The sequence below is a fragment of the Moschus berezovskii genome, chromosome 20 (assembly GCF_049115385.1).
Source record: "Moschus berezovskii isolate FMDL1 chromosome 20, NW_MosBer_1.0, whole genome shotgun sequence".
Classification (NCBI taxonomy): Eukaryota; Metazoa; Chordata; class Mammalia; order Artiodactyla; family Moschidae; genus Moschus; species Moschus berezovskii.
In genome coordinates this window covers 55,528,815-55,672,382 of record NC_142479.1, presented here as the reverse complement: position 1 = coordinate 55,672,382, position 143,568 = coordinate 55,528,815, and the positions used below count along the sequence as shown (strand labels likewise).

The 143,568-nt window shown below is 48.2% G+C and overlaps 1 protein-coding gene and 3 long non-coding RNA genes across 4 annotated transcripts; 1 reads left to right on the top strand and 3 right to left on the bottom strand.

Annotated features, from left to right (window-relative positions):
• Positions 1-51,649: 51,649 nt before the first annotated feature.
• LOC148774754 (uncharacterized) lies at positions 51,650-74,912 on the bottom strand. The gene is made up of 3 exons (XR_016035414.1): positions 74,517-74,912; positions 52,220-52,302; positions 51,650-52,147 (listed from the first exon to the last, which is right to left on the bottom strand). It is a non-coding gene; the product is annotated as an uncharacterized LOC148774754 (long non-coding RNA).
• A 1,883-nt stretch (positions 74,913-76,795) lies between these two features.
• Positions 76,796-93,470, top strand: MEOX1 (mesenchyme homeobox 1). Its single transcript, XM_055407981.2, has 3 exons — positions 76,796-77,721; positions 91,755-91,927; positions 93,204-93,470. Exons 1-3 carry the CDS (start codon positions 77,253-77,255, stop codon positions 93,324-93,326), a joined length of 765 nt encoding a protein of 254 aa, XP_055263956.1. The 5' UTR covers positions 76,796-77,252; the 3' UTR covers positions 93,327-93,470.
• On the bottom strand, positions 84,932-118,354 carry LOC148774753 (uncharacterized). Its single transcript, XR_016035546.1, has 3 exons — positions 114,931-118,354; positions 114,723-114,850; positions 84,932-85,120 (listed from the first exon to the last, which is right to left on the bottom strand). It is a non-coding gene; the product is annotated as an uncharacterized LOC148774753 (long non-coding RNA).
• Positions 118,355-124,518: 6,164 nt separating this feature from the next.
• LOC148774752 (uncharacterized) lies at positions 124,519-142,677 on the bottom strand. The gene is made up of 4 exons (XR_016035545.1): positions 142,354-142,677; positions 127,458-127,572; positions 126,251-126,355; positions 124,519-124,657 (listed from the first exon to the last, which is right to left on the bottom strand). It is a non-coding gene; the product is annotated as an uncharacterized LOC148774752 (long non-coding RNA).
• Between the last annotated feature and the right edge of the window lie 891 nt (positions 142,678-143,568).

Here is a 143,568-nt window from a genome sequence, read left to right as displayed (position 1 = left end):
AGAAATGTCACTGAAATCCTGGATAAAACAGGCCCTGAGAAGTCATTTGGTCCAGACTTTGCAGAAATATTCCAATTCCTGCACAGCCAGCTCTCCAGCTGTCCCTCACCTCCACCTGGCTCCCCACTCCACCCACACTGAATTCCTCAAAAGCGCCTGCTCATAGCTTCTGACAATGCTGTTCCCTCTGCCTGGAATGTTCTTCCTGAATTCTCTGCACTCCAGTCTCAGCTCAGGTGCCACCTCCTCCAAGGCCTGCCCTTACTTCCCCATCTGGAACAGGACTCTGCTGGTCTCTTTCCCAACCCTTTTCACAATGTGTCATTTTGCATTAGTGTCACGTCACGTCTGCTTTGGCTGCCCAGTTGTAAGCTCTATCAGGCAGGGGCTGAGTTGGCCTGCTCCCCGCCGTGTCCTATGCTGAGACCAGGAGCCTGGCACACAGCAGGGCTCAGAAAATGTTTGCAAATGAATGAACTGGCAAGGGGCAAGGGGGCCGCCAGCACACACCCTGTACCACCCATGTTAAGAGGACTATTGCAGGCATTGTTTAAATACCGGATCGCAGTCACAGTGGAGCTGCTGTCAGCTCACACAGCACTCCTCCCCGAGAGCGGGCAAGAGACCCAGTCCTGGAAAAATGTTCTAAGCTTTTCTATCTCTCATCCTTTGTTTCTTTAGCACAAGATGCTTTCCTTCCCTTAATCACTGTGTTTCCCTTCCCTGTTCCCAGTACTCACTCCTTCATCAGACTTCATTTTAAACCAATACCATTCATAGAATCCATTTCATGGTTTTCCTGCTCCTGTGTGCTGTCTGGGGAAGACCCAGGAGTACCCTCTGAAGTCAGGGTGGGGCTCCTTCACTCTGTAACTTTCTCTTGGCTGACCAGCTGGGCACCTCCAGCCCCTCGGGAGCTGCAGCCAGACACCTGGGACGTCCCCACCCCCTCATTCCCTCCATCCAACCCACTACCACTATGTATGTGGTTTCTACCTCCTTCTTTAGGCCTAATGGCCCTTGAATCCATTCATTTCTGTCCAGTACCACCCCCTCTCCCTTGTCCCCACCTCCAGGGTTTTCCAGGCCTCTGGCCTTAACCTCCTCCAAGTCAGTTATTCAAAGGCGTGGAATCTGATCCTGCCCCTCCTCTACTTACCACTCGCGATGGTGAGCCCTCACCTCAGCAGGCCCTGGGCCAGACTGATCAGACCTGCCAGTTCCAGCTCCTTCTCTTCCCACAGCCCGGCAACCTCCCTTGCTGGGCCCCTCTCAGTTCCCACAGGACCCACACCCTCTCACACCTCTGGCCTTTACGTAGTTGGTCACTCACCTACAAGTGTTTTCCTGCGTCACCTGCTACTCTTGCCTCAGCTTACATCACTTTCTCCTGGAAGTTCTCCCGCCACAGAGTTTCCCAACCTGGGCCAGGACCCTCCCCTGAATTCTCAGGGCAGATCGTGCTTTCCCTTTTTGTGCCCTTGGCATAGTGTCCTTTTATGGCCAATTTACTGCTTATTTTCTGTTAGACTTGAAGCTTCATGAGGACAGGGGCAGGTTGTCTTGCTCAGGGCTGCAGAGAAGACCCTGATTTGAAAATTCTGTGACTTGGACATGCAGTTCAGTTCAGTTCAGTTCAGTCACTCAGTCATGTCTGACTCTTTGCGACCCCATGAATCACAGCATGCCAGGCCTTCCTGTCCATCACCAACTCCTGGAGTTTACTCAAACTCGTCCATCGAGTCGGCGATGCCATCCAGCCATCTCATTCTCTGTTGTCCCCTTCTCCTCCCGCCCCCAGTCCTTCCCAGCATCAGAGTCTTTTCCAGTGAGTCAATTCATGATGAGGTGGCCAAAGTATTGGAGTTTCAGCTTTAGCATCAGTCCTTCCAATGAACACCCAGGATTGATCTCCTTTAGAATGGACTGGTTGGATCTCCTTGCAGTCCAAGGGACTCTCAAGAGTCTTCTCCAGCACCACAGTTCAAAAGCATCAATTCTTCAGCAATCAACTTTCTTCACAGTCCAACTCTCATATCCATACATGACCACTGGAAAAACCATAGCCTAGACTAGATGGACCTTTGTTGGCAAAGTAATGTCTCTGCTTTTTAATATACTATCTATGTTGGTCATAACTTTCCTTCCAAAGAGTAAGTGTCTTTTAATTTCATGGCTGCAATCAGCATCCGCAGTGATTTTGGAGCCCCCAGAAATAAAGTCTGACACTGTTTCCACTGTTTCCCCATCTATTTCCCATGAAGTGATGGGACCAGATGCCATGATCTTTATTTTCTGAATGTTGAGCTTCAAGCCAACCTTTTCACTCTCCTCTTTCACTTTCATCAAGAGGCTTTTGAGTTCCTCTTCACTTTCTGCCATAAGGGTGGTGTCATCTGCATATCTGAGGTTATTGATATTTCTCCCGGCAATCTTGATTCCAGCTTGTGCTTCTTCCAGCCCAGCATTCCTCATGATGTACTCTGCATATAAGTTAAATAAGCAGGGTGACAATATACAACCTGGACGTACTCCTTTTCCAATGTGGAACCAGTCTGTTGTTCCATGTCCAGTTCTAACTGTTGCTTCCTGACCTGCATAAAGGTTTCTCAACAGGCAGGTCAGGTGGTCTGGTATTCCCATCTCTTCCAGAATTTTCCACAGTTTATTGTGATCCACACAGTCAAAGGCTGTGGCATAGTCAATGAAGCAGAAATAGATATTTTTCTGGAACTCTCTTGCTTTCTCCATGATCCAGTGGATGTTGGCAATTTGATTTCTGGTGCCTCTGCCTTTTCTAAAACCTGCTTGAACATCTGGAAGTTCACGGTTCACATATTGCTGAAGCCTGGCTTGGAGAATTTTGAGCATGACTTTACTAGCGTGTGAGATGAGTGCAATTGTGTGGTAATTTGAGCATTCTTTGGCATTGCCTTTCTTTGGGATTGGAATGAAGACTGACCTTTTCCAGTCCTGTGGCCACTGCTGAGTTTTCCAAATTTGCTGGCATATTGAGTGCAGCACTTTCACAGCATCATCTTTCAGGATTTGAAATAGCTCAACTGGAATTCCATCACCTCCACTAGCTTTGTTCATAGTGACGCTTTCTAAGGCCCACTTGACTTCACATTCCAAGATGTCTGGCTCTAGGTGAGTGATCACGCCATCATGATTATCTTGGTCATGAAGATCTTTTTGTACAGTTCTTCTGTGTATTCTTGTCACCTCTTCTTAATATCTTCTGCTTCTGTTAGGTCCACACCATTTCTGTCCTTTATTGAGCCCATCTTTGCGTGAAATGTTCCCTTGGTATCTCTAATTTTCTTGACGAGATCTCTTGTTTTTCCTATTCTGTTGTTTTCCTCTATTTCTTTGCATTGACATGCAGGAGCAGTCAAACTGGAAGGATATAAAATTGACCCAGGTTTGCCTCGGGAGCCCAGCCAGGAGGCTCTGATCTCCCAGAATCAGAGTACTGAGATCCCTGGGAAAGGAGGAGGCCCAGGCATCCTGTGGTCCACTCTTGTCTTTAAGCAGCATGACCGCATTCCAGGAAGACAAACCAAGGGACAGCCCTCTGAGATCTGTAAATAAGACCTGGAGCCAAGGGGCTGGACCCACCTCCCCCTCCTCCTTGCAGGTGGCCTGAGGAGGGCACAGCTCTCCTATCATCTGAGTGTGAGAGGGTCCACTCCTTCTCTAGATATTAAGAGGTCTACCCCAGGTGAGCTCTGTGTGTGTGTGTGTGTGTGTTGGGGGAGATGCTGATGGAGATTTTTTTTTTGCTCCTACAAAGGGACTCATAATAAAGATTGTATTGATCAGGATCCCGCCAAGGAAGCAGCATATATGGGAATAAAGGGGTTATTATAGGCCTGCGACCCCACAGTGGGAGGAGCTGGGGAAATGACGTTCTGGAATTGGACGATCAGAGAAAATATCACTCACCAGTCTTGCCACCAAGACTGTGGCAAGTTTGAGTGGCTGACAAGTTTGAGCTTGCAGGGAAACGAGAAACCAAGCAGGTCCAGCCGCCCAAGGGGCTGTGATGCGAGCTAGTGTGGACATCGGTGGGAGCCGTGGCTCCACAAGGCCAGCACTGGCCACCAGAGGTGTCCCTGTCCCTCTCGTTTCTGACAGTCACAGTGCTGACAGTCAGTGCAGCTTCACTGCACTTTTCCAAATCTCACAAGATTTTCCCTTTTGACCTACTCTACCCAGACCTATATGGAGAAAAGGATTCTGGGAAGTGTCATTCATTCCCAGACTAACCAAGTTGCCGTAATACAAGCCAGCATAAGGATCTGCCCCTCATCTCTCCAGCTTTCTCTCCTTTACCTCCTCTGGTGCCCTGGCCCCTATTTACATTTCCCCATCTTGTCCCTCCCCCGCTGTGCCCTTGATCTGCAAAGCCCATGCTTGCTCCCTTCTTGAGCTGGTTCACTCTACGTAGATTTCAGAATCTGAAGATCCCTGAGAAGTCTTTCCTCTCTGAGATTCCTGCTCTCCTCTGGGCTCCCAAAGGTCACTGGGACAAACCCATACTGCACCTCCCATTGCCTGCAGTGTCTTTCTCATCCCCAGGTCACTGAGTATCTAAGGAACAAGGAGCCTGCAGTGCAAGCCTATGTCCAGCACAGGGTAGGGTGTGGGGGAGCTCCAGGGAGAAGCCGGGCACTCCAGCACAGAAGCCACTCAGCCATTGGTTTGTTTTGCTGTGCTTCAGAGTAACCTGGGGAGCTTATTCAAAATTCAGGTTTCCAGTCCTCACCTCCTTGAGTTCTGACTGAATAGCTCTGGAGTTGGGCCCAGGAACCTGCATTTTGTAGCAAACATGGTGAGTGATTCTGATGTTGGCAGGCCCATCACATGAGGTTGACTCTGTTTGGGCTGAGCTTTCTTGTTTTTCCTCCTTTTTGGCCACAGTCTGCAATATATGGTGGATCTTAGTTCGCCAACCAGGAATTGAGCCCCCTACAGCGGAAGCATAGAGTCTTAATCACTGGACTGCCAGGGACATCCCTGAGCTCTTTTTTAAAAAGAAGTTTGATTTTTTTCATAGAGGAAAGTTCTATTTCTTGTAACAGAAAAATAAAGGACTTTTACAGAATTTATTAACAATGCGTATGTTAGTCACTCAATTGTGTCCGACGCTTTGTGACCCCATGGACTGTAGCCTGCCAGTCTCCTCTGTCCATGAGATTCTCCAGGCAAGGATACTGGAGTAGATTGCCATTCCCTTTTCCAGGGGATCTTCCTGCTCCAGGGATCGAACCTGGGTCTCCTGCATTACAGGCAGATTCTTTACCATCTGAGTCACCAGGAAAGCCACTTACTGTCAAAATATTTCTGAGTCCCTACAGGTCACATTCAGCTTTCATTGAAAGTGTTGATGCCAGACTATGGGATTTAAAAGTTCCCATGTTGCCCAAAGGGTTGGAGATGGGAGCGCCAAGGAAAAGGTGGTGGGGACACATGTAAAGTTTGTGTGGAGCCCTACCAGGGGCCCAGTCTGGGCACAGAGGCCTAACACATCTTGACCCCAAGAAAATCTTCTTGCTGACTTGGGAACCCATGCTGAGACATTCAGAGAAGGCATCAGTGGAGAAAAGCTGAGGGGATGGTGGGTGGACTCAGGCCCATGGGTGGGGCCCAGAGCACATGCCTCAGCAGCTCAGGATCTGAGGACTTCCCCTGCGGGTCTCCCAGGGAGCTGAAACAGGAAGTAAATTCTTTCCCTATCACATCAGGGATAAAGATCTGGTGTCCCGGAGGCACCTTGGGCCCAGTTGGCTGGGCATGCAGACATGTGCCGGGTGGAGGCAGCCTGCCTCAAGGCTGCAGAAGATTGACAGTGAAGGAGCTGGCACCGGGGCAGGAGCCAGAGCATGCTGGCTCCCACAAAGCCGGGCCTTGCCAGCTTCAGCATCTGCCTGGTCCTTCAAAGAAAGTGACTCAGGGCCCCAGGAGAAGGGGAGGAGACTCTCTGCCCTTCCAGACCTTCTCAGCCAGGTGGTGGGAATTTGGTGTGTCCTTGGCTTCTTCCAGGGGGCTGCAGGATGGGATGCTAACTCAGTTATCTCCCAACCAGGGACATTATTTTATTTAAAATACAGAGCAGGGACTTCCCTGATGGTCCCAGGGGTTAAGAATCCACCTTCCAAAGCAGGGGACACTGGTTCGATCCCTGATCAGGGAACTGACCCACATGCTGTGGGACAACTAGAGACTGGGTGAACCGCAACAAAAGATCATGCAACTAAGATCTGAAGCAGCAAATAAATAAATGAAATTAAACACAGAACAAATAACCCCACTCCTCATTCAAGTGTAATTCCTTAGTCTTGCTTCTTGTATATATGTGTGTATGATTGCAGGTCCATAAAGTTATGTATTCTTCATGACAATGTAAGCATTTTCCATATTGTTACAGAGCCTTCTTTTTTAAAAAAATATTTATTTATTTGGTTGAGCTAAGTCTTAGTTGCAACATGCAGGATCCAGTTCCCTGACCTAAGATCAAATCTGGGCCCCCTGCATAGGGAACACGGAGTCTTAACCACTGGACCACCAGCGAAGTCCCAGTGCATAGTCTTCATAACCATTACTCCTAATGGCTGCCCAGGCCACTGGGATGGTGGGCAATGGTTCCCTTAAAAATTGACTATTGTCCTCTGACTCACCCATTAGTCACATTGTCCTATCTGTTTCTAGCCCCAAACCCTGGTCCTCTCAGTCTGGTCCCTTACTTTCTGACCTCTTCCTGAATTCTCACTGCTAGAGACTTTTCCCCTTATCTCCCAGTTGGTATGTCATACTCACCCCTCAGAACTGACAACTCAGAGAATGCCATCTCAAAGATTGGAAAAACCTGAATTCCCATCCATTTAAGACTGCTAGTATATTACAAACAGAAGCTATGACACAAGAGGATTATAAAGATTACCAACTATTTTAATGTTTACACTGAACAGATTGATACTTTTATCAGATAATAACATGCTGAGATACTGTCATGAAACTCACAAGGAATGTACAAATCCATAAAGCATCACAGGTGGTACTGACTGTCCAGGGGTGTAAGACAAGATCAAGGCCAAGTGACAAATGCCCTCTTTTAGTCTTGTCACAGTTGCTCTAGAACTAAGCATGCAACTGCATTTGAAAATAATAACAGAAGTCTAAATTTGAGACTCATTGAGAATACTAGACCTGCAACAACCGCTCTCCTGACAGCCCCCATGCTCATACACAGATAAAAAAAAAAAAAAAGGTAATTCAAAATGCTTCTCTAGAACTGGCCTTTGACTTACCTTCTCAGGCTGGCATCCATCCTCAGATCTCACGCTTTTTTGCTTGAGTACCTCTCCCATCAGGCTCAGATCCTGGGATGCTGTCCTGGGTCACACCTTTGGCTGTGCAAGTCAGCATTTGAAACATCTGATGGTTTATAATATTTTCATCAGTATAAATATGGTCGATGGGGTTCTCTGGCCCTGTCAGCCTCTTTCCCCTCTCTGTCCTCATCCCTACTGGAGAGTGAGTCTTATTTTTTGTTTTAAAAAAATTGTTTTAAAGTCATTATTGAACTTGTTACAATATTGCTTCTGTCCTATGTTTTGGTTTTTTGGTCAGGAGGTATGTGGGATCTTAGTTTACCGACCAGGGATCAAACCTGCACCCCCTGCTTTGAAAGATGAAGTCTTAACCACTGGACCACCAGGGAAGTCCCAGAGAGAGTCTTTTAACATCATAGATCATTACAATGATACCTTGAGAATCCACCATAATCAGAGAGTCTGATTGTGTTGAGGGTCCTCCACTCAGAGGACAGAGGGAATGCAAGGCAGGTGGTCGTGCCCACCTTGATCATTGAACATCTTTGCCCAGGTGGGTTTTTCTCTATTTAGGGTTATTTTTTTTCCAAGAGAGGGACATTTCAGTGGTTCCCTAACAGATTGCCTGATTGCTTTCCAGCTGACAGGTACCAGTTTACAATCCCATGACCCAAACAGACTGAGAAAAATGTCCCTGTCCCGGCACATATTAATATGCAATAAATAAATGTTTAATAGCAAGCAGAATGGAAAATCCCAAAGGCAGTGGGGCAGCATGCTGTTGCTGGAGAGAGAACATCTGGATTTCTAACCCCTGGGGCCACTTCAAATACATTTGCACAGGATTTAAAGGTCATTAGTAGATGTTGCTAAACAAAATCGATAAAATGGATACGGCATACTCTTCGAAGGTCTTAGAGCAGGGGCAGATGGGGTTTTATTCTCAGAAATCCCACAAGGCCTTGACGTTGCAATGTGATCCTCGTGGCAGGAATTAATTCAGGGCCCTATCATTAGAAGGTTTCTGTGGCCACTGCTCTCCCCCACTGATGACTTCTTCCGGATTCAAATTCCTGGGGTACAAGTCTGATTGCTTTAGCTGGGGCAACAGTCATATCAGAATTCCACGAAACAAGAGAGGTAACTGTTCAAATAAAACTAGAACGACTTCCCTGGTGGTCCAGTGGCTAAGACTCTGGTCCCAGTGTAGGGGGACCAGGTTTAATCCCTAGTCAGGGAACTAGATTCCACATGCAGCAACTAAGAGTTTCCATGCTACAACTAAAGATCCCACATACTGTAACGAAGAGCTGGCACACTCAAATGAATATATATATATATATATATATTTTTTTTTTTTAATTAAAACTAGGGAGTCTTCCCTAGTGGTCCAGTGGTGAAGAATCCACCTTGCAATTCAGGGGATACCAGTTCGATCCCTGGTCTGGAAAGATCCCACATGCCTTGGAGCAACTAAGCCCGTGTGCCACAGCTACTGATCCCACCTTCTAGACCCTACAAGCCACAGCTACTGAAGCCTGCACTCTGCAACAATAGAAGCCGCCGCAATGAGTAGCCCGAGTACAGCAACTGGAGAGTAGCCGCTACTCTCTGCAACTAGAGGAAGCCTGTGTGCAGCAATGAAGACACAGTGCAGCCAAAAATAAATAAATTAATTAATTTAAAAAATTAAAACTAGGATTAAAGCAAGCATTACTAGCCAAACTACTAACACACTGGAGATTACCATGTGCTAGGATGAGTTAGCAAAGTATGGTCACAGGCTCGATCTGAGCCTTTGCCTATTTTTTGCTTTTTTTTGTTTTAACAGCCTGTGAGCTAAGAATCATTTATACAGATGAACATTTGAAATTGATTTGATGAATTCCAATTCAGTGAAAGTTATCCCCTCAAAATCCATTCTTCTTATTAGCAAACCTGTATTACAAAAAAATTGTTCCAGAATATTATGATTATATTTTAAATTTTGTCAATAAAAATTTGTGGAGAATTTGTTTACTCTCTTGTTACAAAAGTACACACATAACATTCTTGATTTTTGTCTCTAGGCCCACAAAACCCAAAATATTTACTCTGATTCCATCGATGATCTCTCTGACTCTTTACAGGAAAAGTTCACTGCCTCTCAAATTTTGGTGATCAAAGAATCACCTGGAGAGTTGGTGAAACAGATTCCTGGACCCCAGCCCCAGAGATTCTGATCCATTGCATCAGGAATGGGGCCAAAGATTTTCTAGCAAACTCCCAGGTGATGCTGATGCTCCGTACCCTTCAGTTGCTCAGTCATGTCCGACTCTTTGCGACCCCGTGGACTGTAGCCTACCAGGCTTCTCCAGGCAAGAATACTGGAGTCGGTTACCATTTCTTTCTCCAGGGGATCTTGCCGACCCAGGGATCGAACCCGGGTCTCCCGCATTGGTGACAGACGCTTTAACCTCTGAGCCACCAGGGAGATGCTGATACTGCTGGTCCAGAAACTACTCTTTAAACAAGTCTCCAACAGGTATGCCTTGGGAGGGTGACAAGAATGCAACTCTGAAAGTGAAGTTCTAGAAAGTACCACCACAGTTCTAGAACTTCACTTTAGAGTTGTTCTTGTGATTTATTTTGAACTAAGGATACCATTTTCCTTGTATATCTGAAAGGTGTCCTTTGAAGTATTTTTTTGAATGCGTCTGTAAACCCATATGTGGTGGTTTAGTTGCTAAGTGGATTCCCTGGTGGCTCAGACAGTAAAGAGTCTGTCTGCAATGCAGGAGACCTGGGTTCGATCCTTGAGTCGGGAAGATCCCCTGGAGAAGGAAATGGCAACCCAGTCCAGTATTCTTGCCTAGAAAATCCCAAAGATGGAGGAGCCTGGCAGGCTGCATACCACAGGGTCACAAGGAGTCGGACACGACTGAGCAACTGCATTTCACTTTTCACTTTTTCTTTCAGCTGCTAAGTCATGTCCAACTCTTGCGATCCCATGGACTGTAGCCTGCTAGGCCTCTGTCCATGGTATTCTCCAGGCAAGAATGGGAATGGGTTGCATTTCCTTCTCCACGAGAGCTTCCCAACCCAGGAGTCAAACCTGGATCTCCTGCATTGCAGACAGATTCTTTACCAAATGAGCTACGAGGGAAGCCCCTATATATATGTATATAAAGCCATATATATATATATATATATATATATACAGTCAATTGATTTTTTAAATGTTTTAATTGTGGTAAAATACCTATAACATAAATTGTACCATCTTGACCATTTTCTTTTCATTTTGGCCACAGCTTGCGGCATGCATGATCTTAGTTCCTTGACAAGAGATCGAACTCCTTCTCCCTCCATGGGTGGAAGTGGAAGGTCGAGCCTTCCGCTGGACTGTCAGGGAAGTTCCTTAACTGTTTTTAAGTGTACAATTCTATGGCATTAAACACACTCATATCATTGTGCAACCATTACCACCATCCATCTCCAGGATGCTCTTCATCTGGCAAAAATGAAACTCTATACCCATTAGACGATAACTTCTCATTTTCCACCTCCCCTGATGGACAGGGAGGCCTGGCGTGCTGCAATTCATGGGGTCGCAAAGAGTCAGACACGACTGAGCGACTGAACTGAACTGAACTGAACTGAACCCCAGCAAGCATCTTTCTACTTTCCTGTCTCTATGAATTGACTGCTTCTAGGTACCTCATATAAATGATACAGTGTCTGTTCTTTCATTATTTCACTTAACCTATCCTCAAGGTTCATTCATGTTGTAGTGTGTGTGACAATTTCCTTCCTTTTTCAGATGAATAATATTCTATTGTATTCTACCTTTTGTTTATCTATTCATCTGTCATTCACTTTGTTTATCCTTTTATTTTGTCTTCGCATTCTGTGGGTTGCATTTTCACTCTGACTATGACCTTGATTCACTTAAATTTTTAATTTTGATGTAATCCAATTTATCTATTTTTCTTTGTTGCCTGTACTATTAGTGTCATAGCCAAGAAAATATCACTGCCAAATACAGTGTCATGAAGCTTTTCCATGGTGTTTTCTTCTAAGAGCTTTATAGTTGTAATTCTTATGTTTAGGTTTTTGATCTGAGTTAATTTTTGTATATGGTATAATGTGAAGGGCTTCCCTGGTGGCTCAGTGGTAAAGAATCTGCCTGCAGTGCAGGAGACCTGGGTTTGATTCCTGGATTGGAAAGATCCCCTGGAAGAGGGCATGGCAACTCAGTCCAGTATTCTTGCCTAGAGAATCCCATGGACAGAGGAGCCTGGCGGGCTGCAGTCCATAGGGTCACACAGAGTCGGACATGACTGAAGCGACTAAGCTGCAGCAGCAGCATAATGTCAAAGTCCAACTTTATTCTTTTGCACGTGGATATCCAGTTTTCCCAGTACCATTTGTTGAAAAGATTTTTCTTTCCCCATTGAATGGTCCTTGCTCCCTTGTCAAAAATCATTTGATTATATATATATGAATTTGTTTCTGGGCTCTCTATTCCATTGGTCTAGATGTCTGTGCTAAATGTCTTTATGGTACTGTTGGATTACTGTAGCTTTGTAGTAACTTTTGAAATCAGGAAATGTAAGACCCCCAACTTTTTTCTTTTTGAAAATTATTTTGGCTATTTAGGATCCATTGAGAAATATTGAAATATTTCAAGAACTTATTCACTGTACATTTAATTTATTTTATTTATAAAAGTTATGAACTGTAAAAAATAATAATAATAATAATAAAAGTTTTTCTATAAAAAAAAAAGGATCCATTGAGATTACATATGAATTTCTGGATGGATTTTTCAATTTCTGAAAAAAAAAAGCTATTGGAATTTTGATAGAGATTGCATTTAATCTATAGATTGCTTTCAGTAGTGTTGACATCTTAATAATACTAAGCTTTGCAATCTATGAACATGAGATTTTTTTTTTTTAGTTTTCAGTGTCTTCCCCTCAGCAGCATTTGCAGTTTTTGGTGTACAAGTTCTTGCAACTCCTTGGTTAAGTTTATTCCTAAATATTTTATTCTTTTTGATACTATTGCATTAACTGATTGAGAAGGGTGTCAAGACTGTTTGTTTAATGGGGAAAGAATAGTTTTTTCAACAAATGGTGCTGGGACAAATAGACAGCCACCGGCAAAAGAATAAATTTGGACCCGTACTCCATGCCATATACAAAAATTAACCTAAAAAACAGATCAAAGACCTAACTGTAAGAGTTAAAAGTATAAAATTCTTAGAAGGAAACATAAATGTATATCTCCATGACCTTGGATTAGAAAACAGCTTCTTAGATATTACACTAAAAGAACAAGCAGCAAAATTTAAAAAATAGATCAATTGTACTTTGCCAAAATTTAAAACTTCTGTGTATCAAAGAACACAATCAAGAAAGGGAAGAGAGAGGACTTCCCTGGTGGTCCAGTGGTTAAGACTCTGTGCTTCCATTGAAGGGGGAACAAGTTTGATCCTTAGGCAAGGAACTAAGATTCTGCATGCCATGTGACACAGCCAAAAAATTAAAAAAACAACAACACACACATTAAAAAAAAAATGAAGAGACAAACCACAAAAAATATTTGCAGGTCATATATTTGATAAGATTTAGCATCAAGAATATATAATAAACTCTTAAAATTCAAATAGATAAATAACCCAATTTAAAAATGAGGAAAGGATTTGAATAGACAGTTTTTCCAAAGATACACAAACGATCAATAAGCATGTGACAAGATGATCAACATCATTAGACATTAAGTAAATATAAAACAAATCACAATGATATACCATTCAGTTCAGTTCAGTTCAGTCACTCAGTCGTGTCCGACTCTTTGTGACCCCATGAATCATAGCACACCAGGCCTCCCTGTCCATCACCAACTCCCGGAGTTCACTCAAACTCATGTCCATCGAGTCGGTGATGCCGTCCAGCCATCTCATTGTCGTCCCCTTCTCCTCCTGCCCCCAATCCCTCCCAGCATCAGAGTCTTTTCCAGTGAGTCAGCTTGTCACATGAGGTGGCCAAAGTATTGGAGTTTCAGCTTTAGCATCAGTCCTTCCAATGATCACCTAGGATTGATCTCCTTTAGAATGGACTGGTTGGATCTCCTTGCAGTCCAAGGGACTCTTAGGCACATACTAAGGTCTCAGACAGTAAAGAATCTGCCTGCGATGCAGGAGATGTGGGTTTGATCCCTGGGTCAGGAAGATTTCCTAGAGAAGGAAATGGCTACCCACTCTAGTATTCTTGCCTGGAAAATGCCATGGAAAGAGAAGCCTAATGGGCTACAGCCGATAGGGTTGCAAAGAGTCGGATGTGACTGAGCAACTAACACTTTTACTTTTCAGGATGACGATAATAAAAAAAAAAAAAAGGATAATAATAAGTGTTGTCAAGGATGTGGAGGAATTAAGACTCTCACACATTGCTGGTTGGAATGTAAAAGGGTGAACGCAGTCATTGCAGAAAGCAGTTTCACAGCTCCCCAGTAGAGATGTGTGTTTCTATGGAAGTGTCTGTAAAACTTCTTAAGCTTTGCTTTTTAGTTAAACTCTGCCCTTGTGTCAATGTTCTATTAAATTTCAATTACACAAAAGAAAAAAAAAGAATGTCTACAAAATTTACAGCCATGTAGGGAATTTCCTGGTGGCCTAGTGGTTAGGATTCGTTGCTTTCACTGTTGGAGGCCCATGTTTAATCCCTGGTCAGGGAACCATCTCCCATGCCACTTGGCACAGTCAAAAAAAAAAGAAAAGTAGTAGTAGTTCAAGCTACTTGCTGGAACCAAGGATAAAACCATATAACAGATAATCCCAGTTAAGTTTCAGCATCTCTGTGTGCAGAGAAAAAAAGACTGGAAGAAAACACACCAAAACATTATGAAATTATAGGTACTTTGTGTTCTTTTCTCTAAAGCCCATTGTTTGATAAAAGTATTTTAAAAAAAAAGACTGCTGATTCTTTGAGTGCAATTAAACTCTTTCAATAATATCTCCCTCAACTTTTTTCCCTCATCAAAGTCAATGAGAAAACAGCTCACGAGAGAAAAAACACGAAAACTGTTGCTAACAATTAAGATGGAACACCATCAAGGACATCTCAATGGGGCTTTTGGGATTAGTGACTGACCTGAACTGGCTGTTTTGACTGGCTGACTTATCAAGAAGTGAATAATACCAGAGACAATCAAATACCGCATGGAAAAGAATTTATAGCACCTTTTGTGTTTGTGGTTGGAATGACCGCGGATGTGGTAAAGTCAAAATGTGTATCGGAGGCCACAAAATAGATTTAGGTTTTTGTCTTGCAAAATCCATCTGAACTTCATGGCTCCAGTCAGGCAGCCCAGGGATTAAGTCATCACCCCAGGCAGAGCTTCAGTGAAGGCTAAATCAGATCCAGAGAGAAAGAGCATACAGCACTGGGGGTGTTCAAAAAATGTCAAAATACAATTTCCCAGTGTTTATTGCTGGAAAGAAAAGCTGGAGAGCACAGGAAGCTTTAGAAAAGGGGCTCCAGATGCTTGATTGTCTGCAGAGGGCGAACCAGGAAGAACCAACTGACCTTTTGTTCCCGGAAGTGATTATTTTCTGCAGCTCCTTGGCTGCCTACTTTGATATGGCTTCAATCCTACCAATATATGAGGGATGCTCCCTGGCTGCTCTTTCTCATCTTTGGTGCCCAGGATTACAGGTCATGGTTGAAACTGAATGGCCCAGGGGCCCTTGGAGTCAGGGACTGTAGCCAGTCTCCACTGCTGCTGGATTATTCTTCTAGAATCCCAGTTACTCATCCTGTCATTCATCTTCTCATAAAGCTTCATTTTAAAAACTAAAATGAAACAATATACGTAAAGTGCCTGGAACAGCATCTGGCAAAGAGCAAACACTCATTGCATATTAGCAATTGATTGCCATTAACTGTCATGATGAAGTCTTCCTACATATTTTGTGTACATTTTAAAGAATGTGCCAGGTAAATGATGTCAGCTTTTAAATGAGATTTGAACCCCAGCTTTTCAACAGATATTTGTAAGACCAGGAGAAGCAAGTATTCATAAAACATACAAATGACTCATTATAAATCTTCCCCAAGAAATATTCTATATGAAGACACAACACAGAAATTTGATTTATTCCTACTCTGTTGAAAGGCATTATAACACAAACTCCTGAGAGTTGTTTGGAAGCCCCACTCTTTTCCAGTCCTGGGGGAGACTGTCTCTCCCTCTTTCCACTCTAGGGTATCATCTTCCTGTTTTCTCGTCTATTTTCAGCCACTGTTCAAAGCAAAGTGCTAAATCTTTCTTAACAGCTCCTTTTCTTCCTGTTATTAGTTTCCCAAGGCTGTTGTAACAAAGTTAGTGGCGTAAAATAACACAAATCTATATAACCTTACAGTTCTGGAGGTCAGAAGTCCACAATGGATCAGGATGCCAACAGGGGAACTTCCCTGGTGGTCCAATGGTTAAGAATCCGCCTGCCAATTCAGGGACCCGGGTTGCATTCCTGGTCTGGGAAGATTTCACATGCTTCGGAGCAACTAAGCCTGTGTGCCACGACTACTGAGCCTGTGCTCCATGACAACAGCAACTGCCACAATGAGAAGCCTGCGCACCACAGCTAGAGAAAGCCCGTGCACAGCCGAAAATAAAGAAATCAAATCAATTAATTAAAAAATAAATATGTAAAATTTTAAAAAGATGCCAGCAAGGCTGTATTCCTATCTGCAGGTGAACACTTTTCTTGCCCTTTGCTGCTTCTAGAGGTAGCCTATGTTCCTTGACTTGTGGCCCCTTCCCTCTTCAAAGCCGACAATGGCCGTCTGAGATTTCTCACACGGCAACCCTTGACTCTCACCCTTTTGCATCCCTCTTCCACACACTGAGGGACCTTTGTGGTCACTTCGGGCTCCCTGGATAACCCAGGATAACCTGGATAACCCATAGCACTAGATCCTTCCTCACATCTGTAAGTCCCTTTCGCTATGGAAGGTAACGTATTCACAGGTTCCAGGCACTAGGACGTAGACCTCTGAGGGAGGGGAACTACTCTGCCAACTACATCTTTTGATCTTGAAGGCTTCCCAATCTCTGTCCAGCCCCACAGTCCTCCTTGTCCCCTACCCGGGCTCCGCTTGCCCTCACCCTCTCACCCTCCTGTAGGGTCCGAATGGCCCTTCATGAAGTAGAGGCACTGACTCCTGAGTCGGTTCTGGAGTGTGGGGAAGCGCAGGGATTCTGAGGCCAGACTGCTGGTGTCTGTGGGCCCTGGGGAGCTGTGGGCCCCTGTGTACAGCTCTCAACCTCTGTGCCTGTTTCCTCACGTGTGCAATGAGGACAAGAGGAGCAGCTTCGTCCTGGGGCTGTGGTTCACGAGCACGTAGAATAGTGCCCGGCCCTCAGCGCTGTTCTGAGTTAGCTGCTCTTTTGCTTTCTTTTTGGTGGGGGGAGGCTGCCGCAAACCGTGCAGCCTGTGGGATCTTAGTTCCCTGACCAGGGATTGAACCTGCAGCCCCTGCAGTAGAAGCTCGGAATCCTAACCATGGCATCTTCAGGCAAGTCCCTGGCTGCTACTATTAATGAGCTCAGAGGCCCACCCTCCTTGGGAATAGCTCTTCTATCCTCCAGTATGCCTTCGTAAAAGGTGCCTATTTGTTTTTCACTTTGAACAATTCAAAGACACCCAGAAACTTGGAACATCTTTCTGGCAACTTCATCAACCAGTATTTCTCCAAATGTCTACTTGCATCAGAATCCCTTGGGATGCTTTTAAGAGTACACTTCCCCTGGTGGTTCAGTGGTTAGGATGCAGCACTTTAAATCCCACCATTAGCTGATGGCACAGCCAAATAAATAAAATAAAAGCACACTTGATTCTTCTGCATGCTGAAGTTGGAGAACCCTAGTGCGGCATTCCAGAACAGGAGTTTACAACTTGCAATCAGAACAAGTGGGAAGAATCCCAGCATGCTGCCCCATTCCACCCTCCACTGCTAAGGACAGCACTGGCCACAGGGTCAGGAAGAAAAGTCTTCTAGGGAGGATGTTTAGCAAGGCAGGACCTTCTTAGGGACCTGCCATTGAGTGCCAGGGAAGATCTTGACCCAGGAACAGCATTGGAGGGCAGGAAATAGGTAGAGGGAGGTAGACACTGACCATTTGGCCGATGGTGTTTATCTTTCTGGAGGCCCAGCTGGGCCCTCTGTCCATCATAAGAAGGGGAGGAAGCTGGAGCCTCCAGCCAAAGCAGAAGTTGGAAAAGCCAGGAAGAAGCCCAGGTCATGTCAAAATTTCAGGCCATGAGAAGTAGGAATCGGTGTCAGTTCAGCCCCTCTGCCGGGATCTCTCAGCTGATGTTCGGGAAGCTTCCAGAAACTTCTAGAACTGGCAGAGACCCCAGACTCTTCTAGTCAGTGAATGGGAAGAATCTCTTCCCCACCTTTGAGACATTCCAGGCCTTTCCAGAGCCCACCCAAAACTTAAATAAGCACCCCACTGAGATGGTGAGACTCCAGGGCTAAAATAGACTTAAATAATATCCCAGAAAACTGTGTATTTTAGAAACTGGAATGTATGAGGCAGGGTTTTCTCTCCCTCTATTACAGCTTTCATGAAAGGGAAACAAATAATAACGCTCCCCCAGGCTAAAGTTAGAGTTGACGTATAGTTTACACCAGAAAATATACAGTTAGGTGTCAATTTGGAATGCATGTACTTCCAGTGTGAAATCCTCTCTGTGACCACAGGCTCCTTAAAGCCAAAGTCAAGGACAGGGGCGGCCTCTGTGTGGTCCGAAAGCTCAGGAAGGGAGGGAAGTCGAATTTATTGAACATTTACTATCTACCTGGCATTTATCTCCTTACAATGTTTTTACAACAAAACTGTGAAATAGGTTTTCTTAATCTCATTTTAAGGGGGGGAAAGTGAAGTTTGGAATGGATCAGTAATTAGCCCAATATCATGAATAGAGGGGGATCATTATCCTAAAACCAATTTGTCTAATGATTTATTTGCTTAATCACCTGCATGCATCTTTGAGTGTCCTAGTTCTCCCTGTTCTTTGAGTATTCTAAGGGCTTTATTAAAAATTCAACTCAGAATATATTTCAAAAATAGTTTGCTGATTATTCTTCAAAGCTAGTGGGTCCCACTGCTGGTAAGTAACAGAGTTGGGACTCACACCCAGCCAATCTGAGCCCCCTGCCCATGAGTTTAAGCTCCCCTTTCAATGAAAGGAGGAAAACAGGATTCCCCCTGAAATCTGACAAAGCTGGAGCTGGGGCGGGGGCAGAGGCAGAGGCAGAAGCAGAGGCTAAATGTCCATACAAGACCCTCCCATCTGCCCTCTCCAGTGGAGGGAAGCCTTAAGCCTGTGCTGATGATCCCTTCTCTGGCTTCAGTTTTCTCTTCTTTCTGCCGAGGGCACAGGAGAGTATTCTCTAAGGCAGTGGTCCCCAAATGCTGGGGTATGTGTGCTGTGTATCAGACACCAGGAGGAACTTAAATCTAAATGCCTGGGCTTCCCTCCAGGCCTACTGAATTAAAATCTCTCAGTAGCAACAAGGGCAGGGATGGGGAGCCAAGCATTTGATCTGTTCTCCAGATGCTTCTTCCATACCCCAAGGAATGGAACTCACTTCTTTATAGCATCTCCAGGCTTCCCGGGTGGTGCAGTGGTAAAGAATCCACCTGCAAATGCAGGAGACACAAGAGATGTGGGTTTGATCCCTGGGTCTAGAAGATCCCCTGGAGGAGGAAATGGCAACCCACTCCAGTTTTCTCACCTGGAGAACCCCATGAACAGGAGCCTGGCAGACTACAATCCATGGGGTTTCAAAGAATAGGACATGACTGAGCACACATGGTATCTCCAGGAGACTCTGGCTGTTCTGTGTCATCTTCCAATGCTTCTCCCTTGGCTCCTGGTCTCTTGATAATAAGGCATGGATTAGTGGTCCCAGTTGTTGCCTCTGGATGGTGATACCTCAGGCCATTCCTGCCCCATTTAACAGGTGATGAGTGTGGCTGCCCAGGAACTTGAAGGTGATTTAGGAGCCGCTGTCTATCCTTCACAGTAGAAGACCACCTCCTGTTGGGAAGATGGGAGTGACTCTGCTGGCTTCAGAGGCACCCCTGCCTTCCCAGGGTTATTGCTGTTCCTTTAGGGGTTGCCGGTCTGAGGGCACTGGCCCAGATCTCTCCCACTTAGCCAGTTGCCTTGGTCATCTGTGCCTGTGCTTTTCTGGCTGCCCTTGAGGGATTTACTCAGGCTTCTCTTCAGTCTGATGTCTCCTTCGCTGAGTAGCCTTGGGAAGGTCACTTAACCTCTCTGAGCCTCAGTCTCCCTTTGCAAAAAAGAAATGATAGTAGCCACTTCAGAAGGATTTTATGAGGATGAAACAAATCTCTGCCCAACCCTCAGGACACCCCACACTTTTCGTTCGCAGTGCATGCATTAAATAATTGTTTAATGTTTGTCTCTTGCTGAACTATGAGAACTGTGAGGCTCCAAGTCTATGTTCATGTTGTATAGCCCAATGGGGCCTAGCACTTAGCAGTTTTCCCTTGTTGAATAAATGATATAAGGATGGGCAGGACCATCATTATTCCTTTCCTTCCCTTCCCTAAGATACTGCCAGGGTCTCTTCTCCAGAATATATATTCCAACTAGAATATAAATTCCTTTGTTACCAGCCATACACAGTAACAACTTCATTCACTCAAGTTCCCTAGAACAAGGGTAGCCACGACACACTCACTGGCCTTCTTAGTGGCCTTCTGGCAGGCTGGCTTCACGGATGGCAAGGCATAGATATCAGAAACCAGGAAATCCTACACTGTTCCAGTTATCTATGGCTATATACAAAAGCTCCCAAACTTGGTGGCATAAAACAATACCCATTTTATTAGGCTCACAGATTCAGAGGGTTAAGAACTGGATTCCAGCCCAGTGGGGTGGCTTGTCTTGGCTCCACAATGCCAGTGGCCTTAGTTGGGAAGACTGAAATGGCTGGAGGTGGCTGGAAAGTGTGAGGTCTGAAGTCATCTGGGGGCTTCTCTCAAAGGTCTGGTGCCTGGTCTAGAATGATTCAGCAATGACAGTCAGAGCGTCTACACAAGGCCTCTTTATATGGTTTGGGCTTCCTCACAACATGGTGGCCTTGGGATAACTGAACTTACACCAAGTCTCAGGGCTACAAACACAAGGATTCCCTTCCCCAGTTAACAAGCCAGAAGCTGATGGCTTGTGATGACCTACACTTGGGAATTTTATAGCATCGCTTCTCTATACTCTTGGCTGAAGCAATCACAGCTTGCCAATATTCAAGGAAAGGAGACATAGCCCCTACATCTCAAGAGGAAGAGTGTCAAAGAATTTGCAGCCGTGTTTTAAGACTGTTGTGCATATCCCGTTAGTTGCAATAGCTTGTGATAGAACCTGGGATGGGGCTTGGTTCAGGAGGAGGATTCAGAAGTGGTTTACCAAGTCCCAGGGTCTTGGCCTGATACCGCTAATCACTCACATTACACGGAATCAGTGTGAGTCTTTTCCACTTTTTAAATCTTCCATTTCCCCATGTGACATTCAGGGTATAAAAGGCTACAGGATCAAACTTCTTCCCTTCTTTGTTGCTGGTGACCCTCCCTTTTATGTACAGCCACAGCTCACAACAGGGACAAAGGTCAAAATGGAGTGTGGGCACCAACCAATTTGGAAACTACCAGAACAGAAGGGACTGTGCATCCGCTATCTGTTGGAAACCCTGCTTTATCATGGCATCCAGAGACAATGGGAGCCTCCCTGGGCCCTGGGGGTAATAAGGGGTCACCTGGCTTTCCCAAGGTCCCAAGGAGGCCATGGGAGATGCTGGGCAAGGCAGTGGTCCTAGAGAGTCTCGTGGGCAGTATGAGGAGGAGGCAGAGTTCACGGACTGGTCACTGAAAAAAGGGTGTGGATTTAGCAGACACCAATGAGGTGGAGTGACCATGCCCCCAGAGCTGATGAAGACAGATACCAAAGGCCATGGCTTAGCACCCTCTGTCCTCCAGCTCCCTGTCCCAGGCCACAGAAGCCCTTGGAACTAAGGAACTGCTCTGGGGAGACAGACGAGAAAATCCTGAATAGGTAAGCTTAAATCTGAAATTTCTGAGTTCAGCTGAAATTGATTACAAGTAAATTAAATTTGCTGCTACCAGGTGAGATGGGCTTTCAAAGAGAGATATAGGAAAATAAAGTTGTGTTTTATAGAAGCATTCTCCCCCCCCCCCCCCAATTATAGCTAGTTCATTTCTTCTTTCTCTTCAATAAGGAGCTAGTTGAGGTCTCGGGCCTTTCCAACAATCACATTCGCTGTGGGTCTGACCTCCCAGACTTCTTGACTTTGTAGCTGCCGCTGCTGCTACAGCTCAAGGAACTACCTAGAGAAACACAAGGCATGTCTAGTGGGCTTCTGCCGGACCAGGTCTGGAATGTGAGTCCTTCAGCCAACAGATCCTGTTAAGAAACCACTGTGTGCCACTATGAAAATGATACGGAGGTTCCTCAAAAAACAAGAAAGACAAAAACCATATGATAGCATTTATATGTGAACTTTAAATGTGGACACAAACATATTTATAAAACAAAAACAGACATACAGATATAGAGAACAGACTTGTGGCTGCCAAGGGGGTGGGGTGTGGGAGAGGAGTGTGGGGAGGGGTGTGGGGGAGGGGTGTGGGGAGGGAAGGACTGGAAGTTTGCAATCAGCAGATATAAACTATTATATGTAGAATGGATAAACAACAGGGTCCCACTATATAGCACAGGGAACTATCTTTAATATCCTGTGATAAACCATAATGGAAAAGAACACGAAAAAGAATATATATAACTGAGTTACTTTGCTGTATGGTAGAAATTAAATACAGTGTTGTAAATCAGCTATACTTCAATAAAATTTTAAAAAAGAAAGAAGTCACTGCATGCAAGTCCTGGGCCGGGCATCATGCCTCGTTCTGGAGATAGCCAGTTGAATAAGACATAGGCTTCATCTTCAACACGTTTATAATCTGTGGCTTCAAATACAGAAGCCTCTGGCTCTAAGACCTTCATTATGAATTGCTCCTGATTGCTGCCTTTGTAAAGACTTGGCATCAACAAATCACTGGCTGATCAGTCAACAATTATTTATTGAACACCTACTATATGCCAGGCTCTTAGGTGCTAAGGAAACATCAGTGAACAAACAATAGGAATATAAATAAACGAGCCTTGAAGGCCTCTTTTTATCTTGGTCCTGGCAAAGCAGGAGCTGGTGCTTTGAGCTGAATGACCAGATGATAAATTTAATTATAAGCATTTCCCACCCCCATTTTCACAGCCTGAACCCCCCATCCCTTTTTGATCCCCAGTCAAGGCCAACTTCAAAAATCTCTTGGTAATCAGCTGGGAGCTTGCAGGCCCCAGACAGTCCTTCAGTGGCCTGTGGGAATATCCCAAGAGAAATCATTTTTGTGAAAAGAATGCCAAGAGTTTAATTACTGTGTGGCCTGTCTTGCTGATTTCTATTTGACCAAACAGAGCCCAGAGAGTTCCTAGGAAGTCCTGTTGTGAGAGGCTGTGGCCTTCAGGGCCTGCTCTAGCCAGGGCAGGAACGAGTCTGTGGCCTGTGCCCTGAGCAGGGGCAGCAAAAATACTTTGAATGCCTCCTCAGCATGTGGCCTTGGGTTTTACACTGGATACTGGGGGCAGTTTAATTAATAATGTCCACTGCTTGTCATTCATTATTAGCCAAAGAGGAGGGGTAGAGGGTAGAGGCAGCCAAGAGGGCAGGGGAGGCACTCTCCAAACAAGTTGCATCCATAAATTAAAGTTATGCCCATCCATCTCAGGGGGCAGCTGCCGCCCGACTGCCCCACGTTGTTCTCCTCTTGTTCTAAGGCCAATCTTGTCTTTCTGCCAAGACTTTGCAGCAGCTAGCAGGGGGTTTGCATCGATGATTGTGTTCCTCTGTCACATCTCAGCAAAGGATTGTATGGTGTGGTACCCACGGGAAGGAGAGAGAACAGAATGTGTCCTGGGTATTGGTTCCCATTGGGACTGCAAACTGGAACCCTACAGTGGATTAAATCATGCACCTTATACTCTTAGGTCCCACTGTGCCCCGTGGCATGAAGGTTCTTAGTTCCCTGATCAAGGATTGAATGGGTGCCCCTACATTGGAAGTCCCTTTTTATTTTTTTGCAGCATTTTTCTTTTTTTAAATTGCAGTATAATTGCTTTCTTTACACTGTTGTGTTCGTTTTTGCTGCACAACAACATAAATCAACTATGTGTAAACATATCTCCCTCCTCTTGAACCTCCCTCCCGCTCCCACCCTCACCCGCATCTCAGCCCTCTAGGTTGTCAACAGAGCACCGAGCTGAGCTCCCTGTGCTACAGCAGCTTCCCACTAGCTGTCTATTTCACACATGGCAGTGTGTATATGTCAGTGCTACTCCCTCTATTCGTCCCACCTTCCTCTCCCCATTTTCTGTCCACAAGTCTGTTCTCTGTGTCTCTATTTCTGCCCTGCATGTAGGTTTTGTCAGTAGCATTTTTCTAGATTCCACGTATATGCATTAATATGCGATATTTGTTTTTCTCTTTCTGACTTACTTCACTCTGTGTGACAGACTCTAGGTTCATCCACATCAGAAAGTACTGACTCTTAACCACGAGACCTCCAGGAAGTCCCAGCCCTTTTCTCTTTTGCAAATTCTATGTAAGGGTAGTTACTTAGTGCTATTGAAAGGATGGAATGGGGCGACATTTGGCAAGAGGACAGCACAGTGCCGAGCACCCGATCAGAGATCAGCAAACCTTACCTATCAGCCACTCAAAGAACATGGGCTGAAGGTCTGCCCTGTAATATGAGTAAGATGAGATTCCTGATTTTGTGCTGGTAAAGCCGGGGCAGAGAGGCAAAGGTTGGGGAAGCCAAGATCAGCTGGTTTATGCTGCAGTAACACATGATTCCATGGTCCCAGAGGCCTCATGCATCACAGTCAAGTTCATTGCTCTCTCACGCTTCATGTTTGTCATGAGTCAGTTCCACTTTCCTTTACTCCAGTGCCAGGCTGGCAGCGCGGTTTCTGGATAGGGGCATTGCCATCCTTTGCAGCGAAGGGAAAAGAGAGCATGGTGAACCACACTTAGCCTTGGAAGTTTCTGTTCCTTACTGACTCATGAGTCCCACTTCACAGACCAGGGCAAGTCACATGGTCAAGCCTGAGTGAGGCCAGTGAGTCAGGGAAGTAGTTTCCTTCTCCAGAGAGGAGGAGGGAATATCTGTGAACAACAGAACAGTGGAGCCCAGGCCAGCAAGCAGATAATTACAGGCTGGGAGAAGTAGCATATACTTCTACACAACTAGCAAGGGAAAGGGGCTGACTCTGCCTGGAGGGCAAGGAAAACTTCCTGGAGGAGGTGACCTATGAGCTGGGTCTTGAAGAATGTGCAAGAGTTCACCTGGCAGAGAAAACAGGAAACATTTGGTGGAGTGGAAAAGCAAATGACAAGGCATGGGATTGTGGAAAAGCCTGCTGTGGGGGGTGGGGAGGGGGTGGGGGTTGCTAACTGCACAGGTGAACTGGGCAGGGGACAGGGATGCTCTGTGATCATCATGATAGAGATTTGGAACTTTTCTCCAAGGGTGATAGAGAGGTACTGAGCAAGGAGATAACGATTTTGGAGTTTCGTTTTGTTTGCGCTGTGTGGCATCCGGGATCTTACTTCCCCATCCAGGGATTGAACATGTGCCCCCTGCAGTGGAAGCGCAGAACCGTAACCACTGCATTACCAAGGAAGTCCTGGAGATAACGATTTTGAACCTTCGTGTGGCTGGATGGAAGGATGCTTTCATCCTAAGCGCAGAGAAGCAGCCAAAGAAAAAGCTGCCCTAAAACAGGGAGAACAGCCCACCCCCCACCCCACAAGAGGCAAGGTTTTCTGTACTGGAGCCCAGCTAGGAACGATCTCTCCGGGTCTCCTTTCCTGCTGCCAGAGAAGGGGCACACTTGCTGGCGAATGCTACCAGGGCGCAATAGAGACCGCGGTTCCGGCGCGGCTGAGCCCCGCGGACCCGCTTGACCCCGCGCCACCCCCCACCTCCCCGGCCCCCGCGCTGGGAGAGAGGCCCCTCCCGGCTTCTGGAGGCCTGGCGTGGCGGATATTTGTCTGTGATACGATTGTAATTTGGGCGCCTTTTGGCCGCAGTAAATTGTCCTGTTTGCACAGCGCCAGGCTGAAATAGCCCGGCGCGCGCGCCCCAGGAAATGAGCTCAGGGCCGGGCCGCCGCGGGGAGCGCGCTGCAGCCGCCCCGGCGCTCCCTGCGCCCCCGCCGGGGCCCGCGTGCGGGCGGAGCGGCTATTTTTTCATTTGACCGACTTAAACGGGTAATTTGAATTATGATCATGAAAAAGTGCCTCGAGGCTCTGTCTGCCACCGACAGCTCAGAGCAAAGTGGGAGACTCTGCAAACGGAGACTTGGGGTGGGGGGTGGGGCGGCTACAAAATCTTCCTTTGGGGGAAGAAAGGGGGATAGAGGAAGAAGGGCCTGGAAACAAGACTTGGTCTGAGATGGGTTCTGGGACTACCTCCCATGAGGCAAGAAAGAAAGCCAAAACCCGAAGTGACAAATTACAATTTTTCCAAAAATGACTTCTCAATAGGACTCTACATCCGTGGAAGAGAGCAATGGAAGTACTGTTACACCTGCCGGCCCCTCCCCTATATGCAACACATCAGCTATGAAAACTAAGCAAAATATTTATTTATTTAATATTTGTTTATTTATTTGGCTGCACTGGTCTTAGCAGCGCATGCGGGATCTTTAGTTGCAGCCAGAGAACTCTTAGTTGCCTCCTTTGAGATCTAGTTCCCTGACCAGGGATGAAATCAGGGCCCTCTGCATTGAAAGCAACGAGTCTTGGCCACCAGCGAAGTCCCTCAACAACTACTAATGTCTCTAGCTTGGGGCCAATCTTCACCCCTTCATATACACTTGTCAGCTTTGGAATAATCATGGCATGTATACAATCCTATGCTCCTTTTCCCACCTGCTTTTTATTTCTAAGCACTGCTTCTTGTGGTTACACAATTTTCCAGTGTACCATCCTTACTGGTAGCAGAATATTTCATTGGATGGATGCAACATCATTTATAGCACCATCCCCCTATGTTGGCGCCAATTTTCCCTATCATAAATAATGTCATAGTAAATGTCTCTGTAGATACAGAATGGTTCTCGCTTCCTGGTGAATTATTTCCTTAGGCTTAATTCCCAGGAGGAAGATTATTGGGCCAAAGGCGATGAACATTTTTATGTCACTTGATGTTATTGCCAAATTGATTTCCAAAAGGGTTGTGTCTGATGATTTACAAGTTCAAAAGGAGGAGCTCACCAAAGGTGTACACTGTGCTTCCTTAGCCACATACAAAGGACATGACCTTGGGGGTCAGGAAGCAGGTCCCTAGGGACAGCTACAGGTGGGGGTGGGGTAGAAGTACAGGTGAGGAGTGAAGGGTAGGAGAGCCTCACCTGAGTGTCGATTGTCGGTAATTTCAGGAAGGGCAGGCTTCCTGGATTTTGGACCTTCTGTCCTGCTTTGTCTGTTCCCTCAGTCGGCTGTTCAGAACTGTCACTTCCAAGCCCTCACCTCGGTGTCCATTCTCAGAGTTCCTCCTGCCAGGACCACCTGGGAACTGGCCCAGTTTAGGCCCTGAAGCAGCATGATTTGCTGAGCCAGCTTTATCATGAGATGGGAGCTGTTTGCACCTTTGGCTTCTTGGCATCTTTGTTTTCTGTGCTGCAGAGCTAACGCCTCTGTGACAGTCTGGGATGGGAGGGGGTGCACAGCGGGAGTTTGAAGGAGAAACCTCCTAGCTCACGGTCCATCCGGGTCCTTGCTGGCTTCAGTGATGGCGGAATCTGTGTTTACAAAGACGAAGAGAGGAAGAGAAAACATGTCTCCACCCCAACTCCCCGATTTACTGAAGTCATTTCTCCACAGTGGCTTTTGCTGTCACCCCACCTGACATCCTTGCATTGTTTTGTTCCATTCCTGGCAACACTGTGAGAAGCATGCACTTGTAGGGGCCAGTTGGACAAAGGGAAGAAAGACTTGCTTTCTTCTCCTCTGTAGTAACCCCCGTATTCTTGGGACAAGCCACTCAGAGAACGCGGGTCCCAACTCTTCTAACAAGACCAAGACCAAATTCTGGACGCATCAGCCACATCATTACTGTCCTTAAAACCCTAAAGCCCTTGACAAAGTATCGTTTATGTTCCCATGTCTTCCTCCCATGGCTTCACCATGGAGAAGTGGACGAAAAATGGCCCTGGCAGGAGGGAGGGGCCCTGAGGTGACAGTGAGGCAGAGACTAGGAAGTGACACAGATCTGAGCACCTGATGGGGGAGGGAGAGGGCAGGACAGGGAGTCAGAAAACTTCTGGGATACACTGCCAGGGAGATACCTGCAGAAAACTTCTGGGATACCTGCCAGGGAGAGCCCAGATCCAGGGAACGCTGTGCTTTGCTCTGACCCTGCAGGTCCACAGCTCCTGTCTTCAGGGCCTGCTTTCTGAAGGACCACTGGAAAGTCACCACATTATCCTGGAGGATGTCACACTCAGAGTTACATTTCTCCATCCCAGGATGCCAAGATCCAGCTGTGCCTCTGATCCCCATCTCCTCAGGTGAAGTTCATGCTCATGGGCTGCCCTGCCTGAGAGGACAGAGGGAAACCATCATTGCTCCAGCTGCCTGGAGGTCACGGTGCTGGTCCCTCGTGGGATCCCACCACGGCTCCTTCCCTGAGGATCCTCAGCAAAGCAGAAGCTCACAGACAGGTGGACTCCATAGACTGGTGATGGGCTCACCCTTACTCCCTGCTGGGCCAAAGTGGGTGTAAATAAGGGACCTGGGTGCTCACTCTTAGGTCAGTCCTTTCCTGCGGTGGGCTGTTTTCCCATAAGCACCGCCTGCTAGCAGGCATCCCTGCCCTCCATCTTACTCAGCTGTTTTCAGTCCCTTCAGTTCAAGTCCCTAATCTGCAACATTTTCCCAGTGCCTCCAGTTCTCACAGTCTAACTCATTTTGTACTCTGTGATGGCACCACCCGATGAGGACTCAACGTCCCTCCTCCAAGTGTCTGAAAGGCCCAGTGAAACCCAGCTTCACTTCATCCCCATGTTCGTGGTCTCGTGCATCATCTGTCTCCCCGGGACATCAGGACCCCTGGGAGTGCTGCCCATGTCTTACACATCACTTGAACATGGTGCTCCCCAGCCCAGGGCCTGCCTTTTGGAACATGCACAAAAATGCACATTGATCCATTTCAATTGTGTGTCCATATCCTTCTGAACCTGACCTGGGTCTTGGTTACAAGTGATAGAAACTGATACCGGCTAAGCAGCAGCAAAGGAGTTGATTGGAAGAATATTAGTGAGCACAGGAGGCTCAGGAAGGCTGGATACCAGGAGAGAATGGGCAAGGGGGGCCAGAGGAAACAAGCCAGCATCACACCTCAGGAACTGGGGTTAGGAGGGTACTGCCCAGTTACCACCCCTACTGCCCACTCCTGTCACCACTATGGAAATCACTGCCAAGTGTGAATTCTGGGCAAGATGGCAGGTCAGAAGGGGTTGGATTGGCTAAACCTGGGTCACATGTTCACCCCAGACAGAAGTAAGGGTATGTGGCCTCCCCAGCTTCTGGGGTGGGATTCCCAATTCACCCTACCAGGCCTACTCCATAGGAGACTCCACCCACCAATGTGGGATGCTGAGCAGCACGCCAAATGACAAATGTCTAAGTCACTAAGGGCTTCCCTTGTGGCTCAGCTGGTAAAGAATCTGCCTGCAATGTGGGAAGCTTGGGGTTTGATCCCCTGGGTTGGGAAGATCCCCTGGAGAAGGGAAAGGCTGCCCACTCCAGTGTTCTGGCCTGGAGAATTCCATGGACTGTATAGTCCTTGGGGTCACAAAGAATCAGACACGACTGAGTAACTTTCACTTCAAGTTACTGAGAATCTGCCAAGTGTTACTCTGGTGCTAGAATATGGACATGAGGAAGCCAGGCACTAGCCAGGCAGGGAGGCTGGTGGGAAAGCAATCCCAGCTCTGTTAGTCATTTATGGGCACCCACTCCATGACAGACACTGTCCATGGGCTTTCTCAGACATCATCCCATTTAATCCTCACTGTGGTCAGAGCTCAACTAAAGGGGCTAAGGGTCAAGGGAGCAGTAGGTTGGCCAAGTTGTTATGACAGCATCACAGGGAAGCTGCCATCTAGCTGGGTCTAAGATACAATAGGTAGATTCAAGGCAGGGAGAAGAAAGGGAAGGGCATTCCAGGCAGAAGGAACAGCATGTGTTAAAGCACGGAGGCTCGACAAAGTCAGATCATGCTCAGGTCATCGTGGCTGCCTGGTGTGGTAGGAATAAAGGGCACGCAGGTGGACTGGGGGCTGTGTCAGAGAAGAGGAAGCCTCGAATCATATGGCAATAAAAATAGCTACTCTTTCTCAAAAATTTAGTAAATGACAACCTTTATACAAGACCCTTCCTATTTATTGGTTCTTCCCTGGTGACTTAGACAGTAAAGAGTCTGCCTGCAGTGTGGAAAACCCAAGTTTGATCCCTGGGTTGGGAAGATCTCCTGGAGAAGGGAATGGCTACCTACTCCAGTATTCTTGCCTGGAGAATTCCATGGACAGAGAAGCCTGGCAGGCTATAGTCCATGGGGTCACAAAGAATCAGACACAACTGAGCGACTAACACTTTCACTTTTCACTTCATATTTATTATCTCCTTGAATCATCACGTTTGCTTGAAGAAACTGAGGATCAGAGAAGTTAAGTGATTTGCTCAAGATGACACAGCTAGGAAACTGGTAGAACCAGGACTTGAACCAGAGCCCATATATACACCACCGAAGCTGCCAGAAGTAGCACTCATGTCCTGCCAGTGATTATCTTCCACAAGGACTTGTGGGATTCGCTGTCTACTCCATCTTCCCATCCCATGGATAGTGACCTCCATAGTTCTTTGGGTGTGGCTTGTCTTACCCTTTGCTCTATCAGGTCACATCAAGGAGGCTCCAGCAGAACTCATTCCTTTGCATCATGGTATTTAAAAGTCACTTTGCTATTACCACTTCTTAGTTCAGTATTCAAGGAAAGGGAACTGCCCACAGAATCTTTTGTGGGGAGGGGGGATTCTTGAAAGAAGAAAATACAGCCTCCTGCTTTGGTTGGGTCCTTTCAAGTTACTTCCAGACAGAGGGACAGATTCAGAGGGCATCTATCATGCTGGTTTTGTGCTAATCCAGTCACCTCATTTAATAGTATCATGACCGTAGGCAAATGGACTTAACCTTTGTGCCCCAATTTCCTCATTTGTAGAACAGAATATGAAACACACTCAGTACAATTTAACACACATCCAGTGTTGTTACCTCTGTGCAGAGCATGGCCAGAGCCGTGAAAGCAAATCTCTAAGGGCCAGAAGAAGGACAGGTCTGCCCTGGTTGAAGAATCAGGAAAATTTCTTCGATAAAGTAGAATTTCGGCCCAGCTTTCAAGAACAGGTAGGACTATAAAATTCTGATGGGGGAACATCAGTTCAGGTAGAAGAAACAGCAGATGTCAAGGGCTGGAGGTAAGAGAGGGGAGAGCCCTTTTGCACCTCAAAATAAGTCCTGATCATCTGACAGCCTCTAAATCTCTTTCTTCCTGATGCTTCCTGACAGCCGTGTGTTTGAACATAGAAAGATCAGAGAAGTTTCTTTCATTGACAGGCTGGTCTTATGAGTTGGGTAAGGGTAGCAGCCCCTCCATCCTGAGGCTTTCTCACCCAACCTGACATCTGCATGAGACTTCACAGTGCTGTATAAAGATGCTAATGTCCAGTCCTGCCCTGGAAAAGTCCAGACTGGGGACTGAAGGGAGGAATCCATTTCCTAGGAGAGCCACGGATCTTAGTCTCCACTCTTCTCCTCACTGTTCATGTGAGCTTTAGCAAGTGGCTTCACAGCTCTGAGCCTTGGTTTCTGTGTCTATAAAATGGGATGGTAAGAATTGTGCCCATTATCCATTCCCCAGCACCCCAGTGTGCCCTCATACTCTTTGTGTTGTCTTGAGGAGTGGGAAACCCAGGTGCCTGCCCTTGGGAACTTCCTTTTGCTGCCCCCCACCCCTTAGAGTCAAGGGGCCTCTACAGCTCAACCGGGGTCTTGAATGGGAGCCCAGGGATGGGGGAGGCAACCAGAGTTTTTTTGGTTCCTCTAGGGCACTCAGCAGAGAAGGCAGTGGCAAGCCACTCCAGTACTCTTGCCTAGAAAATCCCATGGATGGAGGAGCCTGGTAGGCTGCAGTCCATAGGGTCGCTATGGGTCGGACATGACTGAGCGACTTCACTTTCACTTTTCACTTTCACACATTGGAGAAGGAAATGGCAACCCACTCCAGTGTTCTTGCCTGGAGAATCCCAGGGACAGGGGACCCTGGTGGACTTCTGTCTATGGGGTCACACAGAGTTGGACACGACTGAAGTGACGCAGCAGCAGCAGCAGCAGGCACTCAGGAGTATGTAATGAGCAGTTCCAGGTCCTGAGGCCCATGGCACTCACTGGGTCTGACTACTCAGAGCCTCTTCTCCAACTTCCCTCTCCATTCTATGAACTCCCTTTTGCCCTTCCAATAAGTTTCTAGTTTGCTTAAGTTCACTGGACCCCAGGTCAATGACTTTCAGTCAAACGGTCCTCCCAACACAGCACTTTTATCGAACTCACAGATTTGTCATAGAGATTAAAGATGAATGCACATGGCTGGCACGTCACAAGGGGACCATAGATGGTTGTTGTCACCATACTATTCTCAGTTAATCTCCATAATAACCCATGCATGAGGCAGGGGAGTATACCCATTAGACAGGTGAAGAAACAGAGGCTCAAAGAGATGAAGTGGCTATCCTGAGTTTCCTTCCTAAAAAGTAGAGCAGGGACTCAATGCCAGAGTGTCTGATTGCAATGTCTCTATGCCATACACTGTCCTACACTGCCCTTGGGCTCCTTCTGTGCTGGTATACCTCACCAAAGTATTGATATTACCCATCAGCTGAAACTACATTGCTTTCCAGAATGCCTACTGCAGCTCAGGTATTGGCCCTGCAGAGCTTGGCAGGCTCCTAGAACATCACCCTGGGGAGGGGCAGCCAAGCCCTCCACGTGAGTGTCCTGCAGCCAGGGGCTTGTCCCTGCTGTCTCAGGTAAAATTTTGGAAACCTCAACCCTTAATTACCACCTGGCACAGGGCACCCAGTGGTTTCCGGGTGGCTTGTATTGACTCGCGCAGTCTTCACTGGACATGGGTCTGGGCTAAATTTAAACCCTGTCACAGACAATTTAACAGTTTTCTGTGGGGGGGTAATTTAATGGTAAACCATAATTACCGATACAACTGATACCTTAATTCCCAAAACAATCTGTGGAGGTGTGTGGAATTCAAATCAGTCCAATTAGAATTTCATCTTCTCATAATAAAATACAGCATAATTGCTAATTGCCCCCTGGCTCACCATATTTTAAGGCAGAAATTTGGGGTTGTTTTTTAATATGGCTTTTATTTTAAAGTGTTTGTTTTCAATTTTGGACCATTGCCCATGAGAGGAAAAAGATCCAGGTCGCTGTACTCGGGACTTCTGTGGGGCCTCAGTGCTTATTCCATTGGCAAGAGCAAGAGGCCTAGGAGAGGGCCAGGTATACACAGGGCTCTATGGATATCAGAGGTCCAGGTCTTAGCAAGGCTGAGGGAAGCTCTGTTGATATAAGTCCCTTGAGTTTTAGGGCAGTTTTGAGTTGACAAAGCAACCTGATGAGCACTAGAGTCAGACATACAGAGGTTCAAAGCCAGACCATAGGATGTGGGGCAAGTTATTTACCCTCTGAGTGACTCTGGTTCGAGATCTGTAAAATGGGTATAATTGACCTTCCTTATGGAGTTGTTGTGAAACTGACATGGCATCCGGCACATAGTAAGCCTTCCAGAACTGGTAGCTGTATTCTTATAAATCCATTCATTTGGCCACTCAACACATACCTGCTGAGCTCTGTAGGTGCCAGGCATGGTTTAGGTGCTGACATAGGATATAACAGGTCTTCCCAGGTGGTGCAGTGGTAAAGAATCCACCTGCCTATGCTGGAGATGCAAAAGACTTGGGTTCAATCCCTGGAACAGGAAGATTCCCCTGGAATAGGAAATGGCAACCTGCTCCAGTATCCTTGCAGGTAAAAGCCCATGGACAGAGGAGCCTGGCAGGCTACAGTTCATGGAGTTGCAGAGAGTCAGACACAACTGAGCACACAAACACACACACACAGGACATAACAGTGAAAGTACCAGGTCAAACTGCTGCCCTTGTGTAACTTCCATTGTAGTGAGAAGACAGCTGGTGGGGAGCAAATAAAGATGAAACAGTCTGACCCCTGCAAGAATGATGGCTTGGGTTCACACAGTGTAGTCAGGGAAGACCTCACTGCGGAGGTGGTATCTGAGGTTATCAACCCTCCCTAGAAAGCTGAGTTTACAGATTAGGAAACGGAGACTTAGAGGTGAAACCCTGGGTGGCTTGGACATCCCCCCAAATTTGGGAAAGATGAGATGGGAGGAGCAATTTCTCAGTGAAAAGGAACTAGGTAGTCAGACTGCAAAGGCCACGGAGAGGTGGCAAGGACTCGAGGTGGTAAAATCTCAGTTGGAAGGTGTCCTCAGGATCACCTGGAGGTCACTGAGGAGGAAAAAGTGCTCAGGCAAGTGGAGTCTGAAAGACCTGGCTTCAGATCCTGGCCTCACTGGCCAACTAGATGTGTGGCCGTGACCACTGCTTCATCTCTGCCAGGCAGCATCCACTCCCCAGCTGTGTCACAAGGTCACTGGCAAGGGCTTGTGTGGGATCATGCATGTCGAGAACATGATACATACTGGACACTTAAGAAGTTCCAAGTCTGACCCCATATATATTTTTTTAATTATTTACTTACTTCTTGCTGAGCTGGGTTTGTGTTGCTGCTCGTGGGCTTTCTCTAGTTGCAGTGAGTGGGGCTACTCTTCATTGCAGTGCGTAGGATTCTCATTGCTGTGGCTTCTCTTGTTATGGAGTGCAGGCTCTAGAACACAGGCTCCAGTAGTTGTGGCAACCAGGCTTTAGTTGCCCATGTCATGTGGAATCTTCCTGGACCAGGCATCAGACCCGTGTCTCCTGCATTGGCAGGTGGATTCTTATCCACTATACCACCAGGAAAGTCCCCGTCCCCCTACTTTTAAAAACTTAAGCCCAGAGAGGGGAAGTGACTTGCCCAAGATCACACAGCAAGTTGTGGCAGAGAGTAGGCAGGTGTTGGCCTGGTGTTCTTCTTACCTTTCTTGACAGCCTGGAGGCAGCTTCTCAGTGGCCCAGGAGAGGGTCTTTACAGGGCAATTGCTGACAGGCAGAAGGTCAGAGAGAGTTTCAAGGATGGGAGAATGAAGATTTAGCCAAGAGGCAGCCCAATCTGACATGTATCAGAGTTAGTACAAAATAAGCCGCCCTGATTTTGAATTCAGGCATTTGCTGGGTGTGTCAGAGACACCGAGGAGGTGCAGAGCTGTCTTCTGGGTTTGGAGGAGGTTGGAGGGATGCGGGGGGACTGGTCTGGAATGAAGATGTAATGCTCCAGGACAACCCCCTTCTGCTGAGAAGCCCTCTGGCATTCCCAGACGGCTTCTCCCCTCCCTGAATGACAAATCCACTTCCCAGCTGAGATGCAAGGGGCCTCCAAGATTAAAAACCTGGTCACCCACTGGTTGTGGGGCAAATGGCTCCTATTATGAGAGGGCTCCAGGGGCCTGGGAACCCAGCAGGGTTTGGGCAGGCACCTACTGACACCGTCTTATCCGGGGCCAGGGCCATTCACTGCCCACATGGAGGTGGGGGCCTGGGGGGGTCCACCTTAGCTCCCTGTACCTTGGCAGTAATTACCACTCAGGCTGGCCACTGCCAAAACCACCCCATGGATGGGAATCTGGGTCCAGGCCGAACAGGGCTTGGCCTACTGCTTGGGGGCTCCCCTTCCCACAACTGGAGCCTGGGGGAGGGGGTTGGGGGGACCAATTCAGACTTCCAGCAGTCCATGGGAGAAGCAGTCATATTGAAGGACAGGGTAGGGGCTGAGAGGCTGGGAAGACTTGGGGTTTCAGACACAATTTTAGCCAAGGGACCCCCTCATCTCCTGCTCCCATAGCTTCAGAGGCTTTTATGAATATAATTTTTAGACTCCCAGGTGCCTTCCTAACTTCTGTAATGGCAGGTTTAAATGACACACTGAACAAGCACAATTCCTAGTATCATCAAAACACGACTTGATTTCTGTCCCTCCTTTTCCTTTCAATTTTCTCTCATGAGAGAATCTCCCTTCTTTCTGAATGAAAACCCCACAGGCCCATGATTTTCCTGTTCGTTCTTAGGTAAGATAGAATTCTAAGGTCACTTTAAGTCACAAACATAATCTCAGTTCACATGCTGGAATATGCAATATTACTGAAGCAGGAATGGCCCCTTGGAGTAATGTAACTAAGATAAGACAGTGTCTACATTTGTCTTCTGACACATGCTTACGTACTCACTCATTCTGCAAACTCTGATCCAGGGTCCATATGCGAGATGCGCTCAGTCACGCATCTCACAATGACCAGAAGTTCAAAAACACCCAGAGTAAGGGAACCCCAACTCTATCCTGTTGAGGCAACAATCAGGAAGCATAGTGCCCTGTAGTTTAGAGAATACTTCAAAAGACCACATCTCTTTTAACCTTTGGCACTATCCATTTTACTTACGGGAAAACTGAGCCTCACAGAGATTAACTATCATGCATAATAACACTCCGTTCATAAACCGCAAAGTTTAGACTTGAACCAAAGTCTTCTAGCCCCAATTTTGGACTCTCTCTGCCTCACCACCAGCCTCTGGAATATTTAGGGCCATGATCTGACTCTCTCTTTTGTTACCTGTGTAGGAGAAGAGCAAGGCAGCGCACTGCAGTCTGAGAACTAACCAAGGAAGAAGGGCTGGCAGGCTAAATCCTTCTCCACCATCAGCAGAAAGCAAGCAGGGCTCAGACCATCACTGTGACCAGGGAAGCCAGAAGGTGAAACTCTGAGAAACCATGTAGGCCCTTCAGTGTCATGATAGTATTGGGGAAAGGAAGAATGTAGGGGAAAACTAAGCTTTGGAATTGTTCAAAAGAGTAAAAACTGTTTGGAGGTTGAAATGGACAGTAGCTGTGGGAGCTCTTGGCTCACATTCAGTCTCCCAGATCCCCCATCTTTAGGAGAGGTTTTCTTTTCTTAAGAGTTCAGAGAGAAGTCCCAGAATAGATCCTCATTGGCTCTGGCGGGTCATGTGTCCCTCCTACACCAGCCACTATGGCTGGGGGATTCTGTGACCTGATTGGTCAAGCCTGGTCATGTGATTGGTCTGTGGCATGGCAAAGTGGGGTCAGCTTCCTTTAAACTACCTGTAAGGCTGGTAGGGACAAGGCTATTACCAGAAAGGGGAAAGAAGAAATAGGAAATTAGATAGGAAAGAGGGCTTTGTATGACAGATCATGGATTTCTACTTTATAAAGTGACAGTAGGAGTTAATAGATGCTTTGACCCAGGGAAAAGAAATTATCAGCAGGCAGGTGAGTCCCTGCTGGTTATAAATCATGAGTAGCAGCAGTGAAATTGTTGCTACTCATGACTTAGAATCATTCAGTCAGTTCAGTTCAGTTCAGTCACTCAGTCATGTCCAACTCTTTGCGACCCCATGAATCACAGCATGCCAGGCCTCCCTGCCCATCACCAACTCCCAGAGTTCACTCAAACTCATGTCCATCGAGTCGGTGATGCCATCCAGCCATCTCATTCTCTGTCGTCCCCGTCTCCTCCCACCCCCAATCCTTCCTAGCATCAGACTCTTTTCCAGTGAGTCAACTCATCACATGAGGTGGCCAAAGTAGGTGTCAGTTAAACATACATAGTATCTGTTAATGTAAACCACTTAGTAATATGGCATAATGGCTAAGAGAATAAAACCTGGTTTTGTCACTTACCAATTCAATCCCTGGGTCAGGAAGATCTCCTGGAGAAGGAAATGGCAACCCACTCCAGTATTCTTGCTTGGAAAATCCCATGGACGGAGGAGCCTGGTAGGCTACAGTCCATGGGGTCGCAAAGAGTCGGACATGACTGAGTGACTTCACTTTCACTTCATTTTCAATGATTTTGAGGAAGTTTCTTAACCTCTATGCCTCAGTTTCCTCATCAGCAATATGGGTATAATAACAATAGCTCTTCCTAGGTTTGTTGTGCAAATTAAATGGATTGATTCGTGAAGGAGGGAGTGTTTCCGTGATTCCCAGGAGCCAGGACACCTTAGAAGGTTCTGGAAAAGCCTCTGGCTCTGGCGGCACAGACCAGCAGTAGCTGGCAGCAGTAGCCAGCCTGAGCAGAGACCCACTTGCACACTGCCCTCCTCAGCCCCTCTCGGCTGACAAACAGGAAGGTGGCAGGGCTGCCTGGTTGCCCCTGCCGCCCCCACAGCCCTGTGTCTGGCCCCAACCCTCGCTTCTGCTTGAGGCTGCGGTGAACTTGGATGGTGCTACTCTCACCACAAACCACAGTCCATCACAAATTGCCCTGTGGTGAGTTGCAAGCACATTTATAATTGATGGAATCAGGGGGTGAGAGCTCATTGCTGAGTTGTTTAGTAAACAAAACCCTGGGCCCTCGGGTGGGGAATAGGGATGCTTGAGAGAAAAGGACAGGACACAAAAAGGGGGAACCAGCTCCCTCTGAGAATGTTTGAAAGGCTCCACCTGCCAGCTTTTGTTTTTATTATCAAACTTATTTTGAAAATGTTCAGTCCTACAGAAAAGTTGCAAAAACGTTGTAAAACATCCAAACGCCTGTCACCTAAATTCTCCCATTCTTAGCATTTTGCCATATTTGCTTTCGTTCTTTCTTGCTGTGCATACATATATCTAATATAATAAAATGCACCACTATTCTTCTTAGTCTTTTATTTTGTGAAACCATTTAAGAGTAAGTTGCAGAGATCATGATTTGCCCCCTCCTCAAATACTCCAAGGACATTTTCCTACATCCCTACAGGAAAATGCTCAAACTCGAGAAGTTGAATACCAACACAATACTATGATCTAATTCCCAGTCCCTTTTCTAATTCCACTGATTGTTCAATACTATCCTTTATAGCAGCTCTTTGTTTCAATCCAGCCGGACAAACCCTTCAATAGTCAAAGACCCAGGAAGCAGATCCCCTTTGCCCCTTGCCTCACGGCTGGCAAGGACTGGCAGTCATATAGGAGGAATGAAGCTATAATCAGAAAACAAGGCCAAGCTTGGGAGGGCAAGTGGGGCCAGATGTAAGATCTGGCTAAGCTTGGGGAGCCCTGAAAGCTTCTTCCAGGGGATCCTAGAGGATGGAGTCCAGGTGCATTGGGGGAGGAGAATACTGGTTCTCAAAGGTATTGGAAGCCCAAGGGAGACAGGAGGCTCTCATGCCTCCTGTGACAGCACCAATCCCTGGGCCCAGGTTGGTGGGGGGAAGGGGAGCTGTGTTAGGGAGATGGGGAGACAACCAACATTTAGGCACAGGAGCTTGGAGGAGATGGGCAGCTTTGTCATCTGAATGCTAAGCAGCTAGTTTATACATTCCTTCAACAAGTGTTTATTGCACCCTCCCTATGTGCCGAGAACTGTTCTAGAAGCTTGGGATGAAACTTGGATTGGGCCCCAGCTCCAGCCCTTGTTTATGTTCTATTGAAAGATGTGACAGTTTGGGAGTTTTAAAATATATTTATTTATTTGGCTGCACTGGTCTTAGTTGCTGTGCATGGGATCATTATTGTGACATACAGGATCTAGTTCCCTGACCAGGGACCAAACCCGGGCCCCCTGCACTGGGAGCTTGGAGTCTTAGCCAGTGGACCACCAGGGAAGTTCCCGGGGGATGTGATAGTTTGGACTGCGGTTATGGAAAGAGTCACTCCCCTCCCACCCCACCCCCACCCACCACACCCATACATCCACACATTTGTTGTGAGGGGTATATATTTCTTCACTCTGCTGATATTAGACTTAACCATGATGTTTCTTTAGCCAGTAGAATGTTAGAGGCATGCTCCTTGAAAGAAAAGCTATCACCAACCTGCTGCTAAGTCACTTCAGTTGTGTCCGACTCTGTGCAACCCCATAGACGGCAGTCCACCAGGCTCCCCCGTCCCTAGGATTCTCCAGGCAAGAACACTGGAGTGGGTTGCCATTTCCTTCTCCAATGCATGAAAGTGAAAAGTGAAAATGAAGTCGCTCAGTCGTGTCTGACTCTTCGCGATCCCATGGACTGCAGCCTACCAGGCTCCTCCATCCATGGGATTTTCCAGGCAAGAGTACTGGAGTGGGGTGCCATTGCCTTCTCCCATGACCAAACTAGACAGCAGAGACATCACTTTGTCAACAAAGGTCCATATAGTCAAAGCTATGGTTTTTCCAGTAGTCATATATGGATGTGATAGTTGGACCATAAAGAAGGCTGAATGCCAAAGAATTGATGCTTTCTAACTGTGGTGCTAGAGAAGACTCTTGAGAGTCCCTTAGATAGCAAGGAGATCAAACCTCAATCCTAAGGGAAATCAACCCTGACTATTTGGAGAAGGAAATGGCAACCCATTCCAGTGTTCTTACCTGGAGAATCCCAGGGATGGGGAAGCCTGGTGGGCTGCTGTCTATGGGGTCACACAGAGTCGGACATGACTGAAGCAACTTAGCTGCAGCAGCAGCAGCATTCATTGGAAGGACTGATGCTGAAGCTGAAGCCCCAATACTCTGGCCATCTGATGTGAAGAGCTGACTCATTGGAAAAAATGCTGGGAAAGACTGAGGGCAGAAGGAGAAGGGGGTGATGGAGGATGAGATGGTTGGATGGCATCATCAAAACAATGGACATGAGTTTGAGCAAGCTCCGGGAGATAGTGAAGGACAAGAAAGCCTGATATGCTGCAGTCCATGGAATTGCAAAGAGTCAGACATGACTAAGCAACTGAACAACAATACTATGAGCATCCTTAAATATGCTGTGACATTTAACTTGGCTTTTAAATTCCTGCCATTTGCCGCCATGGAAAGGCTAAGTCCCACTGGTCCAAGAACAATGAAAAATTACTTGGATCTGCACTGGAGCTACAACCTGGAGTTGTGCTGCCCAGCGACCCCACAGACTCACGAATAAGAAAAAGAAATGCTGTTGTTTTAAGCCCCTGAGTACTGGGGTGATTTGTTACACAGCCTTGCTTCAGTAATAGCTGACTAAGATGGGCAGCGACAACAGAAACCAGCCAACATGTAAATGCAATGGGTGATAGAGACAGGAGGAAAAGGAAAGCTGGAGAAGAAGAGGGCAGTGCGTGCCGCTGAGCTCAGGCAGCCAGGGAAGGCTCTCTGATAAGGGGGCTAGGGGGAGGAAGTGGGGATGAGTCATGTGGCTTTATCTAGAGGAGGGAATTTCAGTCATAGGAAATGGCAAATGCATAGGTCCCGAGGCAGGAATGAGCTTCCTGGAGGAGCAAGTCTGAGGCTGGAGGAGCAGGAGCCAACGGAAGGGCAGAGTGGGGGTGACACAAGATGGCTCAGGAAGGGCGTTGGGGCCAGACCCTGTGGGAAGGATGTGGACTTTTATTCTCATCATCTAGTATAACTCGTAAGCTGTCTGATGAAAGAGCTCGAGAACACATGCAAAGGCAGAGGGTTTGGGGAAGTCACTGGCTGAGCCCCCTGCTTTGAGACCTGCAAGGAAAGGACCCCTGTAGGCCACAATTCAGCCAGTGTTCGGGGGCCTTTTCCCAGCTTCATCTTCCTGCTTTTCTGTGAGGCTGTCCCTACCCTTTGCCTCACTGACCCTTCCCTATGTTTACTCCTCTCCGACGCCTCCAACACCCCCAGTGCCCTCTCTGCTGCCCCAGCCCTTCACTGGGCCTTCCCGACACCCACCCCTCCACTTCCTGCTCCCCTCAGTCAGCTCTCAAGGTGGTAATGACTCCCAGCTCCCCAGCCCCATCTTCTCTCTGGGACCCTGGGCATTCCGGCACAAACTCCCTACTTAGCTGTGTCCCCCAAGGCAGCCTCACACTCCAGACTTGGCCTAAACTGAGGCCATCCCCAGGGGAGGGGCTCTCAGAGACTGTCTGAGACCTAGGAGATCCGTAGATCCCCTTCCCACCCCCGGAGTCCGTTCAAGTTCACAGGTCAGCACCCCTTTGCCACCGGTTCCATTTTGATAAAATACCAGCTTTAAAATGTCACTGCTTAGCCCCCACTTTGGGTGGCTGCTCTCTCCCGGAAGATGGAGAAACCCTCCTGGGACCAGCACTGAATAACCTCTGCAGTTGGGTCTCGGGTCACCTTCGTTCCCTGGGTAGACCCTCCCCTCCAGCCTAATGGGACCCTCTCCTCTGCCATGACCTCCAGCACATTTTCACCTCTGTCTTCGCCTTCCCTTGAGCGCAACAGGTATTTACTGAGGTCCTACTGCGTGCAAGGCATTGTCCAGGGTGCTGAGGAGCAGAGGGGTACCCAGCACAATCCACCTCTTTCTCCTTGGAGCCTACAGCCCCTGGAGCTCCCCAGGGGGCCCCCACCACCCTCCCCGATCTTTTCCTTCCCACCCCTCCCTCCAGGTGGCGCCACTCAGAGCCTTAGTGACCAAGTGGCTTCTCCTGCCACTTGGCTGCTTGGTACTTAAGCAAAACTTGCCTTGAGACTAATTGTTCTTTTAGATGAAAATTTCCTTTTTAGTTGTAAAAGTAATGCATGCTTTTATTTTGTTTCAAAGTTTTTAGTTACTGATTCAATTTCCTTAATTGATATTAGGCTATTCAGATGTTATTCTTTGAGTTAATTTTTATAATTTGTCTTTGATATCATTCAGCTAAAATAAGTTGTCAAGTTTATTGGCAAAATAAGTAAATAATGCATACTCATCGTGGAAAAATGGAAAACACAGAAAAGATAGAAGAAAAAATCTTATAATGTAAGAACAGTTAAAACTTCCCTTTAAAAAAGACGTTGACTTCCCTGGCATTCTGGTGGTTAAGACCCAGGCTCCTAATGCAGGGGGCATGGGTTTGATCCTTGGTCAGGGAACTAAGATCCCACATGCCACATGGTGTGGTTAAAAAAATATATCAGATTATCTGCAACAAAAAAAGAAGTCTTTAACAGTTGGCTTTCCACACCCCTTCCTAGCAGAGAAGGGCAGCCTCGATTTCCCCAGTGTCAGCACCTGGGTTGTTGTTTAGTCGCTCAGTCGTGTCTGACTCTGTGACCCCATGGATTGCAGCACCCGAGGCTTCCCTGTCCCTCACCATCTCCCAGAGTTTGCTCAGACTCATTTTCATTGAGTCAGTGATGTCATCCAACCATCTCATCCTCTGTCACTCCTTTCTCCTCCTGCCCTCAATCTTTCCTAGCATCAGGATTTTCTGATTAGTTGGCTCTTTGCATCAGGTGGCCAAAGTATTGGAGCTTCAGCTTCAGCATCAGTCCTTCCAATGAATATTCAGGGTTGATCTTCTTTAGGATCTCCAGTAGGTTTGATCTCTCTGCTGTCCAAGAGACTCTCAAGAGTCTTCCCCAGCACCACGCTGTCTCTTGAGCACCTGGGACCACACAGTAATTTGGGCGTGAGCCGTGGTACAAACAACCAAATCAAATCCTTTTCTGGGAGCAGGAAGTTTTCTAAGGGTGAGAAGAGAGAAGAAAGAGCATAAGAAAACTGAGTTCTTATTGGAGAGCGGGGGGCCCCACAGAGGGGAGACCCAGCATCCAGAAGTTCCAAGAGAGCATGTTAAAATGGACAGCAGAGCTCCAAAAAGACACCAGGAGGCCTCGGCTCCTTCCCCAGTTACCTCCCCACTTGCCAATCCTCGCCCTCCCTGAGATGTAGTGCTTCCCGTGAGACTGGGCATGGCCCCCACGTGCTGCAGCTAAAGAGTCTGTGCGCTGCAACTATGATCTCGCATGCCACAACTAAGACCCAATGCAGCCAAAGAAGGAGAGCGAGAAAGGGCATGGCCACACTTCATAGGGGGCAGCACGTGCCACAAATCCCTCTGAATCGCAACGTCCAGGACAAATATGAGGGCATGCTCTGTCTGCGCATGTCCAGCTGACCTGTGCCCCACCTCTCAAGGACAATGACCACATTGATTCACATTTCTTCTCTGTGTGCCCTCATGCCCAGCACTGGAGAAGGTGGGAACACCAACACATTTATTATGCACCTGCTGTGTACTAGACACCTGCCGGAGTCTCACATGGATAGCTAGACTGACACTTGGAGCTCAGATCCACCTTCTGCACTGATGGGGAAAATCAAGGCTCACCAAGGTGACCTGATGCTCCCAGCAGTGACCTGAAGCTCCCAGCTGGTGATGGAGCTGATGCCCAGGCCCTGAGGGATGGGGGAGAGAGGGAGTGAATGGAGTGAAATGTAGCGATCAGCATGAACAAGAGCGGATCCATAATGAGATTTAACCTTGACTTTGCTCAGCAGTCATAGCAGTACCTCTGTCTCTCCAAGGCTCTCAGGAGTCTCCAAAGAGCCCCTGGATGTGCAGGGCACAAAGGGCAGACCCCAGGGCCCTGGTATGGACTTGTGCCGGTGGGCCTTGCCATAGGCTTCTCAGCTTTTCCAGTCTGCTCCAAGAGGTCCAGCCTGTCCCCAGGGTGCAGGACACCACCCCCAGCCACTCTGGCCCAATTTCTTACAGGCTGCTCTGGGATGGCGTCCCAGTGCCCTATAAATAGCATCTCTCCTGGGCTCCAGACGGCCAGTTGGCAAACACTGTAATTTGCTGAAAAGTTTGGAATGTGTCTAAAAATGAAGAAGGCAAATGAGACCAGCCTGGAGCGGGTGCGACCAGCATATCCATTTCAGAGAAGGGCTGAGACGCTCTCCTGCTCCTGGTCTTCATGAGGGTACCACAGGCAAGGTTTCAGGCAGAGGGGACAAGTGTGAGTCTAGGAAGTCAATGTCATCATTTCCAGCAACAGTGGCTTCCTCTTGTATTGGCCTCACCCCTGACCTTCCTGCCCAAAGAGGGAGAGGGGCTGCCACCACTGGGAGTGGACTGCCATGGCTTAACCTTTTCTTGGACTGTTTCTTGGACTAAATTGAAGAGGATGTGGTGAGCACGTAAGAATTATGAGAGTCAGAAGTAAAACCCCCAAATAATGTCATTCAACTCCCCCAGTTGACAAACAAGAAAGTGATTTGACAAAAAGCGAATTGCAATAGAACCAGATTTAGGCTGAGATCTCTGGGATCCCAGTTTGGTGCCACGTCTTGGGTTCATGGCCTTCTGAGAGGGTCCACTTCTCTTAGGGATGGGGGGCGGGTGCAGGGGAAGGATCGGTGGCTCTCTGATCACACTGAACATTGACAGGTCTTTTGATGTTCTGGCCTGATCCTCACTGCTCTCCTGGATGGCACAGCCATTATGCTTCTCATGGTCCCAGGGATGGAGATTCATTCTCATCCACAAACCAGAGAAAGGCCAGAGGGAAACTCACCACTCTCTCCTCAAGCCATGATCAGGGCGTTTCCCCTCTTCAGGTGGAACTCAACTGCCTCAAAAGCCATCTTTTATTATCCTTTGTGTTATCTTCTGGGCTTCCCTGGTGGCTCAATGGTAAAGAACCCGCCTGCCAATGCAGGGGATGCAAGAGACTCAGGTTCAATCCCTGGGTCTGGAAGATCCCCTGGAGAAGGGAATGGCTACATGCTCCAGTATTCTTGCCTGGAGAATCCCATGGACAGAGGAACCTGGCGGGTTACAGTCCATGGGGTGGCAAAGAATCACGATCTTCTGGGGTTTTGACTTCTCCCTAAAGGAAGAATCAGAGCACTGAGAGTAGTGGTAGAATGAGAAGCAGGAATTCTGAGCTGGAGCCCCCAGATCCAGCACGCCCTGACTATATTACCTTGGGCAAGTCACTTCCCTTCATGGAGCTTCAGGGAGCCCATACGTAAAACTGTAGTGACAACAAAAGCTTCCATAGACGGAGGCCATGACCTGCTGCTTTACTTGCATCATTCTCTCTGTCCTCATATCAACTGCACACAGTGTATATTCTTATCCCATTTTACAGAAGAAATTGAGGCAGAGATTCAACAATATACAGCCAAGTATATTATTCAAGGCCACATCTTTTGTTTTAAGTTCAAAACCCAGTGCACTGCTCTGAGGTCCCTTTTAGCTCTAATATTTCCATCTTTGGTGGCTCCAAACACAATTTTGTTCTTGTTTAGTCATTGTGTCTGACTCTTTTGCGACTCCACTGTAGCCTACCAGGGTCTTCTGTCCATGGGATTTCCCAAGGAAGAATACTGGAGTGGGTTGCCATGCCCTTCTCCAGGGGACCGTCCCGACCCAGGGATCGAACCCAAGAGTCTTGTACTGGCAGGTGGATTCTTTACCACTGAACCACTAGGGAAGCCCCAAACACGATGAACTGAAGTTAATCACTCAGTCGTGATCGACTCTTTGCCACCCCATGGACTGGAGTCCGCCAGGCTCCTCTGTCCATGGAATTCTCCAGGCAAGAATACTTGAGTGGGTTGCCATTCCTTTCTCCAGCCCAAACAAACACAACAGGAAGTAGTAATAGCTCGGTTGGTTGCTCCCAGCTCTTGTCTGCTGAGAGTCTTTGTTTGAGGCAGGGCAGGCTGGCAGCGAGGACAGTTCACATCCATGGAGAAGCTGTACTTCGAGAAGGAACTAGGACATCGAGGCCTTGGTCCTTCGGGGAAGGCCACCGTTTCTCCGCAGAAGGCACCTGCCTCGCTGCCCGGTCACACGGTGGGGAATTGTGGCTGGAAAGCGACATCTTGTGGCCAGTTTTAGAACGGCACCCCAGCAGAACAATTCCCAGGGTGGTTTAAGAGGACAAGGATGAGGGGAAATATTATAAATATTAGACTTGGATGGTCATCTAAGATGTTTGTAAAGTTTTTAAAACACAGGCTTCAGGGCCTCATATCAGACTTAAAGAAACAGAACCTCAAGGTGAGAGAGGAGGGAATCTGGTTTTTAGACTCAGGGAATTCTACAGCAGTCTAGCTGAGAAACAGGTGCCAGAGTGCTGGTCAGAAGACCTTGTCCATTGCAGCACCTTCAACTGGCGTCTCACTCCTGTCTGAGCCAGTGGAACTTTTTAGGCTGCTGGCAAAATTAAATCCATCAGGTCCTATTTACAAAAGTAAATCTACCTGCACCTTAAATTTGATTTGTTGTTGTCATTGTTCAGTCACTAAGTCATGTCCGACTCTTTGGGAACTCATGGACTGCAGCACACCAGGCTTCCCTGTCCTTCACTGTTGCCCAGAGTTTGTTCAAACTTATGTCCATTGAGTCCATGATTAGGAAATAAAATGGCAGCTAATAGGCACTTCGTATTGGTCCAGTGGGTAAGACTCTGCACTCCCAATGCAGGGAGCCTGGGTTTGATCCCTGGTCAGGGAACTAGGTCCCACATGCCCCAACTAAGAAACCCGATGCAGTCAAATATATATATATATATATATAATATTTAATGGCAGCTAATAAAGAAAATGTTCATATGGAACTGGTCATTTTAGATCACTGTCAATGAATTTTAGTCCGGGAGCAGAAGATACAAACATCTTTCTTTCCTTTCTTTTTTACTGCAGTGATTCTCAGCTGGCAGAGATGAGCTCATGAGTCCCTCAAACACTAGCAACAGAACTCACACTGTGGTTTATGCTTTCCAAAGCACTTTTCGTGTTATTTACCTAATCAGTTCTTCCCAATCACCATAACCCCCCTTTAAACAAATAAGCCTGAGTCTGAGGCTTGGACGCTTATGACACCTCAAGCCACGAAGCACGTTGACAGGAGCATCTGTGCAGTGTTTTCATGTGACCTGCTGCACTCAGTCCCTCCCTCACCCCCTAGTTGGGACTGTCATCCTGCCCTTTCCCCATTCAGAAAGCTTCTCTGGCTCCCCAGCAATCAAGTTCAAGTGCACACAGGCCTGGTGTCCAGGCCTGCACAGCATGGAACCATCTTCTCTCTCCAACTGCATCTCTTGGCTCTTCCCAGCTGGGCTCTGTGTTACCTTCCCCGCCTCCCTGCTGGGACTCGAGCTGTTCCCCTGCAGAGCGAGCACCCCCTGGAGGGAAAATAACGAGGGGAGGAATAGAAGGAGCCCTCTTCGGGTTGGGGGATGCTGGCAGTGGGTCCCCTTCACAACACCCTCCAAACCCCCACAGCCAGCCTCACTTCTTCAGCCTCTACCAGTACCTCCTCCTCCAGGAAGCCTCCCCGGCCATGGTTGAATATCCACTGGGCAGCAGTGCAGTCAGACTCTCACTGCCTTCTATCTGCCCTTCCCTACACATACCTCACACACCCCCACCATTTTGCCCTTTCTGCCCAGCACCTTAAATTTTTGAGATATTTCTGTTCATCCCTTCTGTCACAGGAGGGAGTGGGTAGATAAGAGAGTGCCACCATCCATGCTGGAACCCACTGTGAACTGATGAACAGGATGGGGGTGACTGACAGAGGCCCCCTCCTGCCACCTTACATGCTGGGGGGCATCAGCAGAAACACTGCAGGCTACTGTGACCACTAAAGGCGCTCACTGGTCAGCACTACAGAGTGACCACGGGTCTGCTTTCTGGCTCCTGGAATGAAATAATAGAGTCACTCTAGGGTCAGGAGGGCCAGCTTGAGTGGAGGGCTGACATGGAGGAGGGGCCAAGGGGACTGGAGCACTGTGGCCACATGCCACTCTCATGCCATCCTCAGGGCATGAAAGTAATGTTTTTCTTTTTTGGCTGCACCCCGAAGCATCAGGGATCCCAGTCCCCTGACCAGAGATCGAACCCATGCCCCGTGCAATGGAAGTGTGGTGTCTTAACTACTGGACTGCCAGGGAAGTCCTGGAACCAAATATTTAAACCCACATCTTACATCTTCAGTTCAGTTCAGTCGCTCAGTCGTGTCTGACTCTGTGACCCCATGAATCACAGCACGCCAGGCCTCCCTGTCCTTCACCAACTCCCGGAGTTCACTCAAACTCATGTCCATCGAGTCGGCGATGCCATCCAGCCATCTCATTCTCTGTCGTCCCCGTCTCCTCCCACCCGCAATCCCTCCCAGCATCAGAGTCTTTTCCAGTGAGTCAACTCGTCGCATGAGGTGGCCAAAGTATTGGAGTTTCAGCTTTAGCATCAGTCCTTCCAATGAACACCCAGGATTGATCTCCTGTAGAATGGACTGGTTGGATCTCCTTGCGGTACAAGGGACTCTCAAGTGTCTTCTCCAGCACCACAGTTCAAAAGCATCAATTCTTCGGTGATCAGCTTTCTTTATAGTCCAACTCTCACATCCATACATGACCACTGGAAAAGCCATAGCCTTGACTAGACGGACCTTTGTTGGCAAAGTAATGGCTCTGCTTTTTAATATATTATAAAGGTTGGTCGTAACTTTCCTGCCAAGGAGTAAGCGCCTTTTAATTTCATGGCTGCAACCAGCATCTGCAGTGATTTTGGAGCCCAAAAAAATAAAGTCTGACACTGTTTCTACTGTTTCCCCATCTATTTCCCATGAAGTGATGGGACCAGATGCCATTATCTTTGTTTTCTGAATGTTGAGCTTCAAGCCAACCTTTTCACTCTCCTCTTTCACTTTCATCAAGAGGCTTTTTAGTTCCTCTTCACTTTCTGCCATAAGGGTGGTGTCATCTGCATATCTGAGGTTATTGATATTTCTCCCGGCAATCTTGATTCCAGCTTGTGCTTCTTCCAGCCCAGCGTTCCTCATGATGTACTCTGCATATAAGTTAAATAAGGAGGGTGACAATATACAACCTTGACGTACTCATTTTCCTATTTGGAACCAGTCTGTTGTTCCATGTCCAGTTCTAACTATTGCTTCCTGACCTGCATAAAGGTTTCTCAAGAGGCAGGTCAGGTGGTCTGGTATTCCCATCTCTTTCAGAATTTTCCACAGTTTATTGTGATCCACACAGTCAAAGGCTTTGGCATAGTCGATGAAGCAAAAATAGATGTTTTTTTGGAACTCTCTTTGCTTTCTCCATGATCCAGCGGATGTTGGCAATTTGATCTCTGGTGCCTCTGCCTTTTCTAAAACCTGCTTGAACATCTGGAAGTTCACGGTTCACATATTGCTTGGAGAATTTTGAGCATGACTTTACTAGCGTGTGAGATGAGTGCAATTGTGCGGTAGTTTGAGCATTCTTTGGCATTGCCTTTCTTTGGGATTGGAATGAAGACTGACCTTTTCCAGTCCTGTGGCCACTGCTGAGTTTTCCAAATTTGCTGGCATATTGAGTGCAGCACTTTCACAGCATCATCTTTCAGGATTTGAAATAGTTCAACTGGAATTCCATCACCTCCACTAGCTTTGTTCATAGTGATGCTTTCTAAGGCCCACTTGACTTCACATTCCAAGATCTTACATCTTACAGGTGAGAAAATGAAGGGTGGAGAGGCAGCAATGAAATTCTATGGCAGTCCTTTCTGCCTTTAACACCTGAACTTGGCCCTGAGGCTGGTTCTTCTCAGTCCTCGTGGTACAGTAGCATCTCGGGTGGGCTCTTTAAACACTTCCAAGTCCCACTCTGCACCCAGATCCTCTGTAGGTGGGACCCAGCTGACAATATATTTCAGGTCGCCAGGGGATTCTGGTGTGCAGCCAAGGGAAGAATGGACACTGAGAACTGAGACAGCACTTTGCAGACTGTCCCTACACATCACTGCGTGGCTCCTTGTCCACCTGAGCCACTTCTTTCCTCATCTGTGAAATGGGAATGATCACAGTCCCCTGAGTCGATGAGTTGAAGTGCTTCCCTAATTAACACTATGACCTGCAAGCTTGGCTCCCTTTACTCCACTTTATGGCAAAGCCCTTATCATCTGCAACATACTATGTATTTTTAGATTTATCATGTTCACGCTTTTCTGATTAGCATCCCCTAACTCCGCCAGGCATCGTCCACATCAGGGCTCGGATCTTTGTCTTTGCTTCATTTTGTCTTTTGCTGGATCCCAGTCATCAAGCAACTCATATAGCACTTGGCACACAGTAAAGGCGCAATAAATATTTGTCTAATGAATGAATGAATCACTGTGCCTGGCACCAAGGCTGGCCTCTGCTAAATGTCACTGGCATCACTGCAGCTGCTGTGGTTGTGGTCACAACTTTCCAGCCTGAACTGCTCACATCTCGAGCTGCATCCAATCCTGAAGCCACCCAGGACTTCCCTGGTAGTCCAGTGGTTAAGAATCTGCCAGCTAATGCATGGGGCATGGGTTTGATCCCTGGTCAGGGAAGATTCCACTTGCAGCGGGACAACTAAGCCCATGTGCCACAACTACTGAACTCACATCCTAGAGCCCATGCTCCGCAACAAGAGAAGCCATGGCAATGTGACGCCCATGCACTGCGATCAAGAGTAGCCCCTGCTCGCTGCAACTAGAGAAAGCCCACGCGCAGCAATGAAGACTCAGCACAGCCAAAAATTAATTAATTAAAAACAATAAAGTCATCCAAAGTCAAGCTGACTGTCCCTTCTTCTAAAACTTGCCTCTGTGCCCTGCTCCTCAGACCTCCCCATCCTGGACACCAGCTGGGAGAAGTGACAAACTTTCAAGATTTCATTTGTAATTCTTGGCTGATGAAGTGTCAGAAATATTGGAAAGGCAGAGCCATAAATCTGATCCTAATATAGCATTGAGCTTATTAATGAAGAATAAATCACCGAGGGAAACCTCCCTGGAGTGCTTTGCCGGGGCCTGCGGGGAGGATGGCATATTTATGTGCAAGCGTATCAGGTCTTTTACTTTCTCAGATATATGGCCAAGGCGGATTTGTCAGGGCAGTCACCTTAACATCCACCAATTATATTTTTTCTAGTAAAAATTAATCTCTTCTGTAGAAACCTCCTAAGCATTTATTGGATTAGGACCACATCCAAATGTAAAAAATTAAACATACACACACATGGCATAGCACACACCGCTGTGGGCCTTTGGCAAGTCTTGAAATAGAATGACTATACCCCGGCACCCAAGGTACTCCCCCAGAGAAAAAATCAGATTGAAGGAGCTGGAGAGGTCTGTCTTCATTGCAATCAGGTGGGGAAACCAAGGCCCAGACAGGGGACATGCCTTACTCATGGCCACAGTCACCAAAATCAGCCCAAGGCCAATAAATGATACAAGAAACTCTGGTCTTTATTCCAGCCCCTGAAAGATGTCCACATCCTAGGGACTAACCACTGGTCATCCAGAGGTTAGGACTCCGCTCTTTCACTGCCAAGGGTGTGGGTTCCATTCCTGGTTGGGAAACTAAGATCATGTTGGGAAACATGCAAGCCACATCAGTTCAGTTCAGTCGCTCAGTCGTGTCTGCCTCTTTGTGACCCCATGGACTGCAGCACGCCAGGCTTCCCTGTCCATCACCAATTCCCGGAGCTTGCTCAAACTCATGTCCCTCGAGTTGGTGATGCCATCCATCCTGTGTCATCCCCTTCTCCTCCTGCCTTCACTCTTTCCCAGCATCAGGGTCTTTTCCAATGAGTCAGTTCTTTGCATCAGGCTTCCCTATGCAAGCAGCATGGGTGGCTGGAAAAAAAAAAAAGAAGTTCAAAAGATGCCCTTATCCTCTCATTGCCCTAATGAGAATATGTTACTTACTACATGGGAAGAGAGACTTTCCAGGCGTGATTAAACAAAGGATGGGGAGATTATCCTCATTGGGCGCAATATCCAAAGTGTCCCTGTAAACGAAAGAGGGAGGCAGGAGTGTCAAGAAAAGTAAGAATAGAACAGAGGTTAGCATAGTGCGGCGGCTTCTAGAAGCCAGAAAAAGTGAGGGCGTAAAGGCTTTCTTCTTTTTTTTAAATAACCAAGCTTTATTTCTCACTCATGGTATGTGATCATCATGGGTTGACTGGGGGTTCCATTCTATGCCTTCGTCGTTCTCCATGCGAGCTCAGATGCTCAGTCGTGTCTGACTCTTTTCGACCCCATGGACTGTGCCTGCCAGGCTCCTCTGTTTATGGAATTTCCCAGGCAGGAGTACTGCAGTGGGTTGCCATTTCCTCCTTCAGGGGATCTTCCTGACCCAGGGATTGAACTCACATCTCCTGTGTCTCCTGCATTGCAGGCGGATTCTTTACAAACCCACCTCAGTCTTAGGAGAAGAAGCCACTCTCCTTCAAGGGTTATCACTACGTGCCCCCCCGTCCCCTCCTCTTTTCTGAGAAACTAAGGAAACAGCGACTGTTTCCAGGGCATCCCCCCACTGCAGGGTCTCCTGTTCTCAGCCACCAGCCCCTGCCACCCCTCCTGGCTTCAGGAGCCACAGAGCCAGAAGGCTTCTTCTCGATGGCTCTGTGGGGTCCTGCTCGTCTAGTGACTCCTCTGTCCATCCTGGGTCCTCAGGGACAGGGAGGTGGCTCAGGGAGCTCCCAGGAGAGCTCCCGGGAAACAGAGTCAAATTGAGGGGAAGAGGGAAAGTGAAAATTTGTGAAAAAGAGGTAGGCAGTGACTGTGGCAGTCATTCTCGAAGTCTAGCTGGTGGCCTGCCTAGCCTGCCTGGCAGCGTATTGAAGCACATATCCCTGGACTCCTCTCTTTTTTATTAATTAAAGAAAAGGTGTGAGCTCAGCCACTCCAGGCTGAGCCCTACCAGTTTGGGGAAGTTATGCGACCTCTCCAGCCCCCGTGTCCCTGCCATAAAGTGGGGGTTCTGATTTGCACATAATGGGAATGCTGAGGATTGATATATATACATAAAGCACGGAGGCAGAGTCTGGGGGTACCCTGCCCATATCCCTCGGGGTCTCATCATCTTGGAGCCCAAAGGACCTAACGGTTTTTAGAAAACTTAAAAAAAAAATCTATTTGTTTTAGGCTGTACTAGATCTTAATTTTTGCACCAGCTAGTTGCGGAGCATGGACTTCTCATCACAGCGGCCCCTCTTGATGCGGAGCAAAGTAATCAAGGCATGGGGGCTTCAATAGTTGCAACACGCGGGCTCTAGAGCACAGGCTCAAAAGTTGTGACACACGGGCTTAGGTGCTCCGAGGCACATGGCGTTTTCCAGGACCAGGGATCAAACCCATGTCTCCTGCATCAGCAGGCTGACTCTTTTATCATTGAACCACCAGGGAGGCCCCAAAGGACCTGACTTGTGACTGTCTGAGGGCCCAGAAGTGCCACAGCATGAATGCTCCCAGCTCCCTCAGCACGCTCATCTAAGGACAAAATGGACTTGCTGCATAAATACTCCAGCTCCCTTGTCCTTCAGGCAGATCGCTCTGAGGTATGGCTCCCCCACTGGCTCCCTGAGTCCCCCAGCGAGATTAAACCCCCATCGCCCACAGCGTGATAACATTCTCCAGGTTGATAACACAGCCCTTGTAAGCTGCCTTCCCTTCCCTGCCTCTCTTTCCCACTCTCCTGCTGAAGTTGGCTGTAAGCACCTCTCAAATAAGGGCTTCCCTGGTAGCTCAGACGGTAAATCTGCCTGCAACTCAGGAGACCTAAATTCAGTCCCTGAGTTGGGAAGATTCTCTGGAGAAGGGAATGGCTACCCACTCCAGTATTCCTGCCTGGAGAATTCTATGGACAGAGGAGCCTGGCAGGCTACAGTCTATGGGGTCACAGAAAGTGGGACATGACTGAGCGACGAACATACCCACACACACAGAACTCTCAAATAAACAACTTGCCCTGATTCTACTGGCAAGGAGTCGTCTCTAGGGGACTCCAGGTGGAGGTGAGCCCTAGAATAGGGTCTGGCAGCCAGGAAGTGAATTCTCCTTGGCTCTCAGTGTGGAAATCAGGTTAGACCAGACCAGGAAAAGCCAGTGCAGGGCCTTGGGCTGTGCTGTGGCCTGGAAGGACAAGGAAGGGCTGGCTGGAAGAAAGCCACTGTGGTCCCCTCACTTTCCTTTCTTAGATCCGAGCATCTGCCTGCCAGCGAGCTGAGCTGTACTCCCAACTCCAATAATCCCATCTCTCTGGATGCCAACCCCTCTCCCTCTGAAATTACCCTTAACCAGCACTGTCTCTTGCCCCATCTCCTTTCTTAGTTCCTCCAACAAAGCAAACACTCCTTAGAGATGTCTCGCCTCCAAATCTTGAAACTACCACGTGAAGCCCCGGCTGCCGAGGGCCCCAGCCACATGAATCCTAGTCCCAGGGGCATTGAAGTCACCTCCCGGAGAAATCCCTATGATTTCATCTTCTACTTAATCTTTATTTCGCCTCATACTTTTTAGAACTTCAAATAATTTCTCATTTGTAGTAACTAGGAAGCCATAAATCGTCCCTTTATGTCTGAGGAAAATCAATTGTTATTTGACATTTTACCTTAATATTCCCGACTTCCTTCAACTGTAATAAAGCTTCCATCTGCCTTTTATTTTACAGGCAATTAGTAAGTCACCTTTTAAAAATTTCTCCACATTTTCTATCGAATGAATGCCAGGATCGAAAGGGGAGAGCTGTTTTATGGGATTGAACTCACCGAGCAGAAGGGGTTTATCTGTAGCCTTCGAGGTACCAACACTCGTTAATGGGTTTTATTGATTCGGGGGCTTTTTAACCCTTAGCAATAATACAGGTGTCACCCGCCTGTGGCACTCAGGAGGGGGGTGGGGAGCTGGGGCGGGCTGGGAGAAGCCAGCACTGTCCAGAGAAACCCTTTGAAATGGGATCTCTCCCAGCCCAACTACACTCTCAAAGGTAAATCACAGGCCAGACACCCTCTATTTTCAAGAGAGAAAGTTTGGGGATTTTTTTCCCTCAAATTACCCAGGGGAATGTGATGCTGCTGCTGTCCCCACCCCACCCCCCTCCATGGGATCAAAGGAAAGAAACCTATCGTTGGGTCTGAGGACCTGGGCGTGGTTCCCAGGGTGCCTCTTAGAGCCTTGGGCGGGTGATTCCAGGAACTCCTGAGGCTCAGGCTCCCCAGCTGCAATGTGGGGAGAAGACTCTCCTCCTTGCCCCCTCCCGAGGCTGCCAGACCTCGTTGTGAGAAACACTTGGAAGAGCATGGAGGGTGGAAGAAACTATACAATGACCTAACCAGAACTATGGCCACAAGTAGGAAATCTCAGTTCACAAACTCCAGAATGACACCTTCCTTGCCTTTCTAACCTCCCAGGTGGTACTAATGGTAAAGAATCCATCCGCCAATGCAGTAGAGGCAAGAGACACGGGGTTTGATCCCTGGGTTGGGAATATCCCTTGGAGGAGGAAATGGCATCCCACACCAGTATTCTTGCATGGGAAATCCCCTGGGCAGAGGAGACTGGTAGGCTACCGTCCATGGGGCTGCAAAGGGACACAAGTGAGCACATGGCTGCTTTTTGCTTTTCTAGAACTTGCCCTAATTGGTGCTGCACCTCCTTTCTACAGGACCTTTCCCCAGGAGATTCTCCAGAACCCCAACCGCCCTCCCCTCTCACCCCCAGTGTCCTTTCTTGCAGGCCATCATCCGACCCCGAAGCCCAAGAGGCCTTTCTTGGTCCAGACTAAAAGCTAGAAGCTTTAGCACGGTTAGCAAGAGATAATGAAGCAAACAGAGGAAATGCTGTTGGTGGCAGGTTCCGAGTGTTCGTGCTAAGATTCTTTCAGCATTGCTAGATTCTTGAGACCTTTTCTTTAAAATGTTGCAGGGGGAAAAAGGCTCAGTCTGAGGCAAATCTTCCCCAGGTGGAGGGCCTGCCTGTGATGTGAGGAGAAAGGAATTGGTGTGAGAAGAGGAAGAGGAGGGCAAGGGCTTTCTGCATTCAAAGGAAGCCGCTTGCAGGAATCACTACGTTATTTGCAAGATCAATGCAAAATGAAAATGCAAGGTCCTTTCTTCATGCTTGACTATTAAGACAGCAACAGAAGAGCATGACACTAGAAGTCAAGGCCCTTTTAAGGCAGGGCCCACCCATGAAGCCCTGTCTGCTGGGGATGAGAGTTGTATTTCGATCAACTCTTTCCTACCATCTCTCCATGTCTGATCTTTCTGTTAAATTTTTCTTATTTTTATTTTTTATTGTTTATTTAAGAAGACCCAGCTGTTCTGGGTTTTCGTTGCTGCACGTGGGCTTTCTCCAGTTGTAGCAAGCAGGGGTTGCTCGGTAGTTGCAGAGCTCGGGCGTCTCATTGCAGTGGCTTCTCTTGTTATGGAGCACAGGCTCCAGGCGTGTGGGCTTCACTAGTTGTAGCACATGGGCTTAGCTGCCCCGTGGCATGTGGCATCTTCCCAGACCAGGAATCAAACCCATGTCCCCTGCACTGGCAGGCAGATTCTTATCCACCGTACCACGAAGGAAATCCTAACAAAACAACACGCTGACCTAACATCTGATGCAAGTGGGTAAGTTGGGGCCTCTTCTAATAATAATAAGAGCTAATACTTACTCAGGCCTTGCCATGTGGCAGACACTGATTCAGCACTCGGCATTGTATTAGCTCATTTAATCCTCCCAACAACCAGAAGAGATTGGTCTAGTAGGACTCCCATTTCACAGATGAGGAAACTGAGGCAAAGAGAGGGTCGATCTTGCTTCAGTTCTCAGAGCTGATAAGTGGTGGAGACAGGTTTTGGCAGTTTGGCTCCAGAGTCATGCTTTTAATTACTCCCCTCTGCTGCCTCTCTGAAAAGATACCAGGAAAATCTCAACAGGGATAACCTCCTCGCTGGAGTTTTTGCTTCTCACCATTTCTAGCCCAATGCTTTTCAACTACAATGTCACCACACACCATCTTGAAGTATGTCATAGGTGTCATATTACTAGTTCTAAAGTACCTAAGTCTGGGAAGAATTGAACTTGCTCTTCATAGTCCTTGAGGTAGATTCTTAGGGATGCCAGCAAATGTCATCACAAGGTGTGGCAGGGCAGGAGTAGCAAGAACTGCAGCTCTAACTTCGTTATTACAGGATGGAAAGAGTGCTAAGAGGGAGCCTCTCTCTTTCAACACTCAAGCTATCCTAGGGACACCACTGACACCTGGTGGCCACCAGTGGAATTACAGGCCTAGTGTCTGGGAGCGACAAGGCCCGTTCTTCCTCCATCCACTAGCCAGGGAGAGGAACTATATTCCTAACTCCAAAAATTACATCTCCCTTAATCCCAAACCCATTAGTCTGAAATTTTTCCCAACCATTACCTTCTTTAATCCATCTCCCTTTTTCTAGTTCCTTAAACACAAAGCAAATCCAGCCGTTTCCACGCTTCAGTTATCTTGCCTCTAAATCTTAAAGCCACCATATGAAAGGGCCCTAAGTAGTCACAGAAGGAAGCAGGCTATCAGTTCCGTTTGAGTTGGAAGGACCTCCTGGGGAGGGGGCCCAAAATTAGCCAGGAAGACAACAGGGGAAAGAAACCCCTGGCAGAGGGGACAGAAATGAGCCAGGCTTTGTAAGAAAAGGATACAAGGCATATTTTGTACCAGGATGCACACTATGATTATTATATCATTTCACCCTCAAAAACTACCTTGCTCACCCTTTAATATGGGGAAATAAAGATTCAGGGAGATAAGCTTACCTACCCAAACTGATCAGATATCTAAGTGGCAGGGCCAGCTTGTCTGATGTGAGTTGTAGAGGATTTGAGCTAGTACAGATCAGGAAAAACTCCAGATCACCCAGAAAAAATAATTAACTTTCAGCATGACTTTCAAGTGCCCTCATAGTCCTTGGTTCTGAAGCTTGCCCAGTCTTCAGAGGCACTGCCAGGACCATGAGAATCCCACCAAGGCAGCTGGCACTGGCTATGCTGTGCTTCCATGCAGGACAGAGAAGGCTGCAGACACTGAGATTTACGACGGCCACGGCCTTCGTGACTTAATGGTCAGGAGTTGAGCTATTTCATCTCATCACACCATTTTGCCTAGAAATGGCTGCAAACCTGCATTCCATGATGGCTTTCAGTCATGAGAGGGTGACCTGTGTATCTACTAAATCATATTAATACTCAGGGCAGCAGGGCTGCGCTTCCTTCCCTCTCCAGTATCTCTCGCCTTCTGCCAGCCATGCTCTTCTCTGAAGGAGAGTCTCTTTGGACCAGCAATTTTGAGAAATGCAGAGGAGGGGCAGTAAGGCCACTCTGGTGCAACCCAACCTTGGGCCATCTGGCCTTCAACACACCTAGAGCTAGGGAAACCCTCATGGAGCAGCAAATTATCTTGCAACCCCCCACCTCTAGACCCCTCAACTCTATGCCAAGGATTAACATAAATCCCCTCCCCCTTCCCTCCCTTTTTCCTCCTTCTCCCCCTCTTCGCCTCCCCCAGCCTCCCCCAGCTACTCCCCCTCACCCTCCAGGCCCTCCCTGGGGTGGGACCACTTGTGGAGCAGTTCAAATGAAGGCATGACCCCTTCATCCCAGGCGGCTCAGTTCTTGAACAAGACCCTCCAGAAGATCTTGTGTATAAGGGGGTTCCCTGTGAAGTGAAAAAAGTGAAAGTCGCTCAGTCATGTCCGACTCTTTGCGACCCCATGGACTATACAGTCCATGGAATTCTCCAGACCAGAATACTGAAGTGGGTAGCCCTTCCCTTCTCCAGGGGATCTTTGCAACCCAGGGATTGAACCGGGGTCTCCTGCACTGCAGGCAGATTCTTGTCAGGGGGTTCCCTGTGTTCCTCTTAAATTCCCTCCCAAGTACAAGCATGAGAACTCTTCTCCACACCTGCCTAGGGGTCCAGAGACTTGCTTTAGCACTCCAGGGGTCCAGGCAATGGGGTGGAGATAGAGTAACTTCCTATCCTGGGTGCAGCCTGGGTGATCCAATGGCAGGTCCCTGGGCACAGACTGTGGGGCTGTCCCTACTGTGGGCATTGGCTGATGATGACTCTGGTAGACAGTGTCCTCAGTGACCCTTTTCACCATCCACTCAGCAGCACTTCCTGACTCAGGAGCTTCATGAACCCCTTCCCCAGATTTAGGGACAAATCTGGGGTCCCCTAGCATCCCCTTGCTTACTCCTCCCCTCACTCGGCCCTGGGGTCCCACCTTACACTTGCTCGGTCCTTCACAGAAAAAAACTCTCCTTCACTTTTCCTTCATGATATATCTTGATGGCCCATTAAAAGTCAAATCTAGCTACAGACAGCTGTTTTTTTGTTTAGTTTTACTCAGTTGTGTCCGACCCTTTGCGATCCCGTGGATCATACCCTGCCAGGCTACTCGGTCCATTGGATTCTCCAGGCAAGAATACTGGAGTGAGTTGCCATTTCCTTCTCCGGGGCATCTTCCTGACCCGGGGATTGAACCCACCTCTCCTCCATTGCAGGCAGATTCTTTGCTGCTGAGCCACCAGGGAAGACCTGAGACAGACAGTTGCCCTTCTTCTAAAAATAGAGAGGACTGATCTTCAAATCCTCTCTGGAAGGAGAGAAGCGTTTGTAACCAACCTTGTTGGACTCATGCTCTCCTTTCACTTTCAACCCCCAGAATAATCAGTAAATTAAAGGAAGGAAACTAAAACAGGCCCGTTTCCATAGTGAGACAGAGGATGGTTCTCCTGGTACCAGTGGGCACTTCCCGCTGCTTTCTGGTGGGGTCTGCACCCAGCAAAGCGGGGGGTGTAGTTCTGGGATTGGTCAGCAGGGGGAGTACGGAGCCCGTGGGCGGCCGGCAGGGCTGCTGTGGGACCAGGCGTAGGCTTTCAGCCCCCAGAGCCCCGGACCAACGGGACCCGCGGCTCCTCTCCCTTCAAGGCTCCTTGGAGCCAAAAGTTGTGGGCAGGTGGAGGCCAAACATTGCCAGGGCGTTCCTCTTGCTTCGGGGAACCTGGGAGTCCCTGGACAGCGCCACGACGCCCAGGCCGACTGCAGAAAACGGGATACCTTCCCTGTGCCTGCCTCCAGAGATCTGGTCCCAGCTGTGGTGGAAAGGCGGAGTTATTTCCTGGTTCCCGATCTGTGAAATCGCAGGGTTAGCACACCTGAGATCCCTGAATCCCTGAAGGCAGTGTGTGGAGCGGAGGGCGCTTGTCCTCAGCTATCTCAGAAAACCCAACGGGAGAGGTTCATCTGCCCTCTAGACAGTTGCCCGGAGTGACCCACGTGCCAAGGGCTCACCACCTGGCAGACACTGGTGCTTTCTGTGATCCCGAACTAGGAAAGGTCCCCAATGATCGATAAGGGAGAAGAAATTAAATGCGACTACATGCAACTCCTTTGATAAATGTCAACTCACAGAGTCCATGTGAGTTGGGGGGACTGGTCTTAGTGGTCAACATTCCCTTCTAGCTCTCCCAGTCCTGCCAGTGTTTCGTGCCCGGCTTACTCCTCTCACCCTAAGGAGAAATTGTGACGAGTCTCCCTTAGACTGGTATTCTGTGTTCTCCCCACTCCTCCCCCGCCAAAGCCATCAAACCTAATTACCAGAGACAGGACTTTATTCTAAGAAGAATGAAATGGGGCTGGAGGGTGAGGCCTCATAGGTTCTGCTTCTTCTGTAAAAAAAATAGAGTGCTTGGGACACGGTGGCAAGGGCCCCCGTGGCTGTGACTTTGACCAGCCTCCCCTGGTCAAGGAGGGACTCTTGGTGCAAACTCTCTTCAGTTCAGGGACAGGGACCCCAGCCTGGAAGAGGCCAAGTGCACAGTGGAGGGAGCTGGAGGGACCTCGTGTGGCCTGGGACCTGAGAGCAGTCACTGCTATGCCCTCCTTTGGTGAGGAAAGAGGCACAAATGTCTCCCACCGGGCCCTGAGGCAGCTCTGCATGGGCTGCCTGGGGCTTCAGAGCCTCCCTGGAGTGCGGGGTGGGGGGGGAAGCCGCCTGGGAATCCTGTTCACCCCAGGGAAACAGCAGGTCTCATGATTTCTCACCTTGACCTTTCACCCCAGTCTGACCTCTCTGAGGTGAAAATGAGTGCAAGGGGTGGGGGTCCCTGTCCGAGGAGAAAGGGTTTTAAACCAGAGAAGTCAGCGCCCTGAAGGTAATGTTAGCAGCCGCCTCCTTGAATGGTGGGCTTACAGGAGCTAGGAGGCTCCGAGGTGACCCCCGTCCCAGAGCAGCAAGGGGGCAGAGCCAGGCCTCGAGCCTTCTTTTCTGATCCCCAAGTGAAGAAAGAAAAGCAGATACATTAGCTGCATCCAGAGAAGCACCAGGCAGACACCCATCCTTGGGGTGGTGGTGAAGGAGGGTCTGCTCTGCCCTCCAGCCCCTCCTGCCTGGGGTCTGATTGCTCAGCAAGTTCAGTGACCTGTTCAGTGACAAAAGGCAAGGGGGGCTGGGTTGCTCCTCACAAACACAGGTGTGCCCCACCACTGAATTGATGAGACCCGACGGGGGTGGGGGCCTGAGGCACTCATTCAAGGCGCTTTCTGCAGCCGGAGGAGCAAATCCCAGAGATCCACTGAAGCCAGAGCTGCTTCCTGTGGGAGTGTGAAAGGACCCTGGCCTCCCTGCTGCCATCCCCTCCTGCTCCTGCCACCACCCACCGCCTGGATTCCCCCATAGCGCAGCCCCCATCATGCCCCCCGACTCTGCCACACACACATCTTCAGCATCTTCTGTGCCCTCTGGCTCCTCCTCCCACCCCCACCCCAAATTCTCCATTCTGACTCTCAGCGACTCTTGCACTGTTCTCTCTCCTTTTCTTCCACCAGAACCTTCCCTTCCGGTTTATTCCTGTTCCCCATTGCCCTGACTCTAGGATGCCCAGTGCGTATTCTTGTTCGTTCTTTGCTGTCCCTCCTGACAGGCGGCTCCACCACTTCCTGCTCGCACACTTGCCTCCCTCCTCCAAGCCTCCAGAGTCCTACACCTCCCTCCTGTCCCACTCCATCCGCAGCCTCCCTTCACCTTCCCAGGCCAGCCCTGCCCCGAGACCTCTCTCCTCTGAACAAAGGTCCCAACACCCTTTCCTTCACCCCCTCGGCTCTTCTTCCTCAAGACCTGCCTGGGCCCCCAAGAACCCCCTGCAGGAGCTCCCAGGCCAGGTTCTCTTCTCTGGTCTCCTAGGGAGGTGCTCAGCGCCTGTCTGTGGGTTGACAAGTCTTCTCTCATTTATAGTTTTCTCTGCGCAACACAGGGAGAATGAGCTAGGTTCTCTGAAATTTTCACTCTTGAATGTTTGGAAGCACAAGTCTGCTTCGAAAGTGTGTTTCAGGAGAGGCAGGCCCTTCATCCTGAGTGTGGCCCCCAGTCCTGTCCTGCTGGGCGGTTTGTCCTTCCACAAGGCCCACTCTGCTCAGCAGCAAGTCTCAGGCTCCACCAGAGACCGAGTTAAGGTATAATCTGCACTTAACAGAGCTGCCGCCTTCCCTCCTCTGGACTATGAACTCCTTCCAGGCGAGCCTCCTTACCCTGCTGCAACCCCTGGCCTGTCACTGTGGGCACCATGCGTGCACTTGGCTTTGATGGTGGTATAGCGACGATACTGCCTTAAGGTTCAGAGAGGTTTGGGGACTCGCCATGGGTCACCCACCGAGTAAGTGGCTCAACTGGGGAACAGTGCATGGCTCAGTAAATACATGTTCAATAAATGATCAAGACACCATTGTTCCTGAAACGTGGCACGTTTACTCTCAGAATGACACTTCCTATCCCCTGCCATCCTTTGCCAGGACTGTACCCACTCCTGATGGCCCTCTTCCCTCTCCTCCATATGGCCATGCCGGGCTCATACCTCCATGAAGACTTCCGGGACCACTCCAGGACCAAATGACCTACCAGGCATCCAGTGCCTATGGATGCCGCACTGTTTAGTGTGTGTCTTATATACTTGTGTGTCTTATATCCTTTGTTATTGCTTTAGATGTGTATGTTTCACCTCTGAAATCAGACTTTGTGGCAGACAGATGGACCAGGTTAATCATTTGTATCATCAAGTGTTCAGGGTGGTACTGAGTCCCTGGCAGCTTCGCCATGGAGAACACCCAGAGAAGCCTTGATTTCCATTTTGGAACAAGACAGGTCCCACCGTCTGGTGGCCTGCCCGGTGTGCGCCTTCCTTCCATCAGCTATGTCCCTGGCTACATTTCTGGCAGCTCACTCTGCTCCAGCCCTCTTACCATTCCTTGAGCTCTCTGTGCGCTCCTCTGCCTCAGGGCATTTGCACAGGCTGTTCTCTTGGCCATGATTGCTCTTCTCCTGGATATCAAAACCCTCTCTCCCCCTCTCATTTCCATCAGGTCTCTGCTCATATGTCACCTTTTCGGAAAGATCATCCCTACCCACCCTTTTATAAGACCATCAGTCAGTTCAGTCCCTCAGTCATGTCCAACTCTTTGCGACCCCATGGACTGCAGCACACCAGGCCTCCCTGTCCATCATCAACTTCCAGAGCTTGCTCAAACTCATGTCCATCGAGTTGGTGATGCCATCCATCCTCTCTCATCCCCTTCTCCTCCTGCCTTCAATCTTTGCCAGCATCAGGGTCTTTTCCAATGAGTCAGTTCTTTGCATCAGGTGGCCAAAGTGTTGTAAGATAATGCAAGCCCTCAAATGCCTTCCTGAGTAAAAGCAGAGCAAGCCTAAAGTTTAGGACATTCCCCGTGGACTTTCAGGGACAGCTAGAGTGACACCCTACTCGAAGCCTGTGTGGCCAGTGGGGAACAGTGCCTGTGAAACGTGGGGAGAAATTGTTAGCTTAACCCACGTCTGTACCTGCCGGTTGATAAGATCTAAGGAAAACTCTATTAACAAATAAACACCTTTAAAAAGGAAAAAAACCTTCATAATTGTACACAGTTGGCAGAGCACTTTTACCCACATGATCTAATCTAGGTTTTAGCTGTTATCCCCATTCATTAGACAAGAAAACTGACCTTAAATAGACTACACCACAAACCCAAGTTCAGGTGGCTTGCCTGAAGCAGGCCAAGCACTTGAACATAGGCCGGCCTGGCTCCCGGTCTGGCGGCCTGTACACATTACCTGCACTACCCACACTTGCCCTGTCGTGCTGACCATCTGGGTGATTAGTTATTTGATCGCTTCAGATTCTTAGTTGAATCAGGTCCTGAGAATTCCACACCCTGACACAGAACACTGGACGTGTTGGCTCACAGCAGTGTGATAGTTATTATCACCTTGCTGCATGGAACTGCTATCAGCAACAGCACCAAAAGGGGTTTTTCCAACACAGATATCTGACCATGCCACTCCTGTCCTTATAGCCCCTCGCTGGCTCCCTGAGTCCTGCCTGTCCCCTGCCCCACCTCCACCTGGCCCTGGAACCTAGTAGGATACGAATTCTTTGCTCCATATTAGAGACTCCACCTGAGGCAGGTGCTGTGCCAGGTGCTTTGTTGGGCCTGGGCAGGTGAACAAGGCAGATGCAGGCCCTGAGAGCATCTGCCTCCCAGCTCTGCCACTGGAAGGGGACACTGTGGGCCTGTAGAGGGGACAACTGTCCAGCCAACTGGCTTTCATATACCTTCCATTTAAAATCCAGAAAACAGAAGCTGGGACCTACACAAGCCTGGGGTGCTTTGAAGGGGAGAGGTTCGGTAACCCGTGGGGAGTCTCTTCCCATACTCTCTGTCTTTATGCATCTGTGGGGCCACAGACACCACAGGGACCATAGGCGCATGACATCCCAACCCCCTCGCACCAATCTAGGGTCAAAAGCAGGTCCTTACACTCTGGAAGAGGTTGAAGCTTAAGCTTGAGCTCATTGTGTAGAATGATCTTCCCTCATAGTTTGGTCGGTAAAGAATCTGTGTGCAAGGCAGGAGACCCAGATTCAATTCCTGCGTGGGGAAGATCCTGTGGAGAAGGAAATGGCAATCCACTCCAATATTCTTGCCTGGAGAATCCCATGGATAGAGGAGCCTGGCAGGATACAGTGCAGAGGGTCACAAGAGTCGGACACGACTAAACCACCACCACCATTGTAGAACGGGGTTTCCTTGGTGGCTCCGAGGTAAAGAATCTGCCTGCAATGCAGGAGATGCGGGTTCCCTCCCTGGGTCAGGAAGATCCCCTGGAAGAGGAAATGGCAACCCACTCCAGTATTCTTGCCCAAGAAATCCCATGGACGGAGGAGCCTGGCGGACTACAGCCCATAGCGTTTGACACGACTGAGCGAACCTTGTAGAATGCACCGAAGTTCTGCTTATAACCACCAGATGGCGCCATAATGACCAGCGTTCGTTCCTCTGAGAAAATGTTTCAACCTTATAAAGCCCTTGAACCAGTTTTTGTTTTTTTGTTTTTTTTTACTTCCTTTCCTTGTAGGTGTAAGCTCCTCTAGAGATTATAAGGCAGGACCCTTTGACCCGAGTGTGAGATGTTTTGAAGGTCTAAGAACTGGGACATTAACTGTTTGTGTGCCGAACGTGGGAGTTGGGCTGTGGGTTAAGCTGACAGAGGAGATGAGTGGTGTTACTGTCTGAAAATGAAACCAACAAAACTAATTCAAAGGCTGAGGAAATGCATCACTGTGTGCTTGTGTGTGTGCACGTATGTGTGTGTGTGACCAAAGAGCCCATGTACTGTGCACTGGAGTTTCAGAGCTCATCGCTGTGTCCAACCACCTGAGAGTGTGGACTGATAAAACTGTTCCTTAGAGGGGTTGCGGAGGGTGAACATTCATATGTAGAAAGGGAAACAAATGTGGGGACACTTCCATCCTGATGTGCCTTCTAGTGCATCTAGTTGTGTGTGTGTCGCTGGGAGTATCTGGATCAAGTGTTTGTGGCTGTTGCTGTGTGTGTCTGTCCCTGCTTTGGTATTTCTGCTCAGATGACGGGGGCTCTGCCCTAAGTGTGTGTCTGTGTGTGTGTTCTCAGTCCCATGTGACTCTTTTTGACCCCATGGACTATAGCCCACCGGGCTCCTCTGTCCATGGGCTTTCCCAGGCAAGAATACTGGAGTAAGTTGCCTTTTCCTTCTCCAGGGGATCCTCCTGACCCAGGGATCGAACCTGCATCTCTTGTGTCTCCTGCATTGGCAGGTGGATTCTTTACCACTGCGACACCTGGGAAACCCCGTAAGGGCGAGTAGATACGTCCACGAGCTGCTCTGAGAACATCTGTCATGAACAAACACACATGAGCTGAGCCGCTCTAGATTGGATGTTGTGTGACAGGTGGCTGCTTGTATGTGCTCCTGTCGGGACTCAGGCCCTGGGCAGGAGGTGTGCATGTGTGTCTGCATGTTCATATGTGTGGCGTACCCCCTGTAACCTGCCTCTCCTGGGGCTCAGGCCAGGCTAGATAGCTCTCTGGCCATTTGACTTCTTCATGACACCATGTCCTCCTGGGCTGCCGCTGTCCTCAGTCAACATTGCACCTGCCTTTCTCCTTGGCCAAGGATTCCTTAGGGGAGATTGTTTATTTCTTCAATTAAAAGAAGAAGGGCCCTGGGAGACTGCATACTTGAAATTACCAAATTTTAAAATGCTCTGACATTCATGAAACCATAAATCTCACAAGATGATGATGTTTCAGCTACCTCCCCAGTCTAGGTAACTCCCAGCCCTGAACTAAGGAGTTCACTGCCTCCCCAAACTGCCTCCCCAAACTGCCTCCCCAAACTGGGCTAGGGAGATCTGAACTTTTCCTCTCTGTGGCCAAAGAGACCTCATGTGAGAGTCTTTGTTTGCAAGTGTGATTGATCTTTCAGTTCCTATAGATCTTTTCTGCCTCAGTGCGGTATTTGGGAAAGTCTAGGGCAGGAGGCGAAGGCAATGGCAAGCCACTCCGGTACTCTTGCCTAGAAAATCCCATGGATGGAGGAGCCTGGTAGGCTGCACTCCGTGGGGTCGCTATGGGTCGGACACGACTGAGCGACTTCACTTTCACTTTTCACTTTCACACATTGGAGAAGGAAATGGCAACCCACTCCAGTGTTCTTGCCTGGAGAATCCCAGGGACGGCGGAGCCTGGTCGGCTGCCGTCTATGGGGTCGCACAGAGTCGGACACGACTGAAGTGACTTAGCAGCAGCAGTAGCAGCAGGGCAGGAGGAGAAGGGGACAACAGAGGATAAGATGGTTGGATGGCATCACCGACTCAATGGACATGGGTTTGGATGGATTCCAGGAGTTGGTGATGGACAGGGAGGCCTGGCGTGCTGCGGTTCATGGGGTCGCAAAGAGTCAGACACAACTGAGCAACTGAACTGAACTGAGGAAGCAGAGAAATAGGATTCCAACACGCCATACCTGGCTGTGTGATCTTGGACAAGGCCACTAACCTCTCTGGGTCTCAGATTCCTCCATGCTAAAATGAAACTGATGTATCCTATGATCAGAAATGCTTTCCTGCTCTGATGCTGTGAGATCTGAGGTCCTTTCAGTAGGACCTATACAGTGAGTATAGAAGGAGTCAGTATTATCCCCATTTTACAGGTGAAGGGCAGCAAGATCCTTCATGAGTCACTGCTCTTTCCACAAGGCCGCCCTGAAATGGGCAACGATGGAAAGAGCAACAGGAACACAGACACATGCTCACCACCATGGGCTGCAATCTTCTAGAACATCCCCAAATAGCCAGGAGGAAATTGATGAGAACTCATCTCACAGCCCTACACGGTAATTATTGGTATTCGTAACGATGCCCCAAGGCATTACATTCCCCTGAAATGCCTTTGGAATCATCAAAGAAAGATTAAACCTTGCTTGTGTAATTGCTCTCTGAAATAGCTTCTGTTTTATTCACTTGCTTGGAAAATTGATAACCTATGGATTTTCAATTAACTTTAAGTTACGAAGAATATTCCGTTTACCCAAGCATCCCTCCATTTACTGTTCCCTTTTAGGAGTTTATTTTCTATCTCAGGCTGAATCTCCCAAATTTGACAAAGTTTGGGGGTAGAAAAATTATAGAGGAGTTACTGGAGGCCCTAACTCCAGCCCTTTCTAAGACTGGTGACCTTGCAAGTCACTTAGCCTCTCCCAACCTCGGTTTCCTCACCTGTAAAAGAAAATGGATTAATGTCAGCCCTGCTCCCTCATGGCCATTGCTAGAATCAAGTAGGTTATGAGTGTGTCTGTAAACCATGTCTGTGCAAATGAGAGATACATGGGAAGCACTTGAGAATTGCTTGTTAAGACCTCAGGCTCAGCCAACAAATCTGCTATCTTGGGCAAGGAGCACTAGACAGGCTTCCTGGACCCATGGTTTTCCCAACAGTGACCTGTGCAGCCCTGGGCAGGTCACTGGGCCTCTCTGAGCCTCGGCTTTATCATCTGTAAAATAGAGAGCAGGCAGACTTGGAGGAGACCAGAGATTGCAAATTGTCAGTCTAAGAACCAAATTGTGCCCACAGGACTTTTTGTTTGTTTGTGTTTTGACCAAATCACTCAGCTTGTGGGATTTTAGTTCCCCAGCCAGAAACTGAACCTGGGTCATGGCAGTGAAAGCACTGAGTCCTAACCACTGGACTGCCAGGGAATTCCTGGACTAGGAGTGTTTTAAATTCATCACCAATATTTAAAAACTGAGAGATCATACAACTACCTCATCAAAAAAAACCCCGAACAACCTTCCCAAAAGTGAGAAGAGGACCTGAACAGACATTTTCCCAAAGAAGACATACAGATGGCAACAAACATATGAAAGGATGTTCAATGTCATTAATCAGCAGAGAAATGCAAGTCAAAACCGCAATTAGATACCACTATACACCTGTCTTCCCTGGTGGTTCAGACAATAAAGAATCTACCTGCAATGCAGGAGACCTGGGTTCAATCCCTGGGTTGAACCCTGGAGAAGGGAATGGCTACCCACTCTAGTATTCTTGCCTGGAGAATTCCATGAACAGAGGAGCCTGGCAGCTACAGTCCATGTGGTCACAAAGAGTCGGACATGACTGAATGACTTTCACTTCACACACCTGTCAGAATGGCTCTCAACAAGAAGACAAAAAATAACAAGTGCTGGTGAGGGTATGGAGAAAAGGGAACCCTCATGCACAGTTTGATGGAATTGTAGATAGGAACAGCCACTGTGGAAAACATTATGGAGAGTCCTCAAAAAATTAAAAATAGGACTGCCATATGATCCAGCAATTTCACTTCTGGGTATTTACCTGAAGAAAATGAAAACACTAATTCAAAAAGATATATGCACCCCATTATTCATTGCAGCAGTATTTATGATAGCCAACCTGTGGAAGCAACCAAAGTGTCCATTGATAGATGAATGGATAAAGATGTGAAATATATATATTTTCATATATATAGCTCTTCCCTGGTGGCTCAGTGGTAAAAAATCTGCTTGCAATGCGCGAGATACACGTTCACTCCCTGGGTCAGGGAGATCCCGGAGAAGGAAATGGCAACCATTCCAGTATTCTTGCCTGGCAAATCCCATGGACAGAGGAGCCTGGCAGGCTACAGTCCATGGGGTTGGAAAGAGTTGGATACAACTTCATGACTAAACAAGAACAACAGAAACATACATATATATGTGTGTGTGTGTGTGTGTATACACACAGAGAGAGAATATTACTCAGCCGTTAAAAATGAAATCTTGTTGTTTGTGACAACACAGATGCATCTAGAGGGTATTATGCCAAGTGAAATAAGTCAGACAGAGAAAGATAAAACAGAATCTGTACGATCTCATCTATGTGTAGAATCTAAAGAGCAAAACAAAACCAAATGAAAAGAGACTCATAGATACAGAGGACAAACGGGTGTTTGCTGTTTGTTTGAAATAAGTACAGGGGATTGAGAGCTACAAACTTTCAATTATAACATAAATAAGCCATGGGGATACAATGCACAGCATAAGGAATATGGTCAATAATATTGTAATAACTTTGTATGGGGCTAGATGGAGACTTATCATGGTGATCATTTCAGAATGTATACAAATGTCAAATCACCATGTAGTGCACCTGAAACTGACATGATATTGTACACCAACTATATTTCCATTAAAAATAAATAAATATAGGGACTTCCCTGGTCCGGAGGCTAAGACTCCTCTCTCCCAACGCAGGGGGGCCCAGGTTCAATCTCTGGTCAGGGAACTAGATCCCACGCACTGCAACTGCAACCTGGTGCAGCCAGATAAATAAATAAGCCTTTTAAAATAAAGAAATATCAATAACAATAATAAGAAATTACCTATAAAATTTAGAATCCTGACTTAAAAAAAAAAATGGAAAGATCTGGTAAAAACTAAGCCCAAGTTCTTGCAAGGCAAAATTGGCCAGTGTCAAGCAGCTCTTTCCTGGAGAAGGAAATGGCAACCCACTCCAGTATTCTTGCCTGGAGAATCCCATGGACAGAGGAGCCTGGCAGGCCACTATCCATGGGGTTGCAAGAGTCGGACATGACTTAGCAACTAAACCACTACTACTAAGCAGCTCTTGGGCCCCCTCTGTCTCTCACTGTAGCCTGGGTATCCCAGCTGGCTTCCCTAGCTTGTGTTTACTTGCCTGGCCCCTTGAGGGTTCATGACCCCTAGACCCAGAGGTTTCTAAGGCATCAGGCCGTGACAGTCACAGTTCCCCAGGGATGCTGGCCTTTGTCCTAAGGACAAAGAGTGATCTGGGGCCTGCCCAGGGCTGCCCTTCCCACCTGACCCCAGGCTCTGGAAGGACACATTCCTTTAGCAACTTCTAAGCTGATGCAGAGCAAAGCACCTTTGAGGAGACCCCCTCCACTTTCCTCAGCCCTCAAGGGCCTTGCAGCCAGAGCCAGTAACTCACAGCTGTGGTTACCCGCGCTGATTTCTGTTTTAAAAAATACTGCTGGATAAACAGTGAGGGAAACCCGAGCTGTTCCCACACCACATAAATCCCTGGTTTGCTGTCCTATCTGGTTAGCTGGTTTTTCCCCCCAAATAATGGCCCGGCTGCCTTGCATCAGGGGCTGGAAAGGCACGCCCGGGGAAGTGGGCCCGGGAGTCTCCCAGGCTGGCGCCCAGCCCAGGCCTCCCTCCTTCTCCCTTTCAGCACTTCCTGCCCAGGGGCACCCACCTTTGTCCTCACTCCTTCCACCTGCACGCCCTTCCTCCTCCTGCCTCCTGTCTGCTTTGTCTCACTCCCAAGTCCTCCACAGGAGAACTTCCTGGGGGACCCTGGGCTCCTCTTGCAACCAGAAAGCCCACAGACAAAGTAAAACCTGCCCAACCACCACCCCTCCCTCTGGAAGTTCCCCTTGAGAGTGTCCTTCCAGAGCCTTCTGTCAAAGTGCAGATATCCTGGCTCAGAAAGTAAGGCCAGAGTCTTCTCCATCTTGAAGATTAGTTTTGCCTTGGATGACAGTTTCCAGACTTAGCAGGGCGGGTGGGGGGTGGGAGGGTGGGAACAGACACCCAGTTGAGTTTGAATTTCAGATAAATAAAAAATTCCTTTTTAGCTTAAGTGTGTCCCCAGTATTAGAGCTGAGTGGCTGCATGCTAGGTCGTGTTTGACTCTTTGCAACCCCACGGACTAACCCTCCAGGCTCTTCTGTCCATGGGATCTTCCAGGCAAGAAGACTGGAGCGGGGTGCCATCTCCTTCTCCAGAGGATCTTCCCGACCCAGGGATCGAACCCACATCTCCTGTGTCTCCTGCATTGGCAGGCAGATTCTTTACCACTGAGCCACCAATATTACACAGAGCGTACTTAACTGGGCTCCCTCTATTTTTTTTCCTGGCTGCCCTGAGAGCTTGCCCTTGAGATTCACATGCTTCTAGCTCCTTCAGGCACAGAAGCTCTAGAAAGGGCACGTTTACTGAGCACCGACTGAGTGTCTGCAGGTCGTCTATACAGTGAGCTTCTACTTTTCAGTTGAGGAGACCGAGGTCAGGTGACCTTCAGGAGCTGGGGTTCAGAATGAGGTGATTCAGTGCCTTATTGCGTTTTCCAGTCATCTGCCCACAGTCTCGGTGCAGACAAGTGATGGCTGCACCAAAAGTTTACACACAAGAGAGGAAACTCATCTGAGAAATTGTCTCTAATATTAACACAGTGTTTTCCGGGCTTTAAGGCAAGACCCTGTCATTGGGTCCTTGGTGTGGAATGTCCTACAAGCTTCCTGGGAGCATCTGTGGCCGTCGTGAAGACAGTATTCGGTGGTTTACTCAACTCCAATCTGTCCATCGAATTGGTTGAGTCTCACAAAAGTCCTAGAGGTCAGTAGTGACCCTGCTACCTCAAAGCCTTCCAAGAAGCAAAGGACATATACATTCCAGATGAATCCCAGGACCAGCCACAAACATTCTGGTCCAAAATGATTTCCAGCCTTGGAAGACAGACAGCTTGTCTGTCTCCCCTCTCATCCATACGTGGTCTTGCTGGGGATCAGGTGTCTTATCTGACTCTTGTTCTACTATGTGAGTGAATGTTAATGGTCTTCTCCCTCTCAAGTGGCCTTTTGAAGTTGTCCTCAAGGCAAAAACCTTAGGTATTTCCATTGTCATTATCCAGACATTACCACTAAACATTGTACACTAGGCTATGGCACGAGATTTCCTACAATACCTCATTTACTTCTCAGCAACCCAACTGAGAAAGAAGGGAAAGAAGAAAAAACTTATTCCCACTTTACAGATGAAGAAACTGAGGCTCAGGAATTCCCTGGTGGCCCAGCGGTTAGGACTCAGAGTTTTCACTGCTGGGGCCCAGGTTCAATCGCTGGTCAGGGAACTAGGATCGTACCAGCTGCACGGCACAGCCAAAAAAGATTAAAAAAAAAAAAAGAGGCTCAAGTGATAAACTGAGTTACCCAAGGCCATTCAGTTTATTAGTGGCAGAGCTAAGTGTGAACCCACACTTTCCTGATTCCCAAGGCCATGACCTCAACCCTCTGTTATGTTACCATAGAAGAAGGTATGGGGGTCAAAGGGCAGCTAGGATGTGCTGTCTTCATCCTCTATGGAGCCGTGGCCTGCCCCATAGTCCAGCAGTGTAAGGAAAGGGGAGATAGAGTATTCCCCACGCGCATTGCCCTTTATGGTCAGCCAGCTCTTTTTGCAGACATCAGATTGTGGATCCTCTTAACAGCCACATGAGGCGAGTACTGTCATCTTTGCTTCAACAGCGAGAAAACTGAGGCCCAGAAAAGGGATGTGTCATGCCTGAAGTCACATAGCAGAAGAAGGACAAGGCCACACGTTGAACTTGAGTCTCTGCCTCCAGGCCCAGGTTCTTCCCTGACACCCATGCAGTTGCATGGGTCGGGGGTTGGGGAGCGGTGGGGCTTTCGAAGCAGGTCTGCGGATGCCAAGGACACGCCCCCGTGTTGAGCACAATGGGGGAAATTCCAAAAGTTCCTTGGGATGGCTCAGGTGTGGCCAAGCCCACCATCCTCCTCAGGGACCCTCCTCCTCACGCAGGCTTTTCCTCTTCCTCCTCCAACTCCCCCAACAACAACGAGAAACGGGGTCCCCTCCCTTCCTGGAAACCCTGCTCCCCTTAGTCAGGGTTTTTTTCCACAAACAGCCAAGTCCATCCATCTCTGTCTTGCAGGCCTCGGGGCCTTGGCGGGGACACGCTGACTTTGAGGAGGTTAAAGGTGCCGGTGCCCGGCCTTCATCTAACAAATGGGTCGCCGTGAGGGGAGGACCGTTGTTGTTCTTTCCCGGCCTCAGAAGAGGAGCTTGTCAGGAAGATGGAGAGGCCAACAGGCCCCCGGCTGCGTCCCGCAGGGAGGCTGACAGACGCCGGCAGCTGTGCGGGCGCCAGGGTGCCAGGGCCCTGCCTTCTCAGCACAGAGGGCCCCCTGCACCCCTCCCCGAGCCCCTCCTGACCTCTCAGCCCCCCTCCATGACCCAGGACCCACCCTTCCAGGGCCAAAGGGCCAGGCCCTGGGCCTCCCTGGGATGGGGTCCCTGGCCAGATGGGAAGGACAGAGCCAGAGTCCGGTTACAGCCTGCGGGCCAGACCCCGGGAAGGTTGTCTCCTGTGGATTCTTTCAGAGCCCCCACAGCCTGCAACCCCTCAAGGGACCTCCCCAGGCTATTCTCTGTGGAATTCCCTCAGTGACCCCTGCTCAGTCCCATTTGGAATCATCCAAGTAAAGGAAAACTAGATGGACTAGGAAGGGAGCCACTTCTATCCATTACCTACTTCGCACGTCGCATAAATGGTTTCATTTCGAGTTCTCCAGCATCTGTGGGGCGGGCATTCTGAGGCAGTGGGGCCAGGCTGCCGACGTTTGAACCCTGGACCCTCCACCTCCCAGCGGTGTGACCTGGTGCAGGCTAAGCAGTCTCTCTGTGCTTCCTCCTGTAAAAGATGGAGAAGGTGAGGAAAGCACTGGCTTCAGTGGGCTTTTGTAGCATCCACTGGGGATCGTGGTTGAGGCACTAGGATCGGTGGCTGAGTGGAAGCTGTAAGGACCATCCCTTAAGGGAAATGGAAGCTCAGAGAGATGAAGCGACTTGTCCCGGGGCACACAGCTGGGAAGTGGCAGATTCCGGATTTGAACTTTGAACTGTCTAACCCCAAAGTCTGTGCTCCTTCCTCAGCATCAAAGTGCTCCAGACTGGACAGCCGGCCACCTGAGGGCAAAGCCTGCTTCTGCCATTTCTTAGTTGTGTGTATTCCGAGCAGCTCACATAATCTGTCTGAGCCTCTGTTTCTTCATGTGTATAAATGTAGAGTGTAATTCTTTCTTTACCCAAAATAGGAGGGTTGTAAGGTTCAGAGGAGAGATGTACGCGCAATGGCCAAGTCCTAGACAAAGCGGAGAGGGGAGTCTGGTTTGTGGCTTTGACCCCATCTCCTCCACCAGCCTGCAACACCCTGGCTGCCTGTTCTGGAAGATGAGATGCCTGTTTAATTAACAGCATGTGTGCTGCCTCCAGGTTTCAGGCTTCAGAGCTGAGACCTATGGCCCCTCCTCGGGGAACCTTGAGCATCTTTGGAACCAGCCAGCATATACACTGTTCATTCCCATTTCAGCCCCAATCCTGCTGCACTAGGCCATGTAAATAATTCAGTGGGCAAGGAGCTCTGACCCTATGTGCTTGGAATGTAATCCTCCAAGAAATTATATTAACCCTCCAGAGAGACCAGCAGGCCATGGGGACTGAGTAGACTGACTGGCCAGTCGAAATGGCAGCGGATCCTCCTGTGATGGGCACCAGCCTGTAAGACCATGAGAAAGCGAAAGTCGCTCAGTTGTGTCTGTCTCTTTGTGACCCCATGGACTGTAGCCCACCAGGCTCCTCTGTTCACGGAGTTCTCCAGGCAAGAAAACTGGAGTGAGTTGCCATTTCCTTTTCCAGGGCATCTTCCCAACCCAGGTATTGAACTCTGGTTTCCTGCATTCATTGCAGGCAGATTCTTTACCCTCTGAGCCACAAGGGAAGCTCTTAGACCATGAGACTGCCAAAGAAAATTCTTTGGGGACTTCCCTGGTGGTCCAGTGGCTAAGACTCTACACTCCCAATGCAGGGGATCCGGGGTTCAATCCCTGGTCAAGGAACTAGATCCCATTTGCTGCAATGAAAATCGAAGATCCCCCATGCCACAGCTAAGATTCGGTGCAGCCAAGTAAACAAATATTTTTAAAAAGAGAGAGAGAGAACTCTTTGGGGAACGAGAAGCTCCTGATTCCTATTTCCATGCACAGACTCCATGGAAAACTTGGCCCCTGGGGGTGGGGAAGACAAAGCAGGTGGGCGAAAGTTACAGGACTAGAGAGTAGTTGGGGGAAGCCTGGAGAAACTTCAAGGAACCTACTTAAGTGTCTTTCCTTTGCCTTGGAGAAAAATGACTTGAAACCCCACTAGACAAGAGTGTGGCTAATTGGCATGTAAGTTGGGGGTTAAAGAGCGGAAGGAAGAATCTGATTGTTTTTTTAAGTTACTGAGAAAGTGAGAATGTCACTGTGGGCCGAGAGAAATAATTTTTTTTCTGGAGTATGTCTTTCTTTCTACTACAGACCGTAGTGGGCCACTGAGACTTGCAAAAAAAGATTGCTTTTAATCCACCTTCCTTTTTGCAAGCAGCAGTAGAAGGGCCTTTAAATCAAATGCAATCAGCAAACTTGTCTCTTGCACTTATTCCCCGCTTCACTCCCTGGAATTTGGCACTTGATGGTTTCTGGATCTGACTTAAGGCTTTTTTCAAATCCAAGACTTGGGGAATTTTGTTAACAGTGCAATAAAATAACTTCATAGTGTTATAGGAGGCACATTAAAGAAAGCGTGTGTGTGCTGCTCTCTTTCCTTAAAAAAAAAATTACAGACAATGTTTCTTTAAAAGACTCCATCTGCAAATCGCATTAGATGTGCATATAAGGTTTCTGATGATTAATAGTTGCCTGCTCGGGTTTTGGTTGGAGGGGATCGTGTGTGTGCTGGTTAACCCCTCCCTCTCCTCTCTCACATTTCACTTCAGAAATTTGTCACTCTCTCCCCACCGCAGGATTTAAAAGTGTGTCTCAGCAGCCCTGGACCAGCTCTTTGCAGGCATTTGCTGCGGGCTCCAGGACAAGCCCTCGTCAGCCGGTGCGTCTGGGCTGGGACAGTGAAAATGTTTAGTGTCATCGGCGACAAATACACGTATAGGGGACCCCACTAGGCAGGCTGGTGGGTCAGGGGGAACAGGAAGCCAGGAGCCAAATCCAACATAGGTGCGGGCACACGTATGTGTGGCCACCCACACGTGTGCGTACTCTGAGGAGCAACTTTCGTTTTGGTTTTTGTTTTGGTTCCTGGGGCAAATTTTCTATTGAACACTTTTGCCCTCCTGTTAAAAAAAAAAATTTTTTTTTGGTTGCATTTTTAACAATTTGAATATAAAAAGTGTAAGAATCCAACCTTTGAAAGGATTGAGGCGGGCAGCAGACAGCAGATGGATCCAGCGGCCAGCAGCTGCATGAGGGGTCCCCACCCCCCAGCCCCCGTCTGGGGCTGCCTTCGAAACCCCCACTCGGAAGGCACTGGGGCCTCAGGGCTCCCCCACTACCCGCCCACCCCATTCTCCTTCCACCAGAAACCAGACTTCCCAGCGACAGCGACAGCTGCATACCCTGACTTCTCGGCCTCCTGCCTGGCGGCCACCCCACACAGCCTGCCCCGGGAGGATCGAGGCTTCACTGAGCAGCACCCTGCCTTCCCACAGCCCCCCGACTGGCACTTCCCTGTCTCGGAGGCCCGGCGTAGGCTCAACCCAGGCCCCGCGGGGGCCTCCAAGGAGATAGGGGCCAGCAGCCCAGGCCTGGTGGACACCACGGGAGGCCCAGGCGAGGACTATGAGGTCCTTGGGAGCACTGCCAACGAGACGGAGAAGAAGTCAACCAGACGGAAAAAGGAGAATTCAGGTAAGTGGCCAAGGAACAGCTGACTGTTCCTTTACTGTGTGACCTTGAGGAAGTTGCTTGCCCTCTCTGAGCCTCGGTAGCCTGATGTGAATGGGGGAATAATATGATCTAACCTCCCCAAAGGCAGGAGACTTAAAACAGTTACCTTCGGGGGTATTTCTGCTCAGAATTCTAGGAGTCTCTGGTGATGGGGCTATGTCTGTGCCCTCACCTCTCCTGGGTCCCAGGAAGGATGTGCTGGAAAGAGAATGAAACAGGATCCACAAAGATTTGGTGGGCCGGTGGGATGGAGCCTCCGGGCACAGGTTGGCAAAGGCTAGAGGGGGCTTTTCTGAACTGGACTGCGTCTGGGTCACAGTTCTCCCCAGTATGCCCCAGCCGGTTCCAAATGACCCCGAGAGCCCCAGGGCTTACTCCCCAGGAAAGTTAGCTTACTCCCCAAGGCTTAGAGGGCTAGGACCAAGGCTGGGACCTTGAGCAGTCAAACAGAACCAGGACTCTGTGTCTCTGGGAGTCTAGAGGCAGCAAAGCAGACATAGGGCAGGGATGCGAGAGGCAAACGCTAAGGTTTGGGGCAGACTGCCCACGAGGAATGCGCTGCCCTGCTGGGCTGTGTGCATAGGCCAAGGGGCAGCACAGCCTGCTGAGGTCTGGGTGATCTCCCAAAGGCCACTCCTCAGAGGAACCCTCCTGAGGAGTCACCAATCTTGGGGAGAGTCAGAGAGGCAGGCAGCAGAGGGTAAGCGCTGGTGGAGTATCAGAGGCCAGAGGATGGAGCCGACATGCTTGTTCGGACCCCAGTTAATGTCCATCTCCTCCTGGTGGTGGGGACTGTCGTTTCCTCGTCTCCCCATGGGACCTCCCAGCTTCTCTCACCACCCATTCACCTTTTGTCTCGTTCCCCGTCTCTATCTCGACCAGAATAAGACAGTGCCCTTGCCTCCTGCACCCACTGCCCGACTATGTGCTCATAACGGCTGCCCTTAGGGTCCATTTATCTGTCTGAACCTGCAGAAGAGTTTTCATGGGGCTAATGGGGGGTAGGCAGCAAATGAGAAGACCAGCCAAAGAGAACAGTCTCTGCTTTAGTTTACAAAGCGCTTTCAAAGTAGCCCAGATTTCCCGAGCATCTTCTGTTTGCCAAGTTTTGGCAGAGGCCCCGGGGCTGCAGGGATGAATAAGGTGTTCTCGCCCCCATACAGCTCAAACTGAGAGGGAGGGGAGGCCAGCAGATGCCACTGGCAGTGGATGTGCTATGACTGAGGGGGTTCAAGGTGCTGTAAGAAACACGATAGTTCTGAGTCGCACAGGTTCGAGTTTGCCCCATCAGGTCTTCTCATGCCTCGATTCTTTACGCATGGAAAAGAAGAGACTGAAAAGCTTGAGAGGAGCGCTGCTAACATGGAGTTGAAAGAGAGTGACCCACTCATCCCAATGTACCCAGCGCTTTCCTGGTTTTAGCATTGAAAGTCCAGTGTCCCCAGGACAGTTGGTCACCCTAGAAGAAAGCTCAAACCCCAGACTTCAGACCCCAAATCCCACACCCTTCAGTAGATCTCAAACACAATCCTCATTTTGAAATATCTGGTCTCCGTGCTTGAAGAAGCCCCTCAGTGTGCTCACAGTGGATGATAAAACCACAGTCCCCGGTGGTTAAGACCCTGTGCTTCCCCTGCAGGGGGCAAGCATTCAATACCTGGTCAGGGAACTAAGATCCCAGGTGCCATGCTTCCAGACCAATAAATAAAATAATAATTTATTTGATTTAAAAACAAAGCAAAACAAAACGTAGCCCTCTTGGATGCTATGAATAGAAGGGCTTTTAAATTCTCAGTGGGTTAAACCCTGAATTATTCCTAGGCCTGGCTGGAGATTTGCCGAGAATGGGACACTTTCTGCTTCTCCTCTCCAAGGAACTCTCAGCTCCTTGGCTCTGCGCCTAGTTGAAGAGCTCGCCCCTCTACAGTGCCTGCCACTGTAACTCCTCCATCTCTGCCTACACCCACCTCGGCTGCATCCAACCACTTTCCAGGGAGCTGTGAGCCAAGGGTACTGGGAAGGTATGGACAAAGCCAAGGGCCAGGCTTAGACAAGGTCATTCCATGTTTCAGCAGGACCCAAATGCACCATCTTTCCTTTTGATGAGTGGCCCTTGGATGGTGCATCTCACGTGCCAAGCAGCTGGACACCCCAGGGCACCCTCCTCATAGGGTCAACTTCTGGTCAGGAGAGGTTCCCACCCAGGAGGGGCCCTGAGCTCTCCCTCAAGGTCCTCTCAGAAGCAGCAGTCACACAAGGCAGGGCACAGCTAGCTGACTCTCATTCATTCTCTGGGGTTCCAGACACTCTGCGGTCAGCATGGAAATCTTTATCCCCCAGTGGCTTGCATCGTCCTTTGGGATTTAATTAAAGAGGCAGAAAAGATCAGCTTTGTAAAGAACCCAAAGAAAAGCGATGGGCAGGGCTCACAACTAACTCCAGGAGTCTGGAATTCAGATCACAAGAGACAAATCCACATAGAATCACCACCCTGGGACCTCCCTGGTGGTCCAGTGCTAAGACTCCACACTCCCAAAGCAAGGGACTGGGGTTCGATCTCTGGTCAGCGAACTGGATCCTGCATGTCCCAACTAAGACCTAGCACAGCCAGAATAAATATTGAAAAACAAAACAAAGAACCCCCACCCACCCTATCAATCCTGATCCACTGGTTGGACTGTCTATTTTAAACTTTGACATCCTGTTCATCATGGACTCTTTGTAAGAATTTTGATTTTTTTTAAACATTGCGTTAAAGTATTCTTTCTCTTCATTACTATGGTTTTTGGCACCCCTTGCATGTTGTACTCAATGTGTGTGTCTCACTCCGGCCCCTGCTAGGCTATCTCCGGAAGGTTAACCAGCACTGATCAGAAGTGTGTTTTCCATCAGGCTTCACAATCAGGCAGACAGGTTGTGGGTTGGCAGTGCCACTTCCCACTGCTTGACGTTGGGAAAGTCCTTAGTTTCTTGGAGCCTCTGTCTCCCCAGCTGTAAAATGGGACTATAACAGTACCACCCTCCACATAGAGTCCCTGCGAAGGTTAAATGCTGTGATCTGTGAGATGAACCCTGTGCCTGGCCCAATAAATAGTGGCCGTGAATGGTATCAGGCCCGTCTTTACAGAACTAGTCTCCAGAACATAGAATCTGACAAATAGCCCTTTGTTTGGGGTGACAGTGGAACTGAACATTTCAAATATGCTGTCTCAGAAATTCCTGAGCCTGGGGTATAAAATGTGGAAACTTCTCAAAATCATTGTCGGTCCTGAAATCCAGTTGCCATCAATTAGGAGCCTGAAGCTCAGAGATCCACCAGAGAAGCTGGAGGAGGGAGTGAGTCGTGCCTGGTAAACGTGTCCCATGCTGGCTGGCCTGGCCAGGAAGGATCCGGTAACAGAAAGTTACTGAAAGTTCGTTTCGAAAGGAACATTCTCTGCTCCCCGGTCTCCTTCAAAGCTCTGCCAGTCCCAGCTGCTTTCCCATCACTTGCCATCACTGGAAGTGGAGCTGATTTGCTCAAGGAAATGGTCAGGAAAGCGGGGCTCCCTGGACCCCACTCTGAAACTTTCTGTTGGTTCACAGCACAAAGCTGATTTAGGAGTTGCCTGTGATGTTAACTTGTCCTAACCACTCCCACTCCAGGGGGCCAGGGAGCGTTAAAGACCCCTGCTGGCAAGGACAGCTGCCACTCCTGTTTGCCCCCCAATCTGTCATGGCTACCATGGTCGTCTTTAATTTATGGGAATGAAGGATTTCACGGTGATTTCCTGACGGGGTTCAAGGGAAGGTCGCGTGTGATCAGCCCGGCGGCAACAGGTGAATCTGATCGGCCGCCTGGGAGGGCCTCCGTGCCTGGGATCCCCGCTGCCGGCTGATGCTCTCACATAGTCATTCTGTCTTCATCAGACTTGCTTTGTCCTCCACCCCATACTCCTGAAGCTCTGACATGTGTGCCTCCCAGAGCTCCTCCTTCCCTGTTTTCTCCCCTGTAAGATATGATGTCCACCTGCCCTGCCCCTGCCCAGCTACGCACACTCTCAATTTCCCCTGAGGTTGAAAAACCCTCCATAAAGTGGCCTCTTTCCCACCCGATTTCCATCTTCAGCCTACCCTTCCCACTTCTATCTCTACTCAACAAGCCACCAAGCCAATTGAGTTGCCTTGAAAAGGCACCCTGCTTTTTCTCCCCACCACCCCAATTTGTTCAGTGCTTCTCCTGCTTCCCCTTGCCTCAAACACCCTTCTCTTCCCACACCCTTCTGCCTTATTTTAACATCCAGCTTGAAAGCCATCTGCTCCAAGGATCCTTCACTCCTTCCATCCTTCCTTCATGATTCCACTTGTCCATGGCGTCATTTCAGTGAAAGTTACAGTTTAGAAGTTTCAAATTACAGTATCACTAGAACCTGCCGCTGATTTTATAAATACAGTTTGCAACTTCATAAAGGAGCTCTCCTGAGGTCTCTTACCATCAGACATCTGATATTTGAAATCTGTTTTTTCTTTATTATGATCAAAAACACATCATGTAAGCTTGACCATCATAACCACTTTTAAGTGTGCTGTTCAGTAGCCTTAACTATATATATATATATAACTGTGCAACCGATCTCTAGAACTTTTTCATCTTATACAATGAAATTCTACATCCATTGAAAAACAGTTCCTTTTACTCTCTTCCCCGCACCACCCCCACTCCAGGTCCTGGCAACCAGCATTCTACTTTCTGTTTCTAAGAATTTGATTATATTAGATACCTCATATATGTGGAATCAAGCAGTATCTGTCTTTTCATGATAGGTTTAGTTTACTTAGCCCAATGTCCTCAAGCCTTATCTGTGTTGTAGCATATGACAGAATTTATTTATTTTTTTAAGGCTGAATAATATTCTGCTGTGTGTATATGCACATTTTCTTTATTCATTCATCTGTAATGGACACTCGGGTTGCTTCCACCTCTTGATTATTATGAATGATTCTGCAATGGACAAGGATGTGCAAATCTCTTTAAGATCCTGCTGTGAATTCTTTTGGATATATACCCAGAGGTAGAACTGTTAGATCATATGGTAACTATTTTAATCTTCTGAGGAACCACTATACTGTTTTCCCTATGGAATGCTTTTGTATGGTCACATACTTTTGGTGTCATATCCAAGAAATCATTACCAAATCCATTCTCTCCATGTTTTCTTCTAGGAGTTTTCTAGTTTTAGGCCTTTAATGTATTTTGAGTTAATTTTTATGTGTGGTGTACAGAAAAGATCCAACTTTATCTTTTTGCCTGTGGAGATCCTGTTTTCCCAGCACCGTTTGTTTAAGATTGCTCCTTCCCCATTGTGTAGCCTTGGCACCTTTGTTGAAGATCATTTGATCATTTATGCGAAGGCTTACTTCTGGGCTCTCTATTCTGTTCCATTGATGTATGTGTCTGCTCTTATGCTGGTATCACACTGTTTTGATTACTGTCACTTTGTAATGTGTTTTAAAATCAGGAAACAGGAAGCCTCCAGCTTTGTTTTTCTTTCTCAAGATTGTTTTGGCTATTCAGGGTTCTTTGAGATTTCCTATGAATTTTAGGATGATTTTTTCTATTTTTGCAAAAAAAAAAATGCCATTGGGATTTTTGTAGGGATTGCATTGAGCTTGTAGATCACTTTGCGTAGTATGGACATTTTAACAATATTGCCTTTCAAAATCCATGAACACAAGATGTCTTTCTGTTCATTTGTGTCTTTAATTTCTTTTAGCGATGTTTTATACTTTTCATTGTACAAGTCTTTTGCCTCCTTAGTTTATTCCTAAGTATTTTATTCTTTTTGATGGTATTGTAAATGGGATTATTTTCTTAATTTCCCTTTTAAATTGTTTATTGTTCATGTATAGAAACACAACTGAGTTGTGCATGTTGATTCTGTATCCTGCAACCTTGATGAATGTATTATTTCTAAAAAGCTTTCGTGGAATCTTTGGGGTTTTCCATATACAAGATTGTACTATGTACAAAGAGAGATCATTTTACTTCTTCCTTTCTGACTTAGATGTCTCTTAACTTCTTTTTCTTGTCTGATTGCTCTGGCTAGGACTTCCAGCATTATACTAGATGGAAATAGTAAGAATGGGCATCCTTGCCTAGTTCCTGATGTTAGAGAAAACTGTTTTAGTTTTTCACCACTGCATATGATATTAACTACAGGCTTTTCATATATGGCCTTTATTATGTTGAGGTAATTTCCTTCTCTTCCTGGTTTGTTGAGTGTCCAAGAATCCTTTTGTGACCTCTCTCTCCACACACGTGGAGCATGCCCTGTTGACAACTCCATTTTAGCATCAAACCACAGTTGGCTTATATCCAGAGTTATAGATGCATACAGCGGCCTTTTCCTTAAGACGGAAGTGTCTAGACGGCTGGAATGCTATCTGATTCACCTGTGCAGTATCACTAGCACCTACTGTAACATTTGTACACAGAAGCTGTGTGTCTGGCCAATAGCCTCTACTGTAATCTGGCATTCACTCCTTCATTTTCTCACTTTCTGAGAGTGGCTCCACTGCCTGGCATGGGGTTTTCACCATGTGTGCTGTGCTTCTGTGAAATGCATCAGGACTTTTATAGTCTCACTCATGAAAAAGTGTGCAGAAAGCCAGATTTCAATCATAAAACCAGTGCAGGGTCAGGGTGAGTGCTGGGGTCAGAAAGATATGTAAACATCCACATGCAGGTTGGGCTGACTCACAGAAATCCCCTACAGGGCACTGGGGTTGGGTCCAGTAAGGGGAGCTGCTATGGCTGAGCAGGAAAGGGGACCCACCATGGTCAGGCACTTAGTCGGGGTCCTGGCTGGGCAGTTAGAGGGCCCAACTGCCGCCTGAACAAGTGGCTGTGCTCGCCAGTCTAGAGGAAAGCATACCTTTTTCTAATTTGCAGAGAGGTCCCTGTGGTCTTGCATCAGCTTTGTACCCATCATGGCCTTGTTCCCTCTCTCTCCTCAGTGGTAAGCACAGCTGTAGGGAGTTAGGTGGGGGGCATCTTGCTTGCTTGGGCTGCCATAACAGATACCATAGACTGGGTAGCTTAAACAACAGACATTTATTTTCCCACAGTTCTGGAAACTGGAAGTCAAAGATCAAGATGTTGCAGGTTCGGTTTCTCCTGCGGCCCCTCTCTTTGGCTGGCAAATGGCCACCATCTTGTCGTGTCCTCACTTGGTCATTCTTCTGTGCGTGGTCATTCTCTGTGTCCTCATCTCTTCTTATGAAGACACAAGTCAGACTGGATTAGGGCTCACGCTAACAGCCTTCCTGGAGACGAGAACGGCTACCCACTCCAGTGTTCTGGCCTGGAGAACCCCATGGACTGCATAGAACATGGGGTTGCAAAGAGTCGGATACGACTGAGTGAAAGTATTTAAAGTACTGTCGTACTCTGTACTTAAAGTACAGAAAGTACTTCTGTGAAAGTACTTAACAGCCTCGTTTTAACTTCATCACCTCTTGAAAGACCCTATCTCAAAACAGTCGCATTCAGAGGTACTGAGGGTTAGAATGTCAACATATTAATTGATAGAGGGGACACGATTCAGCCCATAAACAGAGGAAACAGGGACAAGATTCTAGCAGTGGCACAAATGCTCCAGTTGTAAATCCCTTTGGCAGACCCTCAGAGCTTCCCTAGCCGGGGGTTCAGGGTCTGTTGGCCACTAGAGCTTTTCCACTCCTATAGGGTTGCTTCTGGCCACAAGGAGATCCTGCATTCTTTTTTAAATTGTTTTTTTTTTTTAATGTGGACTATTATTTAAAGTCTTAATTGAATTTGTTACAATATTGCTTCTGTTTTATGTTTTGGTCTTTTGGTCACAAAGCATGTGGGACCCTAGTGCCCCAACCAGGGATCAAACCTGCATCTCTTGCATTGGGAGGTGAAGTGTTAACCACTAGACCACCAGGGAAGTCCCAATCCTGGCATTCTTATCTTTTTCCCGCAAACAGAGAAGAAAAAGTGGAGACTGTTTTAGGAATGAGTCCCTAGAGAAACAGGGTGTTTGACAAAGAAGGAAAGGACGTGATAACAAAATCAATGGATAACCTCAGTAAGTGTCACCTGGGCCATGAGCTTGACTCTTGAGTATCACGCCCAGTGATTGCAAATCCATACCCACCTCTGAGGGGCAAGACTCGAGGCCCCTAGAGACCCCTAGAGCCAGCTTCCTCAGTGCCCACTCTGCCCACTGAATCAGACTGCCCTGGCCTCTCCCAGCTCCCATCCCCACTCCAGTCTTTTCTATTTCACACTTTCCCATCTTCCTTGAATTCAATGATGAAGGAACCGTGTGAGCAGTGGGGCCTGGGGCCTGAAGCTTACACTTCCTTTGGTGACAGCTGAGGGTGACATCTGGAACTTATCAACACAAAGCCCAGCGCTGCCTGTGCCTTCCCCAACCATCTCAGAAGCGCACTGCAGCTACCTCTTATTTCCACTGCCCCTCCCCCCTCCAATTCCCTGCTGCAATCCTCCATGGTCCCCACACCCCAGCTCTTTACTCAGCCCATTCCACTTTCCTTCAGCAGAGCCCCCCCTCACTGCCTGCCCCACCACCACCACCTGGGACTCTCAGCAAACACGACTCTAGCCCTAGGCATTCCCATCCCAGAGAACATAACCTAACTTCCCCAGGCCAGCTGCTGGGCTCCTCAAAGAATCTGGGAGCCCTACCATGTCTCCTCAGGCCCCCGTGGGAGAGGAAAAGGGTCTAGACATTGAGATGGGGCAGGGCCCAGAGAGAGAAGCTGACCAGTCCTAGGAAGCCAGAGAGGTCTGGATGCAAACGCATCTGGGGAACGGTTCCATCCAGGTCTTGTCTATTTCGAGGGCTTTGACTCCTCCCTCTGAAGCTGAAAGTATCAAAACTAATGAGCAGGGGATTTCCTCGGTGGTGCAGTAGTTAAGACTCCAGGCTTCCAATGCAGGGGGCGTGGGTTCAATCCCTGGTCAGGGAACTAAGATCCCACATGCTGCACATTGTAGTCAAATTAAAAAAAAAAAAACCAAAACACACAGCTAATGAGCGCTTTAAAGGTCTGGTCTGTAGGAAACTATAGGCACCATTTTCAGAGGATTTGCCAAGGTCTCATGTAGGGACGGAGAAGGCAATGGCACCCCACTCCAGTACTCTTGCCTGGGAAATCCTATGGATGGAGTAGCCTGGTAGGCTATAGTCCATGGGGTTGCACAGAGTCAGACACGACTGATGCGACTTAGCAGCAGCAGCACGTAGGGAAGTCCCTGGAAGGCCGACCTGGACCCAGATTCAGATTGCATCCTTGGAGTAACCACATCTCCATACTCATTGTCCTCGCAGCCAAGGGTGACCTAGCCTGGACAAGTCTCGGGGGACTTTGGGCAAGCCATTTAGTCTCTGGGTCTCAATTTCCTCATTTGTTCTATGGTCTAATGTGTACCTTACCTACCTCACAGAATAGTTAAAGAGGATCTAATAGGAAGCAGCCTAATAGCAAGGAAATAGCTTCCTTTCAAGGAAATCTGGGTTCTCAGCCCACTTCTGCCACTAACTTGCTGTATGTCTTTAGGCAAGTTTCTTACCTTAACCTGTAAGGTAAAAAGGCCACGTCAAATCATCTCTAAGTCCCCTTCTAGGTCTGCTATTCTATGATTCTGTAGTACAGAGGAAAGCCCAACAGAAGTTTATCTCTGGGGGAAAGAAACCCATTGCCAACTGTCAACTGCAATATGCTATTTGAACATGGGGCATGCGACCATCTATCTGGTCTTGGATAGAAATTTATGTTAAACAGCAGTGAGAGTTGGGGAGTAGGAATACAGGACTCCAAAAAAGGCACATTCCCCAAGGTCTGTCTGAGCCTCCCTCTAGTCCCGATAAAGCTGTCTGCTGACTTTAAGAAGGCCTGCCAAACGTGACAGCTATTTATGAAGTAATTTACCTTGGATGGTGTAAAAGCTCATGGTGGAAACCGCAATATCACACACACACATCCTGTTTGCATTTCTCTGGGCACTCTGAACCATTCCATCATGGCCCTGCTCCCTCTGAGGGTGTGCAGAGGATGGGGTGGGGCCACGTGGCTCCTCCATAGACACAGAGGCAGCCTGCTGAACACCAGCCTCCTCCCTCTGCTGTCTTGGAAGAGGCACCCTTTGGCCCTGAGGAAGAATCAGGACCAGGAGGATGTGGATCTTCATGCAGATCAATTCTAGTTACTGTGCCTGGAAGCAATAGTGACACCGATTCGAGTACTGATAAGCAAAAGTACTGGGAGAAGGGAAAACAGTCACAAGGCCAGACGTTGAAAAGGCGTCCTTCCGCACAGTTCTCGAGACATGGTACCCCGAGAAGCATCGTGTTTTACCTCTGCCTGTGCTACCTCTCCAACATCATCCCCAGGAGAACCTCTTCAGATGGTTCTTTCAAAGGAGTCTCAGTCAAAAGCCACGCACTGTGCTGTGTTAACACACATTTCCCATCTTATTTTACCTTTGAAGCAGCCTTTTGATCACAGCGGTTGCGATAGCTCACTTAATATACTTCGGGCCCTTTTATCATTTCTAACATTTCTAAAAGGTTCTTACGACTGTGGAAAGTTGATGAGGGACAAAGGTCCTCCCGGTGCCACCCTGTTTAGCCAAATGTTGCCTTGAGGTTCACATACGGGTTCAGACACTGGGTTCCCCGCTTATCCTGAGGCCCCAGTGCCCAATTCAGGATACTAAGAGATGAGAGAGGAGAGTGGATAGGGAGGAGTTACCCTGGTTGTTGCCCCCCAACCAGTCCAAGACCAGCTACAAAGGCTCGTCTCCTGATCTCCCCTCTTCTCTCTAGGAAGGATTATGTGCAGGACTCTGTTTGTGTGTGTAGAACGGGTATAACTGGGGGAGAGGTGTCCTTAGGGCACCTATACACACCTAAGCAGGCCTGGGAGAAGGGGAGGGTGGGGTGTGAGCATCAACCCAGGACAAGGCTTCTGGGAGCCCTGGAGGTGGAGATGCACAGAGCTGTCCCCAGCCAGCCAGACACAAGATGGAGAACCTGACCCCAGGGCTGATGATGGCCGCGGCTCTAGTCAGCTGGATCTGGATTCAAATCTCAGTTCCGCTGCCCCAAAGCTGCCCGGCCAAGTTCCCAGGCCTCTCTGAGGTTGCTTCCGCCTCTGTACACTGAGAAGGATTTAGCAAACATTTAGCAAGTACCTCCTATGTGCCCGGTTCAGTAGCAAGTGAGAAAAGCAGTTACATCTCTGGGGAGAGAAAGCTATTAATCAAATTATCACACAAATCCACAGAGGAAGATAAAGGGATAATAATACTGCCTACTCCTTCCAGTTTTATGTGGGGACGATTAAAGCCGGGACAGCATCTTAGCACAGGGAAGACTTTAAGAAGTGACAGCAGATGGCATCTTAAGGAACTGAAGAATCATAATACTATATATTCATTTTAGCGCTTTGAAGTTTTAAAAGCATTTTCCACCTACAGCATCTTGTCCAGGCTTCCCAATAACGCTGGGAGGTAGACTTCTGAATGAGGAGGCTTAAGCCCAGGGAGGTTAAGCGACTTCCTGAGAGGCTCCAGCAAGAAGATCCAGGATGCAAACCTCGGCCCAAGTCCTCTGGGTTTGACACACCCGCCGCTGTGAAAGGAAAGGACTGGGAAACACCGAGCCCCCAGGCAGGAGCGGATGGGAACTGCGCCAGGCTTCGCGACCTCGCCCCGCCTCCGCGGCGTGACCGTGGCCGCCCCTCCCTCCCTGGGCCACGACGGCCAAGGCTAAGGACTCCTGAGGGACCCCGGCCGGGCGGCGCGTGTCCTTCCCCTCCAGCCCCCGCTCCGCTTCCGGAGAGGTCCGGGCAGGCAGCCCCCTTCCTTCCCGGCCCCCCGGGCGCGCCCCGTGGGCGGCCCACCCGGACTCGGCACGGACAGCGGGGCAGCAGGGTTGCAGGGAGCCCAGGAATTGGGGCTGGGGGACCCCCGGGGGCGGCCCCCCTTCGCCTTCTCCACTTCCCGGCACGCCGGGGGGGGGGGGGCGGGAGGCGCCCCCATCTCAGTCCCGCGCGCCTCCCCGCGACTGAGCCGCCTCTCCCCGCCCTTCTCCCGGGCTCCCGGAGCGGGACTCGCCGACCCAAAATACAAGGGACAGGGTGGAAAGCGCTAGAAAGGACCGGCAGGCTGAAGTTCCCAACGGAACGCGGAGCGGACGAGGGGGCTCTGTATCCTGACCCCATTGGCAATCTAGAGGTTTGGCCAGCTTCCCAGTCTGTAAAACAAGGACAGTGAGCTGAAAGACTTATAATTTTTAGAGCCCTGCGTAAAACGTGCTTCCTGGAGCCCTTTCCCGGCCTCGTGGCACGCGTTGGTAGTTCATTGTGTGGGTATGTCGGTCTCCTTCCTTTATGCCTCTCCACCCACCACAGTCTCTTACCCTGCTCCGGGAGGTCACGATACAGTCCCTTCTATGTATACAGCACTTTACAGTTTGTAAAGCCCTCCTACATGTATTTCATTAGAAAAGTGTGTGAGTCAAACTGCCTGAGTGGACTCCAGCCAAGAGAACATTGTGCTTACTTCTCTGGTCTGTAAAATGGGTTCAGTCCTAGAACTCACCTGGCTGAATTACTGTGAATTTAAGTGGCTGATACACCTAAAGTGCTTGGTCCCAGCAACCCTGTTAGCAGCTGCGATTAAGCCCCTGCTATGTCTAACTCAGAGCCTCCTTCATAAATGAACTTTCCAGACTGGGCCCCTCCTGGTGTCAAAGGTAGGGGCTAGGGTAGGCCTTGGAAGCCAGGAAGAAACTTAAAGCAGCACTTCTCAATTTACATGTGCACACAACTCCTGAGGTTAGTGATAGAGTTAGTCCCTCAGTCGTGTCCCCAACTCTTTGCAACCTCATGAACCGTGGCCTGCCAGGCTCTTCTGTCCATGGCATTCTCCAGGCAAGAATACTGGAGTGGGTTGCCATGACCTTCTCCAGGGGATCTTCCCCATCCAGGGATCAAACCTGGGTCTCCCGAATTGCAGGCAGTCTTTACCATCTGAGTCACAAGAGAAGCCCTAACTCCTAAGGGGATCGTGCTAAAATGCAGATTCTGACTCAGTAGATCCGAGGATGGGAGGTGGGCAGCAGGAGATCTTGCAAGTCTGGTCAGCGCCCAGGCTCTGCTGCTACTGCCACCAGACCATCCTTTGAGAAGCCAGGTCTTAGAGCAGTGGTTTGTAACCCTGACTGTGTGTCTGAATCATCAGAAGCCTTGTTAAAACAGATCACTGGGTCCCACTCCCAGAGTTTTTCATTCAGCAGGTGTGTGTGGTGATACCCAAGGATTTGCATTCATAATGAGTTCCTAGATGGGGCTGATCTCCCGGAGGACAGAGAACCTCAGTTTTAAAGCATCTTGCCCCACAAGCTCACAGCCACTACCAGTGTCAAGTTGAGGGTGGCTCAGATGGATGGAGGAGCCTGGTAGGCTGCAGTCCGTGGGGTCGCTAAGGGTCGGACACGACTGAGCGACTTCACTTTCACTTTTCACTTTCACACATTGGAGAAGGAAATGGCAACCCACTCCAGTGTTCTTGCCTGGAGAATCCCGGGGACGGGGGAGCCTGGTGGGCTTCCGTCTGTGGGGTCACACAGAGTCGGACACGACTGAGGTGACTTAGCAGCAGCAGCAGCAGCAGGTGGTAGAGGTCATTCAGCAGCCAAGGGCAGCTTCTTGTGCTCTGGAAATCAAAAATAGTTGTTTGAGGGGCAGGGCACTTGAGGTTGGGATCCTAAATTCTTTCCATTTCTCTTAGGGTTAAGACATTAGAAGGAATGATAAAGGGACACGGTGGGATCTTTCTCAGCATCCTTTTAAAATAAGAGGGACAGGGAAAGGCTGCGCCTCTGCTTGAAGACAAAAGAAAGGGAACCAAGGTCCCTGAGGTTCATGTCTTCCTGTTTGGGGTCCTCTCTCCCCAGACAACCAGGAGAATCGAGCAAAGCCAGAGGGCGCCAGCAAGGCCCGCAAGGAGCGGACGGCCTTCACCAAGGAGCAGCTGCGGGAGCTCGAGGCTGAGTTTGCTCATCACAACTACCTGACCCGGCTCCGCAGATATGAGATCGCGGTAAACCTGGACCTCTCCGAGCGGCAGGTGCAGCATGGAGGAGCCCCTCCTGTTCTGGCCATCCTCCCTTTCCTGTGCTCTCTTATCCTGCCCCCCTTCCCTCCGCCCAATCCAGACATTCTGGTTGTACCTGACAATCACCTGCGGAGATTCTAACAAGGCCGATGTATGGAGCTCACCCCTAAAGATTGTTTTCACTGGTCTGGGGTGGAGTCCAGGCATCAGAATTCTTCAAAGGTCCCCCAGGTTGGGACTTCCCTTGTGGTCCAATGGTTAAGACTTCTGCTCCCAATGCAGGTGGCCGGGTTCAATTTCTGGTCAGGGAACTACAGGCAACTAAGATTGGTGCAGTCAAATAAATAAATATTTAAAAAAAGATAAAAAGTCCCCCAGGTGATTCTCACATGCAGCCAGGGTTGAAACCTCTGCTCTGCTTATCCCCAAACGTGAGTGTGCAGTGGAATCACCCAGGCCCTTGTTTAAAATGCAGATTTCAGGGTTCCACAGTGTGATAGTGCAGTAATAGAGTAATAGAGGGAATCTGCATTTCTAGTAGGTTCTCCAGGTGATTTGGACATGCAGTTGGTTCCTCGGCACACTCTGAGGAAAACTTCCTTGCCCTTTGTTTTGGCTTTTTCTTCAGAGCATTCCACCCATGCTTATGCTCCGATGTGGAGTAAAATATAATAATAATTGATAGCAGCTTTCAGTTGGGAAAGCGATCTGCCAGAGTGCTGGATTTAGAATCAGAGGACTTAGATTCAAATTTTGCTTCTACCACATCATAGCCCTGGGACCTCTGGATCACATCTTCTAACCTCTCTGGTCTCCAACTGGGTCATAACCCCACCCTAAAGGTTTACATGCAGGTAAATACTGAAGCTCAGATGAGAAAATGCCAGCACCAGAGCTACCTAAGCTGAAAAATGCTTTCCAAATGTGCCTAAGGGAGAGGCTGGTGATTCTGTGTTCCCAGATCCTTGGGTAATAGAAGCTTGAGGGAGGGGTGGCCACATAAGAGGGGCGGGGCTTGTGAAGGGGGTGGGGCCAATGCAAAGTGACATTTAGTACCAGTTCTGTCTGGGAGGTTTTCTTTATCTAGAGACATAAGACAGGTCTTTGAGCAGATTGATGAGTCTTCCCTTTGGTCTCAATACCTGGAGCCTTTGGAGGCATGGGGAGGGGCAAGCAGAGTTTCGAGCTGGGCTCCCTGGACCTGCAACCCAGGTACCTTGAGCATCAGTATTGGTGAGGTGGTCACACCTGGCCTGAAGTGACCGGGCTCCTCTGCTTCCTTCATCAGGTCAAAGTGTGGTTCCAGAACCGAAGGATGAAGTGGAAGCGCGTGAAGGGGGGTCAGCCCATTTCCCCCCACGGGCAGGACCCCGAGGATGGGGACTCTGCTGCCTCTCCAAGTTCAGAGTGAGATTCTCCAGGGAGAAAAAAAAAAGACTGAGGACTGAGCCCCCTACCAATGACCCCGACCCCAATCCCACCGTAACCTTCTCCCACTTTCCCAGGGCAGCCTCTCCACACTTCACAGTGATTCCTGGATGGAAAGCTACCTAGGGTTCCTGGGAGCCTTGAAGTTTCTAGAAAGTTCTGTCCAGCATTACTCTGTCTTCAGCATCCCCTTCCCCAGGGCCTTCGCCTCCCACAATTCTCATGGAGTCAATCATACAGCGCCCAGATCTGACCCAAGTGAATTAGGAGAATATCTCCAGGGACACTGTTTCTCTGGGTCTAAGCTGCCACCCACGCCTCCTTCTCACAACCTTCCTCCCACACCGGCCAGACCTCCTCCAGTTCTGGACACCTGGCCTGATGGGAGAGGAGCCTTAAGACCAGCTGGTGAGTCACAAAAGCAGATGCCCCCAAAGAAAGGCAAGGAGACACACACACACACACACCCTAGACCACCTCTCCTTTCTGGGTTTTGTTCCGAGGCTCTGGGGGATCTCAGTTGTCCCAAAACCCCAGGGAAAATCAGTGTGAGGGAGTCTGAAGGCAGAAACTTAGCTGCTACAAGTCAGAAGCCATCCATGAATCCAAATTGGCTGGGTCCGTGGGTAAGTTCATGAGCACTGGCTGGAAGCAGACAGTCAGGAAAGCAGCTTGGTATGGGTCTCTGTGGTCCCCACACAGGCCTTTCATGCTGGCTTGACTAGGTGGGTGAGAAGGGACCCAGGACAGCACCTGCTTCTTCAAAATCAATTCAGGGACATACCTGGGATTGTTGAGCTGGACCCCAAATCTCTGGAACAGTTATTCCTTTTAAATCTGTAATTTCTGGATGGCAAAACTATCCAGATGCTCACATTATTGAAGTGAGGGCTGGAGAGGGTCCCTGTGTTCTGAGGATGGAGCAGACATACTAGGGCTGCTTACTGGGTGAGGGCCTAGAAATGTGGGACCCTGGAATGGTTTCTCCAGCTGCAGGGTCTTGTGCTTTCAAAGAACTCTGGCTGCAAAAGGACCAAGAAAATATCCTACTTTCTTCATGGAATGCATCTGAGGCCCTCCGAAGTGTGCATTCCACAAATGCTGTTATGATGGGAGGAGCTGCCACATTTATGTGGGGACTGCCCACCCCCACCCCAGGACTGTTGGCCCTTGGCATCTTGAGAGAGGCCCCTGCCTGCCTCAGTGCTCTGTCCCCCAACACCAGCTGGTGTTGCAGAGGGAGGTCGGCAAGAGTTTGAGTTCTTGTATGTAGATGTAATCATTCATGTGTAAAAAAAAATACAAAAAACAAAAAACCCACCTCCCTATCTTGAAAGGACAGACTCTGTGGAAAATGATTGCCAAGTGAGATGGCTGGTTAGAGCATGTGTAATTTTTTCTAAAGTATACTTCATCTATTTTCTTTAGATTACATCAAGTTAACTGTGTAAGATCAATTCACTTAGTAAGAAAATTCTTCAAGAAATAAAATCAATAAAAAGAAAACAAAGAGCAGATTTTCCAGGTCTTTCTTCCTGGAAGAGCTAAGAACCACATGTCTGTATGTAATCCTCTGATACTCATGTGATCATCAGCCAGACAAGATCTAGAAACAACAAGAAAACAGAAATCCTCTAAGCCAAAGTATCCCTTGGTTCTTTAAAACGTAGGGGTGCAAATATAATGGATGTTTTTTTTAAAAAAGTCTTGTCTTCCTTGCAACTGTATTGTCTTCATTTCCCATTGAAAAATTTTAGCTTTCAGTTTCCCTAACCTGTGGCTTATCAAATAGACAAAGTTCCGTAAACAAAAGGTAAACTCCTTTGTTAATAAAGGAAACTTGACCATAAAACTAATCATCCCTAATTTTTAAATTCAACGTTTGGAGGTTTTTGTTTTTCAGGGTGCAACAGTATACACCAACAGTAATAAAAATGACATGAGAAAAAGTGTCCGCAATTCTGTGTCTTTTTAATTACAAGGGATTTGTCTCACCAAGATGTCAGCAATGACAAAATAGGCCTGGCTGGACAGAGCGGAGGGAGGGAGCTCGGAGGAGAGTCCTGGCCAGGATTTGGCTCTGAGGCTGTTTGGCCCCTGTGTGGGCGGTAACCAGAAATGACATCATCAGGAGCTGGCAGAAGAAAGCAGACCCACCGAAATCAAGGTGCCAAAGGGAAGGTTCAGGTTCAAAGCCAAGCAAAGCAGACACCCCAGGCATTCCAATACCCGCTGCTAACTCAATTCCTGTGGCTTCAGAGGACATCAACCTCTCTCTTGGTTTTTTTGTCTGTCTAGATTGTTCCTTCTCTGTTTCCCATGCTGACTTAATCTCCCTTTCTCAATGCTTTTGCCTGCATTCCTAGTTTAAAGATTTTTCCCTTTCTATCCACAGCCCTTTTCTCCCGCTTCTTACCTTCCCCAGATGATCCCATTTACCTACGTTTGTTTAAATTGTGGTAAAATGCCCCCAACATAAATTTTAAACCATTTTCAGGTGTACAGTTCTGTGGCATTAAGTACTTTCACACTGTTGTGCAACCATTGCCACTGTCTCCAGAGCTTTTTCATCTTTCCAACTAATCTGCTACCCATTAAACGGTAACCCCACCTTCCCTCTTCCTTCCATCCACCTACCTTTATACAGCATTTACTCTCTGTCAGACACTGTTCTTTCTATCTCCTTCTCTCTTTTTTAAATATTTGTTTATTTATTTGGCTGTGCCAGATCTTAGCTGTGGCATGTGGGATTTAGTTCCTCGATCAGGGATTAAACCCAGGCCCCCTGCATTGGGAGCTCGGAGTCTTAGCCACTGGACCATAAGGGAAGTCACTTGGGCACTGTTCTAAGTGCTTTACATGGACAAATTAAATTATTAATTAGTAAGTCTCTTAATAATCCTGAGAGGTTGTACTTCTATTCCTGTCTTACAGATAAGGTAAGCAAAACAGAGAAGTTGAGTAAGGCCCCCAAGGTTTACAGCCCATTAGTGGTCATCATAGATCATATGTGTGCTGTGCTTAGTCACTCAGTTGTGTCTGACTTTTTACAACCCTGTGGACTGTAACCCACCAGGTTCCTGTCCTTGGGGATTCTCCAGGCAAGAATACTGGAGTGGGTTACCATACTCACCTCCAGCAGATTTTCCCGACCCAGAGATCGAACCCAGGTCTCCCACATTGCAGGTGGATTCTTTACCCTCTGAGCCACCAGGGAAGCCCATTATTATATGAAAGTGAACGTGGCTCAGTCATGTTCGACTCTGCAACCCCCTGGACCACTGTATATTCCATGGAATTCTCCAGGCCAGAACATTGGAGTGGGTAGCCGTTTCTTTTCCAGGGGATCTTCCCAGCCCAGGGATCGAACCTGGGTCTCCCGCATTGGAGGCAGACTCTTTACCAACTGAGCCACCAGGGAAGCCCCCATAATCATATGCTTGGGTCCAAAATGTTTTTTTCCTCTCCTGTAGATGAATATATCTCCCTGACCATTGCCATGTGCTGTACTCTTGTGGAAGCAGTGTATGGCCCCTCCCCATTGACTTCAGACTTGTGCATGTGACCTGCTCCAGCCAATAGAATGTTCCCTGCTGGGTGCCCTATTGATGCAGAAGTTTGAGAGTCATCATGTGGCTCTGTCATCACTATTTTCCTTCTGCTCGAGGCTGAGATGGGGGTTCAGAATGAGAAAGACACAGAGCAAAACCAAAGCCAGCCCATAACCTTCATCTCTGTCAGTGAGGTTATAAAAGTTGGCTATTGTAAGCCACTGGGATTTGAGGGTCATTTGTCACTGGGGCACCACCTCATGGAAACCAACCGCTCCACTGATGACACTGAGATTTGCATCCTGGCATTCTGGCACCAGACCAACATTCCCCACCCTGTTCTGGGAGCTTCATGTTTCATATTCTGCTGTCAACTGCCCTTTGCCACATACAGGTACCTCAGACTCAAAATACCTGAAGGGGAAACCTCTATTCTCTGGATTGGGCTGGCTCCTCTGCCTGCATTCTGAATCATGTATTTTAGTTGGTAACACCACAACCTACCCATTCACTCATGCTACATACCTGGGACACATCCTTGAAAATAACCAGAACCAATCAATTACCTGATCCTGTTGATTTCAGTTCACATGTAGAGGAACTGCACACACAGAAATTCAACCTTGTCACCTCTGATTTAAAATCTATCAATGACTTCCTATCACCGACAAAATAAATTCAAAACCCTTTGTATGCCTTCAGGGTTCCTGTGCTCTGGCCCCTGCATGTCTCTACAATCTCATCGTACCCCGTGCCACAGAACCCATGCTCTAGCAACCAAACCACTGACTGTTCCATATGCATGCACATACAGTGTGTTTCTTGCCTATATCCACTTCTCATTCCTTTCTGTTTGGAAAGATCTCCCAGACTCGGACCCCATAAGGACTTAGGTATTCTACTAGCACTTAACAGCACAGCTTGAAAGGAACACAGAGGAAGTTTTAATGGGACAGTATGGCCCAATTTTCAACAGGAGGCTGATGCTTGACATCAGGCAGCAACATTATCCAATTTCTAAAGTCAATAGAAGAAAATCTCTTTTGATATAAGAATTTTAATTTCTTTAATAATAGTTAATAAATCCATTGAAGAGAGTCTGATCATGAAATTAAATGTGCAGACACACATCAGAATATTCACTGGAAGGACTGATGCTGAAGCTGAAGTTCCAATACTTTGGCCACCTGATGAGAAGAGCCAACTCATTGAAAAAGACTCTGCTGCTTGGAAAGATTGAAGGCAAGAGGAGAAGGGGGCAACAAAGGATGAGATGGTTGGATGGCATCATCGGCTCAATGGATATAAGTTTGAGCAAACTCCAGGAGGCAGGGAAGGACAGGGAAGCCTGGTGTGCTACAGTCCATGGAATCACGAAGGGTCGAAAACGACTAGGTGACTGAACAACAACAACCACACACATCAGTCAAGTTTTCTGGTTTCTTTTGAACACCCCTGACTCCTCCCACTCTTCAGTATTGGCATTTGATTGGCCAGTGCTGGATGAACAGTATCTGGGACCAACTGCTCCTCAAGTTGGTAAAAACCTGCTTTTTTCTCGAGTGCAAAGCTATATGAGGGAAGCAAGGCCACCCACTGGCGACTCCCTGATGGGAACCAGTGACTGTGACCAGAGATGGTGGCTTGGTAGGAATCCAAACAACCAAGAATTCTCCAAGAGTAACTCTCCAGTAACGGGTTTCTCCATCCTTCAGAGAGCATCAAGGACAAGCAAGTACGTGATTGCCCTTTGGAGAGAGGGAGAAGGAAGAAAGCAAGATAAAAGAATCCATTTCCAAATGAAAGAGCTTGGAAGGACTCAGGGCTTCAGAAATCTACCCACCTGCCTGGGACAAACTCTGTGATGGATGCATTCCTAACAGTTCTTCTATTCAAAGAGGAGAACCCGTATCAGGCAAGAAGCCCTTCTTTCCTGTCTGGAACCCCAAAGTGCCACAGCTCCAGTAAACAAGAAAGCCCATGGTGGGTGACTTTCTTTCCTTATATTGAGTAGAAATATTTCCCACTAAGAGCTATATATTCCCCAGCCAGGCAGAGGGGCCTGTGCCAACTAATCCCATACAACTACCAAGGTCTCAATTGCAAACGGTGTCCTCTCTTTGCCACCATAGCACTGGGCTTCTCTCACATTCCTTCTCTCACTGGATGTGGCTTCTCAGTTCCATTTGCTAGAAACCCTGACTATAACTTCAAAACACATCTCACATCCATGCCCTTTTCTGATGCCCCCATCATCTCTGGCCACCCCTGTCCTTTGATCTGTGTCTTCTCACCTTATGTGTGTACCTTCATAGCTGTTATCACAATTTATAATTCTTTTCCTTGTTGTTTGTGTATTCACTTGTGGTCTGTATTCCAAGCTGGAGGAAAGCAAACGAATTATGTTTCTCTGATCACTTGTTCCCACCTACTAGCATGATGCCTGAAACATAATAAATGTTCAATAGATACTGCATGAGTGGACAAGATGGATGGATGGATGCAGGGATGGATGGATGGATGGATGCAGGCATGGATGGATGGATGGATGCAGGCACGGATGGATGGATGGATGCAGGCATGGATGGATATATGACTAGGTGATGGACACCTATATATATATGACTGGCTGGATGGACAGAGGGCTCACTGGCTAGCTGGATGGATGAATGGATGGATGGACGGATGAATTGTTAAATTAGTGGTGTCAACTGGCTTCTCAGCTCACAAGTGCCCATTGCTGGGCACATGGGCCACATAGCAGACTCTCTGGCCAAGCCGCTGGTTAAACCAGCTGGCTTGATGCAGTCCAGACCTTTAGTGCCCACCAAGTCTGGCAGGCAATACGCTTTCCCAAAAGGGGGACAGTAGACACCCACCCTGTTCCTGCAGCTCAAGGGAACTGATCTGGCCACAGGACCAAATCCTCTGTCACTCACTCCCCTACTCCCTGCCCAGAGCCCTGAGATCTAAAAGAACCGCTTCCTTTGACCTGCAGTGGACAAAGAAATAGTGTCCAGGGCCAACCACTGACAACAGCAAGACTCAGAAGCAAGCCTGATAAGAGGTCTGTGAGCAGCTAATGTGAGCCTCTGAGGGTGACGCTTAATAGCTTGAAGGTGACATCAGGGTCGGGACTAATATCCGATTGAAAAGAAAGAGACATGACCTAACTCGTCTCTCACCGTGGGCCTGGCTGCAAGAGATTCTCTTTCTTTTTTTAATTTCCTAACTGGAGCTGCTGGCTCGGGACTCCAGCCTCGTCCCCAGAATCGGGGCCTGCTGCTGGGCTGAACTCCGGCATTGCTGGGAAAGGAGCAGGCTCAGCTGGGTCTGAGAGACCCCCTGAAGGGCATCTACCATCGAGCCTGTGTTCATCTGGCCCAGAGCCTGATGCTGGGTTTTCTCTCCCATCCAGCACATTTACCATGCTTTGAGAAAAGCCAGTCAAGCGATTTTAAGTCTCTGAAGAATTCTTGACGGTACCGAAGAAAACGTGGCTGCAGCCTCCTATCAAGCTGCAGGCTTCCCCAGCGCCTGAAAAGGATGGTTTTTATTTGCGTTTTTAAAAATGATTTAAAACCAGTTTTCCAGGAACACAAATCCTTTCTAAGGCACCCAGCACACCTGGCCAGGGAGCTACAGACCTGTATCTGAGCTGGCCAGCTGCCGGTCTGGTGGGACCAGGCTCTCTTCAGACTCTTTTCTTCTAATATGCTCTGCATTGCTGGAGGAGAAATCTCTTACTCCTTACCACCTTCCTTCCCCCAGCTTCACCTCCCCTCCCCAACATCACACACACACACACACACACACACACCATGTTCTAGACAGAGTTTTCTTCTATTTCTACAGGGAAAAGGCCTGAGGAGCAGCTATTCCAGAGGCTTATGGCGGAGCATGTGGAAGTGGGGTGCCTGGGAGGATGCTGCAGAGGCTGAGGCCTGTGAGGCTAGGGACCTCTCAGCCAGGACTAGGTTCTCTCTGCCCAAGAATTTGTGGCTGGACTTCGCTGGTGGTCCAGTGGTTAAAAACGCACTTGCCAGTGCGAGGGACATGGGTTCCATCCCTGGGCCAGGAAGATTCTACCTGCCGTGGAGCAACTGAGCCCATGAGCCACAACTACTGAAGCCTGAGCACCCTACAGCCCATTCTCTGCAACAAGAGAAGCCACTGCAATGAGATACCTCACACCGCAACTGGAGAGTAGCCCCTGATCACTGCAACAAGTTACACACAGCAACGAAGACTCAGGGGAGCCAAAAATATAAATAAAAAGCTTTAAAAAAAATTTGTGGCCCTTCTGTGGGCTGCAGCTCAGGATGAAGTGCCTTCATCCCGAAAATCCCCTCTGAGCAATCCCCTCCCCACGTCGGATCTCTGCAGAGCAGATGCCAGGGGTGGGAGGACGATACAATGGCCCTCTTTGTGGGGGGATCTGGGCCAGCAGGCAGCGGAGGAAATTAGACAGCGCTCCTGACAGCGGCCTCTGTCTGGGGTGTCTGTGAAATATGGGCCAGAGGGGCTCCTTCCCCGAGGCCAGTTCAAGGCTGCCGACCACCCCACCCCCGCTTCGGGCAGAGGACACTGCCTGCTCAGAGAGAAAAGATATATGACACCCAGCTTCCTTCCCTCTGCCCCTGAGGGGCTTAAAGGAGCCCCATGGTCTCTCCTGGGAGGTGTGGATGCGTATGTGTGTGTGCACATGTGTACAGGTGCATAAGTGTGTGCATTGTTTGCATGTTTTCTCTATGTGTGTGTGTGTCTACTCACTCTATGGCCAGAGGAAAAAGAGTTCAAAATGCTGCCACCATCCCCACCTCCAGGCCAATAAAAAAAAAAAAAAAAAACTAGCCAAACAAAATGCTGGCCAAGATGGCACCCTAATTTAGCATGCCTGCCTTTGCCCAGGCCAGAATGAAGGCCCTTAGGAACAAACGTTTTACTTTTGGCTGAGCTGCAAGGCATGTGGGATTTTAGTTCTGCTACCAGGGATTGAACCTGTGGCCCCTGTGAAGGGAAGGGCAGGCAGCTGAGCCCCTGCCCTCTCAGTTCATCCTTCAAGTAGCCACCTCACATATAGGAACTGTTTTCAGGATAATCACAGTGCCCGCCTCACGGGGGCTCCGGGGAGGCTCCCAAGGCAGCCATAGCTGACAGGGCCTCCATGGCCCCTGAGCCATTTGTCTTCAGGGGGAGGAAATGAGAGGGTGTCCCCACCCACCCACCTTCTTTGCAACCAGCCAGGCCTCTACATCTGGGCCGCAGCTGGCTGCCCTTACAGATCTACTCTCTCCAAATGACAAGAAGACAGAGCGCTATCAGCAGAGGGCTCTGAAAGTCACCGCAACCCCTCAGCCAGCTGGGAGCCATAAAAGTGCAGCCCCGCTTTCCCCACCTGTAAACTGGGGCCAAGGGCAAAGGCAGCCCTGCCCTCTGAAAGGTCAGTTGGGAAAACTAAAGAAGTTAAGGTGTGGGGACTTCCCTGGCTGTCCAGGGATTAAGGCTCTGCACTCCCAGTGCAGGGGGTGTGGGTTTGAACCCTGGTTGGGGAACTCATATCCCACACAATGCATGGCATGGCCAAAAAAATAAATAAAATAAAGAATATAAGGTGTGGAAATATTCAGCAAACTCCAAACATTTCCCAAAGAATGGGGACTAATTTCCATCCAAAAGATAACCTGCCAGGCATAGGCTACAGGTGTCCTTGTGATGGGGGTTGTGAGAGAGGAAGAAAGATGGTATATTTTACATCAGAGCCACTGCTGCTGCTGCTGCTGCTAAGTCGCTTCAGTCGTGTCCGACTCTGTGTGACCCCATAGCTGGCAGCCCACCAGGTTCCCCCGTCCCTGGGATTCTCCAGGCAAGAACACTGGAGTGGGTTGCCATTTCCTTCTCCAATGCGTGAAAGTGAAAAGTGAAAGTGAGGTCTCTCAGTCGTGTCCGACTGAGTGACCCCATGGACTCAGCCTACCAGGCTCCTCCATCCATGGGATTTTCTAGGTAAGAGTACTGGAGTGGCTTGCCATTGCCTTCTCCGTCAGAGCCACTAAGGTGGCTCTTTTCACGTTGCTGCCGGTGGGGGATCTTATGCCCATTATATAGATGAGGAAACCAAAGTTCTGATTGTTGGAAGAATATACCCCAGGTCACATAGCTACTATGTGTTGGGAAATATGATACTTGGCCTTGTGTCATTTTGGGTTGTTGTGTGGGACTCATTCTAGAGCCTTCTCTGGCAAGCCAAATTGGTCATGAAGCTGGCCGTGACCTGAGATGGGGAATGAAATGGATGTAAAGTCACATGTAGAGAGCCTGAGGCTCAAGTTCACCACTGTCACAGTTCTGTTTCTGAGACTTGAGCACACCCCTTCCCCTTCCACTGTGTGCCAGGGACTTAGGTCTTCAGAGCAAGGTCCCATGTTTGCCTGCTCTGCCATTCTGCCTCACTGTCCTCAAGGCACATGGAACCTTGCCCAGGAAGGACCCAGATGGCTAAGTGACACCGGAAGGTGTCATATGGGACTTCCCTGGTGGTCTAGTGGTTAAAAATCTGCCTGCCAATGGAGGGAACATGGGTTCTATTGCTGGTCCAGAAGATTCCACATGCCGCAGGGCAACAGAGCTGGTACAGCCCCAGAGCCCATTCTCCACAGCAAGAGAAGCCACCACAATGAGACCCATGCACCTCAACACAGAGGAACTCCCACTCACCGCAGCTAGAGAAAGCCTGCATGCAGCAACAAAGACCCAGCACAGCCGAAAATAAATACATCTTTTAAAAGGAGAAAGTGTTGTATGGTGCAGTGGAGAGAATCTGGCCTTCTGCGTCAAACACACCTGGTCTGAATCCTGGCTCCACCTCTTTCTGGGTGGGAGCTTGCCAAGTCACGGTTTCTTTCTTTTTTTTTTTTTTTTTAATTTGTCTGTGCCAAGTCTTGGTTGCAGCACGCAGGATCCTCGATCTTCATTGCAGCATGTGGGATCTAGTTCTCTGACCGAGGACCAAACTCAGTCCTCCTGCACTGGGAGCACTTAGTCTTAGCCACTGAATGACCAGGGAAATCCCCCAAACCATAGTTTCTAAGCCTCGGTTTCCTCGTCTGAAATGAGACTCATCTGTGACTCTGAGCTGCTGTGAAAATTAAATGAGCTAAATTAAATGTGAAAGAGCCCAGCCCAGCTTAGTCAGTGCTTAGGAAGAATGAATAGCTCTCTCTTTCCCCAGGGAAAAAGTGGCAAAAGAGAGACAAGACTCGTGAGTCCAGGGGAGGAGGCAGGTGAGACCTCATTAGTTCTGCCAACCAAAGGGAGAGGACCAGAGAAAGGAAAAGGAGTGATGCTTCAGTGAAAAGATGGCAGAGAAGACTTCTGACTGACGCTGTGAGTCACTGGGAGAAACAGAACGTGTGTGTTTCCTCTCTGTTGGAGGAATCCTGTGAACAAACATCACCACATGGCAGGGTTGACAAGGACTCAGAGACTAGTTCTTCCAGCTCCTTTGATCCACAGGGAAACTGAGGTCCAGAGAGAAAGGACTATTTCAGGGTCATGAGAGCCTTCTGTGACAGACTCCTGACTCCCTCTGGTGCTCAGCTCACTTCCCAGGAGACCTGGGTGAGGCCTGGGGAGATAACCTGCTGTTGTGAGTTGGCAGTCAAGAAGGACAGAAGGAAGAGTTAGACCAGAGACAAGAGCTAAAGCCTGGGCTCCCGCCTTTCTGAACAGGGCCTGATGTCCTCTCCATGGGTCAGATCTCCCCACAGAAGCTGGCTGGCCAGCCCTGAAGGTCCCTATCTGTCCAGACTGCCTGCTGGCCCATCCAACCGAGAAACTTGACTCAAGACAGGCTGGGGCGGGTGGGATGGCCTTGGAGGTCCCCGACAGCTCCGGAAGTCTGCACACAGAGTCTCTGGAAGGCTGAGAGGTGTTGTCTCTGCAGAAAAGCCGTCGGACATTTCTGTGTTGACGGTGACACAAACCATTCCTTCCTCCGTAATCACCCTCGCTGCAGTGCTGGCTCAGGGCAGACAGCCTGCCGTGCACGGGCTTTATTTTCAAATCCCTCTTGCTTTTTTTAAAATCCCTGTGAATGCCTGAACGCCCAGGCAGAGGAAAGCACTCAAATCTGTCCTTGAGTGTGCTGGTGGTGATGTGATGCTTCAGACGGGACCCTCCGAGCTCTGCGGCAGGAACAAACCCCCTGCTGATGTAATTTAAAAGAATAACCTCCCAATTTTCTCATCTCCCTTGGCTGGATACACCTTATCAAATGACAAGAGAAGCCAATGTTTGGTTAAATGGTTCAGAGGTTAATACTCAACAGATGGAAGACTTTTTTTTTTTCCTTTCTTTTCCCCCCTTCCAGGAGATCTAGTCTGCTCCTCTTGCTGGATATATGAGGCTGGGAGGGACCCAGGGGCATTCCTCCCATCATGCCCTTCAAGGGACCCCATCTCCTCTCAGCTGCTGCTGGTCCTCTGAGCATCTCAGCCTCCACCGGGTCTCACCCAGGGGCAGGGCCTGCCTGAAGCTGAACTGTCTACCCTGTGAGGCAACAAGATGGGACACAGGACAAGAAACAAACCCAGCTCCCCGCCACCACGGGAACACTATTCTCCTTGTTTAAAATAGATAAATAAAAAATCCAGGGTGGTTGAAGCAGGCAGGAGAGAACATTTATCTCCCGCACTAGGTTCTGCTCTGGGCTTGCTGGGGGACTGTCGGCAAGCCTCAGGTCAGCTTTGCACCCCAACATCCCGTCTATGGAATGGGAAGAAAAGCACTTCCTTTTCTTCCTGGCTCCACTAACGTGGAGAATGAAAGATGCCCCTGTTTGGGGCCTTGTTCGCCCAGAAGCAGACCCTAGAACAAGGCTTTGAGGGCAAATGGTTAATTTGGGAAGTAAGGCCAGGAAGTACCAGTAGGGGAGAGAAGACTGAGCTAGGGAAGAGAAAGGGGTCCCTGAAGGATGTGTCACACACAATATGTTGCCCACTGTGGGCAACCGAGATCCACTCATACAAGGGACACAGGGAGACTTGTGTAGATTGTAGCAACGAACTGGTGTAAAATGTGTCAGTTGCTCAGTCGTGCCTGATTCTTTGTGACTCCATAGACTGTAGCCTGCCAGGCTCCTCTGTCTGTGGAATTTTCCAGGCAAGAATACTGGAGTAGGGTGTCATTCTCTTCTCCAAGGGGATCTCCCCTATCCAAGGATCGAATCCAGGTCTTCCGTGCAGCAGGTGGATTCTTTACTTCTGAGCCACCAGGGAATCCCAGCAACAAAGCCATACCTCTGGCCATTGTGACTACTGGGGACCTGAAACGTGGCTAGTCTGAATCAGGAGGTGCTGCATCAAATACATACCAATTCAGAGACTAAGGAGAGAGACAGGATACCTAATATCTCATTAATAATTTATTTTATTGTTTACACATTGAAATAACAATACTTTAAATCTATTGGGTTCAATAAAATATCTTATTAAAATTAATTTCACCAGTTTAGTCTTCCTTTTTTCATGTGGCTACTGTAAAACTTACAAAAGCCATTTGGCAGGCTACTATTTCCCTGTCAGTTACCATAGAAACAGTGATGACTGAGTTGGGGTGGGGTGGGCATTAGATAATAGGAAGTTTGTTATGCACTGGAGGTTTAGATGCCAAAAGCCTTATTTTCTAGAAAATTACCCATGCATAAGTGCTACCCTTTACCAGCTAAATCCTGAAAATATGAGGGGCTTCCCTGGTAGCTCAGTCAGTAAAGAATCCACCTGCTATGCAGGAGATCTGGATTTGATCCCTGAGTTGGGAAGATCCTCTGGAGGAGAGCATGGCAACCCACTTCAGTATTCTTGCCTGGAGAATTCCCATGAACGGAGGAGCCTGGTGGGCTACAGTCCATGGGGTTGCAAAGAATTAGGCATGACCGAGCAACTAAGCACTACTTCTCTTGGTCAGAGCTGGTACAGAACAGGCCTCAGAACATAACCTCAGAACAGGTTATCCCCCATGAACTTCAATTCAGAGCTCTGATTCTAAAAATAGTGATAAATCTAAAAATAAGAGTATGAAAATGTACAAGTTTATAACTAAAGTTAATACCGCTGTGTGATATTTTTGAATATTGCTGAGAGAACAGAGCCTAAAAGTTCTCATCACAAGGATAAAACAATTTTTCTTTCTTTTTTTTGCGGGGAGGTGTATCTATACGAGATATGTGCTTGTGTTCAGTCACTTCAGTCATGTCCATCTCTTTGCAACCCTGTGGACCATAGCACTCCAGGTTCCTCTGTCCATGGGACTTCCCCAGACAAGAATACTGGAGTAGGTTGTCATGCCCTTCTCCAGGGGATCTTCTTGTCCCAGGGATGGAACCCTCATCTCCTACATGTCCTGCCTTGCAGGGGGCTTCTTTACTGCTGAGCCACCGGGGAGGCCCAAAGTTAAACATACACTTAACATATGACCAGTCTGACAACTGCACCCCAGCTTCTACTCTAGGTTTCTACCTTAGAGAAAGGAAATCTTTTGTTCACAAGTAAACCTTCACAAGATGTTTCTAGCAGCTCCATTCCTGACTGCCAAACCCTAGAAACAACCCAACTATCCTTCAGGAGGTGAATGAATAAACAAAGTGTGGTACATCCATACAATGGAGGACTATTCAGCAATAAAAAGGAAAAAGCTACTGACATACTCGAACACTTGGATAAGCTCAAAGATACTATGCTGAGTGCCAGAAGCCAGTTTCAAAAAGTCACATAGTGCATGTTTCCATTGACACAATATTCTCAAAAAGACAAAACTGTATGGACGAATCAGTGACTGCCAGAGGTTATCAATGGAGGAAGGGGATATCTATTCAGGGGTAATGCCAGGGGGCGGGGTTTGAGGTGATGGGACTGTTGTGTATCCTGATTGCAATGTGGTTATACAAATCAATATATGTGCTAAAACTCATAGAACTGTACACCCAAATTATTTAAAATCTATCTAGCTATCTAGAGATGGGTTTCCCTGGTGGCTCAGTGGGAAAGAATCAGCCTCAATGCAGGAGACTCAGATTCAATCCCTGAGTCAGGAAGATCCCCTGGAGAAGGAAATGGCAACCCACTCCAGTATTCTTGCTTGGAGAATCCCAAGGACAGAGGAGCCTGGGAGACTACAGTCCACGGGGTCACAAAAGAGTTGGATACAACTTGGCAACTCAAGAACAACAAACTATCTAGAGAGAGAAAACAAAGACAGTGAATGTGGCAAAATGCTGGCTGCTCTCAGGTCCAAGTGGTGGGATACTAGTTGTACTAGTCTTTCCATTTTTCTGTACATTTGTTATTTTTCATAATACAGAGGAAGAAGAGGTGGAAAGTTCTCTCTGAAGAGCCAGGTTGGCTGGATCTGGCCCTCTGAAGCACTGTTTTCCTCTCCCCCTGGAACACAGGGGAGGCAGCCACTCTGCCCAAGACATGAGGCCTCACCCTCACCTCCCTAACCCCCACTCAGGGCATAGCCCACATTTGAGGTGAGAAAGCAAGCTTTTCTGCCAAGGGCCAGCTAGTAAATACTGTAGGCTTATGAGCCACAGAGTCTTTGGTGCAACTGCTCTGCCCTCCTAGCACAGAAAGCAGCTCTGCTGCTGCTGCTGCTTCTAAGTCGCTTCAGTCGTGTCCGACTCTGTGCGACCCCATAGAGGGCAGCCCACCAGGCTCCCCCATCCCTGGGATTCTCCAGGTAAGAACACTGGAGTGGGCTGCCATTTCCTTCTCCAATGCGTGAAAGTGAAGTCGCTCAGTCGTGTCACACTCATAGCGGCCCCATGGACTGCAGCCTACCAGGCTCCTCTGTCCATGGGATTTTCAGACAATTATATAAACAAATGACTGGTTGTGTGCCAATAAAACTTTACTGATGAACATAAAAATTTGAATCCATGTAATTTTCACATGTCATGAAATCTTTTTTGACTTGAAGAAAAAACACTTTAAAATGTAAAAACTATTCTTAATAGGGACAGAAAGTAGATTAATGATCGCCTAGGACTAGAGAAATGGGAGATTTGGGGGGAAGGAAATGACAGTGAAAGAGTATAGGGCTTCTTTTTGTAGTGATGCAAATATTCTAAAATTGACCGTGGTGATGGCTGCAAGTATCTGTGACTATACATACACTTCAAATGGGTGAATTATATGGTATATGAATGATACCCCAATAAGGCTGTTAAAGTGTTAGTTGTTCAGTCATGTTGGACTCTTTAAAACCCCACAAACTGTAGCCCACCAGGCTCCTCAGTCTATGGAATTCTCCAGGCAAGAATACTGGAGTGGGTAGCCATTCCCTTCTCCAAGGGATCTTTCTGACCCAGGGATTGAACCCAGGTCTCTGTATTGCAGGCAGATTATTTACTGTCTGAGCCACCCAGGAAGCCCCCTCCCCAAAAATGCTGTTAAAATACACATCTATTTTTAGCTCCTAGACTGTACAGTAACAGACAGCAGGTTAGATTTGTCTTCCTAATGTAGCTTGCTGATAGATAGGAAAGATTTAACCTAACAAGATTTAAACATTCTGAATAATAAGGAAACACTTCAGGATGGGGTCCTGGGGGTAGGTGGAGAGGAGATGGGAGGAAAGGTCTGGAAGAGACAACTTGAAGACAGACCAATGTCTACATCTGAAAGTAGTGAGGGAGGCAGGGAATGGCTGATGAATGTCAAGGCCAGGGTCACAACCTATGGTCCATGGGTATTTGGACCTACCATCTGTATTTGTAAGGCTTATGAGCTAAAACTGTTTTTCACAGATGCTCATTTGCAGTCAATTTGATGATAAGGAACACTAACTTTGAACCAATTAAGCAAAATGTTATAGCTCCCAAAATAATTCCATTTGTCTCCTTGTGTGCCTGTGTGCTAAGTTGCTTCAGTCAAGTCCCTTTGAGACCCTATGGACTATAGTCTGCCAGGCTCCTTGGTCCATGGGATTCTCACACTGGAGTAGGTTGCCATGCCCTCCTCTAGGTGATCTTCCTAACCCGGGGATCAAACCTGCATCTCTTTAAGTCTCCTGCATTGGCAGGCAGATATTTTACCACTAGCAACACCTGGGAAGCCTGTCTGCCTCCTTAGTAAATCTGTATTACAAAGAAATGTATTCTATTATTACTACACTTTGAATTTCATTAGTGAAAAATTTATGGAACTTCGTTTCCTCTGTTGTTAATATAAGCATATATATAATATGCTTGACTTTGCTTGTTGGTCCACAAGCCTCAAATATTTATTATTTGGCCCTTAACAGAGAAAGTTTGTTGACACCTGGTCTAGCAATAGATAATTTTCAATTTCAAGTGGCTACCTGTCTGGAAACCCCATATTATCTTAAACCTGGAGTGAAAATCTGTAAAACACACACAGACCTACGTTAGGGGAGCTCTGATGACCAGCAACAAGTTGTACAAGGCCCCAGAGAAAACTGGGCAAGTTCAGGGAGGTGGAGCCAGGGGAGAGCCGAGATGGAAGATACACAGAGAACTGAATGACCCAGGACCCAAAGGAGACAGCACTCCCTCCCTGAATATTCTAGAATATTCTAGAGGAAGGTGGTTCTGGAGAGACGAAAGGAAAGGGCTAGATCCTTCTGTTACCTGAACGAAACAGACAGTTAATTACTTTCCTACCAGGAGGTCAGTCCCCTGAGGGTAAGAACTGTGTCTTACTCATCTTTATTGCTACCTTATACCCAGACTAGCATTTAATAGACATTTGATAAATGAATGAATCATCAGACTTAGCTGGCCTGAGTGAAGACGTTGCTTGAAGGGTGACTTGCACTAACCTCTGATATGTGTTCCTATCACCAACCAGTGGCACTCCTTGACCTTCCTCAATCAACAGAAACTGGATAGAGGCCAGACAGTAAATTCAGGCAAGACTTTATGGGAGCCCCTATTGCAGCAGCGGAGGAATGAAAACAAGCAACAAGACCTCTTGCTCACTCCCTGAAGGGATGGTTCCTTACATGGGGTGAGAGTAGGGTTGCGTCAGCCTGGAGTGTGAAGTCAAGTGGGCCTTGGCAAGCATTCTTTACTATGAACAAAGCTAATGGAGGTGATGGAATTGCAGCTAAGCTATTTCAAATCTAAAAGATCATGTTGATAAAGTGCTGCATGCAACATGCCAGCAAATTTGGAAAATTCAGCAGTGACCACAAGATTGAAAAATGTCCGTTGTCATTCCAATCCCAAAAAAAGCAGTGCTGAAGAATGTTCAAATTACCATACAATTGCACTCATTTCACATGCTAGCAAGGTAATGCTCAAAATCCTTCAAGCTAGGCTTCAGCAGTATATGAACCAAGTAAGTCTAGATGCACAGGCTGAATTTAGAAAAGGCAGAGGAACCAGGTATCAAATTGCCAATATCCATTGGATCATAGAGAAAGCAAGGGAATTCCAGAAAAACATCTATTTCTGCTTCATTGACTATGTTAAAGCCTTTGACTCACAACAAACTGGAAAATTCTTAAAGAGATGGGAATACCAGACCACCTTACCTGCCTCCTGAGAAACCTGTGAGCAGGACAAGAAGCAAAAGTTAGAACTGGACATGGAACAATGGACTGGTTCAAAATTGGAAACAGACTATGACAAGATTGTATATTGTCACCCTGCTTATTTAACTTATATGCAGAGTACATCATGCAAAATGCTGGTCTGGATGAAGCACAAGTGGAATCAAGATTGCTGGGAGAAATTTCAACAACCTTAGATATGAAGATGATACCACTCTAATGGCAGAAAGCGAAAAGGAACTAAAAAGCCTCTTATTGAGGGTGGAAGAGGAGAATTAAAAAAGCTGGCTTAAAACTCAACATTCAAAAAACTAAGATCACGGCATCTGTTCCCATCACTTCATGGCAAACAGATGGGGAAAAAGTGGAAACAGTGACAGAGTTTCTTTTCTTGGGCTCCAAAATCACTGCAGATGGTGACTGCAGCCATGAAATCAAAAGATGCTTGCTCCTTGGAAGAAAAGCTGTGACAAACCTAGACAGCATATTAAAATGCAGAGACATCACTTTGCTGACAAAGATCCATATAAAAGCTATGTACAGATGTGAGAGTTGGACCATAAAGAAGGCTGAGCGCCAAAGAATTGATGCTTTTGAACTGTAGTGCTGGAGAAGACTCTTCAGAGTCCCTTGGACAGCAAGGAGATCAAACCAGTCAATTCTAAAGGAAGTCAGTCCTGAATATTTATTGGAAGGACTGATGCTGAAGCTGAAGCTCCAATACTTTGGCTACTTGATGCAAACAGCCAACACATCGGAAAAGACCCTGATGCTGGGGAAGATTGGGGGCAGGAGGAGAAGGGGGTGACAGAGGATGAGCTGGTTGGATGGCATCACCAACTCAATAGACATGAGTTTGAGGACAGGAAAGCCTGGCATGCCACAGTTCTAGGGTCATAAAGAGTCAGACACGACTTAGTGACTGAACAACAACAACAAAAGTTGGTATGCGTGTATTAATTTGCCTTTTTTTTTTTTTGCCACATAGCCCAGCTTGAGGGATCTTAATTCCCCGACCAGGGGTCCAACTTGGGTCCTCACAATGAAAGCACCAAGTCTTACCCACTGGATCACCATGGAATTCCCTCGTTTGCCATCTTCAAACAGAAGAAAAGAAGGGCTCTGCTGTGGGGTCAGGTCAGGCAGTAGGAAAAGACAGGGAGCAGGTAAATGAGAGACAGGGTCTGGGAGTAGAGAGCTTGCCTGGCTTCCTTGAATGAGAGGATAAGGCTGACTGGCCAAGAGCTTTGCTAGGGTCTGGGAAAGCAAACACTTAAAAGTATAGAGAAGATCCTTTCTTCAAGAGACTTAGCGAGTGAGAGGTAAATAGATGACTTAAAAAAAGAAAAAGGTGGTAGGACACTGACAACTGAGGCTGGAGAGGATGCAGGGGACAGGAGGTCTCTTTGTTAGTATCACCTGAGAGCTTGGGCTTTATCCTGGGAGTTATATGGAGCCTCTGAGGCTCACTTGGGCAGCTGACTGGAGGGTGGACCCAAGGCAGACTGCACTGAAGTCTGGGAGGCTACTCGAGCAGCTGTTGCAAAATCTGGTAAGGAAGGATGAGGCTCATGCTCAGGCAAGGAGCAAGTTCATGATGGATCGCTGGGGACAGAGTCAAAGAGGTGAACTCAGTGGCTCATGGGCTGGGGCGGAGGGAAGGGGAGGGTGACCTCCTGGAAGTCTCCCAGGTTTCCAACTTTTGTTGGCAGCTGGGGGAGGGGATGGACTATCCCTTCCAGCTTCCCTCCCTTCTGCCCAAAGCCCAGAGTGTTCCCCCCAGACCCTGAAAAGAGTGTTGGCTCCCCTCCCTGCCCTACCTTCCCTCCCCCAACTGTTTGCCTGGGGTCCCCAGGGAGGAGAGAGAGGAGATGAAATCATGGAACAAAGAGGATTAGAGACGCATTTCTTCCCTTCTCCACAATGGAAAACTCTCGGTGAGTTGGGAGAGGGGAGACTTTAGGGAGGGCGGAGGGGGAGCCTGATGAGGTTATGGTTTTGAAATAGGAGCTGCCGGGGACCTGCCAATCTGACAGGCCACAAGGTTCTCATTTTTCTTTCTTCTAAGTAGGCACTCCAGTTGCTTGACCCCAGTTTACAGCTTCCTCTGCTGGGGTGAGTCTGCAACCTCCAAGTGCCCCCTTCCACCTGGCTCACCACGGCCTGGGCACCCACTGAGGAGCAAGACACAACCTCCGAAAAGAGAAGAGGCTCCCCATGGCAGGAAGTGGGTTCAGGGAGTAGGAAGAGCCAGACATGGGATTGAGGGGTTTGATTTCATGTCTAGGTTCTGCCGCTTTCCAGCTATGCAGACTCAAGCCGGTGTCTTAGTTTCCTTGAGCCTCAGAGTCTTCATTTGAAAGTGAAAATGATCAGCCCTAGCTCACAGACTAGGAGGGGACCCGGCCCCCCCCCACAGCTACAGTGGAGCCTGGAGCCACAATACAGATGCCGGCTCATCTGCGTGTGTCTAAATCCTTGAGTTAAAAATCAAGTCTAACAAACTCTTAAATGAAATATGTTTCATCGTCCAACCTTGACAAATATTTCATCCTAACATTTAATATAATATCGTAACCTGGAAAGCTGTGTCTGCTTTCAGAGTTCCTGGATTCCTTGGAGTGGAACTTGGAACACCACAGCATGGGGAAGCCAGCCACAGTCCACAGCCCGCAGCCCCTTTCCTTTCCCACCAAGGCTCCATCCTGCACAGTGAGAGCTTCATGAAGATGCTTGAGGACAGCCTAGTGCCAACCTCTAACCTACACACACACACTGCAAAAGCTGGGAACATAGAGGTTCACACTCTGAGAGAGTCTTGGGAGAGTGGATTTGGGGAAGAAGCCTGTGCCAATCCTGGGAGAGTACCTTGGACTCAGGTGTCAGGTACGCCCACCGTGGTGTAGAAGGGGAGCATTGACACCAATGAGCACACCCCCTTGGCCCTGCCCACTGCTCTCCCCCATGGAGAAGGGTGTGGCTGGAGAAAGCTGAGCACACAGTTCAGGGGCCCCTTTTGCCTGATCTAAGGGGTCGCAAAGAGTCGGTCATGACTGAGCGACTGAACTGAACTGAAGGTGCTAGGTGCTGCTTTAAACTCTAAAGCAATCACGAGTTAGGAGAAATGATCTCTTCCCCAGGTCTTCCTTTGTCTCTCTCTGATTCCCCATACCTTGCTTTTCTATTGTTCTTGGGAAGAACTGGGGGATAATTTACACGCCAGCTGGTCAGAGAAGTAGGAGAGTAGATACCTTAGGGGACAGGTGAACCAGGATGCCAGGAACTCTTGGGTAAGGTCCAAAGCTTCCTCTGGCCTCGGTGTTACTGAGTTTCTCCCTTTCCACATCTCTGGACGACTTAGACGCTTGTAATTTATTGTCTGAAAACAGAGAATCTTTAGAGCCTTAGAAAACAACATGGCCAAAAACCTGGGGGAGAAAAACTGCTCCAAGCACTCACCAAGCACCATAAAATATGGAGTGTTGAATGAGGACATTTGGAGAGACTCTCTGACGCCCACCTGGACAGGAGATCCAGCGGGGAGGCTGAGGCTCAAAGCCTTCCTGTCTCTGTTCTCACATTGGGTGAGCCGGTGCACCCAGGCCCTGGGGAGCCTGGAGAGAAAAAAGCCACAGGGAGCAACACAGAAAGAACTGGAGTCTGGACCTAGAGTCAAGAACCAGGTGCTGGGCCTGGATGAAGGGTTGGTGGGTGTTCTGGGGAAAAAGAACACAGACCCCCAAGATCCCAGACCTATAGCAGCCCTGCTAATCCCACTGACCTGCAAAGTCTCTTCCCTCTCTGAGCCTCAACTTCCTCCTCTGTAAAATGGGGTTAAGGGTGTTTTCATCACAGAGTAGCAATGAAGATTTAATTAAAGCCTGAGATATGCTTAGCTCTGTGCCTGGAATGGAGAAAGGATCAGTACATGTTAACCATGTGTTTGTTACTATGATCATGGTGCCTGGAAAATGTCATTCAAAATGCTAGTTGAGAACTTCCCTGGTGGCTCAGGGGCTAAGACTCTGTGCTCCCAATGAAGGGGGTCCAGGTTCAAACTCTAGTCAGGGAACTAGATCAGACTCCACTTGCTGCAACTGGGATCCAATGCAGTCAAATAAATAAATATATACATTTTTCAAAAAATGCTAGTTGAACTGGTGTGACTTTTTCAGCAGATCATGTCCCATTTACAAGTCACAGTTTCCTCAACTGAAGAATTTCTTTTCTTCTCTAGAAACATTTCACTGTTAAAGCCCAGAGCTCCCTTGACACTAAGAATAGCTATACTTGCAGAGCACTTGCTGAGGACCTGGCACTGTCCAAAGCTCTTCACATATGGGACATCATTTTCATTCCCACAGTCCCCTTTGAAGGGGCCTTCCATTATTTTCCATTTGGCAAATGAGGAATCCGGGACATAGGAGGGTTGGGGAATTTCACCCAGTAAGATCCAGGCCGTTTGGCCATACAGTCCATCCTCTGGATGGCTCCCTGGCCAGATGGGGGCTGTGCCCCTGCTGGAGCCATCAGGTGGCGCATTTTGACTGATCCTGCCAGTCAATCCAGCCAGCTCACTGGTTTGGCTGGTCTTCCCCACACTGCGCTAGTTATGGGGCCAAATTAGTCATGTTGGCCCTTGAGTCAGTGATCACGCTTCAGCGTGTTTAGACTTTCTGAGAGTGACATGGACCTCTGCCTCTGGGTTTAAGAGAAGCAGTGGTAGGAAATACAGATTTTGACTAAAAATGGGAAGATGGCCATGGGATCATTTACATCCTATCCAAGGATAATGAGCCATTGTCTCTTGGGGGACTCGCCATCATTCGGTGAGATACACAGGTTGGGACTGTCACCCCATCACACTGGTAAGGAAACTCAGCTGGGGCAGAGAGGTACAGTTGCCTGGAAGGGCACAGCCGGCTGGCAGTGGGGGCAGATATGGGATTTGAACCCCTGTCTCCTGATGAACCATCTAGCCTATACTCTGCTGTCTGGACATTCCGCTGGCAACACTCTCTGCAGGCCCCAGTGCCCCCAGCCATTTGCGGCATCACCCTGAAAGGTGGGATTGGCTGTAGACCATTTGGCCGGGCCTCTCCCATTTGCTCTGCCTTTTGGCAGTGATCTGTAGGGCTACATTAAGCGTTCTTTTCTGAGTTGTTTGTGGGCAGGAGAAGCCTGGAAATTACAAGGAACGAAGGCACCTGGCTCCCTGGGGACGATTTTGAAGTCCATCTCCTCACCTTGTTTATTTGTAAAATGGGAACACAGACACAATGGGTGTATGTTTTACATTAAACCAAAGAGGAGCTTGTGGCACTCCTGTCTGCACTTGAGACATGTTTATACTGCTGGGTCCATTATGAATCTGTTTAATATCCTCCGAATTCTCTGAGTCCTTCCATCCCTGCAGCCAGGAAGTGGGTATAATGTGGACATAGAGAAGAAATTTCCAGGCGCTCAGGCCTTTAGGTGAGGACTCTCTCTCTCTCTCTTTTTTAAGGAGGAAAAAGCCTGGTACAGAAAAATTAAATTCTTCCTGTTCAAAATGATTTTTCCAATGATCCTTTCCTTGTAGGAAATCGCTGAGATCCTGAAGACATGCCAGGGAAGCCACTGGCTAGGGGAGTCTGTGGCCCATGCTGGTTATAGCAGCATGCTTTTGCCCTGGAGAGCCAGGGATGGGGACCCAGAGATAAATGACCTCCCCCAGGACTGAGAAAGATAGCAGGGATCCGCAGCCAGAAGCTCAAGGTCACCTGAGGGCTGCCTTACCTGCTGGGGGTCTCCTAGGACGCCAGCATCAGACTAATCCTGCCTGGGATTAGTCTGGGAAGACTGGGAACAGGCTTCCCACAGGACTGCTGGCAGGAGCAGTTCCCTGCTTGCTGGCAGAACAGAGAGGTATTATTTTAAGGAGAAAAATGAGAATCCTGTTATTGCTTTATTCCTCCTGCAGAAATGTTGGTGTGGCTCATCCAGGGCCAAGATAGGATGTGAGTCGGTGCCAACAGAAGGGTGAGCTCATCGCATGCGGGGATGTGAGGTGTTTCCAGCAAGGCATAGTGTGGAAAAAAAGGCTCCCTGCCTGGAATCCCAAATCCCTTGTCAAAGCAGAACCCTTTGACCCTCCCATCACCTCCCTCCTCCATCATTAGCCTGTCACCTTCCCTCTCCATCAACTCCCTCCTCCACTGTCTGAGTCCACTCCCATTCTATCCCTCTATCTTCCTGCATCTGTGACCAAATACCCCTCAACAGCCTTGAGCATCTGTGCACGCTCTTGTTTGCTGCATGAGGGAAGAGCCCAGGCTTTGGGATCTGAGAGACCTCAGCTCAAATCCCATGGTGATGTGGTGTTGGACAAGGGCCTGTCTAGGCCTCCGTGATCTCATCTGTTACCATGCTAGATGGGAAAGTACCTAGCACACAGTAGATGCTCATTTATTTCCGTCCTCCCTCCTTCCTGTGGATGCAAAGGATATTGTATAATTAAAGTAAGACTTTGGGGTTTACAAATGTAAAATTCCCACAACTCTGGGAAATAAGGGGTCACCAGTTATTTGTCGTTTTCATCACCAGAGTCCTGGCATAGCCTAGGGTTGATACAAGTCACTCTGAACAAAACCAAGAATTAAGAAGTGGGGTTTCAAATGTTCAGAACAGCACTATTTACAATAACCAAAACACTGAAGCAACTAAGTGTTCATTGACAGGTGAATGAATAAAGAAGATATGCTGAATATATATAATGGAATATTACTCAGCCCTGAAAAAGAATGAAATGTCATTTGCAGTAGCATGGATGAATCTAGAGATTACCATATTAAGTGAAGTAAGTCAGACAGAAGAAGTAAAATCTTTTGTGATATCACTTACATGTGGAATATTAAAAAGATATATAAATGAACTTATTTACAAAACAGACATAGACTCACAGACATAGAAAACAAACTATCATTACCAAAGGGGATGGTAAGGAGGAATAAATTAGGAGTTTGGGATTAACATATACACACTACTATGTATAAAATAGATCATCTGGGGCTTCCCCGGTGGTCCAGAGGTTAAGAATCTGCCTTGCAATGCAGGGGACATGGGTTCAATCTCTGGTCCAGGAAAATCCCACATGCTGCAGGAAAACTAAGCCTATGTACCACAGCTGCTGAGCCCATGCTCTAGAGCCCAAGAGCTGTAACTACTGAAGACTGTGGGCGCTAGAACTTTGCTCCACAACAAGAGAAGCTACCACCATGAGAAGTCTGCACACCACAACTAGAGGGTAGCCCCCACTCGCCACGAGTAGAGGAAGCCTGAATGTAGCCACAAAGACCCAGCACAGTCAAAAATAAAAATAAATAATTAAGTGATTTTTACAAAAATAGATCATCAACAAGGACCCACTGTATAGCACAAGGAGCTCTACTCAATATTCTGTAATAAACTTTCTTGGGAAAGAACTTGAGAAAGAATGGGAATATATATAACTGAATCACTTGGCCATACACCTGAAACTAACATAACATTATGAATTAACTATCCTTCCTTTTTTTTTTTAACGGTTAACAGAAGAGAAGAAGAACAGGGATTTCAAGGGGCTAGAGGGAACTTTCCTGGTCTTGGACAAGAAAGAAACAATGTGGCCAGAAGCCAAGGCCAGAGAAGGCAGGGAAGATGATGCTGGCTGGATAGAAGCAAACTGAAGTTAGGGAATAAGAGACTCCATAACGTGGCCACAAAGTTGTACTAGGTGGAAACTCTGAAAGGCAAGGGTGAAAAGGTACAGGGCCTGAGGAGTGAGTCACCTCTGGTAGGACACGGAGCTCTAACTGGCATTTTGGCTGCTTCAGGCTAGCCCTAAAACACACAGACAAGCCAGCTTTCATTTTCCATCTATGAATCACGAAGGGGGTGTCATTAATAATGGGCCTCTAGAAGCTTCCTATGAAGAGTCAGATCCCTTTGTTTCTGTGTCACTGAAGAAGCACATGTGCTATCAGTATATATATTTCACAACACTTAACATTTTATCACTTTCTGGAACTATAGTGTTAAATTTCACATCCTCTAAATTTCCAGCCCCACAGGCAAAAACCTCAGTCAGCCTGCCCTGGTCATGGCTGTGGTTGGGTCAGGTATCTCTTGTGATAGAAACTAGATTGGTTTATGCTTCACTTCCTGGATTTTGTTTCTCCTTTAACTTCTCTTTATTTCATGAAATCCCTTTTTTAAAAAAAAAATTCATCCTGTCTCTATTTTGCCAAGGAAAATTAAGAAAAGGGATATGAGTTCACATTTTGGTGAATGAAGAACAAAGAGTAGACCAGAGGACTTTAGAGGCCAAGTCGGGGGGTAGGGGGGAATTGATGCAAGCAAGTGACCTTGTATGGATTAAGGTACAGGCTGAGATTCTGGAGAAAACAAAAATATGGCATTTCATTCTCCACCCATGCTGTGGACTCATAGTGGATTGGCTCAGATGGTAAACAATCTGCCCGCTAATGCAGGAGACCCAGGTTCAGGAGACCCAGGCAATGGCAACCCACTCCAGTATTCTTGCCTGGAGAATTCCATGGACAGCGGAGCCTGGCAGCCTACAGACCACAGGGTCGCAAAGAGTCCTATATGACTGAGTGACTAACACACATGCTGTGGATCAGGACTAGGCAGGCAGACAGGGTCAACTCCTAAAGCTTATATGGACATCCAGATTCCTTCTCTTGCGTTGACCTGTCATTCCCTAGGGTGTTGTCATCCAGGTGAGCCTACCTTCCAGCCCAAGGCAGTGGGCAGAGAGAGCAAGTAGCATTCTCATACAGAAGATACTTGTAGCTTTTCTGCTTCATCACATTGGCCTCAACTTAGTCACATGACCATGTCTAGTTGCAAAGGAGGCTGGGAAATGTGGCCTCCTGTGGGCGCCATGTGCCCAACTAAAACGTGGGGCATCCTATTACTGAAAAAGAAGAAAGGGGCAGTAAATAATGGAGATAATTGTCACTTCCTGCCATAAGCCCCAAGGAAAGTGGTATCAGGGTTACAGGTGGAACTCTGGGACCAACCAGCAGGGACTCTTCTAGAGATCCTCCCCAAGGAATAAAGAAAGTTCAGGGCTTTGTTTTAAGCAAGTCTATGGTAGATAGTCCTTTAGCTCCTCATTCTCACCTACCTTGTGACCTTGGGTCAGGAGAATGGGCAAAATATATTTCTCCACCCTAATAACATTGAGCTTGGCCATTTGATCAGTTTTAGCCAATGGGATGTGAGCAGAAATGGCAGTGTGCCAATTTCAAGCCAAAGTCTAAAGGGCACCATAAATTTCTGCTCCTGCCATTTCACCACAAGGACATGTCCCAAACAGCAACTTGCCCAGCAAAGTGAACAAGCATGTGGAGCACACCTGAGTATAAGCCTGGAGCCAGGACAGCTGAGCCCAGCAGAGCCAGGCAACCCCAGGACTCATGAGCAGGGAAACAGGTTATTGGAAGCCACCGTTTGGAGATGCCCCATCATGGAGAGTTATTGCAACAAAACTGAGCGACACAGAGGGCTATGGCACCTCTAATCCCTGGTCCTGTCCTCATCCATCCTTCTCTACACTCTTATTTTTCCAGTTCATTAGCTGGCTTATTCAACAGTCATTTATAAGTTGCCTGTCCTGTGCCAGGCACTGGTCCAAGTGCTGTGGCTACAGAAACCTTAAGGCACTTCCAGGCTAAGGAGAGGGACAGTTGTATAAATAAATGATAACACTCTAACACAGTATGATAGTGTGATTTATAATAAAATATATATGTGTATATATGTATGTATATTTGGTCTTTATCTCCTTCTTGGCATGGAGATCTGAAAACCCTTGGAATTTCCTAAGTGAGGAGAGTGGTCAATGTGTCTTTTGTTACATTAATGAAGTGATTTTTGAAAAGCCCCTGGGTCACCTAAGGATGAGTGCTGGTCCCCAGGGGAAGCAGTCTTGTGACTGGAGGACTGGAGCTTTCATCCCACTTCCCCTGACCTTTGGAAAGGGGAGAGGGGCTGGAGATTGAGTTCAATCACCAATGGCCAATGATGAAACCAATCGTGCCCATGTAATAAAGCAGCCATAAAACATAAAGAAAGGACAGAATTCAGAGAGTTTCTGGGTTGGTGAACGTGTCGAGATGCAGGGAGAGTGGGGCACACTCAACACAGGAGTTCCATGCCCTTTCCCCACACCTTGCCCTATGCATCTCTTTCATCTGGCTGTTCTTGAGTTACATGCTCTTATAACAAACCAGTCATTGAGTAAGTGAAATGTTTCTGAGCTCTGTGAGCCACCCTAGCAAATTAATCAAACCCAAGGACAGGGTCATTGAAACCTCTGATCTACAGCAAGTCAGTCGTCTACCTGTGACAACCAGGACTTTTAATCGGCGTCAGAAGGTGAAGGGGTTGGCAGCCTTGTTGGACTGGGATCTGATGCCTTCTCCAGGTAGATAACTTCAGAATCTAGTCAAATGTCCTCAGAGAATTATTTAACAGTATGGGGGGGGGCGGGCGGCGGGGGCAGGAAACATGTATTTCATAATGTAAGTGCTATGGTCAGGGTTTCTGCAAGCTGCTGGGTGAGGGCGAAGCTCTGAGAATGGGAAAGCCAGATCTACTCTGCTTTGCTGCCTTTTGCTCCCAGCCCCAGCCCACAGCCCTCCTGGCCATCCAGGAACTTGATGGTCCACAGCAAGTGCAAGACTCCAGGAAGTGCTACAGATGGTTACTGTCCTTTCACAACAGCCAATATTTATTGGGTACTCACTAGGTGCTTCGGTGCCAGAGGAGTCATGTACCCTGCTGTCAGATTCATCCGTTCCCCTGATGATGACACTCAGCTGACAACTGGTAATAATCAGACACAACCTAAAAGTACATCTGTGGCTCGGGGGATAACTTACCTGCTCTGAGCCTCAGTTTCCTCATCTGTAAAAGAACATCCAACTCACAGGGCTTGGTGAAGATTTGGGAGCACAAATATAGGCTTGTCTGGCACAGTTTCCAGCACAAAGCAAACCAGCAATCAATAGAAGGCATTTTTATTTACTGACTTACTTCGCTTAGTATGATAGTCTCCAGGTTCATCCGTGTTGCTACAAATGGCATTATTTCATTCTTTTTTATGGCTGAGTAATATGCCACTGGGGCTTCCCAGGCGGTGCTAATGGTAAAGAACCTGCTTGCCAATGCAGGAGACGTAAGAGAGTTGAGTTTGATCCTGGAGTTCTATCCTTGGGTCGGGAAGATCCCCTGGAGGAGGGCATGGCAACCCACTCCAGTACTCTTGCCTGGAGAATCCCATGGACACAGGAGCCTGGCAGGCTACAGTCCACAGGGTCGCAAAGAGCCAGACACAAATAAAGTGACTTAGCACACGATATTCCATTGTATATAATATATATCACATCTTCTTTATCCATTCCTCTGTCAATGGACATGCAGGTTTAAGTAAGTCAGACAGAAAAGGATAAATATCAGATGATATCGCTTATATGTGGAATCTAAAAAGATGATACAAATGAACTTCAAAACAGAAACAGACTGACAGACTTAGAAAATAAATTTATGGTAACCAAAAGGGAAAGGTGGGGAGAAGTAGGGATAAATTAGGAGTTTGAAATTAACACATACACACTACTATATATAAAATAGATTATCAACAAGGACCTACTGTATAGCACAGGAAACTCTACTCGATATTCTGTAATAACCTATGTGGGGAAAGAAACTCAAAAAGAATGGATATATGCATAACTGAATCACTTTGCTATACACTTGAAACTAACACGATGTTGTAATCAACTCTTCTGCTTAGTCGCTTTAGTCATGTACAACTCTTTGCAATCCCCTGGACCACAGCCCACCAGGTCCCCTGTCCATGGAATTCTTCAGGCAAGAATACTAGAGAGGGTTGCCATGCCCTCCTCCACAATATAAAATAAAATTTCAATTTAAAAAGTAAATAAAATAAATTGGAAAAATAGAAGGCATCCTTAGCTAACTAGTGTAAGGCAAGTGGTAAAATGAGGCACCTACCTCACACATGGGCCTTCCCAGGTGGCTCAATGGTAAAGAATCCACCTGCAAATGCAGGAGACTCGGGTTTGATCCCTGGGTTGGGAAGATCTCCTGGAGAAAGAAATGGCAACCCGCTCCAGTATTCTTGCCTGGAAAATCCCAAGGACAGAGGAGCCTGGCGGTCTACATGGGGTCGCTTAAAGTTAGACATGACTGAGCAACTGAGCACGCCGCACACATGCATCTCACACACGAGGTAATCCTAAGGGACACGCAAGGCACATGCTGACTGTTCTCATCATTGGACTCTTGCGATCCTGCTTCTTGATGTCAGTACCGTACCAATGAACACCTTCCTGCCTGCAGTGTTTTTCTTCTTCTAAATTATTTCCTTGGGACAAATTCAAAATTATTTCTCCAACTCTTTCTGCATTTGTCAGATCCAAAAAAAGCAGGTAGCAGTAAATCCTGCAGCAGCTGAGGCCTGGGACCAAGTCACGGCAGCTCCCCTGCTAGGAGCTGCCAGCAGCGGGTGACCCACAGCTGCTCATTCTTGCTGAGGCTCCTGTGCCAGGGATGATGTCATCAAGGCAGAAGGGTTCTTCACGGGGGGACGGAAGGGGTGAGAGGTTTTTTGTCTCCTGGGATTTTTTTGTCTCCTGGGATTGCTACCTTTTCCTGAGGCGGGAAGAAAACTGGTGCCAATCCAGGGCATAGGCTTGCCCAGTAGTCCTTTGAGCATAGTCCAGAAAATTCCCATGGAAGTGTAAGTGTCACGTCAGAGCGGAGTTACATGGAGCTGAGTGTTGGGGTTGGAGCCTCAGCTTTGGAACCTGCTGCACCAGAGGAAATGCATGAGTAAGTGTGGAGGAAGGAAATAAAGTCCAGAAGAAGAGGCCGGGTCTGAGATGAGGGGGCTTCTCTATTGGATGGGTTTCAGAATTGCATCTTCAGAATTGTATGTAATATTGTGTGTGTGTGTGTGTGTGTGATCCAGATGTCAGCTAAAACACAGGATCCTTTGAGTTCCAATAAAATCAGTGCTGGACTTCCCCAGCAGTCCAGTGGTTAAGACTCTGCCTTCCAATACAGGGAACGTGGGTTCCATCCCTGGTCTGGGAACTAAGATTCCCATATGCTGCAAGATGTGGCAAAAAAAAGACAAAATCTTTAAAAAAATAAATAAACAAATAAGGAAGAAAGAAATAATAAAATAAAATCAGTGCCTACCCTGTCCCGCACATACCCCTCCCAGCCCCTCCAGGAATTCTAGGATCTGGATACTGACTTTTCTGTTTATCACTGGCTCTATGGTCTTCCAATTTAGTTCAGTCTGTGGAGTATCTCACCACCCTGCAGCTATTGCCCTTGTTCTACCCTGGATTGACGTGGACAGAGAAATCAGCCCCTCTCTGTGACTTCAGTATACACACAAAAGTCCCTCACACACAAGTATGGCATCATTTTGCTTTGATGGTGTTCGTACATGTGTTGTGTGTTTTTCATCTGCCCAGTGTCTCTTTCACCATCTGGTAAAACAGATAACTGCTTTTCCCCAATTCTTTGTTTCTGGTGGTTTGTTTAGGCGCTAAATTGCATCTGACTCTTTGCAACACTCTGGATTGTAGCCTGCCAGGCTCCTCTGTCCATGGAATTTCCCAGGCAAGAATACTGGTGTGGGTTCCCATCTCCTTCTCCACGGGATCTTCCCGAACCAGGGATCAAACCCGGGTCTCCTGCTTGGGAGGTGGATTCTTTACCACTGAGCTACCTGGGAAGCCCCTTGTGTTTCTGGAAGTGTAGAAAATAGATAATATTCCAGCCCACCAGCCCCCAAACTAAGCACATGACCCAGGCTTGGCCCAATCCAATTAAGGGACCCCATTCCCAAGGTGACTGAGCTGGTTCAAGTAGGCCTGGGGCTTCTGGGGCCATTTTCCCAACTCTAAGAAAGAGGCTTCTCTACAGGAAAGAGAATGAAGCCAAGACCAAAAGATGCCATGTCAAGAGGGGGACAAGAAGGGAGGTGTCTTTTGAGTCTCTGGATTCACTTGAGCTGCCACAACGTGAATAGTGCCCCCTTGAGGTGTACCACTCAGTGGGGTCATGGCTCCACCCGTCAACTTCCCAGCTAGGGAAGCCAACACAGTTCATTTTTCCTGTTTTTTTCTTTAAGAAATTTGAGTTGAGGTTTAATCACTTGCTACCAAAAGTCTGAATATAGAAAGGGTTTCCATCTACCCTTCCTTGCTGGTCCTCAAAACTTTGGCCAAGTCTGCAATGCATTTTCTCGTACTGAAGTCATGGAGAGGGACTGATTTCCAGTCTGGGTCAACCCAGAGCTGTACTTGCAGGGCGGTGAGACTCTCTACAAACAGAACCATTTTCTTATACAGCACAGTTAGTCATTCCTTTGTTAAGGATATCCTTTTCATGCCCTGCTCTGGGATCTGTAGCACCATCAAGTCATTTTCCCAAAGGAAGACATTTTCTTTCCCCAAAGGCAACTGAATCCTTAAACAGTTATATTTTCATAGTGTGCATGTATTTTTTTCTATTTGTATTTTTCTGGAGAGAAGTTTGGTCATTGTCATCCAATTCAGAGTTCCGTGACTCAGAAAATAAGATAGAGGAAAATAAAATGATGAGAGAGGGCATGGGGAGGGGTCTTCACACTCTAGAGCAGGACAGAGGAACTCGCTGCCAGACAGATGCTGGAGTCAGACATTACCGTGCAGATTGCACACTGTTGCAATCAGAAGAATCCTGAGAGGTTTTCAAACATTGTCAGCCTCAGCACCCTTTTTTCAAACAAAATCTTACCAGAAAACCCAATCTGCAAAACAGACAAAAGGAGGTAAGGAAAAGGGGCAAAAGGAAGGGGCAGCCTTGACTGTCAAACACATAAAAGAGGCTCTGAGAAAGGTTCTGTGAGATCTTTAAATCTCCTCAATGCATGGTTTAGAAAATCCCTGAATCCAATCGACTCATTTTACAGATGGGGAAACTGAGGCCCACTGGAAAAAGAATTGCTCAAGCATTCCAGCTCATTGTGACATTATTGGGACCAGAATCTAAGACTCTGAGGCTCTGGTGGCCAGGTCTGTCCTCTTCTCACTACCTGGGAAAATGTGGAGAAGGCACCTTCTGCCCCCACAGCCCATGGTGGTCAGTCTTGCCCAAAACCCACACATGGGGCGTGCCTCCAGTCCTGTAAAACACCCCCACTCCAGCCCCGTGGCCCTCCCAGCCTTTCTGGAGGGACAATGGGGACCTCCTTCACCCAGATGAGGGCTGTGGGGCCCAGAAGACAACTCCTTGCTCAGCTGGCAACGCACGGTCCAGGCTGCGTGTCATCTATCATGGTCCCCTGAGGAGGACCCAGTGTGAACCCCGGGGCCTCAGGGAGCAAGATCTGCTTGCGGCAGGGTCCCAAGACATCTCACTTTACAAGGATGGAATTTCATGACTTGTGTATTTTAATTAAATTTTTATTTTTATGGAATTTTAGTTAAAGTTCCCCCACTCCTGCAGCTTGCTCATTGTTATTAAAAACCACGACAAGAGGAAGGGATAAAAAATTTTTTTTTTTAAAAACCAACACTGTCCAAGTGAAAATGAAGCCACCTTTTAGAAAAGATCTAACAGCGCTGTACATTTGAAACCCACTCCTGGCCTTCCGATGTGGATTCCACCCCCGTAACTTCACAGATCAGATTTTAAGTCTGTGGCTTATTGCTTTCTGAGCCTCCTGGGGCTTATAGGATTATTCTGGATTTAATCCTTTAATAATTTTTCCTCCCTCCTGTCTAAGGCCTGGTTTTTCCAGCTGAAATTGGCCTGGGTGAAACAGCTTGCTTCCAGTTCTGATGGATTCCCCTCTCAGACTGCAGTCCTCTGTCACTGTAAGAAAATGAAGGAGAGGATATGGGACTTACAAAGAGAAAGCTTCAGGGCCCTGTTCTGAAGCTCTGGCGAAGAAGGGGAGGCAGCTGTGCCAACGTCTGTGCCCAAAGCCTGGCAGATGTTATCCTCTTTATTCCTTACCACAGCCTAGGAAGAAAGGGTTGTGCTGTGCTTAGTCGCTCAGTCGTGTCCTACACTTTTGCGACCCCATGAACTGTAGCCCACCAGGCTCCTCTGTCCAGGGGGATTCTCCAGGCAAGAATACTGGAGTGGGTCACCATGCCCTCCTCCAGGGGATCTTCCCAACCCAGGGATCAAACCCAGGTCTCACACACTGCAGGCAGATTCTTCACCATCTGAGCCACCAAGGAAGCCCTGGGAAGGGAGGGTTATTATTCCCATTTTCCAGAAGAATCTGAGTGAGTGAATGCAAGTCACTCAGTCGTGTCCGACTTTTTACGACCCATGGACTATACAGTCCATGGAATTCTCCAGGCCAAAATACTAGAGTGCGTAATTGTTCCCTTCTCCAGGGGATCTTCCCAATCCAGGAATCAAACTCAGGTTTCCCACTTTGCAGGCGGATTCTTTTCCAGCTGAGCCACCAGGGAAGCTGGAAGAAACTGAGGCTCAATGACAAAAATAACCTGCTTAAGCTGACACAGGTGGGAAGAAGCAGAACGTTTTCTTTGAACTATCTGCTACTGGACTTGGGGGTTTCTGGGCACTATCCACTCGGTGCCAACCTGTTGTTGCTTTCCGCTGAACTTGTGGCTAAACAGGTTCCTCCTTGGAATGGGGAGTTGAAGGGAGGAGACCCCTTGCTCAGCCAAGCAGCCCTGGCACTTACACGGTCAGTGTTGCCCCAAGTTCAAAGATCCCCAACTGAAGTGACTTCCCTGGTGGTCCAGTGGCTAAGAATCCACACTCCCAATGCAGAGGACCCGGATCCGAATCATGGTCAGGGAACTAGATCCCACATACTGCAGAGTTTACCTCCCGCAACTAAATATCCCATGTGCTGCACTAAGATCTGTCACAACCAAAAAAATAAATATTTTTTAAAAGCAGGGGAGCCAACTGAGCAGCCACTGTAAACCAGGAAGGTGCTAGAGGCGGGAGAACAGAAGAGGAGGAACAAATACCCCACCTGGGGATGGAACCAAACCCACTTGAACCCATGTAACAGCCCATAATGCCACATCGGGCTTCTCAGGGGGCTCAGTAGTGAAGAATCCACCTGCCAATGCGGGAGACGCAGGAGATGTGGGTTCAATCCCTGGGTCAGGAAGATCCCCTGGAGGAGGAAATGGCAACCCACTCCAGTATTCTTGCCTGGAAAATTCCATGGACAGAGGAGTCTGGAGGGCTACAGCCCATGAGGTGTCAGAAAGTGGGATACAACTGAGCATGCACATAATGCAAAAAAAATGCACACAAGGTACTTAGAATAGTCAAATTCATAGAGTCAGAAGTACATTGGTAGATGTCAGGGGGTGGGGTGGGAGATGGGGAGTTAGTGTTTACTGGGTACAGAGTTTCAGTTTAGGAAGATGAAAAACACCAGGAAATAGATGGTTAGACTGGTACAACAGTGTGAATGTACTTAGTGCCGCTGAACTGTACATTTAAATATGGTTAAAATAGCATGCTGAGATGGCTGGATGGCATCACCGACTCGATGGACATGAGTTTGAGTGAACTCCGGGAGTTGGTGATGGACAGGGAGGCTGTGATTCATGGGGTCGCAAAGAGTCAGACACGACTGAGCGACTGAACTGAACTGTATTATGTGACTTTTACCACGATAAAAAAAATTTAAAAAAAGAACGAAATACAAATCACAGGTCTTGCTCCAGACCTATTGATTCAGAAACTGAGGGTGGGTCTCAAAATCTGTATTGTTACAAATCCTCCAAGTGACTCGGAGGCGGGCTAGTGTTTGAGAATCAAGGAGCTATAGGAATACAGAGTGAAAGTCGCTCAGTTGTGTCCAACTCTTTGCAACCCCATGGACTATGGACTATACAGTCCACGGAATTCTCCAGGCCAGAATACTGGAGTGAATAGCCTTTCCCTTCTCCAGGGGATCTTCCCAACCCAGGGTTCGAACGCAGGTCTCCCATATTGCAGGCGGACTCTTTACCAGCTGAGCCACAAGGGTGGGAATACAGAGAGAGTGGTAACTGACCCTGAATGGAGCGATGAGGAAGCCTTCCTGCGGGAAGAAACTCCTGTAGGGAATCTTCAAGAACAAGGAGCCACGGGACTTCCCTGGTGGCTCAGTGGTTAAGACTCCATGTTCCTAGTGCTGGGGGCCTGGGGTTTGATCCGTGGTCAGGGAACTTGATCCCACATGCTGCAACTAAGACTCAGCACAGCCAAATACATATTAAAAAAAGAACAAGGAGCCAGATGAAGGGATAAAAATAAGTCCCCAGGTGAATGAAGCTGTGCAAGAAAGAGCACAGAGAATGAGCAGCTCTGAGTGTTTTCAAAGAATAGCAGGGACAATGGGGTTGGCTGTCAAAAAGCTGGAGGGGCTGGGGAAAGAGAAAGATAAAAAATCTGAGTTTCTGAGAAAAGGAAGGTGAGAAAGAGAGTTCGGGTGTGCAGGTGGACCCTGTGCATAGACAGCCCAGTCTGAGCCATGCAGGACAGACATCCCCAGGGACTTGGAAGCCCCCCCTCCTCACCCCCGAAACTCCTCCAGTTAACCAAAACGGCATGACCTCATGTGTTATGGCTGCAGAGGCGTGGGGAGGCCAGATCCGGTGTTTGTATTGAAATTAATTGGGGGCTCCGTGGATGATGGAGGCTCTGAGGAATGCGTCGCCCCCCTGAAGTGATCCCGCGAACAATGGTGTCGCTTTTGACCACCGTGGCCCCCAGCGGTTCACATCTGCACGTCCACAGTCCACAGCCCTTCTCCGATGAAATCATAATCACAGACAGATATGAATATTTAAAATCCAAAGCGGATACCTACAGGGGTTTGGGATGGGGAGGACTCAGGCCCACACCCCAGAGCTATTTTTAGGCTAGGAAACCGAAGCTCCCATTTTACCAGGGTAGCGGCTTGTCAATCAGGAAAATCCCATCACTCGCCCCCAGCCCAGATTTATGGTGATTCAGAGGGGAGATGCTGCCAGGAACAGGGCTGGGGCCAGGAAAATTTCATCTGTCTGGAATCCGACAGGAAAAAAGAGGCCTGGAAATTTCAGAGGAAGCCGGACCGTTGCCGGCACAGCGCCTCTGTTTGTGTTCGCTCAGCTGGCTCCTGTTAGCAAGTTAAGGGTCCGCTGAGGAAAAGCGTCAGGCCAGGTTTTTCCATCACTCCAGAACCTTGAGCTTGATCCCCAGGCAGCGGCTGCTCCCGCGACCTCTGACCCCAAACAACAGGAGCCTTCACCAGGTTTCCCCTGGGCCCCCAGCCCTGGGCCGCATCTTAAATCAACATCTTTGGTTGGTTTTTTTTTTCTCTTTTCTCTTACAAAAAGAAATGTAGCTAAGCAATTCTATCTTTTTTGTTGTTTGTTTAATCAGACTTTTAGCACACTCAAGAAGTAGGGTTCAATACAACCACTAATTAATTCAATTTAGCTTTCATTTCCTCCCCTGGAGTGACCCAGCTCTCCCGAAGTGTCTTCTCATTTGTCCTCCCTGGTGCTGAGGCACCAGGAACCCCTAACTTCCAAATCTGATGCTGTGAGCTCTAGAATACAGCCAGGGATCAGGGCTATGTGCAAAATCCTGCTGCAAGTAGAAAGAACCATCCATGCAAAGACAGAGGAGCAGGAGAGAAGGGAGCATACACACAGCCACAGCCTGAGGAGTCTCGTGAGCCCGGAACACAGATGGGATTCGAGGGCCGGGCTGGCTCAGGAACGGGACTTGTTTAGGGTATTGGGTCTTAGGCCCAGGGCACTGGAAAGTTTAACTGGGGAACACTGAGGTCAGATGGGCACTTTGACCCAATGACCCTGGTAGTACTGTGGAAGCAGGGGTGCAAAGGGGTGAGTTTGGAGGCAGAGGGACCAGTCAGAAGAGAGATCAGGGATGGATAAGGCAGGGCAGAGGGACTGGAGGGAAGGGCAGGGTTTAGAAGGCATTTAGAATCCCAATTCTGTTACCCCTAGGGGCTGGCAGATGGGAGCTGTTCAATAATCAAACATCGGTGGGCCACGGGAGACCTAACTTCCTAAGGAATGAGAAGTAAAACCTCATGCCACAATCTGCGAGAGACAGAGAGCGTCCAGGCCCATAGCTCCTTCATACAGGCCCGCTGGGGCTGTGGTCGATCAGGCATCCAGGGGAGTGAAGCCTGGGGGCCTGGTGGTGACCTACATCTGCCGGTCTTGGGGCCCAGGGTCTCCAGGACAGTGAAGAAAGCTTTAGGAGATCAGTGAGGCACTTGCTTGGGGCACAGAAGGTAAGGGGGTGCCCAAAACCTCAAAAATCAAGATAGATGATTTTTTTAATATTTATTTGGTTACACTGGATCTTAGTTGCAGCACACAGGATCTTCAGTTAAGGCATGCAGACTCTTAGCTGTGGTATATGGGATCTAGTACCCTGACCAGGGACCGAACCCAGGGCCCCTGCAGTGGGAGCATGGAGTCTTAGCCACTGGACCACCAGGGAAGTCTCAAGAGAGATAATATTTTACTGCAGTATTTTGATCAAAATTAATGCCAAAATTCATAATGAACAAAATAAAAAATTTTCAACAAAGACAAGCTCCAACCTTGCTCTCAGTCCCCTGCCTCATCCACCTCACCCTAATCCCAGCTCTGGTTCCAATAAAAAATTCATTTTAGAAAGCATGGGCTGTACTGTACTGAATTTTTTTGAATCTTGTGTTGAATTGTATTTCTCCTGATTACTGAGTTTGGGGTGCCTCATCGTATTTTGGGCCTGTAGCAAATGACCACACCTTTCATCCTAGACCTGGGCCTGACACACAGGACCACTTTCTGGAGTACAGGAACCCCTAGGAGAAGAGGTCTGGCCTACAGAGAACAGCATGCCCAAGCCTATGCAAATTCGGCTGGATATCACTCTGATCCTGTGTGTGCTAAGGGCTCCGTGCTGGTCGAAAACTCAGAACCAAGGGGTCCCACGGATCCTTGCTCCCTGTCCCTTGGAAAGTCTAATGCTACCTGGAAAGAGTTTAGCAAAGTTTCTAAACTCAGTTGCCTCATCTGTGAAATGGAGAGAAGAATGCTTATTTGTTGCTTTTCATTTCAAAGAAATCTAAGTCAGGCCAAACCCAAGACTTCTAGACATCTGATCCACCAACCAGGCACCGTCCTGAGGAAGTAGAGATAAATAGCATGTGAGAAATATATTTCCAACCCCCTGTCCCCCACTGCAGCGGATACCCGCAGATTAGATAGAACTAGGCCCAAATACACATTAAAATCAGTCATTGTTCTGTTCATTCCTTTCTTCCTTCAATAACAGACACGGACGGAGCACCTGTATATGCCAGCTGCTGCTGAGCATTGGTTGAATCCTTCATGATCCTTGGCCTCAAGATCCAGTAGAGTCAGACAGACAGAAAAATAACTGCAAGATGAAGTGCCTTGTGCTCTTTAGAGACAAAAGAATGTGGGAATCTAGAGAGGACAACTACTGAGCTGACAGTGGTGGTGGTGGGAGGAGGGCATTGCAGAGCAGGACCTTGAATTCCATTGAAGTAGAATCATGCCAGAAGACCGACAGACTAGCACCTTTTGGACAAGGACCTGGACTTAGTTTGTTCAGCCTGCTATAACGAAAAACACAGCAGATGCGTGGTTTTATAAAAGAAGTGTATTTCTCACAACTCTGGAGGCTGAAAAGTCCAACATCAAAGTGCTGGCAGGTTTGGTGTCTGGTAAAGACCCACTGCAGAGACATTACTTTGCCAAAAAAGGTCCGTCTAGTCAAGGCTATGGTTTTTCCCATGGTCATGTATGGATGTGAGAGTTGGACTGTGAAGAAAGCTGATAGCCGAAGAATTGATGCTTTTGAACTGTGGTGCTGGAGAAGACTCTTGAGAGTCCCTTGTACTGCAAGGAGATCCAACCAGTCCATTCTGAGGGAGATCGATCCTGGGTGTTCATTGGAAGGACTGATGCTAGAGCTGAAACTCCAATACTTTGGCCACCTCATGTGACGAGTTGACTCACTGGAAAAGACTCTGATGCTGGGAAAGGTTGGGGGCGGGAGGAGAAGGGGATGACCGAGAATGAGATGGCTGGATGGCATCACCGACTCTGTAGACATGAGTTTGAGTGAACTCCGGGAGTTGGTGATGGACAGGGAGGCCTGGCGTGCTGTGATTCATGGGGTTGCGGAGAGTCGGACACGACTGAGCGACTGAACTGAACTGAACTGAACTGAAAGACCCACTTCCTGGTTCATGTTCTTCCATGGCAGAAGGGGCAAAGGAGCTCTCTGGGGTCTCATCTTTATGAGATGTGCCCTTACAGGGCACTAATCTGATCATGCTTCATTCTTTCTGGAGCAATTAGTAATTGCCCTCTGCTCTTCCCCAGTAGCATATTGGACACTTTCCAACCCTAGGGCTCATCTTCCGGTACCATCTCTTTTTGTCTTTTCCTACCGTTCATGGGGTTCTCTTGGCAAGAATATTGGAGTGAATCTCCATTTCCTTTTCCAGTGGACCACCTTTTCTCAAAACACTTCACTATGACATCTGTCTTCATTGGCCCTGAACGGCATGGCTCATAGCTTCACCGAGTTACACAAGCCCCTTCACCAAGACAAGGCTGTGATCCATGAAGAGGGATGTGAATAGATACTTCTCCAAAGAAGAAATAAATGAGCAATTAGAATATCACCAGGACTTTCCAGGTGGCTCAGTGCATTCCACCTGCAATGAAAGAGACTCAGAAGGCAGGTTCAATCCCCAGGTCAGGAAGATCCCTGGAGGAGGGCATGGCAACCCACTCCAGTATTCTTGCCTGGAGAATCCCAGGGATGGAGGAGCCTGGAGGGCTACAGTCCATGGGATTGCAAGGAGTCGGAGACGACTGAAGTGACTGAGCATGCATGAGCAATTTGATCATGAGGGCTCAGTCCTTATGACCTAATCGCTTCCCAATGGTTCCACCTCTAAACATCATCAGACTGGGGATCTAGATTTCAACATGAATTTTGAGGGGACGCAAGCCTTCCATTCCTAGCATACCTATACAAATGAGGGTAGAGTGTGAAAAAAGGCAGCATGATGAAAACGGGAAGAGGCTTAGATGGTGGGGCAAAGTGTGCGGGAGGGACAGTGATGGGAGAAGGAGGCGGTAAGATAAACTTGGTGTGGACCACAAAAGGCCCTGTGTGTGGGACTTCCCTGGTGGTCCAGGGACTAAGACTCGGTATTTCCAGTGCAGGGGGCCACAGTTCAACCCCTGGTTGAGGAACTGGATCCCTAGATCCCACATTCCACAACTTGAGTTCGCGTGCTGCAACTAAAGACCCTAAGTGCTGCAACTAAGATCTGGAGCAGCCAAATAAATAATAAAAAATTAAATTAAAAAAAGAAGGAAAGAAAGAAGAAATAAAAATAAAAAAAAGAAAGGCCCTGTGTGCTGAGATAAAAATTTGGATCTTATTTTCCTGGCAATGGGAAACTATTTAAAGTTTTTAGACAGAAAATGGCATTTTTTTTTTAATCTGTTTTTAGAAAGAGAATGCTGGCAGCCGTGGAGGGGGGGACTGAAGCTGGAAGTATGTGGAGGTAGAAAAATCAGTTGGGATATTGAGCAATAATCTAAGGGAGAAAAGAGGAAGTCATGGACCAAGACAGTGGTGGTGGAAATGGAGAGCAGGGATGGAGTTAAAGAGATTTCTCTAAGAAGCAACACACCTTGGTGACTAAGTAGACACGAAGGGTGAGGGAGAGGGCAAAGTCTACCTTGATTTCCAGGTTTCTGGTTTAGGTGATTGTGCACGTAAGAGACACGTGTTCGATCCCTGGGTCAGGAAGATTCCCTGAAGGAGGGCATGGCGACCCACTCTAGTAATGTTGCCTGGAGAATCCCATGGACGGAGGAGCCTGGCAGGCTCTGGTCCACAGGGACACACAGAGTTGTACACAACTGAAGCAGCAACACAGCACGCACAAAGCACGCACATGCACAGTGGCAACAGCGAACCAAACAGAAACAGGAGAGGAGGGCTAGTTGGGGAACAGTGCGGGCACTCCATTTTGGACTTGTTGACTCTGGGTGAATGGAAGATGCTCAGATGAAATAACCAAAAGGAGATATGATGGGTTCAGGACAAAGCTGAGGCTGGAGATATTACCATGTAAGCTAAGGACAGATGGGCTCAGGTGAGCCAAGCCAGAGGGAGGGTACAGGGAGAAGAGAGCTGGAGAAGAAAGGCCAGCGGAGGAAGAGTGGAAAAAGATGAGAGACCAGGGGCCAGCAAGGAGATCCGGGAGGAATAGAGCAGGGAAGAGTGCTATCCAGGCGACCATGATTGCTGATAGACAAAAGGAGGAGAAAGGGTTCCATGCAGCAGAGCAATGACATAAAGATGAGAACCAAATTGTAGTTTGAAGCCGAGGAGGTCATTGGTGACTCTAGTAAGATCAACTTCAAAATCCACCAAAATCTGCCTCTCCACTCAATCCATGGACTCCCACATCTGTCTTCATGGGATGGTGGGAAGAGGGTTGAGGAATCCATGGGAGGTGAGGAAGTGGATGATGCCTTCAAGAAGTTCTGGGATGCCAAATGACATGAGCAGGATGTTTAACTCCAGCAGGAGTTCACATGGATGACAGCTCCTCAAAGTCTCCATCATCAGGGTCTGGGTCCCCAAAGTGAACCACATTTACCCCCTGCCTCCCCAGAAGCCCCTCCAAGACTAGCAGGACCACATTATGTAGTATCAACAGATGAACAAATTATCAACTACAGTGAAGAATTTTGCCTTTTTGGTCAACAAGATACCCAAATCCTGTTGTTCCACCAAGGCATCCTCCATTGTTACAGAGATTAAGTTGTTAAGAACAAGAAGAGAATTATGAACAGCTTTTGGTTTTAACTACTTAGCATGAGAAACCAGACTGAGAACAGAAAACAAAACTATTATAACAAGGAGAAGATAAGAAAATACAGTTAGCCAAGCTGGAGGAATTTCTTTTAGAGACACTTGCTGCATCTCAAGGCAAGATTTTGGAAAATAAGGGCCAGATGAAATCTCTGAATCAGACAAAAGCAAGCAGTGCACTTACTCAAGTCACTTGAAGAATTTACAAATTCCAAATTTCTCTTAATCAAATAAATATTTCCTTCTTGGTGATTTTCTATTGCTTTCTTAAAGGTTCATATTAATGTGATAAACAATATAGTATCAGGACATCAGGAGAATCATGATTGCAAAAAAAGAATGCTATCCAAAAACACACACACAAGAAAAAGTTCCAGTGACTTCCCTGGTGGTCCAGTGGCTAAGACTCAACTCTCTTAATGTAGAGGACCTGGGTTCAATCCCTGGTCCATTAACTAGATCCCACATATTGCAATTAGAAAAAAAAAAAAAGACCCTGAATGAGGAGACTAAGACCTGAAACAGCCAAATAAATAAATGGGTTTTTTGTTTTGTTTTGTTTAAAAAAAAAAAAGGAAGTTCTAGGATGAAGAGATGATGTTTGTAGGGCAGACAGAGTTCCAAGACAGTGAGACAGAAGGTCTTATAAGAGAGAGAGACTTGAACAAGGTTTTAGGATCAAGAGGAAAGGCATTGAAGAGAGAAGTAAGATCCCAATTAAGCTGCACAAGAACGCCAAGCTCAGACCCCAACCTCTGAGGCCCTTGTTCAACTGGTTGCTTCAAGTTCAACCCTCATTTTCCCAGAGAGCACTTAGTTCCCCAGCCATACTTCCAACACCTATGTCACCCCTAATTCACCAGAAGCATATGACAAAACAATGTGTGAGCAACACATTCCTCAGTCCTGCTCAGAGTCCTGGAGAAGATCTCACCATCTTAAAGATGCTGGAAGGCAGGCGCTGGGCTCTCAGGAATGGGCAAGATGGACCTCTACTCTGCTCTGGCTCAGGTACCTCCAAGGAACAGAGACCACTTAAGTCACCCCAAGGAAAGGGGAGTGGGTGACAAGGATATATGTGGTCAGGGGTCCAGAGCCTGAATGCAAATGGGAAAGCCAGAGAAGGTGGCAGCGTATGGCCCCCGTGTTGAAGTTGCTTTATTCTCCTCTGGATATCTGTACCGTCCTCTCTCTGCCAACCGTTCCCTCCACTCTATTTCTTCAGCTCCCTTCTAACTTTGGTTTGCAGGAGGCTTTGACTTTTCATCCTCAACTTCACAGATTCCCCACCAGCTACTATCTGAATTGCCACCAAGTCCGGCTTCTGTTTCCCAGCGAAGGTTCTAGACAGGGATCCAACTGGCCCAGTTCTAGCTCAGGCAAGGCCTTGGGTCACTAACCAGTCTAGAGTTGCCTGTCTTTAGGTCAGATGCCCACCCCTGTTCCAATTATTGAGAGCAGTAAGGAGGGACCCGGGGACCCAGGACACCTCCACTTTGTTTTTTGAGTTTTTTTAGTATTTATTTATTTGGCTTTGTTGGGTCTTAGTTGTGGCATGTGGATCTTCGACTCATGGCTCCCTAGTTGTGGCACTTGGGCTCAGCAGTTGTGGCACACAGGCTTAGTTGCCCTGCGGCATATGGGATCTTAGTTCCCCAACCAGGCATCAAACCCGCGTCCCCTGCATTGCAAGGTGGATTCTTAACCACTGGACCACGAGGGAAGTCCCACCTCCACTTTTAAATCCAGCACTTCCTACAGAGGCTGGAATGGGAGATGGGCAGGCAAGCACCCCGAAGCCCATCCAGCACAATAAACCTACTTTTTTTTTTCTAAACCAGCTAATATGGTCTGAATTGGGAGAACGACTAGGGGCAGGAAATGATGAGGTTTCAAACCACCATTCAAGGATTCTTAAGGCGCTACGCACATACTATGGACCTTTGAGATGACTACATTTAGACCAGGAAGTGGATGTGTAGCAGAGAATGATGGAGACAGTGGGAAATGCGCCTTGCTCCCGTGACACACATCCTGGCTCCCTCCACCCAGAGATGGAAAGAGTTGCCCACTTAATGCACTGTGTCCAGGGCTCTCCTATCTGCTGACTTGGTGCTGGCCTTCTGTGGCCTCCTCCTTCCAAAAAGTACGAGAACTTGGGAGCCAAGGGTAGAAGCCTGAGGATGTGGGCTGGCCCTTTGGCCTCCAGCCCTCCCAGCCAGGGTGGCGTTCTCCATCCTCAAGCTCCCCCTGCCCCTCCTCCTGCCTCGGCCCAGGCCCTGACCACAGCAGCCAATCTGCAGAGGGCTCTCCCAGAAGTCACTGGCTATCCTTTCAAAAGTAGCAAGAGTTCCAAAACCAAACTCCAGATGCCTTCCCTCCCACATCCTCCCTCAGCCCCACCAGCCTGTCCACCTCGTGAAACAAAGAGACTTAGAGATCACAAGTGTGGAAATGACATCAACGAACATTGGACAGAGACTTGTACCAGGAGGGGAGCGGGTCTGGGGAGGGGGCCCAAGAGCGGTGGCCTTAACTGACCCATTGCCCTGCCTGCATTCTGCTTCTTTCTCCCCCAGCCTTTCAGCCCTCTAAAGCTTTCAGGGCACAGGAAGAGTCTGTCTTCCTTAAAGCAGGAGTAATGTTCGCATCTGCTCTTAACAGAACATCCGGTAACACCTTAATTGAAATTTTAACTGGTTATTCCAGCTGACCAGGAATGCAAGCAAAATCAAAGCTGTGAAGGTGCCAATAGATACACAATCTTTTCACTAGTGAAAGATTGCTGCTGTGAGCTGTGTGCTACACTGGGATTTGTGACCTCTGGTGGGGAGGATTTTGATCCAGGGCCAGAGACCAGGCATGACCACTCAGAGCTTTTTGTGTAACAGAATTTTAAAGTATAAAAGAGATAGGGGAACCTCTGACATAGTCATCAGAAGGGGGCAGAATGAATGCCCCCTTGCTAGTTTTTAGCAAGGCGTTTTATGTCTGTCTGTTAGCAAGCTGTTCATCAGATAAGAGAGACACCTTAAGGCTGAGGGAGTTTCACCAGGCCCCTCTCCCACAATATGCATTTTTGAGATAGAATGGCACAAGGTGTGTCATCTCTGGCCATAAAACAATTGACATGAATACTGGTTTGTCACGCCATTATCAGCCCAAGGTTTGAGAAAAGAAAAACAATCTTAAGCGGAACCATTTTGAAGAAAGGCAGATTCCAAAGCAAATGCATAGTTTCATTCCGTTCCGTTCCATTCCATCGCTCAGTCGTGTCCAACTCTTTGCGACCCCGTGGACTGTAGCCTACCAGGCTTCTCCGTCCATGGGATTCTCCAGGCAAGAATACTGGAGTGGGTTACCGTTTCCTTCTCCAGGGGATCTTCCTGACCCAGGGATCGAACCCAGGTCTTCCGCATTGGAGGCAGATACTTTAACCTCTGAGCCACCAGGGAAGCCCCATAGTTTCATTAACACAGCTTAAAAAAAAATTTCCATAAGAAAAACGCATTGGTTAGCTCAAGGTTTGAGAAAAGTTCAGGCAGAACCAGGTGTCCTCAACACAGAACTAAAAGAAACCTCTTTTAATTTTGTGTAGAGAAGCGGGGGGGAAAGGCTGGCACTTGCAATTTATTTCCTCCTGCCGCTTGGGGACCTCTGGCCTTCCTACCTGTTAACCCTCTCAATAGAAAAGAGAGAGGGCTTCCCTGGCAGCTTCCCTGGTGGCTCAGATGGTAAAGAATCCACCTGCAATTCGGGAGACCTGGGTTCAGTCCCTGAGTTGGGAAGATCCCCTGGAGGAGCGCATAGCAACCCACTCCAGTATTCTTACCTGGAGAATCCCAATGGACAGAGGAGCTTGACGGGCTACAGTCCACGGGGTCGCAAAGAGCTGGACACAGCACAGAAAAGAGAGGGACAAAGGCTAAGGACCAATGAACCAGGGGAACCCAGGACAACTCTATTCCAACACAGCTCAAACATCATGTCCCTGCCTCTCAGGAGACCCCAGGCTACCACCCCAAGATCCCTCTTCTCCCTAAACCTCCCCAAAACACAGTCACATCCATCCTTTCTCATCCAGCCCTCTGCCACTCTCAGGCCTAAACTGACCCAATGAACCCTGTTTCTTGTTCACATTAGACTAGCGGTCAGCAGATTTTAATAATGTGAATCCAGAAGATGCCCTGAGACTGTCCTCTTGGGACCCTGCTTCACTGCCCGGAGAGCCACAGCAGGGTGCAGGAGAGCCAGAGAAGCCGCTAGAAACAAACATGGTGACAAACGCTTACTGGAATATTTGGCTGGGAAAAGCTTTGTTCCCACATAAAATCGACCCAGATGGATTATGCAAAAGAAAGTGACACGCACGAGTTTTAAATAAAACATCATTTTCCAAATTATGTGGGCTAAATACAATGTGAGATCCAGGATGAGAGAACAGAAAAAGCCCACGGATGGAAAAACTGACTAAACACAAATAAAGACAGGAGTTTAATTACTAGTAAAGTATCCAGGTTAATCTCCCAGTTTTGACTAAAGTACCTTGGTTATAGAAGAGGTTAACGAGGGGAAACTGGGCTCAAGGGTGTACAGGACTCTGTACAACTCTGTTGCAACTTTTCTTTTAATCTAAAATTATTCCAAAATTTAAAGTTTATTTTTAAAAAAAAATCATATGACTGTTTCTAGCTTCCTAATCCTCCCCCACCCCATCCTCACTACTCCTCCTCCTTCCCCCACCCCACCCCCCACCACCAGCACAAATTCACAATCTGCCGCTCCAAATCAGAGTTCCTTGGGTGGCAACCACTAAGAGTCCCATGAGGACGAGCTGGGGCCAGAGGCAGGATGTGTGGTCATGGGCGGGCTTGAACCAGCAGGAACACAAGGGAGTCGGGCTGTAGAACCACAGACAGACTAAAGCCCTGGAATTTCAGATCATTCCAGATCTACGGGTCATTCGTTCATTCAGTAAGTATTTATCCTCGCACATGCCAAGCGTCGTGCTAGGCTGCTGTGAGAGTGAGGGTGGTGGGGGAAGAGCGTTGCAGGTACAAAATGAATGACACCCAGAGAAACACACAGTCTCCTCCCATAAGGAAGCAGTGAGGGAAACAGATGTGTTCCCCAGGCAGTGACAATACCCAGCAGTGACTGGAGGATGAGGGTATGCACAGAATCTGCCAGGGTGATCAAAGAAGCCTTCACAGGGGCTTCCCTGGTGGCTCAGTGGTAAAGAATCTGCCAGCCAATGTAGATTTGATCCCTGGTCCGGGAAGATCCCACATGCAATGGAACAACTAAGCCCATGCTCCACAACAACTGAGCTCTCACTCTAGAGCCGGGGAGCTGCAACTCCTGAGCCCACGTGCCACAACTAGAGAAGCCCACTCGCCAAGGGCCCATGCTCTGCAGCAAGAGAAGCCACCACAATGAGAAGCCCACGCACTGCAACTAGAGAGCAGTCCCCACTTGCTGCAACTAAGAAAGCCCACGCAGCAATGAAGACCCAGCACAGCCAAAAATAATAATCATTAAAAAAAAGAGGAAAACTTGACAGAGGAGGTGGCATAAGCTCTGGCAACTATAGTTCAGTTGCTCCCTGTGACCCAAAGAGAGTCAAACACAAGCCTCTGGCTCTGGCAGCTGGAAGAAGGAGCCGAGGAAAAGGAAGGCCATGCCCCCTAACAAATATCAGGTGCTGCTGGCACCATAAAGTCATCATTACCATCATCACCATTACCATCATCATCACCCTCAGGACTCCGATGACCCAGTAGGAGGCCCAAAGCCCTAAAGGGAGCCCCCGGTGAGGGACAAACAGGCATAAAGGGGACCTGGGGCTGCTTCCCATACCTGCAGCTAAGGGGCCACTTCCCAGCGGCCTGGGGCGTGTTGACACAGCTGGGGAAGAAAGGCTTGTTGACTCATTAATCACTTCTGCACAGGAGCTCCGAGGGAGGGGTGCCCCAGGGGCCTGGGCTCTTTCTCCCGGGGCTCCTGATGGTGGAGGGGGGCACCTGGCCTCAAGCCTGGAGCCAGGGATGGGTCTGTAGAAGCCAGGATGGCACAGAGGAAGGCTGCCAGGCCCCAGGGACACCCCCCCAACCCCAGGCCAGGGGGATTTCCCAGGCAGGATGTTTGTCTAAAGAGCAGCAGCCTTCCTGCCCAGAGGTTAAAACCGCTTCCAGCCTGTGGCTGGTAACCCCCTAACAGACAGGTCCCAGGAGAGGCATATACTTTTTTTCTTTCTCTTGTGGCCAAGTCAGTGTCAGCTGCTTGCCACGCGGTTCCTGACCCTCCGTAAACCCCGTGTGTGTGTGTGTGTGTGTGTCTCTCAGAAGATAATCTGAAGGCCTCAAGATCACTCGCCTTTGCTGAGAACAGAGAGAAGATCCATTAGAACCGGAAGGCTGTTTTAAACTCAGCAAGGGAGAGGATAAGAAACTGAATTAAGAATTATTTCTTCATTCATACGTCATTATTTATCCCACAAACAGCTAGTGAACACCGACTATATGTGTGGCACTGCTCAAGGAGCCCAGGAGACAGCCGAGAGTGGAGAGAAAGCCCTGCTTTTTTTTTTTAAATTTTATTATTCATTTATTTATTTATTGGTCATGCCTCACAACATATGGGATCTTAGTTGCCTGACCAGGGATCGATCCCATGGCCCCTGTGGTGAGAGCGCAGAGTTTTAACCACTGGACCACCAGGGAAATCCCAATCCTGCTTCTCTGAAGCCTACCTTCTAGAGACAGGGGGCAGAGGACAGGAGAACAGTGTGTTCACTGGAGTCATCAGGACGGCCGAGGCCCTGAATCCAGACCCAGTTTCCAGAACTGCCCTCCCTGGGGCCTCTCTCCCTCACACAGCCCCCACGCCTCAAGTCTAAACCCAGAGGCCTGAGGGGGTACTGGCAGCGGGAGGACAGGAAGGATCTGCTCCAAAGGGTGAAAGAAGGAAGGGTGGGCATGTCCCCTCCAGGTTAATTTTCAAGGCTCTGGACTAGCAGGTGGGCCAGAGGCCAGGGTCTCTGCCCTCTCCCCACACTTCAGGGAGCAAAGGGTA

Coding starts and splice junctions, on each gene's coding strand:
- MEOX1 (XM_055407981.2), top strand. CDS start 77,253: ATGGATCCAGCGGCCAGCAGCTGCATGAGGGGTCCCCACCCCCCAGCC. Junction 77,722..91,754: donor ACGGAAAAAGGAGAATTCAG/GTAAGTGGCCAA, acceptor CTCTCTCCCCAG/ACAACCAGGAGAATCGAGCA. Junction 91,928..93,203: donor TGGACCTCTCCGAGCGGCAG/GTGCAGCATGGA, acceptor TTCCTTCATCAG/GTCAAAGTGTGGTTCCAGAA.